Source organism: Electrophorus electricus, chromosome 11 (assembly GCF_041902795.1).
Source record: "Electrophorus electricus isolate QZ-2024a chromosome 11, ASM4190279v1, whole genome shotgun sequence".
NCBI classification, from domain to species: domain Eukaryota; kingdom Metazoa; phylum Chordata; class Actinopteri; order Gymnotiformes; family Gymnotidae; genus Electrophorus; species Electrophorus electricus.
Window position 1 is genome coordinate 3,439,459 of NC_137507.1, and position 144,179 is coordinate 3,583,637.

The 144,179-nt window shown below is 43.4% G+C and overlaps 1 protein-coding gene and 1 long non-coding RNA gene across 5 annotated transcripts; one reads left to right on the forward strand and one right to left on the reverse strand.

The window, feature by feature from the left end:
- Positions 1-45,055: 45,055 nt before the first annotated feature.
- cdh7a (cadherin 7a) lies at positions 45,056-92,515 on the forward strand. 4 transcript variants are annotated; one of them, XR_003410056.3, is made up of 13 exons: positions 45,060-45,560; positions 50,169-50,634; positions 63,043-63,337; positions 66,671-66,790; positions 68,848-69,015; positions 69,541-69,728; positions 70,615-70,868; positions 71,391-71,527; positions 74,930-75,051; positions 80,605-80,722; positions 80,921-81,172; positions 88,439-89,365; positions 89,456-92,515. XR_003410056.3 is itself a non-coding variant. In XM_027001275.3 (12 exons), exons 2-12 carry the CDS (start codon positions 50,404-50,406, stop codon positions 88,945-88,947), a joined length of 2,394 nt encoding a protein of 797 aa, XP_026857076.2. In that variant the 5' UTR covers positions 45,060-45,560; positions 50,169-50,403; the 3' UTR covers positions 88,948-92,514. The 4 variants fall into 4 exon arrangements, 2 of the variants coding, with proteins under 2 accessions (XP_081579506.1, XP_026857076.2); XR_003410057.3 differs by having other exon boundaries at positions 88,439-89,037; positions 89,132-92,515; XM_027001275.3 differs by having other exon boundaries at positions 88,439-92,514.
- Positions 92,516-108,421: 15,906 nt separating this feature from the next.
- On the reverse strand, positions 108,422-122,339 carry LOC145659952 (uncharacterized). Its single transcript, XR_014126143.1, has 3 exons — positions 122,264-122,339; positions 110,453-111,060; positions 108,422-109,963 (listed from the first exon to the last, which is right to left on the reverse strand). It is a non-coding gene; the product is annotated as an uncharacterized LOC145659952 (long non-coding RNA).
- Between the last annotated feature and the right edge of the window lie 21,840 nt (positions 122,340-144,179).

A 144,179-nucleotide genomic window follows, 5' to 3' on the forward strand; every position in this document is an offset into this window, starting at 1 on the left:
AATAAATGTCAACAGCTTGTCAGCTGTTGTTTGCTGTTCCTCCCAAAACGGTACTTCACGTGACATTCCTAATGTATGCCCAATTTTCCCCACAGTAGATGAAATAAAGCTTGCTCGTGCATGTCACTTAACTCCAGAACTTCGACTAACACAACATGAATCGCAATATACAAGATGTGCTGTAACATCTGAGACGGTAGTCACGGCTTTTCGTCTTATATAAAGATATTCCTAAAATAAGGGTGTTGTGAATGATATTTCAAAAGATGTCTACTATGCAAGCTGCTTGAATTATGTTTTCCATTAATTACCATAGCAGGAGCTGGAGATGGGTATTGTTTCATTTGCAGTAACGGCTAGGATCCCACTGAGACTGTATGTTCCCCTAATAAAAAATAAAACACATTATTTTCAGTTCTGTTGTTATTCAGCTCTGGTCTGTGGTAGGTGCATATCTCTTTATTTTTAACTTTTCTATCCCTGGGAGACTGGGCAGCATTAATAACAACCAACACAAATACCCTCATTAATTGACATATATGCTTTAGAAATAAGTGCTGCTACTAATCCAAACCAAATGTTTTGTGTGCTTTAACAGCACACAACATGAAGGTATTTAATACAATTTGCTAAAATGGATTGTAAAATACCACGTGCAATATCCTAAAATGCTACACTATAGCGCATGCAAGTGGATTAATATTATTACTCTTGATTTCTTTACCAATTATGATTTTTGATTCTTTGCACGGAAGACAATCCACGAACCCAGCACTGATTGGCTCTGTTCGAACCTGCTAATTAAACCGTTCCTTGAAGTAAAAGCATGTTTATGCACACAAAGTGAACACTGCCACTGAAATAAGTAGGAAAATGGTAATAAGCATGCTCCTGTGCGCAGCGGCTTGCTATTCTTGCACCAGTGGACCTGGTCCCCATGAGATACGCTACCTGAGTCAAATGCATTATTACTACGGTGCCGCGTGTCCTTTCTCTTGTACTTTGGCTGATCCTTGGCCCGCATTTGCATTGCTAATTTCACTTGTGTCTCTCACCGGGCTCCAGCATGATAAATCAGAGCCCAGCAGATGGTTTTTAATACCACTGTCGAGAACTGGTGCATGTTTTGTGGCTTCTTCTCATCCGGGGCCCTCTTGTTTAACTTCCCCTCCTGAGCATCTCTCAGTTTCTCGGCTCCAACTCTGGGATTTTATTGCTACTCTGATTACAGAGTAAATACCACTGAAGATGCACAGTGTTTCTCCGAAAGTCAAAGTGAGGTAACACATCGGACCATACATTCTGATTGCTTATGTAGGAAGCACAAGGTAAAAAATTGGAAAACCATGTTTCCTTATACTTTTTAATCCCTCCTTGAAAAGTATATAACATTTCCATAAGTGAAGCATCACACATTTCCTGCATTTCAAAGTGTAATACTCAAGCTCAACACATACTTTACATGGATCAAACTGCAATGCAGACGTTGTTTGGCGTAAAAAGAATCCTGCTGGAGTAGCCACAGATTCTTCAAAAAAGGGACGAGAGAGAGAGAGGGAGAGAAAGAGAGAGAAGGAGGGAGAGAGAGAGAGAGAAAGAGCGAGAGAGAGAAGGAGGGAGAGAGAGAGAGAGAAAGAGAGAGAGAGAGAGAAGGAGGGAGAGAAAGAGAGAGAAGGAGGGAGAGAGAGAGAGAGAAGGAGGGAGAGAGAGAGAGAGAGAGAGAGAGAAAGAGCGGGAGAGAGAGAGAAGGAGGGAGAGAGAGGGAGAGAGAGAAGGAGGGAGAGAGAGCATGAGAGAGAGAAAGAGTGAGAGAGAGCGAGAGAGAGAGAGAGAAGGAGGGAGAGAGAGAGAGAGGAGGGAGAGAGAGAGAGAAAGAAGGAGAGAGAGAGAGAGAGAGAGAGAAAGAGGGAGAGAGAGAGAGAGAGAGAGAGAGAGAGAGAGAGAGAGAGAGAGAGAGAGAGAGGGAGAGATGTAAATGGAAGAGAACAAGACAGGCGGAGACAGTGATACAGAGGCGCCGACAAAGTTAGACGCATTAAGCACAACTTAAGCACAAAATTGTAAACTGCGCCATTGAACGGAGCACTGCTTAAATGACACGTAAGAGTGACTCGAGGTCGGCCAGGATTTGGGCTTGGCAAAAAAAAAGACGAGACGGAGTGGTGGGGGGATGGGGGGTGGGGGCTGGATGTGAAACAGTCATTTGAGAAACATTGCGGAAACGGAGAAGATTTATTTTGACGTCGGAAGAGCGATGCGGAAAAGTAGCCACTCGGTGTTTTGACATGCATCAAAAGGCAGCTAGCGCAGTGAGTCTTGGGTGGACTGGATTAGTGGCGACTGCATTGTTGCGGTGTCTTATCATGGTGCCACATTCTCTCAGAGAGCCCACGCTACCAGGCCTCAGTTGCGCACTTGTGGCATGTGGAAACTCTGCTGCACCATTGTCCTCAAGTTCGAGTTCTCGGTCCCGCCGTCTCCGGATGCTCCTTCGCCCCATCTGCGGCTCTCTCCCAGACGCGCTCCACCGCACGACGCCACAACGTGCTCGGCCCCTGCCGGTCCCTGAAGTGGCTCGGGTGTGCAGGTAATGCCCCGTTGAAGTTCACCCCACGTTCCACTACTGCTGCTACCGAACAGAGCTGGAAAGAAATAGAATTTTTCACATGGGGTTTATTCCCTCATGCGGTTCATACATCATTAGCCTGCAGAGCATCTTTCATTGTCGACAGCCCTTAAAGGATGAAGGTGGCGCTTTTCATGACTGAACTGTGACTGGTTGCATGAAAACCGTCGGTGACCGCCCCGTCGATTTACAGCTTGGCGTCCTGAGTTTCGACGGGACGTCGCAGGACTCTGGAGGCCGGGCGGCTGCGTGAGGTAACACATGTCACGGCGTGGGACCCGTTCGTGGGCACGAGCAAGACGAGTGGCAACATGCCTGTGCTTCTGTCACGTCTGCAGACTGACGTGGCCTCCTCCGGGGTTAGAGGATGAGCTGTCATTTCTCCCTAACGTACACATTAAATGTCCTTTATCCTGAGGCTGATGGTTGGCATTTCTTTACGTGGGCCCACAAATTAAGCCGCTTTTTCATGTGCTTGCAGAATGAAGACTAAGTCCCCACAGCCCCCCCAACACCATTCCCAGTTGCTCGCTAACATCATTTCAGAGTAGGCTGGGCTCTGCCAAATGAAAGAAAAAAGGAATATCAATGCTCAGAGGCCTGTGTCCCCCATTCATGTTATTTTTATCATATATTCATGTTATTTTCATTATATATGCCAATCAAGCATTCCGAAAGTGACCTGACTCAACTTCCGAACGTAGGAATTTGGATTAGTAGGACAGCTAAGCAATGGAATGGTAATTATTGACATGTTTTCCCTCTGACATGTAGAGGTATTACAATTCCCATTATTCATATTATTCCACCATTTATGGTGAATATGTATGCCTGACGCCTGAGGGGGAAAATGTACCACAGTTTCTTTGTTCCCCCTCCCCATTTTAATTAACACTGTGGGAGTGAGAAAGTGCTGAATTCTATGTTCTGAACAAAAAATATTTATTCATCTCCGCATTAAACATTAATACGTTTTTAAGGGAGGAAGAGGAGGGGAACAGCTACAAATGTTTGATCGGGCAAGAGGAAAGAAAAAGGATGTATCGTGCGATTCTCTCGAGGGGGAGCTGATCTCAGTAATGGAAGTCAGTTTTTTGAGGCCACCGGTTGTAGTTATGAAATTTTAATCCTTACCTCTAAACTTCTTGTTGGCAGGGGTCAGTCCATTACTCCTGGGTCATGCACGTATACAATGCAGGTCACCCTGGTTTGGATGAAAAACACAGACATTTGCTAAGCTGCTCTTGGCGCACTGTTGTTCCAATGCACAGAGGTTGGTCGTCTAGCTACTGGGATTGTTTCCTTTCGGAGAGACCACTAATATCGCTAGCACTTATGTTATCACTGACAAGATCAGTCTAACTGGATTCGTTCTTTTTTTTGTTGGGGGAGGTGCTCAGGTCTTCCTTCAGGCGCCTCGAGAAATTCCAGGTAGCTGTGCAGAGTCAATCCCCACTTTCAGCGTGCCTCGCAGACGCTTAAGACTCTTGTGGTGGAGAATAAATGCTCTCTTTATCCATGCCTTGGACTGCCTCGGGCTGAAGGGCAGCTCTGGTGTGCCTGTCAATACCGAGTCCATCCCCGGAGAACCAAACAGATTGAGGTCTTATTGGCCGGGCTCAGTCAGGTAATGTCCTCCAGGAGTTATTGCCAACCAGTCCTCTTTTCTTTCAGTTAAAAGACTCTTGGGGAGTAGAACTTGGACATGGCCAGGTGTGTGAATAACCTCAAGAAATCAATGCCAGCCACAAACCTCACAATTGATTGTGTTTATATGTAAACAAATTAGCTAGCTTATTACTTCATGTTATTGGTACAGATATTGACAAAGAGCCTTATTCACAGGCTTTTCATTACTATAAACAAGAGAGATCAAGGTATTTGGGATTATTGATGTTAAAAGAGACGTCTTACATTTAGATGGAACTTCCTTCATTACATCACGGTTGTTTGCTTAGATTGTTGTTTGCAATTAGATCTTTTTGGTAGTGTCCTTCATACCTACCTAAGCAGGTGTCCCTCCCGTTCAGATCAACCCAAGTAAATGAGAAAATTTTGACCCACAGCAATACACAGTAACAAGGTCTGCTGACCACTTTTATTATGTAATAATAATAATAAGTTTTCACATAATGCATTTCATATGCATGTCATATTAAGTGAACATCATAATTGAATGAAACTGCCCAAAGAGAACTAAATAAGATTTGTGCTTCATCTGCTACATAAATACTTTGTTTAGTTCCAAGGTCTAGAATATATATATATAGCCCTGGAGCTCTTCAATACTGACAGAGGTAGCTCTGGGACAACGGCCTCTACTGCAGAGCACCAAGGCAGCCCGTCATGCACACACAGCTCTGGGTTCAGATGACGAGACAAATCTCCCTGCTATCGGCGCCGGCTCTCGACCCCATAACGATAGCGGAGCCGGCACCATGGAAACGGAGCAGCCGCATTTCTGCAGGAGAGGGAGGGGACGGGTGGCATCCGTCACCACCCAGGCTTGCTAATTAGATGCTTCGTAGTTAATTTATGGGTGTTTGTCCAGGCACTGATTCTGCTGCCCACTGCCAGGTTATTGAAGCTGTTGTCAAGGTCACAGTTGTTTGAGGCCAAGACTCTGACCAGTCTGCACAAGGCCAAGACTATGACTCAGACTAAGACTCTGATTCAGGCCAAAACCAGTTAAAGGCCAATTTCATTAGGCATGGCAGAGCAAGGCATGCTTATTTGTAGCCTATAGCAAACAAAGCTATACAAACAAACCTAAGCACTAAGAGTTAGACCTAAGATCAACAAGGTGAAAAGGCATTAGTGGTGATTTTATGGAAAAAGAGGCCTTGTACTTATGTCTTCATCAGAGGCCAAGACTTTGGTCCAGAATAAGCAAACAAGTACTTAGATGAAGAATCAGAACAACAGCTCTGTTCTTCACCACAAATCTATACTGGAGTGTTAATGTTGCTAAGATATATTAAATATTTTTATTTAGTAATTTATTTGTTTACTCACACACATTATTATTATTATTATTATTATTATTATTATTATTATTATTATTATTAGTCATAGTAGTAGTAGTAGTAATAGTTAACTAAGGTTGGCACTTAACAAAGCTGAACAAAGCCTTCCTTTCCATTAAACTGAAACAGATCATTAATCCATCTTCTAGTGGATAAAAAGACCTGTTTCAAAAATCAGATTTTCTTTATATAAACATATAAGAGCACATAAAGAGAGTTTGCTTTTCTTGCTTAATTTTTAAAAAAGGCATTTATCCAAGAGCCTTTTAATATGGTATAATGCCCCACGGTATTCATGTTTATGGACGTGTCCTGCCTGGAGACACTTTGTCCTGTTGGGCAGTCACCTGGGGCTTGTCCCTCTCTGATGCCCGAGGCAACATCCGCCATCCCTCCCCCACCCCACCCTGCCCCTTGATCACATGATCCCCCGTCTCTCCCTGTGATTGACAGAGCCCGTGTTCCCCAAGGAGCATGGGCAGATTAGGCAACTGCAGAAAAGCACGGCGACCACAATAGCTTGTGGATGATTAATTCTCTATCCTGATTAGGATCTCCAGAGGAAGTGCTTAAAATACAGTATTTTGTGACTAGTTTTATCTGACGATACACGCCCACTAAAATCAGACTCCGCAGGTTATTCATGGCAGGCTCTGACACTACATGCATGACTAAACACCATAATTAAGAGCGAATTTTCTTAACCTGACCTTGGTGATATTTAGCTCTGCACTGTTGCCGACATTTAATTTTCCAACATTTTCCTGGCTTGAAAGAAACTCTCAATTACTGAATTATCTACATATTAATAGGCCATTATGTATGCCACTGGAGGTGGGGTATGCTTGTGTTTTGTTTGATAATAGACACAGTACGTTTGAATGACCAGAATCAATGTAAGCGCAAAGTGAAAACACAAAGCTCACTGCTATATAACACCCTAATATTAAATAAAGTTCATCACTGTAGGAATGGCCATTGGTACTTTGTACCGCATCATTAAAATCATTTTGTACTATTTCATTAAAATATACAATTCCATATTTACGTTATCAAAGAAATACAAAATAATGTTAGGTAGCTTGTGGTATTATAGTGCTATATTTTAACAGGGGATATCTGAGCTCAGGGTTTTTAATTTTTTATTTGTGTGTGTGTGTGTGTGTGTGTGTGTTCAGGCTATATGCAGACGGTGGACTCATTGCACTGATGTCCTCCTTTTAAGCATCACCTAAATAGGTAATTGAGGGCTTCTTTGTCTTTGTCCTGCTGACGACTCTACATTTTTAACGAGGCTGCTCCCAGACAAAGTGAGCAGGGTGAACGTTTTTGAGTGACAGCGGAATTGAATACGAACAAAAGAGGCATAATATGGTCAAAACTTTATGATGGCCCAGTTTGACCCATTATAACCATGACATAGGATTTCTCTGTTCTCTGCTCGCTGAGTGGGGAGGTCTTTCACACACACACACACACACACACACACACACACACACACACACACACACACACACACACACACACACACACAAATAGTGTTCTGCACACAATTGCTTTTCTGCCACTTTTCTGCGACTTCAGGACCTGACATTTAATGATCTTTATACAGAGAGATGTCCCATTTATCAGTCTTCATCAGAGCAGACAGATCCCAATCCATGCTCCAAGTGTAAATACTGACTTGCACATCTCTCCAGCAAATACACACACACACATACACACATTCTCTTTCTCAGTCAGTCATCCAGACACTCACTCTTTCACTCATTCACTCATTCACTCACTCACTCACTCACACACACACACACACACACACACACATACACACATAATTGGGGCAATTAACCAGCTTGGACATTTACAGCCCATATGGACTCACAGTAATCCTAATCCTTTACTAAGCCAGTAAAGCCAGTTCAGCCAGTTCAGCTATTTCTTACACAGCGTGGTCTACCCCTGTCAGTTTCATGTCTCATAGCAGCCCACTGTAAGCCCTTCACTGTTATTTCTCTCAAACACGACATGGTACTTTTCATTCCTGTAGTCATTACGATCTCAGAACATTTCTGAACTCATCCCATTGTACATTGAATGTGCATAAATATCTCTATAAACAAGGGCAATGGGTGTGTGTGTGTGTGTGTGTGTGTGTAGTGTAGTGTTTCCATAATGATCATCTCTGTATGTAACATACTGGAGGAAGCAAGAGAGGAGACTCGTTTAATTGCGTTTGAGTACAACGTCGAGTGCTTTCATCTTCCCGAGTAACTCATCTCTGAGAAAATGGTCATAAAGAAAGAGTCTGGCATTAACAGCCTGGCACAGGGCTTGCCATCAGGATGGACTGGACTGATGGGCTAGCATTGGACGAGGCTTATTAGCCAGCCACAGTTCGGAGAGCCGGTGTCAAGGTGGCTTCCTCTGCAGATTTATGGGGAAATGATGCACCTTGGCCCAGCTTCCTCTCGCCCTTAACACCATATCCTATTAACCTTGGTAGTGTTTATCAATTTAAGTATGGCCACTGGTGTAATATTGCTGAAATAACGTTATTGAAGCATTGACCCTGTGGTTGTGACCCAGGGTGGGATGGGATTGCTGGGAAGAAGGTCATGACGAGGGTGAGCGGAGCAGAGGACACCCAAGACATTAACTTCTTCTCCCAACCTCCCCCTTCGGCCACCGCGCGCTGTCATAAGGAATAGATAAGCAGTAGTGGTAGGTAAAGGACATGGCTCTCATGGAAGAGAGATTGCTCCCAACCATGGAGAGAGAAAAAAAAACAGTTGGTTCTGGTCAATTGTATCTCCAGTGTCAATACGTTGTCGGTTCAGGTCCTGTTTAACTCTCCTTGCTGATGAGTGAAAGTGTGAGGTAAACAATGCTCTACAGATCCAAACTCTACAGAGCAGGGTTTAGAATTACAGGACATCCGTTGTAGTGACGTTGATACGTTACTACAGATAATGCCTGTAATGGGAGGTGAATAATGCTTGAATATTTAATTCTGCAAGTTATGCAGACAGACCATGCTGCATGGCTAAATAACTGAAAACAGACCACAGGCTAGATTTTCTTTTCTGATTAGACCTCATGAGTGTTTAATAAAAACAGAGTAGAAACATTAGCGCCTTCGGGGACCGAAATGTCTTACGTAGGGCATGTAAATGAACACATGCACGCACAGGGGTGCCTGTGTGCATGCTGATGAGTCCCCAGCCTCTAATGTACCACGTGCAGCTCTGAAGAATCCAGCCACAAATCATGTTAGCTCCCCTTCCGCTATGGCTCGATGTAAAATACGCAATGTCGCCTCATCACATGGCCAGAGCAGTAAATCGAGCATGATGGGAGACGGGAAGGGTGCAGCGTCTTACTGCCCCTCCGGTCTCCACCCCCCCCCCCCCCCCCCCGACTCTCTCCATGCTGCGGGCCCTTCCGGAGCCTGAGCTGCAGGTTTGCCTCAGCTGTGAGCTGTGCTTAATAACTTGATGAGCTGGAAGATGAGGAAATGGGTCAGACGAGGCAACCTGGCCTTCAGCAGAGGAGCAACTTTTCTTGCCTAAAATGGCTCTGGATGACCGATCTCCATCTGTGGTGCTGGATTCCACCTTATCGATTTGGTTTGACTTTTGAAACACGAGCCAACAAACTTTAATTTATCAGAGTCCTGAATGAATCATTGTGAATGCTGAGTCATTTTAAATGGCAAATGCGTATAAAGGGTATACTGCTTGTAATTTCTCCTACATTTCTCATTACTTTGGCCTAACAGCTCTGTAAAAAGCCCTGACTTGCTACACAGCTGAGCCTTGGTTTTAAACTTAAGCTTTCCTCATCCAAAAACCTTCATCAGGCACTTTTAATGCAGCCCTGGAAATTATTCTAGAATAAATTGGAGATTTCAAAGAGTGGCGTGTCTGAAAGCGGATTCTAGCCCCTCACTTGGCATCATTAGCACAATTAAAGGTGGCAATGTGCCTGTCACTATAAGTACAGCAACATTTTTTGTTTAATCTTACAGTCATATATACACACACAGAAAAACACACACACACACACACACACACACACACACACACACACACACACACACATACACACACACATACACACACCACATTATAGGAGAATAAACCAGAGAGAGAGAGAGAGAGCGCACGTGGGTCTTCTGCTCCCTGCCTACTAGAACCACAGTGTAATGAGGAGGGAGGGAACGTGTTGGATGTGACTTGCATCTCCTCCTTAGTATGAAATGCAGTGACACGCGGCGCAGGGCCAGTTAACTCGCAACAGATGCTGTGTAATGTCAAATCCACTTTTTTCTAATCATTATTCCACAAATGATTTGGCGAGATAATATGTCACTATGCCACAGGTTACACTTGCCAGTTATTATCCTTAATTATTGGTTGCACAATACAGTATTTTGCATCCTTTCATTACTAATTACTACTTCTGCTGAAACACTATTGATGGTCATGAATGAGGAAATTAGTATGAATTTTTTTGTCACAATTTGCATGCCATCATCACATACTGGCTTTCAATGTTGCTGAAAGGTGTTGAATGAAGACGAAACGTACGCATGGTGTTGACAAACTTGACATTCTTTTCCTCTTTTTTTGGGATTACAGCGTACCACATCCTGCTCATTAAGTGTCAGGAAAATCACAGACGCGTAACTAAAATGCAATGTTTCGACTGCTCACATGGTTGAGAGGAGTCCGAGGTGTCAGAGAGACAAACGCAAATGCATATCAGCAGTGAACAAATAAGTTGTCCACGCGAACAAGCCAGAATAGAGCTGTAAATAAGTTACCGCTACTGTAACAGCACAACAACGCTGGACAGGGGCACCCAGGCTGGTCTGCGCTAAGAATAGCCCCATCTCATCATTAGTCTCCAGTCGTTCAACTGAAGTAGGAAACGATTAGGCCTAACATGCAGGGAGGAGCCTGTGATAACAAACGGAGATGTGTTGTTTGTGTTTGTGTGCGTGCGCATGTTTGTGTGTGTTTGCGCATATGTGTATTTGGGTGTGTGTGTGTGTGTGTCGTGTGTGTGTGGAGCCTAGTGTCTGGAGCGGGTTTCCTCCACAGGTTCCTCAGAAGCGTTGCAGCACAAACATCACTTTGCAGTAATTGTACGAGCAAAAATAGCATTGAACACCTACCAGACAATAAATAAGATTTCCTTAGCACTATAGTAATTTCCCTAATTAGCTCTTGATTTTAAAGACGATTAATACGAAACAACAAAATTTCCATTTAATTTATTTTTTACCACCACTAAATTCTGAAATAAGTGTACATGACTCTAAGGACTAAGTCAGAGTGGTAGAACAGACTGATACAGACCTCTGGACCAGTTCCAGTGAAGGAGATTCGCAACTTGCCTAACTGAATCTGGAGTTGTGCTGAAGAGTGGACACGATCACTGGTCAATACAACACCAGAAAAAAAAGGAGACCAGCAGAGTGTTAATAACGCTGTTACTAAGAAGACAACAAACACAGCTGGAGCCTTTTTTTTTGGTTTAGAAAGAATCAAATACTTATCACAAGACTGACTGCCAAAAAAGCCAAGAGGAAAGGTAAAATTTATACAAATGTAAACATGGCAGAATGCAGGGAACTGTTTCATCACATGGTGTGGGGAAGAGACTGATGCAGATGCTGATGGCTTTAAAAGAGAGTAGGTACTGTCTTAGGCGAATGATTTAAAACAACAACCGGCCCATGACCCAATATGGTGCTCCAGTATCACCACCAACATGCATCAGTTACTTGGATAGATTAATGGAGAAGTTAAAGAGAGTGAGTCTGGTTTCACAGTACACGATATTAGCAGTTATATTTGGCTTTCTCAGATGATATTGATCTTATGGCTGAATCAAGTGAAGATCTGCAAGAGAATGTTATTCGACTGAAATGTGCAGGAGAACACGCTGGATGGAAGATAAACTGAGAGATGATAAGGACACTGGTATTTGGCCAACAAGCGTTAAGACAACAACTTGACAACACATGGAGTTTGTGTACCTGCGTAGTCTGTTTGCACTGGTTAACGGCTGCAGGAAAGAAATTAAAGGAAGAACAGAGAACGCACCACGGGCATTTAGAGGGCTCAGCACAGTTTGGAGAAGTAAAGGTGTAGCTTTGTGTGCACACAAAGTTGGTCATACTTTGAACGTGTGTGTTCAGCGTAATTTTGCATGTATGTGAAGCAATGACTCTAAGGGCATCAGACGAGAAATGTCTAACAATTTATGGGATGAAGTGCCACTGAGGGATGTTATAGAAAATTGGAAATGTTGAAGTGGGCAGACAGATGATGTATATCAGGCGGCGACGGAAGTTGAGCTTGTATGGACATATCCACAGAATCGTTGTGACAGAGTGGACAGAAAAGGCTAAACAAACAGAGGATGGTTGGATCACGTGGTGAGGTGCTATGCAGAAGACACCGTGTTGAGGAAGACAGACGAGGCCCTGGACACCAACAGGCGTTGCGCCCATGGAATAGGCGAGAAGAAGAAGAACGGACTGAATCGTAAGGTTCGTGTGCTTCAGTCTGTGGCAGTAAAATTACTGTCATAACATGAGTGTAAAAATAAACGGATCACCCTATCTCTAGAGTTCTCCCGAGTTGAGAGAACTTCCTTCATTAAAGGCATGCGGGTGATGAAGTGGCCGTCACTGATCCGCACGGATGGTGAGGAAGTTTCGCACATGGCAGGGCAGAAATCGTGCTGGGCTCCTCCCTGCAGCCGGAGGGAGATGGCTGAGGTAATGGAGCAGGGCCGTAGGCACGGAGAAGCGTCCCCCTGCCCACAAAAGGAGCCACAGGAGCCCCTGCCAGCCCCGGCGCTCGCCGTCAGCTGGGGGGGGGGACTCTGGGACAGGGGCCGGGGTGCGGCCTCCGCCGTGCGCTGAGACAGGGGGTGGCATGTATCCTCTCCCTGCATGTATCCTCTCCCTGCAGGAGCTCCGAGGACGGAGAGAGAAGAGAGTGCAAGCCGGAACAGCAGCACTCATCCCTCAGGAGTCTCGGAGGAGACTTTCACATTGCAGAGTCCTTAAAGCAAGCACATTCTCTCTTAGTCTAAATCTTTCTGTAAACATGCCAGCAAAATGTGCCCAAACAATGCTGAAATTTATTACTTTTTACTTATTAGTTTTAATAAGTTTGTACATGAATACGTATTGTAGGTAAAAAAAAAAAAAAAAAAAAACATACATCACTGAGCACATGTGAAAGTGTAATTTGGATTAGAATACTCTACATTTTAGAACACTAGGGCAGAACCCTCGCATTTTTGCCAGATTTCAGTTAGGATCAGATTTCGGATTACTACAGTACTGCTTGTTATAGTCTTTGCCAGTGTACAAGGCCTGGACCAAAATTTCAAAGCACCCTTGGATCATCCATCAGCTTATATGCAGTGGCTTAGCTAGCTTACTACATTCAGACACGAGCTGGGCAGCTCCACGGCTGTTGCCCCAGCACCCCTTGGAGAGCGACAGTGGTCTCATCAGGTCAGTCATGCGTGGTGCTGTTTTCCCGTGCAGCTTGGGAGCGCTGCATGAGCGGGAAGCCCCGTGCGCAGCTGCAGGCTGCTATTACCAACGTTCTCCTCCATCCATCACGACGCTGCTGAAAGCATGCCACGTCTCCATGACAAAGACCAGGAGTACTTGTAAAAATAAAGGCGTCATTTATGGCGCTGTGTACGCACCTCGAATGACCCCAGAGGACCTTTAGTGTGCACTTACAGCAGGAAGCAAGCATCTTTTTTTAAGGCTGTTGTCTGAAGATGTAAAGCTTCGTGTTGAGCTGTTTTGCATCTTAGTTGTGCATAGAGTTGCACCTTTTGTTATGGGGAATGACACTGAACATGGCAAAGGGGTGCTTGTACTCCAAGCTTTTCCAGGGGCTGTAGCAAATTGCTGCAGAAACTGAGCTAAAGCAGTGGCCAGCAAACAAGCACACGACCATACACACACACACACACACACACACACACATACAAATACACACACACACGCACACACAGACACACACACACGCACGCACACACAACCACATCGTGCATGCAACATCAAAGTCACGTTCCTTCTATGTATCACAGGATGCCATTTTGCAGTCAAAATAAAGATATTGTATCTAACAGAACTGGATCCAGGGGAGTTATCTTTAGAGCTCATTTTTCTCGTGAACATGGCCCGGTGAGAAATCTGCTGAATGTGTGTAAACTCCATCGTGACAGCCGGGCACACCGGTGCCGTCCGAGGACACGTTCCCGATGACACGCTCCGGCAGTGGGATCAAGGCTCCCTCTTCACGTGCACGCCTTGGAATGCGTCCGGTGCTCTTGAATGCTGCTAAAGTATGACACGAAGGCGCTCCACGACGACGGGGCCGGGTCGCTGGAGATGCCTCCTCTGCCACCTCCCCCAAGAGGCCCGACATGACACTGCTGTAGTCCTCCACCACCTCTCCACCCTCCTCCATCACTCTCAATCCATGCACTGGAGAGGTTTGTTTGCTTACCTATAGCGTGCAATCATAGCAGGCCTACTCTGGTGAATATTACTTATCTCGGTGTTCATTACTCTTCTCCACAGCACACCCCAGGGAGAGCGTTTCCACCGCAAGATGAATACTAATGGTACAAGAGGGTCTTTGCGTTTCTACCAAAGTTTCCATTCTCTTCTCTTCAGGCTTTGAAAAACAGCGCAAGTAAAAACACAACACAAGTTCAATTCAGCAAGTTAACAGCATTTGGTTCAAATAAACAAACGCAGAAAAACCAAGACATAAACACACATATGATGTGCACTTGTTACTTCAGACTGTGATTTTTGTAATTATCTTTTTATATACATTTATTATTTATTTATTGTTGTGTTTATAACTATTTATATTTCTGACCTCTAATTTTTTTTTCCCCCACAGACAATTTTGTTCCTATGCCTCAGAAAAGCTTTCATGATAATGTACAGGTAACCTTCTTACAGCTAATTGCTGCATTTGGGATCCACGTCATATGGTTGTGACTCAGATCACAGCTTAATGTCTTCTTAAGCCATTTTCATTACGGAACTGGCAGCCACCTGCTCTGCGCATCTCTGGTCGTTCAGGGTGAGAGCGATGCAGGCGACCAGAACGAAATGCGCTTTAAGCCCCTGGACCCACCATCGCTGATTTTTATTCTGGCACCCAGTGCCTGAGGTTGTGATTATCCTTATTCAGGCCAAATGTGCCCAATGAAGAATTGTTGATTAGTTCTGATAAACGACACGTAGTGAGAGACTGAAAAAGACAGTAAAACCAAAGTTTCACTGCAAGGTCACCGGTTTCCCGATCTTTATTGTTTCCCGATCTTTATTAAGACGGCCTGATGGATTAACTGAGGAGTCATCACACTGTTTATTCACTGGGACATCTGACTGTGCGTACAACAAACTTTTCATACTTTTCATACATCCTTGCTCGTCCTTATTTCTGTCCGCTGGCTGCATCCTCAAGGCCACAGGAGCGCTCCATACAATAGGCTTGTATTCCTGATCAAAGAACAGGCACACGTGATCTCCCACATGATAATGTCCAAGGACAACAGCTGCACAGAAGAAATTCTCTTCGCGAAGCAAACATTATTTTCCAAGCTCAACAAAGCGATTCAGTGCCGCATAGTCTGAAGAGTTACAACGGAGAGCTGTGATGAGCTGTAATGAGGAGCGACAATTAATCACTTTAGGTGATTTCCTTAATCATTTGCAACGGCACATTTGAATAAACTTCGGCTTGGCGCCTCATCTATCAGGACGCTTCTGATTGCTGTTTTGGACCTCCGAAAACACAAAGACAGGGAGGGTAAAACAAAGCGGGTTCTTTTCTTTTTATGGCAACAAACGGATTCCTTCTGATCCATAATATTCTCACAGTGTAATAAAAATCCACAGCATATAATGTGATACTACTTTCAGAGCATTTCAGCGTTTAATAACTTTTGTTTTTTTAAATTCAGCAGATAAACAAATCATTGTTGTCTCACCGTTGACTGTTATTAAGTGCAAACACAAGTAATTTGTGGCTCGGCAGTGATGGTGGCGTGGCACATGGTTTTGGAGGCAGCGACTGTAATTGTACCTGAGGTTTAAGATTAGTGTACAGGCTATTGATTGGCACACACCTGCACAAACACGTGAGCCAGGCAGGAAAGAAAAGAGCGTGACGAGGAAAAAAAAACGTTTGTGGAAAACAAGATTTAAAGTGTACAGAATCGTGTACTGTGCATGCGCAGTTCAAATCCAACCCAATCTCACAAGCAAATTGTAAGACTTATAACGAGCAAGGGCGATTTGGATGGATTCCACGGGAATGAATCTGTCCCTGGCCTGAACCTTCAACATTCAGTGCTTTTCATACGAACGGCCTGGACAACTTCCCATGACTAGGCAATTGTGAAATTCTTTTGTCCTACCACTACCATGAAAACCAGTATGCAGAAGAGGACGTGGTGTTCAAGGCCGTCTGACAAAATTGACAGAATTATAAAACACATAACCTAATTCTTGGACAATACTCCTCCAGCCTTACATCCCAAAAACATAACATCCTCTTCTTCACAAAATCTGATCCAAAATGCCAGGGTCCTGTTCTACTGTTACAGAATTCTTCATATAGTGTAATCAGCATTTCCCAGTGCTGCTTGGTAAGCCAAGGTTTATATTGAATGCATTCATCTTAGGCACCATCAAATCCTTATGCCCTCTTCGAAGAGATCTGGCTCCACAATTGCTGGTTTGGTAACTGGGACGACTGGTTTTCCACTAAGAAATTCGTGTTGATAAACGTGGCGATGTGCATTTGCTATTTGCGCTGGCAAATCACAAGCTGACGCTTTAATGATGCCCTCATGCACGAATGAAAATGAAGCAGATTCAAACTGGCCCCTGTCTGCTTATATAACAACCAAATCCTGGCTGCAACATTTCACACGAGATCATATAAAAGAACGGCATGACAGACAAAGCACTTTCCTTAGCAGCCTTGCATCAGCCGTTCGTCCTCATTCCAATTTCCGTGGACAAATATGAACAACTAATTTCCCTCATATTCCTTTTCAGTTTCCTTTGTACAAATATCACTGTAAATGAAGGGAACAGATCAATTTAACAGGAAGACTGCAATGATTAGCATATTTTGACAATATAGGTAATAAAAAAAAGCCGGCGCACCTGCTGTGTTAGGGCAGTATGTTTTAAGAATGAGGTCATGGTAAAAACACTGAAACCATTTACTCACGTTAAAGTAGAGGTTCTCCAAGATTCCGCTCCAAACTGACTTAAATATTGAAAATTAAAGCAAACATGTCCAAATCTTAAACTGCAGTACAATTTTCTTTCTTTATTTATTTCTTTATGATTCACAGTTTGCAATACGGCGAGAATGGGTTTCTAGACCACACGAGCTGTTTCATTTAATTTCAGTTAGGCTTACTTATGGCTTCAATAGGCTTTGCTTAGATAATATTGCTGGCTTCTGCTGTCACACTCTAAGCTGCAATGATCCAAGAAGTCTTTTCGCAAACATTGCAATCTGAGCTCACAATATTTGCTAATGCCACTGTTAAGACTAATCCCTGCCATTAGTTGAGTATCGTTTTCTGTCAAACTGCGCTGAAGTTTAAATGTCAATGTGCTTCCCCACCCTAATTGAAAGTTCATATGCCCGTCCATCATAATGGCTTGCTCCAACCTGGCTCTAAACAGAAATAATGTCCTTCCTAGCTAGCCCCACTGAGAGCACTGTCTGTGGGCAAGATAGCATTTTCTTATTAAATATGTTTTGAGGAAGGAGTAGGGCCATGGAATGAGGGCTTTTCTGCTAAATACATTTTAGGAGTGGACTTTCATGTCACTAAGGCAGTACTCAAGAAATGAAGGTAAACTTGGGAAAGGAACATAACACCCAAATAGTTATACTTCACCAACATGATCTCTCAGAGCAATTGTACTATAGTGGGGCAATTTTGTTGTATTATTTACTAATGATGTAAAAGTTGAACTTTCTTCCCACCTAATCTTAAGTGTTCATGTTCAAGGTTAGTAGATGAGTGGATCTGAGTCAACCCGAGGTACACCTGTTTTCTACAGATCTTCAAGAAGCAACATGCAAATCCCACGATTCCAGGACTCACTGTAGGACTCAATACTTCACAGTGCCTAAACAGATTCCAGGTATATGTGTCTCTGAGAACGCCTCTCCTTTGAAGCACAACTGCATCGGACAGAGACCCTGATTTATTCAAAATCAAGTTTCACCAAGTTGCCATCTGCCTCAGCAAAGCACACTCTTGAGCCATCTTTTGCTTTCTTTTTAAAGGGCTAGTGTTGGCAGTAGTGTCAGAGGTGTCTTAAGCTTTGCTAAAAGTGTGAATAAATCAGGTCTAAAAAGAATTCAAAGTTTGACTTTGTATGTGTTGCTCAGAGGTGACAGTCTCAGAATGAGTGCAGAAACGCACGATGTCCCATAATGCAGTATATTTATTCATTAACTAACAGATGGCTGAGTTTTGCAGGCCTGTGAAGCTTGCGCTGATTAGGTTAGGAATCTGATTTGTGGACTAAATAAGAGTAGATGGCGATTTTCCGGGAACCGGCCGAGTACATGACGGGGCCAGAAGAACTGCTGAAGAGAGTTAAGCTGAACAGAGAGAAGAGTATTTCTGAAAGGAAACACCTCTGTTATGAGCCTGGACTCCGCAGAATTGCTTCAGAGCTATGGGTCACAAACTGCCAGGTCTGCTGAAGGCTGAAATGAGCTGTGACTGGGGACGTAGGTGTGGGTCAAGCTAAAAGGTGAGACACAGTTACTGCGAGGTTCTCCTGTGTTGTGCTTAAAAATTGCTGCTAACTTCAAGGTTTCTAAGACTCGAGCTGCTCTAGAAGGTTACTGGCAGTCATGGCAACAATCAAAACTGTTCTTTAGTCGGTTTCAGAAGGTGCAAATTGAATGCTCTTTTGTCATAAAAATGAATTTAATACATTTTTAGAATAAATGTTTTGACCAGCGCGGTTGAAAATTAATAATTTAACCAATACAGAATACACACAATAAATATTCACAAAAAGTTCCCAGTTTTTTGTTCAAAATTATTAGCTTTTGTTAAAATGAATGTATTATTATTTATAGGTGACAGCTTCTATTTGTTTGCTTTGTTGGACTAATTATTTACTTTTGTGTTGGGAGACACTTAAAGTATCAAAAACGTTAATTTTTGTTCATTTCCTCCCGTGCCCTGATTTTTCTTATTTCTCACACATGTGCAAAGTAACCTCCTTGCTATATTACCTCCTTGGTGACAGCCAATTAGTGTCATTATATGACATTTCTCCATGTTCCTAGCACAGCCACATGGCATCTGCAACTCAGGTCATTGGCTCAAATTAACTTCCCAGGACGCGTGTCCTAATGAACTAGAGAGGACAGCATCCAAGACCCCATATATACTGTTCTTTGTGTACATGCACCAATGAGCAAATCTCATTTAAATGAATAGAGCCTAATGCTAATGACTCCTTGAGGTCCTATAATACCGCTGTTGTTGCAGTACACCATGTGTGTATTTCTTCCCATCACGCACACACGCACATGCATGCACATCACATCCCCTCCTGCCCCTTGATCTGAGGGATAAAATGCCCATCATCATCAGGTCAAGTGCAGGCACATCAACCTTTCTGCAAGAGCCTCTTTTACTGCCTGCGCTCACACCGTAAAGCACTTTTTCTTTTTTTAAGTGAAAAAAAAGAATCTCAGACACCAAGTGCTTCATTTATCTAGTTTTACTAGGTCTAAGGGCATCTGGGTATGTACTTCAGGACATGCATGCTCTGCCTCACCTACCCACTCACATGCATTGCTGAGCTTCTGTGTGGCTTTGTCTGCATAATATTGAGAAGGTGTAGCTTTTGAAAAAATCACGGTGGTAATTTTTCAGATCATCTTAGAGTGCATGGGGTTCAAATGTTTTGTTGTTCTTGTTTATTTGTTTGTTTTTGCAAATCCCAGCGAGAATATGAGGTGGCAGGTACTCGGCAGGCGTGATGGTCAATACTGACACGCTTCCTCATTACACCTGTTCTTGGGCACCAACACAATCATACTCTTCCCCATAAATATGACTTGTATTATTTAAGCATTTGAGCCCCACTCACAGCAAATCTACCCGTGTCGGTGGATTCCGGCTGTGTGTGGAGTAGCCAGACATTAAAATGAATGAGGCTTTTGCTATGCAGCATGGCTTGCTGTGGTTAGCCATAGGGGAAAATTACTTTGAGCATCAGACAAAATAAGAAAGAAAAATAAACACTTTGACAATCTGCTGTTGACTTCGGCTCAAACACCTATTATGCATAAACGTCTGCAGAGGCTTCAGTTTATGTCTCATCTCAGGAAAAAAACAAACATGCAAATAGAAAACACTCATTTAAAGATGCATTGGTATTATAATTTCTAGTCTTCCACGAGGATATGCTGTAAAACTTCACTGTGTTCACAGATTTTAAAAAATCAGTTCAGTTTGATAGGCAATTGGTTGGCCACCTACGGCATCATTATGTTACAAGCTGAAAACGCTCTTATCACTCAGAGATGTCACTTCACGTTTATGCTAATTTAGGAGGACTAATTGTTCCGACCCAACACAAGAAAACAACAGTGTCCTCCCAGAAGCCTCTCTGTGATTTACCATTCCCACTGCACTCAGGTAGACCTGGGTTAAGTATGTTCTTGTGTGGGTGTCCTGGAGGACGAGCTCAAAATACTGTAATTGATTCTCCAGTTAGCGCCGACACTTAGAGAGGATCGGGAGTCCTCCGCAGGTGTCCTCGTCAGGGTCCGGCCACAATTCGCAATGTTTGGGCGGCTTCGCTCATCCCACACCCTTGCTGAGAGGAAATCGACCCTGAATCGACGATCTCACCTCCCTCTGCCAGAGGAAACGGGGATGTGGACAAGGAAAAATCAGATGACCTAAGCCTACAAGGAGGGACTCGGTGAGCGTGAGCGATGTGTTGCACGTTCGACACTGCCGTTAATTTATGTCCCATGGCTTCGTAGATCTGTAATTACCTTGTATCGAGTGGCTATGCTGTGCGAGCCCCCTACAGACTTACTACAGAGCACACTGAGATCAGTAAGTGTACTTTCCCCTGTTGAAACACACCCCGTATTCACTTTACTGCAACGTGGCTGTTAATTCTGTGTTAATTCTTTCATTGGAAGTGGAATAAGTAAGTATGGGTAGTGGATTGATAGTGGGTGCTTGGAATCAAATGACCACTTCCTGACAATGTCTGTTACAAAGCATACAGAGTAAACCAATGAAAACTAACTTGACATGACAAAGATACAATGATCAGAATGTAGAACTACTGCTGACCGCAGATATAAACAGTATATATTTGAGATAGCTTGTGTTTGAAAGAGCCTACATGCTACTCCTACATCCTACTCATGTGTAGATTGGACGCCATATAGCCCTCCATATACTGTATGCAGTATGTGAACAAAATCAGTTTTTCAAGTACGCAAAAGCTACCCGGACAAAGTACAACTCCAGTCCAACATTCCAGTGTGCAAAAAGAGGTGTCTTCATAGTGTACCAGATCCTGTAATGCAGCGGTGTCTGTAAATCTTTCACAAGTGAGTGGAACCTTCATATCCGTGACCCCGTAAATTAGTTTGTATTTGTTGCATACTGGATACTATATTTCATACTATGACAGGGACCACTATGCAGTGTAGAGTATATACCAAGTGCAGTATACGGTATATAGTATGTACTAGGCTATTGTGAACATAGCCATAGTTTGAAATTGCAGTGAGAGTTCTTGCATGGGGAAGTGCTTGGCTGTCTAACACTGCGCTTTTCCCGTGCTCTACATCACCCCGTGCGTCCCATGCGGGACAGGTCTTAATTAGATCCCTTCCGGGTAATGGGCTGGAGTGGGGTTTGGTCTGGCATGTTGGGAAGGTGTCAGCTCCAATGTTCTCTCACCATGTGAGATCAGAGTCTCCTCTCCCTCCCCTCTCTTACACTTGCACACGCACCTGCGCGACTACCCTCAACGCTGCAACCTCCACTCATTAAAAGCTAATTAGCCTCATTAGCATTTTAGCCCGTTGTTTTCGTCTTAGCGTCTCTGCAAGTACACGAGGTGCGAATTTATTCAAACTGGGTGCCTTTAATTGGACTCGAGTTAACGAGAGAGCTTTTCCACTTAGTTTTGCAGGTGCCAGTAACATGTATGCTTACACCCTATGTAGTCCTCACAATCATGTTAAAAGACTGTACATGTTAAAAGGCTCTGGCCTACATCTTGTCAGTAGCTGCAGCACATCTACCTGTGAACTTCTCATACCTCAGCAAACTGTTTGAACTGATACTGGAAGGCTAAAATAGTTTTGCGGAAACCTAACGGGGCTTCCAGACCTATCACACTCATCTTGGTGCATCAAGAGGTACTGTGTCCACCACCTCGGTTCATTAAAAATGTCTCCTTATAAAAGCTCAAATGGACTGTGCTGGGCTTGACACACCCATGTGTTGAAACAGTGTCCCTCTGCTGCGTCCCTGTTCCAACACTCCCTGCTCAGCCCGTCGGCTGGTTACCGAACCCTGGGTGAACCGGCTCAGGTGCGGAAACCACAGCTGGAAAACTGCAGAGAGCTGTGGCTCACGGCACCGGCACTCAGCAACAACGGCACTGGAAACCGGCCTCCACTCAGGAGCATAAACTCCCAGCTGCTACCATGCTGCGTACCCTCACAGGTGCCATTAACCAGTAAATCATGTGGATAAAATGACGGCTGAGCGAAGCAGGTGCTTGCAACAATGCACAAACATGGTGTGGATTATATTTAAAAAAGCATTTCAACAAGGTGCTAGATCTGAAGGAATTCTTAAAACGATGCCAATTTTGCCTTGGAGGCAAAACTACCACGACAGCACATCTAAGGTTTGCTAAAATGCAGCATCAGTGTACACTGAGCCTTATGCGTTCTGAAATCACATGGATGAGCTTCAGAAGCCTTTATCCAAATGACATCTCCCTTTGCCCTCCCGCACGTCATTGTGGTGCTGGCCAAATTCACATGGCAAATAAACATTATAAATTGTGCCTTTTTGCATCAGCAGTACATCTTTATAAAGCTGACATATTGATATCTGAACAGTTGACACCCTGTAATCAAAGGTGCAGGTATTCTGTTTTGATTTTCTTATCAGGAGCTGCAGCTTCAGGAGAGATGTACTACACTGAATGGGAACGTGATGTTCTCCCTCCAGGTCAGATTACAGACAAAAGATTTAATGCCTACTTAAGTTTGTCCATTATGGAATTAATTCATTTGCGAAATTCGCATGAAATGCAAGTAAGCACAACCCATGTATATCCCATGAATTAATCATCAGGTAATAAAATAAAAGAACCCAGGGAAATGTACATCAAAATATATAATGATAATGAACCCCAGACATTTTATAAAAGGTGAAAATCCTTGTTATTGTAGGTAAACTCTGCGACAAAAAAAAAATCGAATGAGAGAAGCTGTTTATGCTTCAAAGCCAGTGAAAATCCATTGAATAAAAGTTACTCTGGCCACGGGAGAGCCCCAGCTGTGATGTTGTCCATTGCTTTGTTTATTTACTTCCTTTAATGACGAAACGTTGAGTCCCTTCACAGTCCTGTTGGTGTTGATTATTAACCTATCTGTGAACCATCAATTAATCCACTTAAGGGTGGCGCTCATCTGGAGTGAAGCAATCCAGCACGGAGCTGCCCCGGCTCATTGGTATTCCGCTGGGCAGGGCGTGTGTATGGAGACTTAATTTGTTACATATGTCATGTTCCTCGTGCAATCCTGGTGCACATTATAGCTGGGACCACTTGGATATCCCTGCCCCCAAACCGTGCTCCAGGCCTCTCTCCCATTTCCTAAGAGAGCAGGGCGGAGACGGATGGAATTAAGGAATTAAAATGATTTACTGCTCTGAGGATTAGCTGTCTGGGCTTGGCATCACTGGAGCATGCTGGTGGTTTTGCTCACACAAATCCACTGCTCCACAATATACAATCTTTGATAAAAAGGTAAAAAAAAAAACAAAAAACAAAAAAAACAGGTTTGTCTCTGGGACAATATTAAAATCTTGATGGGAACTTAGAAGAGCCTCTCAGAACAGAAGAATGGAGACAGTGGAAATATAACCAACAGCAGAGGATTTCCTCCGTGGACAGTTTGTGAGAGTGCTGTCTGGGTCAGACGATATATTGTCTCCCTTACAGTGCTATCATATAAAGTAGGAAAGTACGCGAGAGTGGAGTAAAGATGGAACACGATCATATTTATATGTGCCAGATATGGCTTATTTGGAAGGAGTTCAAAAAGAGTAGTATAGAGGGAATTATGAATCTAACTACTTCCAGGATGCAAGACATTAGACCCAAACAGAATTGGCTGTTTGCTTCTTATCCCAGACCTGCAACTCCCCTTCCCCAACATCTATCTATTTTCCTCTCTGGCTCTCTGTTTGTCTCCGTCTTAAGACAGATGAAGGTCCTCACTGGCAGAGGGGCGGACCCTTCCCCCACTGCCCACTTGGCAAGTTGATTGACAGCATTCACTTTCGTCGGATAGATGGTCAGCCCATGAGTGCTCACTCCCGCCTCAGCTGCAACACAATGGTGGAGGGCGTCCCCGATGCCTGTGTCTTGGAGTCTCCTCACCGACGCAACCCCCCCCAGGGACTCTGCCTCAGTGACAACCCCACAATGAGCTGTCTGATGTCCAGTGGCTCTAAAAATGGAGGGACGTGTTCCCATCAGGCTGGCCCCAGGCTCTGCAGGGAATTGGCTTTGGCCCGAACACCTCTCCATTGTCCCCCTTTCCTCCCAGCTGCACATTTAAATCGTTCACGCTACTACCGCCGGGAAGAAATGGAACACACGTTTTCCAGCCATGCTAGGCTACTTTGGAGCATTTCCCCAGTTTAAGATACACAAAGAACTTCACCGTAAAGATTTGCACATTACCTCTAGGGAATTATCTATAGAGAACCATCTAGTCTTTATGACCCAAATGAATCATTTTATAAGCATTAGGACAGCAGAAGTTATCCCAACTTCGAAAAGCGATGGCAAAGTTATGTCAAAATTTCTCCTGACTGCCCATTCTGTTACAGGCTTAAAACGTCCAACCAGCAAAGGTAGCTTTGACAGTCATTCATCTGCTGAATGTATCCTTGATGGAGGAGGCAGGAAGCACAGGAGCTTCAGCACCTGCTTATGCAGCAGGCAGCAGTTACGTGCGGCCCTTATTAAACATGATATTCCTGACCTTTTACACACGCCCAGACATTTCCTAAGGCGATTAGGAGGAAGGGCCACAGCTAAGGGGAAGCATTTGCCCAGCATGCTGACCATGTACCCCACCAGGGCAGTTTCCCGGGGGGGGGGGGGGGGCAGTCTTTAAGCGCTTCCTTAAACTTAAGCGCCACACTGAGGAACCGAAACTCTGTAAACTCAAGCTCAGTCCTCATTTCCTATTGCAGATCCAGCAGTATTCAAAAAGAAGGCACAAAAAGGATTTCTCCTGACAGAGAAGGCGAGCTGAAGCTCAAACAAAATGAAGAAGATTAACTGTGGCTGATGGGCAGTAAAGACTAAATTAGTAGTTGTGTATAAAACTGTAGAGAGACAAAAAGGATAGTCGATGTAGCTATTCAAACCACTGCCTTGTGGGTCTAGTGTCAGCCATTTTTAATGGACCATTCACAAATGTAGCTAAGATGTATTGCATTTCATAATCAACTAAATTAGCTGCCAAGCAATCAAGACAATACTATTTTAAACTGAATTAATAACTGAATTTAGATGTCCAGATCTCACAAAAATTCAGAGAACTAACAAAAAAGGTTATGACCATGTTTTTTATGCATGATCTTGAGTCTTTTGGTATCCTCAGGTGTTTGCTGCTCAACTTTAGTCCCATCTGACTATAGGATCTGGTTCCAGTCAGTGTCTGTGTGATGTTTAGTTAGACAGCAGACGCTTCTGGCATGCCTTTAAAATAGTTTGTTGGTAAGCAGGTGGCATTTAATTGTAGTTTTAGAGACTTGGTGGCCCCAAGGCAGTAAGCACTCCTACAACTGTCCAGCTCTGGTCCTTGGAGAAAGTTTCCCCTCTCGTACCATCCTCCTCACAGTGAGTGGGGACAGAATATACACATGTTCTTTTACAGGCACATTAACTGCACCTGCTGTCTGAAACTTCTTAATTATTAGTGAAGTAATCAAGTATGAAGTTGTTTTATAGTCTTCTATTGCTTAATTTGCACACATTTATTTATTGTAAGCACGCATTTCCTCTCATTTGATTTATGTTACTTGACATTTCACATCTTATTTTGTGACTAAGACCTATTTACATTTGGCATTAACATCCATTCTTCATGGTCCAACCACGGTAATCAGATGATCACCAAATCAACAAACAGCATGCTCACACTTGCCCTGTTCACAGTATCTACTGCATCCAGATACCGATCAGATCTCATTTCCCCGAGCAATATTTACGTGTTTAAATCTGGTTTTCCACAAGCTACGTAGTGTTTAGATTGTCTTGAATGGAGAAAGAGTGTTCAGTGTAATACCTACTCTATCACTTAAAGGTGATCTTTATGTTACAATAAAAAAGTGCAGTAACTGTACAAAATGTTCCAGGTATCTTAAACTTGCAAAGAACAACTGGGATGCATTTCTCAAAAGCTTTGTAACGCTATGAGCTTTGTTAACTTTATCTTAAGAATGTTTGTTAATTAGTGTGTTAACCATAATGCTTCTTGATTTAATTAGGCACAGAAACTATCCTGTTTGCAGATGATGGTGCACTTCGGTTCCTAATTTTACAAGATCTAAGTGCTGCCTTTGACACAGTTACTGTATCCTTCTGTCAAGGGTCTGTGAGCTAGGCATTGATGGTTCAGCCCTCAACTGTATCACCTCATTCCTAACTAATAGAAAGCAGTTATCACTCTCTCTAGACAGATTTCCTCCACCTTTGTTCAATGAAGGGGTTCCACAAGGCTTAGTCCTAGTATCTCTCTTGTTTATTATCTACACACTTTGTTTCAAACTGGATTTTCAATGCTATGTGGATGACACCCAAATCTGTCTCAGGTCATTTAGAAACAAACCTTTTAGAAATTAAATTCTGGATGAAACACAACTTTCTTATGTTAATTAATGCCAAGACCAAGATCAAAATCAACCCTTGCTACCTCTCTCCATTGATGATGGAGCTCTGACTCCTTCCCATCACGTTATCCTTGACGCAATTACTTCATTCAACACTCATGTCTGCTCTTTTGGCAATACTGATGATATTTTCACCTGTGCAGTATCACTAAAATCCAACCATGCCTCTCTCCATCTTCTGTTGAATCTCTCATTCACACTTTCATCTCTAGCCACCTGGACTACTGTATTGTCTCTTTGCTGGCATTAGCTCTTCTCACTTTCCCAAGCTTCAGATGGCCTGGAACTCTGCTACTTGTCTTTTCATTCATAGCCGGTCACATCAGCACATCACACCCGTTCTCCAAAATCCTCACTGGCTTCCTGTAAAGTACCCCATCCATTTCAAAATCCTTCTGTTCACATACAAAGCTCTCAACAACCTTGCATTTTCTTATCTGTCTGCTCGTCTTCTCTACCAACCCCCTCATGTGCTCAGGTCTTCTTCAGCTGTCTGCTTACTGTTCCTATACCAAGCCTTCATAGCTTTAGCGAGCGAGCATTTTCCAGAGTTGCTCCATGCCTCTGGAACTCTCTCCCCTCACATATCTGACAGTCTACTTCACTTTCTCTATGGAAATCCATAGATGTCTTTTGACATAGCCTACAACCTTCCTCAAGCCTAATCTATCTCTGACTTTGTGATATGCGCTTTTCATGTCCTGTTTAATGTTGTATACCCCTGTGTTGTTGTGTTTTCTTGACTGTTTTCTCATGTTCTATGTACCATGTAGCTTCAATTGTAAGCATCTTTGGGTTCTTGAAAAGTGTTTCATTAACCCAATGCATTATTATTGTGATTATTTTTATTACTGTAAAAACTCACTCCTAAAGGACGACTAACAGGACCCAGTCATTATTCACAATGTACTTTTTTTGTGGTTTTTCCTGTAGTTCTGCACTACAAAGTCTGAGGCCACCAAAACGTATAACACTATGCATGACGACTAAAGGATAATAATGATAAATACACTGCAGGCACTTAGGCTATTTACAATGCTGTCTTATTTCTTATTTTCATTGCATTTCTGAATGTGAATGCCAGGGGAAAATGAATGCATCTCTGTCTTCTTTAGGGAAACAGATGCAGGGAGACCCTCCATACAGACTAGTAGAAATAGCTTTAATTAAAGGCTAGCTAGCACTTTCACATTACTGTCTGAACAGCTTAAACAGAATATTAATGTGCACGCTGCAAACCATGTGTGAGAAGCTAGTTGTGCAAGCTACAACTAACAGTATGCTTATGCGCGTGCACGCACTGTGAAGCTTTCAATCCAATGCCACAGTTTTTTAAACTAAACTTTAGAAAAAAGCCCTTCTTTGTGTTTTTTTTTTTCAGCAAGCTTCCACAAACGATTATCTTCTTCTGAAAATGCTGTTTTCTTTTCAGTTTCTTTTGTTTATGTCCCACGTGGGCCTGAGCTTGGGTCCAGGGAAAAATCACAGAGGTTGCACTGGAAATAAATGGGGGTGAACCCATTTGAAAAATATTTGAAAGCACTGATTAACTTCAAGAAAAATGACAGAGAATGCATACACAAATTCTTCTGCACTTGCATGTCTTCACTGTCTGGCTTTTACTTTTTTTATATATCTTCATCCCGACAAGGCGATTTGACTGTTCATTATCATATAAGTGGTGAGAAAATGGGAAACCCAAAATGATTCAATATAGCAGGGTGGCTTAACAGGGGGAGCTGATGCACATGCACACCTCATCCAGTTTTCATGCAACACCTCATTCTGTCTTCAGTTTTCATGTCAGAGACTGCACAAATGTTTGCAGAGATAATATGAATCTTTGAAGCATTTCAGAGTGCATGCGCACTATGTAACTTAATTATAGTCTTATAGCCTGCTTAACTGCATTTTCCCCAAAGCTCCACTGATGGTGCAGAAATTCAAACTGAAGGAGCAGTGCTTTTTCACCCCAGTCAACCCTGGACCTGTGTGGGTTATTCTTCCACATTTTTACGTGTTACTAGTTGATTTATTGACTAAGGGATTTTTTGTGTGCACACGTGTGTAACAAATACTTCGGTTTTCGTCGCTGTTGGTTGGTTTTAATGGTTGTGTAACTTGTGTTATTGCCAAACTCTATTTGATTTGCAATCATGTGTGCATATCAACATGGCTCAGGTAATCAAATTTTTGAATCAGTATAATATTAACAAACAAACTTTTAGAAGGTTTGAACTGTAAAGACAATGTACACTGGACAGCAAAAAATCAAGAGATCAGTTTTTAGGTTTGTTCAACTTAACAGCAGACCAGTTGCTGCCTGGCTCAGTACAGTGCATGCTGGTTAGTTTTATTTATTTTTTATTTTTTGAGGGGGGGGGGGGGGGGGGTTCGACTTGCATCAGCTCCATGAACGTGTCACAATGACATACGGCGTTACAGTATCATGAGAGTGAGGTGGCTACAGGTTTCAGAGCCAGCTGCTCTCCTTGGGCTCGTGAGCCTAGAGATGGCATGATGACTTCAGGGCTTAATCCGCATTGGCTAAAATATGTTTAGATTTAATTTCTTCAAAGAGTTGCCAGCTCATGTGTGGTGTGGCGGGTAAAACCATCCGGCTTGATGGCTCTCTGCTCGGCTCCTCCCCCGACTGCATTCGGATACTCTCGCTGACTGCCAAAGCGAAGTGCAGCTCATCTCAGTCAAGCCTAATCTGTCTGCTTTGTGTTTACATTACAAAAAGATCCAATCACAATGCCAGCCTACTACCGTATGATCAGGTCAACCTAAATCACTAGTAATACTAGTTTTTTAAATGAATACAGTGGATTCAGAAAATATTGAGACCTCTTGTTGCACACTTTACTGTTTTGTGGATTTGATTTTTAATGGATATAACTGCCTTTATTACTGATCAATATACACTTCATCATCCATAATCCATAGTAAATTAATTAAAAATCAAAAACTGAAATCTCTTATTCGCAAAAGTATTTGGACCCTTTATTCAGTACTTTGGAGACGCCCCTTCTACAGCAATTACAGTTGCAGGTAGTCTTGGATACGTGTCTACAAGCTTTACACACCTGGAATTGGGAAATTTTTTCCATTCTTCATGGCAGATCCTCTCAAGCTCTGCCAGATTGGATAGCAGGTGACTGTGACCTGCAATCTTCAGGTCTCTCTAGAGATATTCAATGGGGTTTAAGTCTGGGCTTTGGCTGGGCCACTCAAGGATAGTCAGAGACTTGCCCGGAAGGCACTCCGGTGTTGTTCCGGCTTCAGGTCATTGTTGTGCTGTAATGTGAACTGTTGCGCCAGTCTGAGTTTGCGTGTGGTCTGAAGGAGGTTTTCCACAAAAAAGTTTTAGTATTTGGCTACAGTGATGCTCCAGTATTTACTATTATTTATATATTATTACTATTTATATATTATTCCCCATAAGGATGGTATTAGTGAGGTGATGTTCAGCGCTTCATTTTCACCAGATATGCTTGCAATTTTGCCCAAAGATTTCAATTTTCATCTCATTAGAACATGGCTCAGCTAAATAAATATCTGAATTGGTACAATAACCTTTAGAAGTTCTAAACTTTTAGAAGGTATAAACTGTGAAGACATATTGTATATTGGACAGTGTGAAGTTGATAGTCAGGTTTTCAGTTTTCATCGTGGCTCTTTCTCACCTCGTCGAGTAAACCAAGAAGTACTTTAAACTAATTAATTACATTTTGGATTCTGAAAGCCTTTGGGAAACACTTTCAGAACTCAATCTTTTCTCACATTCTTTAATTTGTTCAATATTCTCCAAGATTGGTCATTTTCCCCCGAAGAGCCTTTATCTGAAGGCACTCCAATGTTATTTTGCCTCCAGGTCATTGCTGTGCTGTAAGGTGAACTTTCTCCCTGCCCCTGCTACTGAGAAACACACCTATGGCATCACGCGACCACCACCGTGAATCACTGTGGATTAGCTAGGTGATGTGCAATGCCTCTTTTTCTCCAGACATGTTTGCTTTTCTGCCCAAATTTTTATCTCATTAAAGCAGAGAATTTTTTTCACGTTTTGCCAGTGTCCTTTGGTTGCTGTTTAGCAAACTCCAAGCAGGTTGTCACATGCTTTTTACTTAACAGTAGTAGCTTTGGTCCTGCCACTCTGCTATAAAGGCCTGATTTATGGAGTGCTGCAAATGGCTATCTGGTCAATAGTTTCTACCATCTCTGCACTGGACTTTTGGAGCTCTTTTCGACTGATCATTGGGCTCTGTCTTACCTCTCTGAGCAAGACCCTTCTTGACCAGACACCTTATTTTGGCCAAGGATGGTTCAAGATTATACCTCTTCTTCCATTTCAAAATGATTGATGCCATTGTGGCACTGTGAACATTCAAAGCTTATTATTTTATTTATTTTCTGCCCATAGCATGGGCATAACTTTGAACAACCAGTTGTCGTTCTCAACTCATGTTTCAAATCTGACCTTGTCTTGCAGATTTCTTCTTTGTAACATAGGATTTGGCCTTTTCTCTCACAGGAAGGTGCCCAGGTACTTGTGCAGTCTCTTGTGATCTCAAAGCTAGACTACTGCAACTCATTACTTGCTGATCTTCCTCTAAGAGCCATCAGACCTCTACAACTTGTCCAGAATGCAGCAGCATGACTGGTCTTCAATCTTCTGAAGTTCACACGTTACTCCACTGCTGCGCTCCCTTTATTAGCTTCCAGTAGCTGCGTGCATCAGATTTGAAACCTTGATACTTGCCTACAACGCCAAAAATGGACGAGCCCTTTCATACATGAGGTCAATGGTCAAAGCCCGATTCATACCTTAAGTACTTTGAACCTCAAGTACGGCTCGGCTTGAAATATCATGCTTCAGTTCTCATGGAAGACAAGCATCGAGACTATATTCTGCCCTGACTCCAAGATGGTGGAATGAACTCCCACTTGCTGTCCGGACAGCAGAGTCCCTTGCAGTCTTTAAACGCAGACTGAAGACCTGTCTATTTGTGGAATATTTAAAGGACAACTGACCCTGCTCCCATATTGACTGACTAAATTAGCACTAATTGTAAGGTAGTGTTTATTACACTGATGTTGTTTAACAAACTATTTTTTATTGCACTTATCATTGTTTAAGATAGACCTTATGTATTTTGTACTTGTAGGTATCAGCATTGATCCCTGTATTTCTACAGTATTCTAGTTCATTGGTATGTTGGACTCTAACCTACTGTACTGTACTAGGATGTATTCTATGAGTAAATGACTTTTGTAAGTCGCTATGGATAAGAGCGTCTGCTAAATGCCGTAAATGTAAAAGTAAATGTAAATGCTACAATGTGATTATGGAGATCCACAGACAATTCCTTGGAATTTCACAATACAGTAAGTGTGCAACTCGTAAAAGGGTCTGAATACCTTCTGAATCCACTCTATTCTGGCAAAATCCAGACACTGGACATGTTTTAATGCCAAGTGGTCAAAAAGACATGGCCCAAAGGAGTTTGGCCTGGGTGTCACCTTATATCTACACTCCAGTGATGCTGGAAGTCAGAGATGACCACTTCTTAAAGAAATATGTATGCATAAAATGTCTGACTGGAAATATACTGTACAACAATGAAGTGTTAATAATTGTTTATAAGAAGTCCTTGGAGTCCCAATAATTGTGACAATTGTTTTTTTAAAGTTTATTTAAACATTTTTTTTCTTGTGTTATCAATGTAATTTAAAATACAATCAAATTGATAATGAACATGATCAGTTTGAATTTTAACGCAAGTGGCTGTCCTTTGTTTTTGAGTCATAAAAAAAACCTACTCAAATAAATAACTAAATTTGAATAATAATTAAAATAATAATGTAAGCTCTCCATCAGTCTTTCTTAGGGGATATGTGTCAGTGACCAACAGTTATGAGCTCTAGTAAATCTATATCTATAGTCCTCTCCAGTGCAATTTGCATTCACAGTGTTCACTAATTTGGTTTTAAAATAGATTGGGGGAATGGAATGGCAAGGCTGTCATTTAAGTACAGAAGCACTGTAACCCGCCTATGTCTATGGGGACCTAATGCGATTTAATAAAGACTTCCACTGAGCCAGGAGTCGTGATATTTCGAGCAGAGCTCTGATGTCAAAAGCAGCGTGACTTTTATGAACTTTTATAACCTTGTGCAAGGAGGACTGGCATCTGGGGTGTTGTTTTATGTGTCCTTGAGCTTTCTAATGTATCTTCAAATCATCTAATCCCACCCATTAAACATTGTTCTCAGCTCACGATGCATCACAAGATCGCATTTCATTATACTTTCTCTCCAAGATTAAACCATTAGTCTTGCAGCAAGAGCGTAATCAAAGCTTTCTCCTAAGTCCTTTGTGGACGGCTCCTTCCTCCGCTTTCAGCAAATACTACAGGGTGCCCGCTTCGTTTTCCATATGTTCTGTTCTGGACAGCGCGTTGTTAACTGCGCGCTGCGGAGTTACATTGCCCTCTGCCACAAAAAGGTCAGAGGGACCTCGTGTGTCTAGCTGTTAAAGGGTGAAGCCAGTGAGTGGGGAGGTGGCCATTCGTGCGTGTCTTGAGGGGGCTATAGATGATAAAGTCTGGGCAGTGTCAGAGGTTCATTGAGTCAGACAGCAAGCTGTAATTCCGCGGCTGCAGGTGAAGGAGCCTGCTCTTGCCCTGAGGCTGATGGCCACCAGCTTTGGGCCCCTTTGATCTGCCTGCTCGCTGTAAAAAGTCCTCATTAAAGTATGTTTTATTTGGCTCCCCTGGCCACCCGCCACCCACCCCATCCACCTCCGCCTCCGAATTCAATTTGCATGATGGTGGTGCGGCGAGATCTCGCTCGTTCTCTCCTCCGTCCCCGGGTATCAATACCAGTCTCTCGCAGAGGGGCTTATTACACGGGCGCACGCAGGCAGGTCCCAAAGACTGATGGGTCGGCGTCAACCCTCTGAACTCTGAATACCATTTAGGGGAGGAAAATAAGTAGCCGCTGCCCTGAGGCATAACGTGTGGATTAAACTTTGTGTGAAATGCAGTGAAGATTGTTTGTAGCTATGCCTCGCATTTTATCTGAAGCCGTAAATGGCAGTAAACTGCACGATGCTGAAAAAAAAAAAGAGATGAGATTGGGCTGGGTCCTGCATTCTTTATTGTGAGACATGAGGCAGTGGGCTGTAGTTTAATAATACTGAACCTTCAGGGACGGTTTCCCAGACACGTCTTACGTCTAGTCTTGAACTAAAGTGCAGCTCCAATGGTAAATCACAATTGGAAATTGTTTAGATTCAGGATTTATCTCAATCTGGGAAGCCGGCCCTTAAGGAATGAGAGCTGCCAGTTTGTGCCATTGTGGCTGTGTCAAGGTGCTCGACGAGGAATCACGACAGAAATGTTGGCAGGAGAAATACAACACCAGGGACTGAAGTACACTTTAAGCAATTATAATAGAGCTATGTCATTCCTTTAAAAACAGACCGTGGCTGTATTTTCATCGTATTAAAACAGGCCAAATTAAATCAACTGGGAAAAAAATCTTTCCTCGGGTTATCACACAAAGCAGCTCAATGAAGGCAATCACTTTATGTATACTTAGAAATTACTTACACAACTCCACTGAGCTAATTGAAAACTTTTATAAGTATTAAACTAATGACACTTTAACTTGTTAAAATCTGTCCCATGATCAGTGATCCATGATTATTGTGTAGTTGTACAGTTGCCTAGTAATGGGTAAAAACAGGCAGTTGTGTCCATTTGCACCATAACGTATTACAGCACTGCCTATGACTCATAGAGCATTTCTCTGATTTATGGTTCCCAAATACGGTTTTCACATGGGACAAAAAGCAAACCTACACACAATCTGAGGCAGATCTTGAGAACACCCCCTTCGACTGTGCGAGGTTTGCGTTCCTGCAACTCAAAAAGGTCTGGTTCATGGTGAGCACACTAGGTCACGCATGACTAGGTCCAGAAGGCACGGACACGTTCCTCTCTCTCTCTGGGCAAGTCAGCAAGTCCAACAGCAGCCCACGTGTGAGTGCCTGGACATTGCCCCCAGGATACAGGAGATGATTGAGTCACCAAATTTCTGTCAACAAATTAAGAGAAATTAAACTTTCATAAAGTATAAATGAAGAAAGAGTATTTTCTGATTTTTCCTGATAGGAAAGAGAAAATATGCTCTGTTAGATAATATTAGTTTAAACAAACTATTTGCATAGGGGCTTACACAATGGATCTTTGCTGGTTATGTGCTCTGCATATGTCGTACCATTTTGCTTTCTGTGGTCACACTCTAAACAAGGTGTTTAGAAGATGCACTGAAAGACATTGCTCTAACCCTGCACCTCAGCACTTGACTTCAGTACTTAGGTTCAATAGAGAATAGGGTTTCTTGTTAGAGAGAAAGGCTGAATTCCTGCATTTGGGACCTGCAGCTGATATGGTCTTCCCAGAAACTCAAAGTCTTTGAGTGGAACGTTAGAGACCTACAGCTTCCTATTACTTGGCTTCTCCGGAACAGAGTCACATGGCTTCGAGCGTAACGCAGCATCGCCGCTGGGTGCGGTTTTTACCGAAGTGATTAGCATCCCTTGCTCGGAATGGCTCTATCAAAGTTGCAGCCTTGCTGGAAGAGGCCCTGGCCTCATTTATATAACCCAGTTCTCTTATTGGTATTTTTACCCATTGCGTGGCATTTTCGTTTTGGCTGATACTCGTCAGACAAATCTGACAGGGCATCCTTAATGCTCTTAATCATGCAGTGCTGAAAAGATGGGGAAACAGCTTCAAACACTCGGGGCTTTGTCTGTGCACTTCAAAGGCCGAGCGTTTGTTGATCCCTCATTTATAAGGCCTTTGTTCAAATGTGGGTTTGTTTTTGGTCACTACTCTGTCAACAGCACCTGTGCGCAACTTTTACGCAGCATGGGCTTGGTCTGCCTTCTTGCACAGTCTCCAATCTAATATTGTCTTTTTAAACATTACATAGGGATCCGTCTGTGTCTCTGAAACCCTAATGAATAGCTGCATATGCTGACAGTAAAAACGCAGCTTGCTTGGTAAAATATCTGCGTAGCTGTTCGTTTTTTGTTTTGCTCTGAAGGCTGACTCTAATTATCTGTTCCTCGATGATAATTGTTATTATGTCTGAAAAAAAAATGGGGAGATTAAACTCAACACGGGGATTATAAAGGACGAGGCAATTATGGCCATTTCATTCAGAACTCAATATCCATCAAAATGAGGTCAGGGACGCAATTACTGTACCTGCGCTAACAGGCATCCCACAAAATGGCAAACACCGGGTAGTCAGAAGCGCGTTCTTTTCGCGTGGCCTTTGGTCATTACAAGGAATCCACACGTGTGAGGTCACAAGCCCTACGCTTTCCTCTAATGACCCAGGCTGTTTTCACCCAGCATCAACACAGAAAACCTGGAAACGTCCAGAATGACTGATCCCTCGAGAATGGGCCAATTCGTATTGTAACGGATGACAGTGTTGGACTACTTGATTAACGTTACATTTAGTTGAGTTTAATAGGGACAGTGGAAGCATGTATGCTTATAACATTTAATGTTTAAGAAACATATATTGTACTAAACAGTTTTCACACAAATACTAAATATTAATTCTGGACTGAAATAGTTGGTGTTAATTTGATACTGGTGCTTTAGCTGGGGACGTATATTCACTCATCCTGCTAAAATCACGGCGTTTCACTATATAATGTGAGTGAAGTAGGTTCTCACATAGCAGTAGACAGGCTGCCATTGACGCCTTCAGTGCTATATGCTGAAAAGGGCCTCTATCAATCAGCGCCGGGTGCACGGCATGATGTGCCGCGCCTCATAATGAAATGTAGCTGAGCGTCGTAGGGCAGCGTTTCCGCAGCAAGTCAACTCGTCACCGCCGAATCCTCCTGCAGCCGTTTCCCGCGGTAACGAGGCGAGCCGGGAGCAATCGTGATCTAATGGGGCGTGATTGAATGAGAAATAATTGAATTATGCGGGGGCAAAATCTTCACAGCAGGAGAGAACGCGAACAGAGGCAACGCGTCTCTGCTGCGGCCGATGAAGGAAACGGTTTGGGCTGTTTTCCAGTGGATCAGCTGGTTCTGACAGATGCACCATGCTTCGGCCTCTTTTTAATTTTCCAAAGGCGGTAGAAGCGAGTGTATATCGCGACGTCCAGTCTAGACGAGAAGGGAAAGAAACATTTCCCCGCTCTCTTGAAATTGTCGCCTGTGCACAGACAGGGTTGCAATAACATGGAGTAAACGTCTTGCGCCCAAGGCACATAGGCAAGTGGCAAAGAAACCGCACAAAAAATAAGTAGAGGCCTGATTTTGCATGGTGACGCAGTTAGGAAGCTCGTGTGCTAAAACAGTAGGAACTGAACATTGGACAGATCGTATCATTGGTACAATTTTGACATGCTATTTATAAATGTACACTTGCCCAGACTATGGGTTATATCAGATGACGTTTCTGTTCGCCCTTTATACGATAGCTCCTGAAATTTCGCTGTCTTTGTTGTTGTTGGAGGAGGGGGTTGTCAAAACGATTTCCCCCAGACTGCCGCTACTCTATTAAATACGGTCGTGAATGCCCGACACCTCGGTAGTAAAAGCTCACTTACGTAGCAGCGCTGCAGTCTACCCCCTAGGCTCCGCTCAATATGACCGCAACATCCACAATCATCCTTCTGTCGCCGCCTGGCGCGCTTCTGTCACATGGCTGGCGGCAGTGGCGAGCGCAATTTCGATCTAATAAACGTCAACATCAATAAAGCCGTCCGCCTAAAAGAAATCGGAAACCTAATCATGAGCTCAAATAAACACTCAGAGCCAAGGCTAGTCCCACGGTACCGCGGTCTCGTCAGAAAGGAAACCACATGAACGAACCCCAGACGTTATTGTGGAAACGGCTATAAGTCGGTCTGTTTTTGCATTTCATGGCCAGGTCTGCACAATGGTTGTCCCTTCGTCTTAATTAATGACCAGTATACAATCTGAACAATTTATGCATTATGGAAAAATAATGATCTCGTATATATAATATAGTCTTTCATAACATGTATGCCTGCGTATTAAATTGATTGCAATTTAATGAATGATATCAAACTGATATCGCTTGTTTTGCAATATGATCTGCAACTACTGCTGTTAGTTTGCTCACAGGGAGACAGCGATATGAAACAAGTACCCGCTAAGTCTGGCCACCTGCAGTTTTCCACACGAGAGTTACCCCCTCTGAATTATGGGCACGAATGAAGAATCCCCTTTTCACTTCGAGGGAACATGCTTGTAGATCTCATGTGAAATCCATTTCCACTGCTTGGAAATGCTCGAAATGTGCCCCGCCCGGGACACGAAATCTTCCGCTCTCTCCCGCGCCCTTCGGCTCACACTCGGCGGCGGTGACATCTGCGGGAGACGTGTGCGCTCTCACTCGCGCTCTGTTGGACCGCAGGCTTTTGTCAGCACGTCAGAGCTGCAAAGTGAAGTGTATGCGTTTACTCTTTTTTCCCTCTCAATGGGGGAAGAGAGAAGCCCTGAAGTAACCTGCAGGCTTTACCGAACCCTCCTCGCAAGCCTTTTTTTGCGGAAGAAAAAAAAACAGCATGTAGGTAATATTAACAACTTTGGAAAAACGGGCATTTCTCTTTACAGTAACTGCTGGGGGAGCTGCACTCGGAGGATGAGAGAGCTCCTTAGTTAAGTAACCCGCAGGCTTTTGGGAAGTCCTGTCAGTGCGCTAGCCATGTTTGTTTGGTACACTAATCCACTCTCGCTCCTTTTCATCCTGGCCATCCGTCCACTCTCTCCTGTTCAAAGGGGATTTCCATGGTCTAATTAGGTGTATCACAGTAATCTCTGTGCCCTCCACCATAGGCTACACCAGTCGCTGAGGGACAGCCACGCCATTGTAGGTCGGCCTTCCGTTCCCCAGGCCCGTGAGCCTGGGTGGGGAGCGTGTCTCCGTATTGGCTGTATCGAATCTAATCCCATGGTGCTTTGTTGTGTTGACCCAAAGTGCATGTTTGCTTTGAAACGAGAGCTAAAAATGTTCTCACCCTCGCTGGTGGCCATGCGGGGCTCTGATTGGCCACAGTGCATCTTTTGAGAGGAAAGAGATTTGTGGGGGTAGTGCAGGCAGCGGTCGAGGAGGAGGAGGATTTGTTCGTGTCTGAGCAAGCATGATGACGGACCCAACTGGGTGAATAAAAGCAAGACAGGGCCTCCCGTCTTTCACTGTGATTGCTGAAGCATGTGCCCACACACATACACATCAGCTCTGCAGGAGACAAAACCACAGACACAAACACACACATACACACACACACACAACAGCACCCATCTGAAAATCCACCCTCTCGGTGTGTGAAACATGATCAATAAAGGAGAGATTGTGTGTGCGTGTGTGTGTGTGTGTGTGTGTGTGTGTGTGTGTGTGTGTAAGGGAGGTCACCATGTGTGACAGACCCAGAGCCCCAGTGTTGTTGACATCTGTTCCCCTTCACTGCAAGCCTGATTGATTGGAGACATAAGTCCATCTTCAGAAAACAGAGAGCCTTTAAAAAAAGGTGGGGGGGGGGGGCACCACCTGAAAGAACCATAGGAGCAGTGGCACTTTTGTTCTGGTGTTCCTGAACCCTGGGAAGGGACTGATGTCATTTCCTGGCCTCAGCAAGTGGGTACTCGCCCCAGGCGCTCTTCCGAAGCTGACAAGAGAAGTGTGAGCCTTCCCTGCCCCTAGCAGCCCTGGGCCAGAGCGAGTGCAGGAGGAAGAAATTGTCATCTAATTACGAAGCCTAATAAACTCGCGCTGAGGGGACTGCATTTCTTCCTGTCCGTTGGATAGATACTCTTTCGGCTTGACAGTCACTGTGACACAAATAAACACATCTTTTAAATATCTTCACACTTATTACTTGGTGTCAACTTAGGGTTTTACTCTAGTGCAAAGTAATAACAGATAAAGCTATTTTAATCATCTGTCTCCTCAATATATTTACATTTGCGACTAGCAAATGTTGGGCTGGCCAAAACGCTGACGTTACTCCACCCACAGTTAAGTTCTCCCGGCTGTTGGTGCTCAGGTGTAGTCAAACAGCATAGGAGTTAAAGACATATTTGAATAAAGCCCCACAATATCTGGATAAGCTGAGCGAGCACATGTGGACTGCTTAACTAGGAAGGATCATTTCCGTCTGTGTGTGCACAGATAGCGTTCTTGGGCTCCTGCTTGGTTACCCAGTCAGTGTGGTACACTGGAAAATGAAAATAAAAGGTGTAATTCACAGCTCTGCATTGAAGGTACACCACATACCAGTTTCACAAAAAAAAAAATAATAATAATAATAGTTGCACATTGCCTTTTCAATTATCTACTGTAAATGGTTTTCCTTTGGTCACAAAGCAAGACATATAGTCCCCAAATGTTGGTTCCTCATGCTCTCTAGTTAAGCTAATGTACCGTATGAAAAGAGAAGACAGCTGAGGAATGTGGATAGAAATAACGTCGTCTCCTGAATCCTTAGTAAAAATGAGCAAAAAACACGATGAAAACATGTCCATGTTGTTTATCTTCTTGACTTTATACTGATAATATGAGAAAAACCCAAATTTCCAGTGAGATAAAAAATATTAAAAGAAAAGTCCTTATTTTCAAATAGAAGAGTCTATTATTGATTGGTACAACTATAATTTTATATATACAAAATCGAGTTGTTCATATTTGACCTTTTTTAGACAACTGGGTTTAAGGTGCTTGGAAGAGGCCGCAGGCATGCCTTGTCACCTTGCACGGTGGGGTGCCAAGTTTTCTCCAAGCAGCACAGCTGGACAGCTACAGGGGCTGGTGGCATCCTGACGTCACTAAGTCTCCATAAGTCCAATTTCACATCACCGTCATGCCATGAAAGGCTTGCCAGAAGAATGTTTCTAATCACAAATAGAAATTCAAATCACAAATGGAAGCATGTGGAACTTTGATGCAAACCTGGCTCTGGTTGGACAGCACAAAACCAGAGACAGAAGTGAGTCTGGTGTAGAAAGAGTCAATGTTAAGGTCATACAGAAAAGAACTTAATCTCTAATGTGCAGTAGATGGTTTAGGGGTTGTTTTTCTTCCAGAGGCCAGGGGAATTTTATTAGGTTACAAGGCATTATGTGCTCAATCAAATAGCAGATTTTAGATCACAGTGTGGCTGTTGTTGTCAGGAGGCTAAGACTGGGTCATGGCAACATCTTCTAGGGGCACATTTTCCCCCCAAGCCATACGAAAATTGTTCACTAACCACAGACCACAGAAGCTTTGGCAATAGTCATCCCTGTGCCCTGACCTCGGTGCCTTTGAAAATCACTGAGATGAGCTGAAGACGAACGCTTACATGAATGTTTACACAAACTCCGAAGGTACTCTGATAGGTCTAGACAGATTATATAAAGGAATGATAAGATACCTGCGTGACCAGATATATGTGTTATTTCTCCTCATTTAGCATTATAGCGCAAGACTCAGAGCTGTTATCTAAGAAGCAGCAGGGTGCCAATAATTGTGACATGTTTTGAATAAAATCTTTTTTTACACAGATTATTTCTTCTGTCATCGGATTTCTTTGTAACAGTTTTAACTCACTGAGAGATCAGATTAATGTCAGATAAAGAGCAAAGACATTTTCCATTACCTCCTTGGTGTCACGATACGGCTCCTCCCCTTCAGAGTCTTCTTGTGTGTGTGTGTGTGTGTGTGTGTGTGTGTGTATGTGTGTGTGTGTGTGTGTGTGTGTGTGTGTTTGCATAGTCACGCCCTCTCATGGTTCTCACCTGATCCTTGTTCTGTGTCATTATCGTGTGCGTATATAAGTCTCTTGTCTAGTCGTGGATGTTGTCGATGTTTAACCCCGATAGCCTGCGAGCTACGTCTTCTTTGTTGTGTGCTAATAAACGTATGTCTCTATTTTCCTCAGCTCATCCCCGCATCCTGCTCGGCCTCCTCAACGTTACACTTGGCTCATTTTTGCCAAGGGTGCTAATAATTCTGTGAGTCACATTAAAGTCCAAGTAAGGAAACACAAACAGCATCATGCTGTCAGACACACGGCAAAACAAATCAAGAGGTGTGCAGTTCATCAGACGAGCTCCCAGGCGAGTGGAAGCCAGACTCGGCAGCACACATTTCTCAGCCATTACCTGCTTTGTGATGCTGGTCTGGTCATCAAGGGAGGCATAAAGTGGCATTGTCCCACTGCCTGCTGCCCTTCAGGACTAATACGCAACTCACATGGGGAAGCGTGGATCACAGCATAGCCACTGTGGAAATTACCTCGGTACAAAAGGAGTGTTATCCTGGCTGTGCTTGCGCTCTCGGGGACATCAGGTTCCATGGCTCTGAGTCGGCAGCAGTAGCAGCCAGGGGCAGACAAATTTCACAGAGAGTGTAGGTGAACTCTGAACTGTAGCTTCTACAGCTTCTACCCTCCTCGCCCAGGTGGGAGTTGAGACACTGTGTGTTTAAAACCACAGAGCATTAAATGCATTGGCAAAATTAACACTTATTAGTAACAGTATGCCTGGTGTGATAAGGCACAAACCTTATGTTCAATCAGTCCTATAGAGAAACAGGACCAAGAAATGATTGCATTAGAGAATATGGATGGCATTTAAATGTCCAGATGGACTTGTTCTCTCTTTCAATTGAAAGGCAAAATCACTGAGGTGACTGTATTGCTGCAAGCCCTCAGCTGAGGTGACATCTATAACAACCTTCACCAGAAAAGTTCTTGATTTGCCATATACTGATAATAAAATACATGGATCACAAGGGAATGTATTTAATTTAATATATTTCATGTATTTCCATCCATCCATCCATCCATCCTTCAATCCATCCATCCATCCATCCATCCAAAAATAAATGCAGTTTTCTGCCTTCTAGCCCTACAGTGGGTCAAGATGCAAAGAGCCAAAGTGTTTATGTTAACTTTTGCCTGTTACCATAACTTCATGCCTCTGGCTGGCTGTCCCAGCTCACAGGTGAAATATCTGTGGGTACTCTTGTCAGGGAGTTCACCTGCTGTGCCCATTTCTCCTAATCAGATTGCTACATGTTGCGTCATCAGCTATTGTCAGGAAACAGGTTTCACACCAGAGATCTTCGGCTCGGCGACGTCACATGTCAACATATGCCTGTCCAGTAATTCTGTCATCAGTCACTCTGAAATAAAAATTCTTTTTTTTGTTATTTCAAGTAAAATATGTGGGATTGCCACACAGGGGAAAAAATAGTTTATTGTATTTTCACATAACATTGCTAACATTTTTGATAATGTTGATGCTAATAATGGATAATACTTAGTGTCTTCATTATTTCCTACTGATATTCCTTCACTTTTAGGCCCAGTAGCAATTCGGGGTGAAACGGTCCTTTAACATGTGCATGCACATATGTTTGGCCTAAGAAATATGGCTCCCCAGTGGCTGCTCTCACCTCAAGGCCATCGTCACATATGGCTAGCCATGTTCCTACCCGACCTAATGTGGATATACCTTTACTGGAGTCAGCATGCAGACACCAGGTGGGTGTACAGGACAACCACTTTTTACTGCACAACAGTGCACTTCACAGTCAGCCTGTATTTTCTTAGCAAAGGCTCCAGCGCAGGGTCCAATGCAGCACAGCCTACTGAGCTCAGTTCTGCAGCTAAAGTGTTCCTGAGAGGACACATGCGGTGAAAACTCTGTTCCCTAAAAATGGCAGCCCACTTCAGTCTGCCATACCTCCCACACTTCTAACGGCACCCGGGTGACACCGGGTTTAGTCTCAGAGGTTGCTGCTTCATAGGATGTTCAAGAAATCAGTAGATCTTTGCTGAGGATCTCAAAACAGAAGTGCAGACCTGAGATAACTTTTCTTGTTCTCATTGTCGTATCAGGAAAAACTGTCCTCCTACACAGCTGTTCTTTTGGTTTATACTGCCCGTCTTTTTTCTCTTAAGTGGGCCTGTTTCAGCTGTTTCCTGTAAGACTAGCATAAAGTGGCACCAGGGCTGTCGAACAAAGCTCTCTCACACTGCTTAATCCACGGTTGCATTAAGACCGAGCTCTGTGATGTTTGGTCGTACACGTACTGCTGTGGCATTCAACTGTGCTTCTACCGTGCTACATGTCCATCTCTGAAACCTAGTGATGCCAGAACCACCTAATTGAGTTTCTCATAAAGTCATTTAGACATCTAGGACTGGATTAGACACAGCATCTCAATAAGAGCCTATTCTTGTATTTGTCTTGAAGTCACAGAGAGATCACGGTTTGCTTTCCCTGAGAGCTTTCTGGAACTGTTTGACTCAGTTCAAATGGGTGACAGACATATGTTATGTGTTATGCTCATTGCGGTGTGTGAATGTGTGTGTGTGGAGGGGGCATGGTGGGGTGTTGGGCACGTCATAATTCCCTACTCCTGACTCATTCTCTCAGAGGCATCAATACCACATAAGATAAGTGACAGAAAAATTAAAAGCACGATCCCTTTTCTGTCACAGTTTTAGCCATAGACACAGACCATTGAACTTGTCAGTGAGCGGAGCATGTCAGTGAAAATGCAATTACTCTACTAACGACCTCCATTTCTCTCTCTCGCTCTCTCTCTCTCTCTCTCTCTCTCTCTCTCTCTGTCTCACTCTCATACATACATACATACATACATACACACACAATTACAACATCCACGTTGAAATTGGAAAAATAACATTGTGCGTCTGTATAGACGAGAAAATAACAGGCCAAAGCAGGAGTTTTATTTTGTTCAGGCTAAGACAAGTCTCAGGGTCACAAAACAACTCAAATTCGTTCGCATTACGATGACTGGGTATTACCTAAATAACTATGTTGCTTAGCCTAATTTGAATTTAGCGGAGAGTGTGAGGCATTTGCGCGCTTGGTCTGTTGAAGCCAATGCTGGATAGGGTGACTGACATCAGCACCACCCCTCGTTGCTACGCTACGTTTCCCCCTATGAACGATGGGGGCATAGCCCACCGATACAACGACTTGTCCAATGTGACAGGGCAGACACCTGTACTGTGGGGTGTTGGGAAGAGGGAAGAGCCAGGCTGGCGCAACACTTTGCTGTCGTTTCCGAAGAGTTTGGGTGATTGTGCCACTCCTGGGCGTGCTGCGCCGATGGCCGGGCGGCGAGCTGTCACTCCTCGTCGCGTGGTGCTCTCTCACTGGCCGGGTTTCGCTGCAGCTGCGACTTCTCAATGGGGTTCATTGTAACGGTTTCACGTTGTAGCGGCGAGGAACCTCGGTGAAGCAGCGCTGCGACTGCGATCGCGGTGAGGGAAGCGGAGCGCGGCGCTCGTCAGTGGCAATCGTCCTGTCGTACAAGCGCCGAAGACCACAGAAGTGCGCAGTGGAGGGAGATGCTGTCACATGCTTGCTAGACTTATTCGGGGACGGACTGACCAATATTTTAACAACGAGCCGGAATCCTTTTTCTTTCTGTTAAGACGGGTTGCTTATTTGAATGCGCAGAAGGATCGGGAAGCCGAAGGTAATTTTTTTTTTTTTTACGTTGCTGGCTGGCTAGACTGCGCATTGTTTAAAAATTGTGCTGTTGTTTTTATTACCTTAAGAGTGACGAGTGTGCGCCATAATGATTTAGAAACATCCATATAGCCTACTGGAAATTGTTAGTTTATTTGTAATATCTGTATATGCTGATTTCTTTTGTTTGTTTACTCCATTAAAAAAAAGATTTATAGTTTTTCTTACACTGAATTCATCCCTTAGCCCACTCCAGCAAAACTATGTTGAAACCTCTTTTTTTTTTTTTTTTTTTAAACACAGGCTACGCTGGTGATTTCTTAATTAGCATCCAATGGATCAAGGGGGCTAATCTCTGCGATATATTTTATACATCGCATGTGTATGAACATTAATTAATGGGCTGTTTTGATTCGTGTATAACTAAGTAATTATAACACAAGCGTTTGCCGGACTCAGTCTTGGCTAACGATCATTACGCTTCAAAAATAATTTGGTTAAAGGAACTCTGATGTGGAGGAACGGAATATCAGAAGGCATCTATCTATTTGAAAAGTTATGACCATATTGTTGTCTCCGGAATGTTATGGAGTCCTTTACGCACGAAGACTTCTGTGTGTAGAGGTCAGTGGAACCTGGGAGCCAGAAGGACACGTTTGTGATTTAAATAACATCCGGCGTGTTTCACCCGTTTAGACATTTTTAGTATCGGCTGTCGTAAACAAAAATGGCTTAAAACAAACACTTTTCGAAGAGAATATATAAAAAGCAAGCGTTGCGAAAACGAATAATAGCTTTCTTAAAAAAGATTTGTATGAAAACATGCGAATAACTTTTGTGCAGGCCTACTGATGCCTTGAAATCTAAATGTATAGAGACTGTCAGGGCGCTTTTGCGATACCACAGACGGTGCGGCTTGTAGTCGAACTTTCTCAGGCTTGCGCCAGTATTAGTCGCTAGGTGGCGCGTTGAATGAACGGTGGAGACAAGTTTAGACTTAATCTACAACAGTGAGTTAATATCGACTCCGCTGATAGTTCGATTGATATTTGTAAATGCGAAAGTGATGCCTGTATACTGAATGTACATTTCCAAGGTTTAATTTTTAGGGAAAAAGTTAAGGGAAACGTTACTTTTACACTGAACTGTGCATTTATAAGTATGCAAGCATTTAGATTGTGCGCGTGACGGGCTGGGATGGCGTTCATGTGAGGGCATCTCTCCAGTGCCCGTGCACAATCTGTGTCAAATTTGTTTCTTGTGAGTTAACTTAAGAGTAAATACATTTTAAAAAGTCAGAAGGGTATTGCTATAGTTGGCCTTCAGGAATGTACACTTTTGTGATGAAGTAGTGTAGTGATGAAGGCTCCCTGTTAGCTCCAGTAGAGTGGTGTATCTCTGAGCAGCCACAAAGTACCATGGTAAGCCTTTTCAGCTCCTTCAGTGTGTGGTGCTGTTCTCCTGTGAGCAAAACTGCGAGGTGGCCATAATAACAAGGCCATATGCCGCCAGTCCTTGCCATGCTGTGTTTGATGTCCAGATGCCAGGAGTTATGTACTGCTGCATGTTTGAGCAAGTGTGTGTGTGTGTGTGTGTGTTTGTGAGGGGTTATGCGAGGCTCACTGAGAGGACAGCTCAGCTGGTGAGTGCTTTGGGCAGGCAGGGGTGGTGTGGGGCAGGGGTGTTTGGAAGAGTCGTGGAAGTTCAGACTGCTCTTGTCAGAAGGCTGGGGAGGCTAATAGAGGAGTCATGGAAGTCCAGACTCCTCTCGTCAGATGTCAGGGGAGGCTGATGAAACTCCATCACCTGGTCCCAGACCATTTGGACTGTCTGCGAGCAACACGGCGGCTGAGCCCAGCAGTGAGACGATCAGGGCCATGCACTCACCAAAATCAGGTGATGACAAAGAGGAGGAGAAGGAAAGAAGAAGGTGGGAGGGTGAGGAGAGATAAATATAGCACAAAAAGACTGCGTGGGATCAGGCGCCACCATTATCACGTTTGGGGCCTCTTTGTGTGTGCATTAGATTCCAGACCTCTAAATGCAGTAAGACCAGACAGCTTAAAAGAGAGCCATTGATGGATCACAATTAACCAATGAGTTCTCCATGCAAGACACACCAATACAAGTTTTGCTCAAGGACTGAATTCTTACTGCCTTGGCTTAAGCTCTCATCATATCTAATGTACTGAGGTGCGTCAATGCACCTAATTAATCCTACACTTCTCATTCTTATTTAAGTGCCCATTACTGTGAAACAGGATTTGTTCAGTTCTAATACATTCTAATGTCACCTGAACTTTTTCTGTCGGCAACCTGCCTAGCCCTTTATTCCTGCCGTGTGATATGCTTCTGCTGTAGGGAAATTGCATCTTTTTTTCTGAACACTCATTCTTTGCATCCCATCTAATTCCACATGCACAGGACCCAGATGTCCCCCACAGTGAAAGTGCTGTAAGATAACTGGAGGTGATAGAGAGGAGAGAGTATTATTTTGGCACAATTGCATCCCCCCCTTGTAAGTGTCTGCTGCTCTTTGGCATTTGTTGAATTTACCTAGTGAAACGTGTAGTGATCTAATCACTAAGCTAAGCACTTGTAATTCCCCAGTAAAGGGAAGCTTATTGTGGAGATTAGAGGGTTTAGATGAGGCATTTTCCCCTCTGAGGCTGGCCTACTCTCCAGGTCGCTGGGATGCAAAGGCTCAAGACTGTCTGTTCCCTTCCAGCAGGGCTTCTATTCACAGTCTGGGAGGGAAGGAGAGAGATAGAGAGAGAGAGATTGGGAGTGGAGAAGTCCCTGAAGGATACTTACTTACTCTGCTACAGTTGCTATACTGTTCACTAGAGAGGGAGAAAGAAAGGGAGTGCGTTAGAGAGAGAGATAGATAGAGAGTGAGGAGTAAAGGGGAAAAGGAGAAAGAAAAAGGAAAAATGTTTGAAGGAAAGAGAGAGAGCATAAGGGGATAGAGATACTGACTTTCTGAAGGATGCTTTTTTTGCTTTGGGAAGGGCGCCTGATGCTCCCCTCCAGAAGACCTTCTTATCTCCACATTCTGCCCACCTTCTGTAACATATCTGAAATCTTCCATCTTACATCACCAGAGAGCACAGGAGCCATGTATTGATGGATGGATTTGTGTACTGATCAGCCCCCCAGAGAACATGCATGGTATAAAAAACCTGCACTCGGTTTAAGTTTAACCTGGCTTGGCGTTCGTGGGGTTTGTGGCATTCATATTGTTCATTGTGTTTATGGGGTTCCAGGGCTTTGTGTGGTTTGTGACATTCATGGTGTTTGTGGGGTGTGTGGGGTTCATTGGGTTCACGAAACCTCCTTGGACTGCACTGATTTTGCGTTCAGGACCTGGCACCTCATTGCCAGGTCAGAAGCTTTGAGGCACTAAGTGTTTCTGTCACTTTATATGAACTGCTGTGAGGAGGATTTCTCTACAGACTGTCTGTGGGTCCTGCCCAAATTCTGTTTAAACAGAATTCTTGTCCTCCCCAAAGAATGTTAGTTCTTGATTTTAAAGGGGCTGTTTGAAACATGTATAAGCCTCACTCACGCGGAGTTTAGAAGGTGGAGCTCTGAGAAATTAAGAGGAGGAGCTCCAAGATATTAGGAGGCGGAGCCACGTGAGTTTAGTCGTTGGATCCTAGAGATTGAGGTTGAGCTTGACTGTCTGGTGCTCTGTCATGTCAGTCTGGGGTTATGCCCTTTTGAACCATGGTTTTTCTGCATTACTGATGGAGCACGCTGGGTTCCCAGCCAACGTGGACTTGCTCTGCCATTTCTCTTCTACACCCATTAGTATGAAAGTGGAGGCAAGCCAGCGTCTGGCAGAGACGTCTGGTTGCTTTTTTCTAGACTGCTCTCTGCTCTTATCAGATGCTGCTGAAACAGACAGCCACAGAAGGCTTCACACAATATCACACAATCTACTATTAGGCATTTTCATTAAGCCTTTATTTTTACAGTGGGGACTTGGAGTGGCAGACATTTCAATGCTCTCAGCAATGATCTCTTTCTTTTTTCTCCACCCCCCCCACTCTCTCTCTAGAGTTTGGTTTCTTTTCCTCTTCCCCCCTCTCATCCATCTCTCTGCTCCCTGCCCTTAAGATGAATGTGTTCCACTTTTCGTGGCTCTGTCATTTGCTGTCTGGAGCAGAGAGCTATGGGTCTGTTTGGTCACCTGTAGGAGACCCACTCACTTCCATTGAAATATCAAAAGATGTCACTTAACCTCAGGGTCAATCGCATAATATTATTAGCATTGCATCTTAGTAAATAGTTGAAAGAATGAGGTGAACGCAAAGTCAGATGTCATTTTTGCCCTTCTCCAAGAGTGCATGTTATTGGATGAAAATTGGGGCTTGCATGTACTGAGTTCCATACAGGCATTCTCAAATCTCTTTGTTCTCTCCCTCTTTCTCTCTTCTCTTCCCTCTCTCTCTTCTGTTCTTTTTCTTTCTCCTTCTTTTTCTCTCCCCTGATTCTTTTGCTTTTTCCCTTTTATCCTTTTTCTGTCTCTCCCTCTCTCTTGATTTCTGTCTCTTTCTGCTTCTTTTTCTCTTTGTTTTGCATTGTCTTTCTCTCTCACTCCCTCTTTCAGGTTTGATGCCCCTGATTTGGCTGCGATCATCATCTGCTCATCTCATGCTCTGGCTCATCAATCACTTTCCCTCCAGCTGTCCTGCTCCGGTCTGTGCTGTTGGAAGCTCTGTCCCCTACCCGCTGCACCGCTCTCACTGAGAACCTCCAGATCCACACTTCTAGATCCTCCTGGTCACCAGAAAGCTCTCCTGCCTTCCCTCCATCCTCTCCTACTTTCTCCTCTGGCCCACAACATGAACGGGAGGCGTGGCCTGTGGACAGCACTTGCCCTCTTCCTGCTGGTCCAATGGGAGGCAGGCTCCTGGGGAATGACCCTCAACTCCATTCCGCTGCATCCAGCATCGCGCCGAGCCCATGGGGCGGACCCAGGAGCACCTCCGCCCAGGCACAAGAGGAACTGGGTGTGGAACCAATTCTTCGTTCTGGAGGAGTACACCGGCGACGACCCACTCTACGTTGGCAAGGTGAGGTGGCCGCATCCAAAAATTCCACAGAAGCTCCATGGTGATTGGAGGATTGTAGTGGGATGGTAGCCATAGGAACTGCACCACTAGAATAGACATTCCCATTCAGTGGGAGTTCTAGCTTGTATGGCACCCTGGGCAAACCCCCCTTTCTGCCATTCTGCACTAATTGTAATTTTTAATAAGATATTTGGAAAGACAGAAATATTTATAAAATTACTCAAATCTATCAAAATATCAAAAAGAAGTAATAAAGACAAAAAGAAACACATTATTGTATATGAATTCAAATAATAAGAGAAACAAATTATTATACTATTACCCTGCTCCTAACAAAAACACACATATAAATCAAAATTATAGTAGGAAGACCTGAGGTCAACCAACCCACGCCCAGTGTTATAAAACCTGAGATAACAGAACACCGATGGGGAGGGGATACAGCAAGTGGGCAAGGAGGGAAAAGGTCCAGGTACATACAGATGTAACAGTGTTCCGAGTTGTCCACCTTCGGAAGTATGAGCGGAAGTATGCTCACTGCAGTACAATGAGGGGTTGCAACCATAAAATCCCAAGGATTTTGTGGGAAGACTGGAAGTGTCAGCAGGAACATTTACAATGTGTTAAGCTATGTGTTCCACCTCATCACCTTTTTTAACACGAATACCTTTTTTCACCACTTCCAAACCTTGCCATTGGCTAGCTCTCCTGCTGTGTGAGCACGCAAAATGTGACCTGACTACGACTGTGGTTACCACAGAAAATTAGGGGTTTTAGTAAAGGATCATACACTCAATTAAGTATTATTTAACAACATTCCGTTCATTAATATCACTTATTTTCTGGATTTAATCAAACAAATAAACAAAAATACCACAGAGGTGCTGGACCTACATAAATAATTTCGGGAATCCAGGCGCTCCAAATTTGAGAGGTACCGTATCTTGTTCTGGCAGGATCCAGCACAAATGAAGCACTTCTCCTGTCCCCTCCTCATATAGTACTTCCCAGTGGGAGACATTCAGGCAGCCTGCCTGTCTCACAAACTAGAGTTGGGGTGTGACGCTGTAAGAGAAGAGGCAGACTGCACATTTCAGTGTTTTAATACAGTTCCAGCAATGAATGCACCATACTCAATGGGATAATCCACAATCAAAGTCAAGGGCAACGGTGAACATAGGTAGGGTTATGATGCAAACAGATGCACATGGAGGCACTGACAGAAAACAAAAAACACGGTGCACCCAGTGACCCACATGGTGACATGATTAATGTCATTGGCATGATTTGCAAATGTCACCGTTCCAATTTGTGTTTGTGTGTGTGTGTGTGTGTGTGTATGGACACCCTGTGGCGACCCCAGTAAGATGCCGCCCTGGCAATAGTCCATGTCGTCCATACCAAAATCCACCACTAGGGTCATCGTTAGGGGTGGCATTGAACATTTTGATGCTGGCGCCGATTAATTTTTGTCCATGTCAGGTTTAATAAAAAGTAACTTGGATAAAAATGGCTTATTATTGTTAGTGAATGTGAACACATGAACCATTATGTAAGCTAAGATGCAGTCTGATTGCAGCCTTAGCTATCAAGCTAAATGTATAATGTTAGTGCTCTTCACTGGGAAGCAAACCTAGTCCTTGATGATCTTACAAAAGTATATGACTCCTTCTCTCTTGGGTAACATTTTTCTTTTTAAGACAGTGTGGCGCTTAATTACTGCAGATAAAATCATAATACTCGACTAACGTTCCGCTCAACTCTGGTCGTTCTAGAGGAAAAACACTTCCTGGCTAGGTTCGAAACCTGAATAAACAAATGCCCTAGCGACACCCTACTGTTCCCATTTATGTCCATAACAGGTGAAATTTACATTTTTTATTCAACACCAGGTCATCGGGTATTGGCTGCAGTAACAGAGGTCCCACTCCTTCTGTTCGAATTCTTCTACATGACAAAAGTGGAAGTTCTGTTATTTTTCATGTCTATCACGTTTTCTCATCCCATCCATCATTGTCTCTCTGAGGATGGCAGCTGTCACATTCCTAATTGTGCAAAAAAAAAAAAAATTCAAAGAACCCAAGTCTAGGTTATCTTTTCTGAGGTCTACATTTGATGTTAAGATCCCTTGCCTTCAACCACCACCCTGGGCCCTCCCCTCATCACAGCCTTGCCAGGAAGCCTCACGTGGGCACATCTGTCGTGCCGGGCACGTGTCCGCAGTTTGCCCATAGGGTTTAGCCAGAGGAGCGTTAGGGCCAGGAGCCTGGGGGCTGCTGGCACCTACCACCCTCACGTGTTTGCTCCTCCAGGGTTTACATCACTTTCCCCAGCCTATCAGCTGTGCCCTGTCAGTTTTACCTCTGAACTCATTACTTTTTAAACTATAGTTGTTGTTTTTTTAATATATGTTTTTATCCCAAATTTTCACCCAACTTTAGTTGTGCCAGTTTACACCCACCAGCTGGCATGCTTCCTTGAAGACACGTGAAGCCAGTCACATCTTATCAAGCTGCGGCCCAGCCTGCAATGTAGGGCAGCTGAACACACCCAAGAGGAAAGTGTTAACTACCCTCATCCACAAGCACAAGCACGTCCACGCCCACTATTGGCTAGTGTTTCTGTGATTGACAGGGGACAGAGCAATGTCATCCCTCCCACCAAATGAGCAGCACAAATTTTGCTCTCTGACTGCTGGCCACGGATGGTTCTGGCATTGTTGGTGCGTGTTGGGGCGTCACTTGTTTAAACGAATTTCTGTTGACATGTCCTAAGCAGGACCTCCAAAACCAGTCCATCGATTGATTAATCAATCGATCGATAGGTAATTATTTTAGAAAGTGAATGTAAAAAGTTGCTGCTCTGAAGTTCAATTTACTTTCCAACTTCATACTGAGATTTATTACTTCTCCTGTTTTGTCTCGAGATTTCATGAGTCTTTGTCATGGCAATCTTTGTGATGCAGGTGTGCATCATGCATTAGGAGACCCACATTCCATCTGCCAGCTGATTTAGTAGTGCCGCACATTACTTGGGCTCCTGCTATTGCTAAGGCTCCTTCTAATATTTGCTCTTTGAGGCTTTCTGTTGGTTAGTGGAGCTTGGCTAAATGTAAGTTGGTGTGCACATTCCCCTCAAAGCCTTGCTTTGGCTTTTAACTGTGTCTCGCTGGCTCTCCACTAATGGCTGGATGTGGGGATGAACATGTCTGTTTAATGAATATCTGATACATTGTGTGATCTGGGCTCTTTGATATCAGGATTTCACAGTCCTGCTCCCAGATTAAAGATGTATGGATTAGTAACATGGGGAGTGCAAGAAGTCCTGCCTGGCAGTGAAATCGAGTTAGATTGTGTTGTGTTTGTATTACATTAGACACAGATTTTGGTGCTTATGTGGTTTTGTGTGTTCTGAGATACAGTGGCGATATTATTGCTGAAGTCAGAGCCTGAATTCACACCTCTAGAGAGGAGCTGAGCCCTCAGGTGGCCACCTGTCATTCACATCCCAACGGCGCCAAGCAAAGCCTCAAACAGCCATGGTGATCTTCATTAGGACCCGGGCCGTCCGCCACTCAGCCTGAATGGGAAGATCCAGGCAAAACAGATGTGACTAAACATGAGTTGAGCCTGGGCTCCGAGTGATAATTCAGCAGTCACATGCACATGCCATACTGTCTTATCCATGCACACATGAAAACACACTGCCTTTTTTCGTTTCCCCCGTCTCAGACACACTCTTGTTGCTGACTTGTTCTCTGTCTCTCTCTTTCTCTCTCCCTTACACAACTGGACACAGTGTCTCCTCCAAATATGATTATATTCTCACTCTCTCTCATACACACACCCAAACACACACTCACACACTCTTTCTCATTCACATGCTCTTGCCCTGTCTGTCTCTCTGGGATCCTGTCTCATGTTTTCTAACATCCATGCCGGTCTTAAGTAGGTGAATTTATTCACAACAGTGGTCATTGGTGTGCTTTAACCTTTCCTGGGGCTTCTTTTCATGTCTTTCATGTATTCCTCCTCCATGCTCTAGACGAACTAAAAAGATAGCTTTGGCCCACTTGGACCAGCTACAAGAAAAGGCGGAGGTTCACTTGCCTGTCTCTGCCCCTGTTTAATTATAGAACAAGGCAGAATGAAATATGGAGAACATTCATATTTCATGGAGATCATTCAGGAAATCTATCTTATATGAGTCCGATACATTACAACCCGACATGACAGGTCCCTTATGGAAAACTTTACTATTGAGGGATTGTACGTACATCCTTTTTGCCATGGGGTCTATTCTGTCCACAAAGAAAAATCAGAGAGGGCCACGTGAGGACCATGTGATGTTTACATTAAGATCATTACTGTAGAAGACTGTGGAGATTGCTAACTGGCTTGAGCATGTCCTGCAGGTGTTGTTGGCCTCGAAGGCAGGAGACGGCAGACATAGCTACAAACGAGTTGACATGCAGAACTCAGATCAGACAGGCTGCTGACTGAACGGAATTTTCAACGCTCCCGGAGGCGAGCACCAAAACCATTAGGAACGTTTTGTCATTGCTCATCTCTTTGGCAGCACATCATACCAGTCAGAGCTGGGAGGGTCTCCTTCGGATCAGTTTTTACTGATCCCAGGAATTTGTCACATTGGGCATGGAATGGGAAAAGACACTTGAACACGCTTTGGGATCAGCCTGTAAAGTTCATCGTATGTAAGACATACATACGGTGTGTCTCATGAGATATTTTTTAACACTCATAGGTGTATGCACAAACACAACCCTCCTCCTGGTTCTTTCCACAGTGCTGTTTTTCTTTCTCGGGAAACAAAACAAGATGAAGTTCCACAATTAATAACCTCAAAAAAAAAACTTTCAAAATGAGTCCAAATACAATGCTTGTGTTGCATTAATGAGTTGTCTAGGACTACAGCAGAAAGCGTTCACTTTCTCAGGTGTCATTTTTAACATGCTGATCACTGACAACAAAGGAATAAATGAGTAACCAGAAAGAAAAAAAGCCCAATTCTGTAAATAAATGACGACAGAGTTAAATCAATGCAATAAATGAGTAAATAGCTTTTGATGGCTGATTTTTGAAGAGCCTCCAGGCAGTGCATATATAACGCACTTAATATGTAATTATACCAGAGAGGTTTTAATGAATATTCTTTTGTCATCTTGATATTGTAAAAGCAGTAACTGAGATTATTGCTCATGACCCCTCCGTGGCCTGATGAATATTGATATGATCGGCCCTGCTTGAATAAAGCAGTCAAATAAAGGGGTATCATGGGGGCACCATGAATAATACATATCTTAGTCTCTATGGTGGATTCAGTAATTCCAATAATTATTAGTGATGACCCCAGTGTCTCTGACTAAAGAACACATTCATTACTGTACTCACAGACTCCAGTGAGTTTGCGAGGAGCTGAGCAGGAGTGTAGTTTTCTAAAAGCTCCATAGCGCTGGGTTTTAATGATTGGCAGTCCCGCTTAAAGGCTGGAAATGCAACTTTTGGCTTTTAGAATAACGGCCGTTAATTTGGCATGGAAGTGCTGCTGTAGTAGCGGCACTTGGCACGTTTTTCCCCTGCTCCATGGCAGCCTGCTCGCATCAGCGAGAGTCAGCCCGTCAGCCAAGGCGGCAGGGTGAGATCAGGGGAGACAGTGTGGCGCAGGGCCTGTCACAGGCAGTCGTGGCACAGGGCCCGCCCAGAACCAATCCCTGAGCCAACCGTCGAGGGGTGGCTCAGCCCCTGGAGAGAGAATGCCTCCGAGGCCTGCTTGCATCACATGGCGGAGTGTGTGCAATAGCTGCCGTCAGTGTTGCTGGTGCAGTCTTTTTGTATTTTTATTTTCTTTCCATTGTCAAATTCAGCTCATGCCACACCTCCCAAACAAAGGCCTAAAATGATGAGTAGGCCAGCAGTGACAGCATTACCTGCTGGCAAGGGTTGCCAGATACCCCCAAAACCCTCCACCCCTTGGCCAGGTTGAGCACATGACACACACTCTCCATTCCTTCCTTCTTCTATCACCTCACTGATCTCCCACCCATCCCCCCAGACAAATTCAACTGAGTGAAATGGAGAAGGAAAAGAGGCTTTATCATGTTGGGATCAGCAAGTGCTCCCTGGACCCTCCTGGGAGTGATTTCTAACATGTGTTTGATAATTAGGTGTGTTGCAGAAGGAGCCTTTTCGTCTGCTTCAGTAGAGGGCTGCTGCAGATGAGAGCCATCAGGTTGGCAATCATGACCCGCAATCTCACGCCAGTGGCACGCACACATGCACATGCACGCATACAAGACGTGTGGACTGTACACCTGCGCTCAAACACATGCAGGCATGATCACGTTGTACAAACACAGGTGGATACTGTACTTGCAAACATTCTGTTTCACACACACACACACACACACACACACAGCTATGAAAGATGAACACAAAGGTCTATTCAGATAATTAAGGCTGGGCATATTGGGTGTAGGTGACACCAGCACTGCTCTTTTGAGAGAACCTGGCAGAGTCTTCCTCTCATGGAGGACAATATGAAATGATGCCTCTGGATTTAATGACGAGGAATAAGCAAAGGATTCCCCTACAATACACAAGGAATAAGACTCTTGAGTCCCATGGCCCAGAGCCGCACCACAATACAATACGATTCCATTTGCATTTATATAGCGCCTTTAAGGTGTTGATTCAGGTGAAATATTGCAATGGGGAACGGATTCATCACCTTGAGACCACATTCGAAAGGCAGAGGCAGTGCAGTGCCACACGTGAAAAGCCATCAGGTACGAATGATTGACTTATCTCCCATAGTCAGGCATTTGCATTGTGGCGTGCCCCATCGGAAGCCGATGCTCGGGATGGCTTTCAAAACAGCCGGAAAACTCCAGTAATAAAGCGGCCAGTGGCTCTGGGAAATGGGTGGTGCTCTGCCCACACCTGTCGCTTGAAGTTAAATGTCACAAACAAAAGAGGGCGACGAATGCCAGCCTTGATTTTTATCACCCCTCTACAGCGCCCAAAGAATACCTTACATGCACCTGCAGGGGCGACGGAAACGTGTGCGAGTCAGGAGAATTGCCACAGTGAATGATAGCTGAACAACTTGTAATATCTTAAGTTATTGCTTCAAAACTTGAGTGTAGTTGGAGTGATTTCAGAATTGCGGGCTGCAGTGGGTCAAGCTTTCTGGGACTTGATTATGTCTCTCACACTAAATGATAGTGGGAATCCTTCAATGTCTGTGGGAATTTTTCATTGACAGTCCTTTTCAATGTTGCTTGGTCTGTGCCTGTAGTTGGCATTTTACCTGGATGGGAGCATGTGTGCTGTGTGCTGCGCTTGTGCAGATGATGAGGTACAATCTTAGCCTGAATTTGTGTGTACAGGCACTTGTTTTTTTGTGTGCACTGTTGCACAAAAGACACTGTGCATTATTGAATGTCGTCTTTAACATGTCCTAAAAGATGGGCCAAGTCATCTGTTACAGGCTAAATGTAATTGGAAAGAGCATTAAAATTACATTTGCAAAAGCTCTGAAATGCAGGCACATTTGGGCACATTCCATAATGCAAAGGGATGCGGTTTGAAGTTTCAATGACCTTAGGTCACCATACTGAACAGAAGGCACAGGCATGTTTTATATAGGATATTTATAGTGTAAATATAAAAAGCTCAATTTTACTATGTACACTTAACGTAGAGAACACTTAGTGCACATAGTAACTGCAGATGCTATTTACACCAAATGTGCATAGTCAAATCACACTATGTGTGCTAAATGTAGGCAGAATGTTACTATGTACATACGGTGTAAATGACAGCTATTTACACTTAAGGTTGCAATGTTCTTGATGATACTATTTGCAGTTCTTATATTAAGTTCATATAGAAACACCATGTATCATGTTTCATTATACTGATTTGGCCATAACCTTTATTCAGCAATAACATTTTGCTATAAGTGCAAACAGTGTCATGGTGCTTACCAGCATTATTCTCTCTAGCATCTGATTACTATTCTTGTCTGATTAGTACTAAATTTTCTCTGCCACATATGCATGTGTCTGATCTGTCTGATGAATAGTAGGGTACATTTCAATTTTGTAATACATTTTAACCACACTAAAGAATAGCTCTTTCTGTTGCAAATAACCAATTGCAATGCATCAATACTTAGGTCTGAAGGTATAATTAAATGTGTTTTATCGAAGAAAGTAAAACTTAGAGGAAAGAACATTATTCAAGTATGTGAATGACAGCTTTGACCACAAAGGAATCAAACTCTTGCTCTAAAATAGGTAGCCAAGTAAGTAAGAAAAGAAAAAAAAAATGAAATAAGGTAAAGTGTAATATAGTAGAAAAAAATAGAAAGGAAAATAAGAAAAAAAGGATGTCAAATAAATTCAACCATCATAAAATATTCCTGTTCTTGCTGCTGAAATGAGATGATGCTTAATGTATTTCGCTCCTCCACATTCTTTTGCTGAACAGTTGGGACAGTGTCCTTCAAGATGGCCTCTACATTCTAAAATATGACTATGAGATGACATGATATTTAACCATAAATTAATGCCCAAGGACAAATTTAATGATATCTAACTAGCTATCCGACTGGCTTAATTGCCCTAGCACATACAACCAATGGGAGTGATGCATTATTGGACTTTAAACCTCAAGTATTTAAGCTAATTTGAGTTTCTCAGTTATTCATTCATGCATTACAACATACAAATTTAGCTAAGCTAGCCAATGTATCCAGACACACTAATTAACTCAACATGGCTCCATACTCAGAAGTCATGTTAATGTTAACACGCAAATTTACCCACTTTCTAAAGTTGATGAGATATAAACAAACAATCTGAAACTTACCTAGCTAGTGTTTACCAGCTTAAATATTGAACATAACTGAAAATACAATCCTCTTGACTCTCTTTGTGTAACTTAACATTAACTGTTTTTATACTCCACCAAGCAATATGAGCTTACTGCTAGCATTATGATGCTATACTGCTAAAATAGCGACCACAAATGCTAATTAAAATTAGATAAAATATATTGCTTAAGTAATAAATACTACTACTACTACTAATAATAATAATAATAATAATTATTATTATTATTATTATTATTATTATTATTATTATTATTATTATAGAAATAAAAGTCAAACTTGATTAACCGAGTCTTCAGTTTCCTCAGTCTGCTGCTGCTGGAGCTGCTGATTCTGGCGCCAAATTTGAGCGATGGCCGTTATTTGCACGTGATTTACTAGGCAGGGTGCAAATAGCCAAGCTGTGTTAATGCTATTTTTCACTTAGTACAAATATTTACTCCCGATATATTTTACACGTGTTTATATTTTATATAATTTATGTATATATTGACATATTCATTCATATGTAACGTAGGGTTAACTCTTTTTTTTGCTATATAATAGGTTGTTATTGGATTAAATTCGTTTAGAAAGGTAAATGAAGGAGTGTGAGAGTGACTATGTGAAGTTTGGGATTTAAGATTGTAGATGGTTCAGTTTTGCAGGTCATACTGTAAAATATAACAGGTTTATTTAGACATGTTATGTGTGAAGTGTGTGTCACCTGTGGCTGAGGAATATGATGAATAGTTCGGATGTTACTATGCCACAGTCGGCATGGACACTCAGGGAAGTTGCTTTATTTTATCATTATTTACTCTTCGTGTGCTCTAGATATGTAATTCATTTCGCAGCACTCGGTTCTTTAACAAGAGCCATGTTCAAAAGCTTGATCGCGCCGATATAGGTAATTAAGAGAGAAGCCTCCATCTGTAATGCGGCCAGACTGCACAAATTCAGTCACACTTTGGGAATCGCAACCAACGAATTACGCCGAATCAAGGGTAACGCTTAGCCAAACACCGCAGCGAGGCAATCACTCAAAGAAACACGGCCCAACGCACGTTTTGCTGCAAAGTTTGTTTTAGCTCGAAATGCGCTCATTAAACGCGACTGCAAGGAAAGTAATTGATATGTGCTGGCAGGCAAGAAAGCACCACGTTTCTAATCAGCCGACAGAGCTGGAGAGAGAAGAGGAGGACGCCGTGTTAAGGACGCTCCTGTACAATCCAGGAAGGATCGAGACAGATGAACGGTAAATTAGCCGTGTGTAAAACACGCGCCGTGTGTAATCTCATCGCATAATTGGCCTTGCCGTTTTTTTTTTGCCTGAGACAGATGACAGGGTTGTAATGACTGTCTTCATTTGTCTTGCTTTATTGCGGCGTAATGCGCCAGCGGCACGGACCTGGCCGCGCTCCTGCCGAGCGAGGGTTTACAGGGCGGAATCAGCAGCCGCCAGCAGATTCCGTCTCTTTCGGCGATCCTTCACCGGAGCACTCTTTGCATCCGACAGTGCGAGGAAAGCGCCGGGGTCAATAACTCCTTTAATGGACCCTCGCCGAACATCAAGCGCTGGGCTGATGGCTTCGTTTACACGTGTGAACGGCAGCACCGTCGCCGCCTAGCCGTGCCTGCAGTCCCTCCGAAGATTGTTTAGAAATCCTTGGCTGCGGTAATGATTACTGACATTCTAACAACCTCAACAAATACTGGCATCCGTCCGGTTTTATTACGAGCGGCAATGAGGATTCATCTCACTGGAGTCTGGGGCCTCACAATGGCTCAATACAGATTAAGAGTGAAGCAGCTAGCCATTCACCCCACACCAAGGCAGAAATAGGAGTGATGGACAGAGCTCACTCATGGCAAAGACCCATAGTAAAAGAGAGAGAATATTTCAGGTGAAAGCCCCTGGTCTACTGGTCACTCTGCTGCCTCGTTCTCTCTCTCTCTCTCTCTCTCTCTCTCTCTCTCTCTCTCTCTCTCTCTCTCTCATCTTTTCTCTTCATGATGACCCCTCATTCTCTTTTCCTCACTCCCCTTTTCATTACTTTATTCTCCTGCCCAGGCTTCCTGCACTCCATTAAGCTGTGCTTGTGTTTGTGTGTGTCTGTGTGTCTGTATGTGTACCCACCCACATGCATATACGAAGGTAATAATTCTGGTTTGTACTGCCTCGGCTGATCTATATGTAAGTGTGGCCTTTGGAGCAGTAAAGCACAATACACAAATTGTAATAAGCCATGGTAGTCATTTTACAAAATTATACCTACAATAAAGATTTTGCATAAAATAACATGTGAAGTAAAGCACTGAGTTCAGCCAAACACCACTTCTTCATACTGACATTGGTCCCTAGAGAATCACTGAAACTCATGGCCAACAAATATTAACGTTTGAATAATTAGGCTTCACTGTCATGAAGAAACTAAATTTTTGTGAACGGTATTTCCTCCCAGATGCTGTAATATTTTGACATATTATTTTTTTGTGTTTTGGGGATAAAGCGCAGTTTCATCATTAAACTGTTGAGATAAATTGCACTAAGAGTTTTTGTGAAACTCAGTGGACATTATAAAACAGAACTGAACCACAGCAGTGGATAGAAACACAGTCACATGTGGGCCCGACTGTACAGCTGATTGGTGGATGTTTACATGAGCAAAGACAGGCATTGGTGCTTTTTTCACCAGGAGCCAGCTTGGAGGCTGGTTTCCTACTGTGCTATGGGACTTACTCATTTGGTTGGTTAAGATGACACATGTAGCATAGTTGGATGCAGATGAACACATCTCTTCAGAAGACCAAAGCGGTTATATGGTTTAAGCAAAAGGACAGAAAATGACAAGCTTAGTATTTGTGGTTTTGTATTCTCCATGAGAGAGCTCATAAATATTTTTTCAGCTCAAATGCAGGAATAAACAAGTGAGAAAAAAAGAGGTTTGGTTTTAACAGAGGCAAAAAAAAGAGTTGCAGAAGAGACTTGTTAGTCAGAGTCTGTGGACTGTGAGTAAAAATGGTCATGATAGATATTTCAGCAAAACTCAAATGGGATTTGCTACTATAGTGATTTTCATTTAAATACAAAGAGGCCCCTGAGACTAAGAAAAGGGTTTTACTTTGTCAAAATGGACTTGCGGTTCTTCACCATGAATCAATGGTGCTGTTAAAACGTGAAATTTAAGTAATATTTACAACAGACCATAGCTTAGAAAGAATGCTTAGTACGGATGCCAGGAGGCGTAGAGGGTTTATTGCATCTTGAAGACTGACAGTAATGAATATGCAACCTTCGATCTAGGAACATTAAGCCTAAAAATGTCATTGTCACTCAAAGGTAATTTTAATTTACTTCACATGTGATTTACAGTATGAAAGATATTATTTGGGACAAGGTTTGTGGTATTCAAAATGAATAAAATCAGTATTAATAAGTGAGATTCTTTCTCAATCTCTTTCACTTAACTCTCTCTCTCTTTCTCTCTCTTTAAATGTCTCTCTGCACAGCTCCACTCGGACGTAGATAAAGGGGAAGGGAGGATTAAGTATGTGCTCTCGGGCGAGGGCGCTACCACCATTTTCACCATCGACGAGAACACGGGCGACATCCACGCCACAAAGAGGCTGGACCGCGAGGAGCAGGCGTACTACACGCTGAGGGCGCAGGCCCGCGACCGGGCCTCCAACCTCCCTGTTGAGCCCGAGTCAGAGTTCGTCATCAAGGTGCAGGACATCAACGACAATGAGCCCAAGTTCCCCGACGGCCCGTACCAGGCCCAAGTGCCTGAAATGTCTCCAGTTGGTGAGTGACCATACTCTTAATGAACCCGGGTGACTGGGGAGACACTGACGTTTTGCTGTGATATTGGGCATCAGTAATTAGCGACTTTAAAGTATTAGTAAAGTGCTGTCATTTTATTAGGTACACCTGCTCCATAGCTGTACAAAACATGCTGCCATATGCTTCACTTTTTTATACAATAAGTTAATCCACCACAACTACAGTATTAATTTATCTATATAATTTATCTAATATTATACACTGCAGTCCTCTTCCCTTTGTGCTGTATTTATATCATTTACATTACCTTTGCAGCATTGGGTAGATGCGCTTATCCAGAAAAAAACTTATATCATAAACTAAAATATATGCATTTATATGTACATACATAAAATATCCAGAGATTACCTGCAGGTTTTAAAAGAGGTCATTAGTTAAAGACGCCAATGGAAACATAGCACCAAAAAAAGGATTGGTAGCATATTAACATACTTCTAGAGTAGGTGTACCTAATGAGATGTGTCCGCATCCAGAGTGACAGATAAATCCTACTCGTTTCATATACTTGAACATCGCAGTTCACTATCACAAAACATTTGTTTTCTAGTCCCATGGTCTGAGAGGTAGTCAGCATTTATCTCATACCAACAGTAGAGTGCTATATATCGCGCCAAGACATGAAAGGAGAGGAATGTTCCTGTCTTTATCGTCTCCTGTCGAACGGGTTTGACTTTTTCTATGACAAAAAATTTGTGTGCTTCAGAACTAAATGCAGATTTGTCACTGAAAGAAGTGTCTTTGCTAACTGGCAGCTTGGTAATGCCGTAAAAATACACAATTAGTTCAAAACGTATACTTTAAGTTACTCATCTGACCGATCATTAGAGCATCGTGATATAAACCCACCTAAATCAGTCACGAGGCAGGTAATATTTACACTCCACACATGCTGCTAAAAGCTTTTGTTTGCCACTGTTTGACCATGCAGAGCACAGAGCTCTTGACAATCAGTGGGAGAGGGCTGACATGCTGTTTTATAATAGCAATTAACATGTGGGCTGCCAGTGTCTGTCCAGACCTAGGAGCAAAACCATTAGCCTCTGCAAACGCAGGCGACCGCGTTCTCAGCGACCGCCTTACAGATCAATTTAAAATCATTAGTGGCTGAGTGCTGATGAATAGACTTGTTTAATGAGAAAATTATTAATTTAATTTAGTAATTAAGAAACAGGAGATTGTTTGCTACTGCAGACCTTTACGGCCCCTTTTACGCATCTCTCTCTCTCTCTCTCTCTCGCTCTCTCTCGCTCTCTCTCTCTCATACTCTCACCTGACACCCAGTGTGGAATTTCATAATGGACACTTATCATAACACCTCCGGCCTGGTCATTTTTCACGCCTTGCGGTTATTATTAACATGTGAGCGCGACCACATTAAAACATCATTGTCGAGTCAGCCTGCCAGACCACGTTAGGAAAAGGTGTATGAGTGCAGTTTCCCCCCTCTTCTCTCCCTAATTGAATTCCATTACTGGCTGAAAGAGGATAAGGCTCAGCTGTGCCCCCGGGAAGCCTTATGGGCACCGTGGCTGGTGCTCACAGCTGGGACACAGGAACTCTTTTCGCAAGTGAAATGTGGCATCGGATTGAAAGACAACATAGGTCTGATTGCGAAAGTCGCCCTCATCAGCACTTGCCTGGAAGAGCCACCTCTGTTCTTAACTTCCAGGTGAGGTTGTCATCTTGATAAGCTGTACCATGCATAACTGGTGTTAGTTCCCCCATTCGTGACTGGCATTCTTAAAGCCCAAACATTCTTTAAATCAAATGACTCACCAGCGTTCATTTTGTCACAGTATAGCCAACTTCTTGATGAGTGGTCTATTTATTTATTTATTTATTGTGCTGATAGCTCAAATAACTGGTTTTAGGGCTTATATTATATACACATATGCAGGGGCGGTTGTGTGAAGCACATTAATCAATATGTCATGTCTTATTACAGCGCTGAGCATTGGCTAATGAGGAAAGACAGTGTAACTGATGGTGGGAAAGATTTAAAGCAAGCTTAAAACAACATATTTCTGACTGAAAGAGCAAACAAGGTACCAATGTGCTTGTGAATGAGAAATCTTAGCTGTAGAGGATGCAGAATAAATTCCCTTATTGTCTGTGCCTGATATTACAGTAAGTGCTCTCTTACGCTATGAGTAAACCAAGGATTTATTCGGGTTCTGTGTGACCATAGCTATTAAAAAAAAAAAAAACTTAATTTTATCTGTTAGTTGCTATCCATTAGTTAATGTCTAAAGCAATTTTCTTTCCGAGCAGCAAGCTAGCTCTGAATGTGTGGTGGGAGAGAAATGAAATCACAACCCATCATCTGATAGCAAGTAAGGCCTTTTCACTGGAGGTCCACGTGCCATGGTATTTCTGCGGTGTCCCGGTTTCGCTCCTGGACTCCCATCGGCGTCCTCCAGATGTTCAGCTTTCAGATAGGACACGAATTGGGCCCAGGCCCAAATGTCTTATTTACTCTTTTCACGAGCAAATGCGTTTAAGGAAAAAAATTCTGTGCTTTTCCGGGGAACACCACAGCCTACACCAGCCCATAAATTGTGCTCGAATGAAGGCCCAGCACTTTCCATTAGCCGTTTTACCGTTTAAATAAAATCTATCTGGTATATATCAGCTACCCAGCCAGGCAATATTAAAGTTCCCCTGTGGTTTCATACCAGGGCAAAGACATCTGTGTTCCTACAGAACTACAGATTGTGCATGTATGTGTGTGTGACAGAGAGGGAGAGGGAGAAAGACAGAGAGAGATTTCTTCTGCAAAGAAAGGACCACAATGCATGGACAGAAAAATGAATTAAAGCACGAAACCTGTCTGGCAAACAAACCTATCTGCGCACTTGTGAGCAGAACTTTGAGTGGAGGCATAACAGTCAGGAAACTTTACAAGCAGAAGATTGAAAATGTGGCCAATCCGGTACGACTCAGAGGAAGACTACAGGCAGGCTTACTGTGATGGCATGTAGCATTGGCTGGGTTTGGATTCATTTGTGGATACAGCACTCAGGAAACGTGGAAACAATCACCATAACGACACAAACCGAAGTCACATGCCATAGAGGGAAGCCGCCCGCAGCCCTCCGACTTTCCATCCACTTTCAGGGAAGAATGGAAATTTAAGTAGCTCATTCCCATTTGATTGAATTGAGGGCTTTGAATTTATTTTGGTTTCAGACAAGTCCCTGCAGTGTTTCAGATTCTTCCAATTCCCAGGACATTTAAAATCGCCCCACCCCGTGCAGTACTTTAAGGAATAAAGATGCTGTTGTTGTTTTTCAGGCACATCCGTGGTCGAGGTGAAGGCAACGGACGCAGATGACCCCACGTACGGCAACAGCGCTAGGGTCGTCTACAGCATTCTCGAGGGGCAGCCATATTTCTCCGTTGAACCCAAAACAGGTACAAATTAAGCAACAAACAAGTTAATGGTAAAGGGCCACGTGCTCGCAGTGACCCGTGTCATCTTCTTGCAAGAGTCTTATGTTTCCTGGTTATCTACAACCAAAGGAGCCCTGTAAAGTTGGGAATAATGCAACAGCTAACCTTTATATTGTCTTTGGAGATCTTGTCACTTATCGGTGCCTAGGTACTTCGGCTGGTGTGTCGGGAAATTGCAGTGGAAATGTGCAACCGTTACACTGTAAGCATGCTGCGGTATCCTTTGCTGTGGGACAGTGCTGCTTTTAGGTCACTTGGTACTGCGTTCGGAATGTGGCGCCAGTTCGGGCCCAACCCGAGGCGAAAGTTTAGCTTCGTGCCACAGCTCAGTGCACAGAGACTCCAGAGAGAAGCGAAGGCATCAGTCTTGCACTCCCAGGCATCTAGACGTGGCTTTCATAGCCCTTGCAGCGCGTACAAGTTAAAAATGCCCCGTGGATGGCTTCTCGAGATGCACTGATTATTCTCTGAAATATTTTTGGAAGATTTATTGTCTGGAATCTTCAAGTGGGAACAGCACTGTGACACGAAATGACGTATCTCACAAGACCATGGTGGAGTCTTGTAATATATCTTGGCCTGTCACATAGGAATAGAATCCTGGAATTAAATAATGCAGTTTAACCAGTCATGACAGCCCAGACACTCTATAGTGAAATCTCCCTACTCCCAGCTTTCAGATGAAGAGAAATTTAGCATTCAGATTTAGAGTTTCTACAGTTTCAAAAACAGTTTTTATATATATATATATATATATATATATATATATATATATATATATATATATATATATATATATATATGTATGTGCTTCCCAAAGTTTCCCAACCTCTTTCAAAATCCCGAGAAGTCCCTATCATATGGCAGCAGCTAATCTGGAGGAGCTGTCCTTATTGCAGCACGTGTCCTCTGAGCCATCTAATCCCAGACTCCCATTCGTCTCCAAACAAGCCGTGCTCTCGCATCATCACGCTACTGCAGATAAATGCGCCTGACTTGCCCCAGGGGCGGTGCGCGTGGGACAGCAGACACCCAACTGAGAGCGACCGAGCCTTCTTCCTCCACTCGCCGCCAGTGGTAGGGTGCAGGCCTCTTTGCTGTGAACAGTTTTATATGCTGGTGAATCAGCCTTTTTACACATTGTGGTCTGTGTGGTCGGCGGTGCGTGCAGGGAGATCATTGCGGGGCCACTGCCTGGACCTGCTCCAGCACAGAACGGGCGGAAGGAGCCAGCACGACCCATACGCCGCACATCACCTGATTACAGGAAAAGATATTATGAATGCAATCAACGTACTAGCAGTAAACTGAGGTCATACCTCCTTCCGCATAGGAGGCCTGCCATCATGGACAAATTACAGGCCCTTGATTAAACTTCTTTTTTAGTGTGTGAACTAATTTTAGAATTTTTCGTTTCTCCCAATGAGCATGTGGAAGTGACGGGTGGCAGGCACAGCAAATAGCAGCTCGTATTGATCAGGGTTTATTCCGAATGTCTGGGGCGCAGGACAGAAAACAAGACGTTTAATCGCACGGGAACGAGTCAACGGATGATAATGCCAAAACTAACAAAGATCCAGGGAGGAAATGAATTCCAAATCCAGCGCAGACGTGGGTAAAGATGGCCTGTTGCCAAGAGGCATTCTCATGATATGCTTTCGCGACGGCCAAAAAGGTCAAGTCTGGGGAAGTTCTATGCTTCGGCATTAAAGACTTTAAAATAAGACAGGCCCTGTTTCAATTAGCATGCAGGTTTGGTCTTGCCAGAGCTGGGCAGACCGTGATCCATTCCAGAATCCTTCAGTGCTAGTTATGTTGTGAGCCTATCTCGGAGGACTGTTCTTTGTAACTATTTAAGTCTAATCCTAAACCAATATCCATTGAAAGTGCACATAGTCCAAGATGATGCCTAATGTTTGCCTGGAAAACCAGCCTCACATGCAATAAAAAGTTGCTTTTTTAGTGTGAAAAGTGCAAAAGAACAGATATAGACTGATAATAGCTGCTGGTTTTTGCAGGTATCGTGAGGACAGCCCTGCCCAACATGGACCGCGAGGCGAGGGACCACTACCTCCTGGTCATCCAGGCCAAGGACATGGGCGGCCAGATGGGAGGCCTATCGGGGACCACATCTGTGACCGTCACCCTGACCGACGTCAACGACAACCCTCCGCGCTTCTTGCGAAGTATGGCTGTCCACCACACGTCCGACCCACTGGGACTGCTGTCCCAAACGCCATACGAGTCAATGTGCTATTAGCCCTAGTGATGAAGCAAGGGCCAGTGTGTCATTACCCGATAGATCGCCTGCTAAATGGAAATCCCCACTATGTTTTTCTTCATCTCATCTAACAAATGAGGAAGCGTGGACCAATGTTAATTCAGGTTATATCTCTTTACCCGTGGTGTCTCAGCAAACAACAAAGGAAACGTGGTTGTGTGTAGAGCAAATGAGAGTGTTTCTAGGCAGTTAGCTTGGTAGAGTGGTTCATGCGTCATGGTGGGGGCAGATCCGTAGCAAGAACTAACCAGGCACAGTGGCCAGGTGATAAGAGAAAAAGAGAAATAACATCAATAATTTCTGTGTGTTTGTGTTCGTGTCTGTGTGTGTGTGTGCACATGCGTGCGTGCGTGCGTGTGTGTGCGTGCGTGCGTGCGTGTGTGTGTGTGTGTGTGTGTATGTACGCGCACGTCTGCTGGGTTCCTTGCAGAATCCTATCAGTTTCCTGTGTCCGAGTCTCTGCCTGTGGCCTCGGTGGTGGCCAAGATAAAGGCCCTGGACTCAGATGTAGGACCCAACGCTGAGATGGAGTATAGAATTATAGAAGGGGACGGCCTTGGGGTGTTCAGGGTGGAGCCAGACAGAGACACCCAAGAAGGGGTGATAATTCTACAGAAGGTAGGTCAAAGTGCTGCCATGTAGGGGATTCCTTCCAGCCCCCCTGGTCAAGGCCAATCATGTAACCACATGGAGAAGTGTTGTGCTAAGACTGTGAATTCATGGCTAACACTTGAGCTGCCACCTCTAAGGGCATCGTTTTTCCACTGTGCATTAAACCCTTTAATGACTTTTATTGGCACCGCTGCGAATGAGCTGGCGTGGTTGTGCATGCGAAGGACATTCGAGCTAATGGCAGAATTAGGGTGGCAAGCGAGATCGCACATGCAGATAATCTACAGGCGGTAATCCGAGGCTACAGATCCAGCTGCTTTTGAAATCTCCAGACCAAGTCCCAGATAAGATACCCGCCGGTGCCTTTGAGCTGTTGTTAAAGTCACTTGCTCCGTGCTCGACTAAAACCGGAGTGGAATATGTACTGCTACCACCGCTGTCTCAACTTGTCTAGCGGGGAATTTTCACATTGAAAGGTGGTGCCAGTGACTCTTTTTCAAAACAGACAGGTGTGATAAACGACTTTTAGAGAAGCTGTTCCGAAAGACATTTTTGGAACAGCATGTCTCTCTCTTACAATTGACAAAGCTTTGGTGCTGTCCTCTCATGATCAGTAGTCTGGTTAAATGTGAGCTGGGGGAGGAGCAGCAGATCATGAGGTCATTACGCTAGTTCTCTTATTGGCCAGTTTTCAAGACAGGATTCTGATGCAGTTTTCAGGATTCTGATGCAGTTTTCAGGCACTTCTCTTTCTGTCAGTTGTGTCGATGTTTTGAATTTCACTTTCTCTCTTTACTTATTGGTTACCCCAAAATGACTCAACTGTACAGTTCACTGACTGGGTGTTCCTCTTTCTCATTCTTCTTTCCCTCCTTCTTTGACCTGACCTCAGAGTCTCGACTTTGAGACCAAGACGAGCTACGCCCTAAAAATCGAGGCGTCCAACAGAAACACTGACCCGCGCTTCCGGGCTCATGGGCCGTTCAGTGACACGGCGATGGTGCGGCTGGCCGTGGACAATGTGGACGAGCCACCCGTGTTCGTGGCGCCGCTCAGCAGGATGGCGGTCTCGGAGGCGGCCAAAGTGGGCACCGTCGTTGGCACAGTATCCGCCCTGGACCCCGACTCCAGCAACAGCCCCATCAGGTAGGCTGGCATGGTGAGACCCACCCATTTGCCACGCATACGCACAGGCGGCATTCACCAGCAAGTGCATTTTTTTCCTTGCATTGCGTTATTGTTAATTACAACATCATTTTTTTCTTATTTCCTCCTTCAGCATTTTTGAATTACATTGATTAGCTTTGATATTGCAGATTGAGAGAGCATAAAGAGAATTGATTGCCACGGTTATTAATCCTGTCATGTGGAGCTAATACAGAAGTGTATCAGAGTGTTAATTATAGAACTCCGTCTGCCTAAATGAGCTCCACGCTTGACGCTTGTACTTCAAGATTAATGTTCCCAGCTAACTGTGTTTGGGTGACATGGGCAAGCACGAAATTATTCTGATTTGTTCTGCAAAATGGGGAAAGTGTTGATGTTGATGCAACACTGCCGTTAAAAATAACAGCTCGGCGCCACATCCGTCACAAGCGATTACGTTCTGCTGAACGGCTCGAGAGGTCGCCTCCTGCTGAGTTTGCTCCTCTGAACGTCCATCCACAGATACTCGATAGACCGCAACACCGACCTGGAGCGCTTCTTCAACATTGAGGCGTCGACTGGGGTCATCAGCACGGCCAAGCCCCTGGATCGAGAGCTCAATGCTGTGCACAACATCACCATCCTCGCTGTGGAAAGCTGTGAGTGAACCTCTCCTGCGTGGGTTTATCTCTGTAGGACCGAAGAGCCTGTTTTGCTTCATACAGAAAGGACACGCCTGTTGCAAATACGTGCTCTTTCCTTCTCCAACAAGGTCTGCGTCTGGAATTACTACACCGTTTTTTTTTCCTTTCTTACATCCTTCATAATTGAGACCTTCGAATAGCAGAGAGGTATTTCATTTTCTGGCAGATGAATAATTTTTCGTGTCCCATCACGACATGGGACTTTCAGCAGCTGGGTTTCACTCGCCACAATCCCAAATTCTATTAGAATGAAATCCCGCATACTGTAATAAGAGATAAGAATTTAAGCCTCCCGAGCAATTTCCCAATGAATATCATTATCATGAGGCTAGCGGGCTTAGACTGGCCCAACAGCTGGCTCAGAGCTGAAGTAATCAATATTTCAGACCGTATGCTGCTGGCGTGTACACCTCACCGCCTCTCTCACCGACCCTCTCCCTGAAAATCTCGAATCTGCATGTGCTAGTGCCGTGTAGCAGGTGTTCTGCAGCAGGGACGTCCGAAGCCGGCCAGCTCCTCCTGAGCCTGTGATGTGGACATGTTTAACCGGAGTGTGCCAGTTCATCATCCATCGATCTTTGTCAGATACATCTAAGCTTTCTCAAATGGACCTTGGCGTGGAAGATTGAAATGTCCGTCCTCTTTTATCTGTTTGAGGGATTGAGAGGGAAAAAGAAAGGGAGGGAAAAAGAGAGGTTGAAAAAAAAAGTTTTGGATCCATTTGTCTTTATTTTGCAGTGGCATGTTAATGACATTAGATAGCACACAGGATTTGTGATATTGGATTCTTACATTCTAAAACATTTTTTAAAATTTCCCAGCTACAGCATATGTTGTCCATTATATCATTTCAGCTTATTGCACTTGTTACAGCTCATCATATTGGTGACTACTGGTAGACTCCTGTATAGCACTGGTCATCTACAATGGCCAGTGTCCATGCCACTGGCACAAAGGGCTCATATAAGAGAACGGCAGTGGTGTAGTCAGGCATCTGTCTCTGGGCAAGTACACAGAGCTCCTGCGGTAACTGCGGGTGAACACCCAGATATCCGGTCCAGTGGCCAGTGTCCAGGCCGGCCGGGACGGAGGTGTGGATCCTTCAGCCTGTGCCATTTTTTTTTGGACTCACGGCTGTAGCCTATAAACCGCCATGGGCGGTGGGGCCCACAGGCTTCAGGCCAGCCCTGCCTCTGCCCAGCTGTGCACACGGAAGTGCAAACCTGCATGCACCACTAGACCCCCAACCAAAAAGGCCTAGCACTTCACCCACAGCACTGCTGGCAGCATGGGTGATATCAGCATGGTCCAGTGCCAGCCATCGGAAGCAGACTGAGGTGTGCAAACTGTGGTGGGAAATGATCCTTCATAGCAGTGTTTCTCAGCCCTGGTCTTGGGCTACATCTGCTCTGCAGAGTTCTCTGGTTCCCCTGACTCCACACACCACATGAGGTTCAACTAATCAGCCAATTAGTAAGCCCTTCCTGAGCTGAACTCTATTAAACACATTGTATGCATATTAGAGCAATGAAAATGTTAAACTGTGCAGGGCAATAGAACTCCAGGACCACGATTTAGAACCACTGGTTTATGAGGTCAAACAAATAGATGAATGAGCTGTAACTGCGGGCTATTTTTTCCTCTCCATCGTCCAGGTGCAGAGGTCTCGGAGGCAGATGTTGCCACTCTATCTCCAACCATGGATGCAGTCCATGCCTATTTTTCTCAAGATCTTCGTGCGGGTAGGGTTAGGGGACGGAGTTCGCAATTGTTTTTATTTCCCCCTTGCCGTCTCGGATTGGCGCCAGCCACGAAACACGCAGCGCACAGTGTCCGGACGTCGGGTCGGCCTGGGTCCTGCTGTGGGTGCGCACCGCTCGAGAGCCAGCCAGGCGTGTGCAATAAATCACATGTTTCAATGAAACTCCAGCAGCAGTGAGTCAGCGCTCACAGAGCCTCACACCTACAGGGCACTTAGAGGCTCACACCTACAGGGCACTTAGTGGCTGACACCTACGAGGCACATTTATTTAGGACAGCCATTGATTCCTTTGGCTTGGGACCATGCTCACCTTCTGTGCGCCATTGTGTGGGTCACAGATAAAGGCCTGCTGATAACTGGAACAAAGGCTCATTTAAAGGAGACATTCTTTTCGTGTGGCTAACAGTGAGTGAAAACTAACAGATAGTGTTTACTTCTCATGATGTCACTTGCTAGCTGTCACTTGCAAGCTTTATCCTTTTAAGATGAACTTGTGTTTTTTCGCTGAAGTATTCCAGTAGTCCATGGTGGATTAATTTATATATAACATTTTCAGGGATATATCGTCGAGCTAATAAATATCTGTGTAGTTTGAGGAGCAAACACACAGCCACATATTCACACAGAAAATCATGCACACACACACACACAGACTCATTCTTATTAATCAGTGTTGTCGCTTGTGCTTGAAGTTGCCGAGGATTGGCACAGTGCATTCTGCAATTTCTACCAGCTGCGTCTCTTCTGGTTGACTAAGCGCTGTTTGCCCTCCACAGGTGTTCGGGTTTGGCTTGTGTTGTGAGGAGCACCACACTCATAGCTGCGTTATACGCTTACAAAAAAAAAAGGATAGGTGGCAAACCCCCATGCGGCTTATTAATTTGCTGTTTGCCAACTGTTGCATAAATAATCGTGTCCAACAATTTCCTCATATACGTTGCCAATGTAGCAAAGGCGACCTTGATATGCAGCGCGAATTAGCCCTGTGGGCCCAGCAAACAGGCGAGAATCGAAGCACCTTCTTTCATTTTCCTTAATCTTCATTCAGTCTTTTTTTCCTTCTCGATAATGTCCGAGTCACATGAGAGTCTAGTGCTGTTGGTTTGCAGCGGTGCGGTGTGGTCCAGCCTCATATCTGTTGCTGCTGCCTTAAAGTCACTGAGCCTGGAAAAAAAGGAACATGCCTGACTCTAAACCCATAAATAATGCAGTATCCCCTCAGTCACATCGACACCCACACCTGATATTTACATCTTTCCAAGCACCTCATCCAAAAAGATGGGCTTCTAGAACATGTCTAAAACAGATTGTGTGGACTTTTTGTTAAATCCCTTCAGATATGTAATTGTAAACCTTGGGACTTCTATATTTGTTTTGTCTTTGAGCAACAGTAAGTCGTATTGAACCAGAGGTTCTTACACCAGAAGATCCAAAGATGCGTTAGATCCAGGATCACAGCGAGACATGTTGTGCTAAGCTTACTGGGAGGTCTGGGAAGGCTAACTGGGAGGTCTTGGAGGTATAATTGGGAGATCTGGGAGGCCTGACTGGGACTTTCCTCGGGTGCATGCTAACTCACTCCGTCTCTCTTCCAGTGGATCCGACGCAGGTGGGAAAAGGGGTGACTCTCATCACGGTGATGGATGTGAACGACAACGCACCAGTCTTCGCTATAGAATACGAGACGTTCCTGTGTGAGAGTGTCGGCCCAGGCCAGGTACTCCACCGCCTCTCCACCACGCTGCTTGGCGAGCAAAACTCGGAGCGAAACTCGACCTTGCCAGAGCAAAACAACTGCTCGCATCATTAGCGAGTGCCTCCGGGCCACAACACTCTCTCTCGTATCAGTGACATTTTCAGATGCAGACAGTCCACTGCTTTGCGTCTTCCCACATGCATGTTCACTGATGTAAAGAAAGCAAAAGTGGCACTGTCCTTTCCAAAGTGCAACAGTTCATGAAGAGTTCATGCTTGATGAATAAAACAAATTGGTAAGGGGGATAAACGAATGCAAAGAGAATAAACCTCATACTCCAAACGTACATAATTAGCCCTTAAGTCTTGTTTGATTGGCAGTTTGGGACCTTGGGAGGTTGTGTAAGCATAAAAAACAACAAAGAACCTGACTGGATCTTTTTCTTTTGGCAGACACGCTGGTCAGACAAGCCAAAACGTTCTCCTGAACTACATGCTTTAAAGCTGCACTATGTAAAATCTGTTTATTAATATTGAAAGACGTCACATTACTGACTCGAGAAGAAAATATCTTCTAAAAACCTGAAGCTGCGAGTCACCCTGTGAAGCATGAAATATTCATTTGAAAAGCAGAGATGTCGGGAGTTGTTCAGGCCACGCCAGACATTTTAATGTCACATGCACGGGCTGAAAAAGGTCTGGCTCACTGGCTAGGCTGATTGGCTGAGTAAAGTTAGTGGGGGCGTGGCTGATCTGTACAACACTGAAAGTCAAGGACTGGAAGGAGATATCGCCAATGGTGGGCACGTCAGAGCAACGAACCCGGTCATCCTCTGTGGCTTCAACCGTGGTCAAAGCAAAGAAATGTAGAAATTATGAGAGCCAGCAAGCGAAATGGAAGAGCATCAAAGCTCAAGCTTTGACCAGAATAAACACTGGCTTGGCTGTTCAGAGGACACAACAGCTCCATGAGCTGAAGGGGTCACAGAGGGATGCTTAGTCAGCTTTTGTTTGTGGCTGAACAGGTAAATTATATTGGTGGTTTGCTAGCTAGCTGTCACTACTAAATTATTGTATTTTTTCCTTTAGAGTCCGTCCTTTGTTTTTTGACACCAGGGTAGCCATTATTCTCAGATTATTTCCAGTTTTACTGTCTATCTGTCATTGTGTCAGCAATGCTATTTTCATGTCATTGTGTTTTTCTCATAGTATTTTTCTCATTGTCTCAGGCTTGAACCTGAATTAAAATATCTGGAGAATGTGTGGTTAATGATGGCTAACTTGCTAAATTAACCTCACTGATGTTTCTTGGTGTTGCACTGGACCACTGGCTCCTGTAAGAAAGTATGTTACCTAACTTTTGACAGAAGTGCGTCCAAAAGCAGACAATTTCAAAGCAATGGATATTGAGCCAAAAAGTCTAGTTTCAAAGCACAACAAATACATATTGTTTTTCCTTAGGTTTCTAAAGAACAGTACCTTCTCCCAGCTAAACTGCTCAGGATACTGATGATAGCAACCTAGCTAGATAAAGCAACACAGTCAGATTAATCAGCCACTTTTACAGCTAAAGTTTAACCTAGTACTCAGTGAATATGAATGAGTATTATCATATATATGTACAAAAGGTCTTAAATGCAAATCCAACAATTCCTTGCCATGTGTGACAGGTGTAAACGTGTTGGGTGAAATTGTGCTCCCTTTACTGAGTGGAAATACGTCTGTTACAGCGTTCACTGATGCAGAGTGGCATCCAAGAGGGGGTCTTGACCCCCAGCCAGCTGAGAAAGCAGAGGACCCAGCTGGGCTGAAGTGTCAGGAAAACAAGAGGCTTCAGTGCAGATTTTCATGGCAGGTCTCTCTAATCGGGGGATCAAAGCACTGCGTACTGGCATGGAAACAGCTTTATGGCCATGCAAATGCAGTTGGGTGGCATGAAATTGGTTTGTTGAGGGAGTGTGGCACAGAGTAACCAGAGATAGACCTCGCTATGGTGGCCAAGGCAAAGGGCAGCATGCTACTTTTTCTCTTCTCCTTCATACTGACCATTCAGTGGAAGCAGGAGGCTTCGATACAGACACATTCAATGCCGTAATCTTATTAGGGCATTTGCCTGCTTGAGAGTCATTAATGACCGCGTTACTGGATATTTCTGTAGTAGGCTGTATAAGTCGACAGAATGGCTCAGTCCAACTGAGAGTGATACAAACCTCTGCTGGAGGCTCCGCGAGCGCAGCCGGCCTCTGATAGGGTAAGACTTTTGCTCATGCAAATGCCGGAGGCGCCGGACGTCTGTGGCGTGGCATCTGAAGTGGCCTCCAACCCTGCAGAAGAGCCCACACGGCACGAGCTCTTATGAGAATGCACAATAAAGGCTGGATGTGGGCAAGCTCTGGCAGCAGGTCCCGCGCCGTTGCCCGGGAGAGATCTGGGATCGAACAGCGGCATCTGTCAGAAAACAGCCTGATTGAGTCTGAGTGATTTGGAGACCAGTGGAATGGCTGTATAGACAGTATAAAAAACACTCATCTCTCCCGTCGGAGCTTTTAAGCAGGAGAAGAGGAGCCCTGCAGGGGTGCAGGAGATGGAGCTCGGCAGCTCCCCATGGGAAGATCATTGTTTGTGGCCCCCAGCAATTAGGCCCCGTGTGCCTGCCTGTCGCCAGAACTAGTGCGCCATCTTCGCCGGAGAGAAGCATTAGCAAAAAGCTCTTCCTGTGCCTCTCTGGCCCACCCAGACCCACCCAGACCCACCCAACCCTTTCCACTTTCCCATATTGCTGTCATATTAAGAGGCAATTGACTTTGCCCGGTGTCTGGGGCCCTGGCAGAGTGCCTGGACACTCCCCTCTCTGCTGAGCCAAGAGCCGCAGTCATACGCGACCCGGTCACCCCCAGCCCACAGCCCCACCGCAGGCTCTTTGACCACGCTACCATCGCTCGGCGAGAGTCAAAGACACTTTTGATAAGTCATGTTTCCTGTTAGAGATTAGACCCTTATTACAGTTTCCATTTTCACTGCTCACAGCAGTGGAAACCCTTCTCTGAATTTGGAAGACTGATATTAAAGGCTCCAGGCTTCTATATAACCATGAGACTGATAACCACATCTTCCTTTCTGCACAGTTACTCATATGACCTTTTTACTTGTTGCCCCAATAGCAGGACTTTTTAATATTTTCATGTAAAGCATTGCAGCAACTACGCAGAGAGGAAATACGATATACAAATCCTGACAATCACGCTCACTTGTATTATCATATCACGCACTCAGAATGCGGACGGCATGGATGCCATCCCAGGCAGCCTCTGGGCGCAATTTCTTCATCGCTCCTGTGATACACGTCAGCCACGCATTTCTGCACCAGACGCGATAGGCCTGCCCCATCTAGGGCCCCGCCACTCGGAAACAGCTTACGCGCGAAGCCCTTGAATTCCAATGAGCTCCGCCGAGCTGCGGAGGAGGTGTTGCGTACTGCTGCCAGCGCTACCTGCTTCCCTCTTATCAAACCCGACAGATTTATTTTTCCCCATCGCCCCTCGCGGAGCGTCTGTGACACAGAGAAGGCGGCGCTCGCTGCGGACTAAAACAGATGGCTGGTTGTAAAGAAAAACTCCCCAGGCCCCCAGCGCCACGGGCGCCTCTAATGGGGTCGCGCCAGGCGCTCGTCTTCTCCCTCCGTTTCTGGCTGGCGCCGCTTAGCCCCGTCTCCTCGGACCGCACTTAAGAGTGGCCCGTGTCAATTCTCTCATTTAACGGGGCTCGTATGAATGGCCTCGTGTGAGTCAAGGCGACAATCGGCCGCTGATTCGGCATGGATTAATCCACCCGCGTGCGATTTAGCCGGACTGACTGAACGCCGAGCGCCTTAGCGGTTTCTCTTCGGAACGGATCCCCGGGTCCCCTAGCGGCCTGCCAGGCGTGTGTTCCAGACGGGCTGTGACCTCCACCGCTGCCTGATTGGCACGGCATGGACTAAAATATTTCCCCTCCTCGTTCACGGTGGGGCTTAGCTGGCACTGCAGACAGCCCCTACCCCCTCCAGCAACTGCTCCATGCTGAGTTGAGAAGACTAGGTCACCTATATTTCCTCTTGTGCATGTAGTGCTCCAAGCAAGATGCCATAATAGATTTATGATCGTTGCTGCTGTGAGTGTATGCTTGCTGCTAACTTTATTAGGAACATTTATTTCGTAGAAATGCATTGTACAGTAGGTAGACGCTATTGGCCATCTATTGTCACAAAATGTATTAGCCAGTCTCAAGTTTTTGACTGCAAGATTGGTGTTGGCTGCAAGATTGCTGTTGGCTGTGTGTGTGTGTGTGTGTGTGTGTGTGTGTGTGTGTGTGTGTGTGTGTGTGTGTGTGTGTGTGTGTGTGTGTGTGTGTGTGTGAGTGCACATTTAATATTGCATTCACCACCAGACTGACAGTGGCGCATAAAAATACAGCAACACTACCTCTACAATGCCATTGCCATGGTGACACTGGTCAAATATCTACAGTGGCCTGAAATTGACCAATCATGAACAGATGGCTATCAAATTGTGCATGGCAACAAACAGGTTCCTAAGTGTAATTGTAAAATTTTTCAAGGCACCAATAAGAGAGGTGTCCCTAATAGAACAGCCTTTGGGGCCAGGTCTGTATTTCCTGTAACCTCAGTAAGTGACTTCAGAACAGATCATTGTAGACTTATCAAGAAGGAGCTTCCTTGGCAAGGGAAGACCGGATCGTCCGATAGAGATTTCTGGCAGTATTCCTCCAAAAGGGGGAGGGTCTGTGTTGCAAATCCTTTCATGAGCAGTCAACTTCACTGCGTTACCCAGAAGAATATTTGTACTCCATCCGCTAAATTGTTGGTATGATCTGGAGCTTAGTATTAGAACATCCTGAACAGCATGAAGTACTTAGTGGGGAAAGTAATGGTTTTAATGGTTTTATGGTTCAAAAGTATTTACAGATTAAGAGATAAACCTGTCATTGGTTCCCCTGCCAAATAATCAGTTAATGCAGGGGATAGGGGATGAAAGGATGCCCCTAAGTGGATGAAAGCTTCGGACACTTTCTTCCTGATCGTGACTCCGTACGGTGAGTAACAGCGGATGAGTCTGCTTGCAGCCGCTGACTGCGGCCTGACCCATGGAGAGAGCTGGGTACTCAGTGTTTAACCCAGGCCAAACCTGCGGATGAGGCCACGGCGGTTTGTCCGCGGCGAGGGAGAGTTCTTATCTCACTGCCTGATCATTGTCAAAACGCAACATGTCTTCTTTGCCCAGGATGGATCCTCTGCTTGGCTAAATCCCGGGGTGCTGTGTAAGAGTATTGACTTGCTTGACCATTGTTTGGATTTGGTTTAGGACTCTATTTCATATTTGGCCCTGTTGCCCAGGCGTCACCATCAAACTGAAGGCCTAAAATTGAATTTCTCACTCAGTTACGAGGTGCACACTCTAAATAGTGAACCCTTGACACCAGATCAAAATAAAACCACTTAACTATTGGAAGCTGAATTTTACTTTTGCCATTTGCTCTGTTGGTGTGTAGCGGCAGTTAACGGGTGTGGATTTCTCAGGTGATCGAGACCATAAGTGCAGTGGACAAAGATGCGCCCCCAAGTGGCCATCGCTTCTTCTTCTCTTTGAGCACGGAAGCTGCGGGAAACCATAATTTCACCCTCCGCGACAACAAAGGTAGCAACACTTCACAATTTGGGGTCTTGTCTTCCTGAACACATTTAAACATGCATGCGAAATCTCTCTGGATATCCCCATGTAGGCTATAGCTGACCATTCCTGACCTACTTTAGTAGTTATATTTAACTGTAATATCTCCTCCCTTCTTCTCTTCTATTCTCTTCTCTTCTCCCACTCTTCATCTTTCCTCTCCAGACAACACGGCGTCTGTCCTGACCAAGCGGGGAGGTTTTCAGAGGCGAGAGCAGGCCACATACCGCCTGCCTGTGCTCATAGTGGACAGCGGGAGCCCGGCTCTCAGCAGCACAAACACCCTGTCCATACGCGTGTGCGACTGTGACCAGGACGGCACCCCGCAGGCCTGTGGGACTGAGGCCTTCCTGCTGTCGGCTGGACTCAGCACCGGAGCCCTAATGGCCATTCTTGCCTGCATCCTCACCCTTCTCGGTAAGAGCTTGTCATTGTCCTTATCCCTGTCATTATCACCACCAGCATCAATTATTGTCACCGTCATCATCATCATCATCATCTCCATCGTCATCATCGTCACCAATTGTGTTCTTTCTTCAGAGTGCATTAGAAGCTTGGGTGGGATAGTGGGGGCTGTTGCTAGTCACTTATGTAACATGTTTTGTACACCTTTCAGTTTCAGCTCCATGTCAGCTTATCGATGCAAAACAAATGGAACATCAATAAGACCATGAGGATGTTATCATGCTGTTTGGCTTGCATGTTTGTGCCTCCCTTAATCATTTCCTTGATTAACAGCAAATCAAATTAAAAAAAAAAAAAAAAATGCTGTTAATTGGCTTTTGGATAAAATGCAATTTTACAAACAAATAACATTTGTCAGTTACAAAACTATGTTAGATCCATTAGTTCTGACTGATTGCTACTATGGTGACACTCTTGTCACATGACTGGACTGAGATAGCTCAGTTAGATAGTGTGGAAGCTGTTTGCTGGGAAGGACAGGGCCTGTCTCAGGGTCTTCTCCACCAGATTGGCTTGTTTTCCATCTCCTGAGTTCATACTGACGTGCCTGATTAGTGTATTTGTGCCTTCATTGGCTGATTGTTCGACGAGTGTCTCTCCTTCCAATACGCTCTATTCAGAGGCTCTGATTGGTTGACTTTGCGTTGATTTGTTGACCTGAGAACTCCGGAGAGAGAAAGTGAATATGGCGCTGATGGTAGGATTGATTTCCTGATTATGGCATTGATGGCCTGCATCGGAGTCCGGGCTAGCTGTGGGTGGGCTCTCTCGACAGGAGAGCGGTGGTGGAAGCCTCGCCTTCCTATTCCTTTGTGTCTGATCAAGGCTCTTTAATAACTAGGACACGCACTATGCATCCTGTTCATGAGGAGACAGTAGAGATGGCACTCTGATTTGACCCGTGCCCCGTTTCCTGGTCTCCCATTGAACACTTGATATTGAGGTGCAGCAGGAAGAAGAAACATGAAGAGCACCTTTCAAGGCAGATTAAAAAAAAATAAGCCCAAGTTTTATAGTAAATTATTATTCAGCAGCATCATTGTTTCAAGTTTGTTCTTGCCCATTACAGTCTCCCACCGCCTTCCCTCCCCGGGTCCTACCCTCCATGGATCTCTCTTATCATTTGAAACGCCGAAGCTTAAATAGTCTCTCAGAAGGGTGCAATCAGTCAACAGATTGCAGTGTGATTGCATTTATTTTTTTATTTATTTTTCCTTTCCTCATGGCGGGACAGAAAGGCAGAGACAGGAGGAGCTCTTTCGCCCCTGCACACAACGCGGCTCCTCCTGTAGAGCGAGTGCTCCCTAATTAAGAATGACAGAAGCTGACAAGAGCTGCCGTCCCTTCCCGAACCCCTCGCTCCGGCAGTCTCCCGCTTCCTGTGTCTCTTTTGACTGCTGCATTCATTTGCAGCCCTTTCCTCGTTATATCCGGAGCATTAAATTCCGTGACCTAGTCCCTGCGCCTGTTTTTGCTGCAGCAGCTAGTGGCTCATGGGGCAATAGGGCTGTTTTGGCACTTTGTTGTCCTGCTCGGTGTTAAAGTCTACGGGAGAGCCAAACTCCTGGAAAAGTCTCTCCCTCTCGAAACAGCAGGATTAGACCACTGCTTTGCTATGGCTGAGCTGTGCGGTTATTTTAGGCTAAGAAAACCCAGCCCGGGGCAACTCATTCATGGTTAAAGAGGAGGAGGGAGGATGGTGTGTGTGTGTGTGTGTGTGTGTGTGTGTGTGTGTGTGTGTGTGTGTGTGTGTGTGTGTGTGTGTGTGTGTGTGTGTGTGTGTGTGTGTGTGTGTGTATGTGTGTGCGAGTGAGTGGGTTTGTGTGTTCGGGAGCTTAGATGAGGCACGGGGAAGAATAGCCCTTTTGTCCTGCCTTTTGTTTGTGAATAATGAATCAACAAGTCCTATGCCCACCGTCAGTTTTGTTAGTCATCTGCACAACATCCATTTGGTGCAAACCCATCCTATAATTTAGCAACTCCCAAGGACACAGGGGAGAGGGGAATTAAAACACATTTTCATTAATATGGCACATCCAAATCCGATAACATACTTTTCCATACCAGGATTTACATAATGTGTTATGAAATTAAATACACAATTAATTACATAAGCTGTGGCATTTGAGTCAGGTCAAGTGCTGTATTTTTGATTCAAAAAAATTCAAAAAGGAAAAAGACCTTTTAATTTCAAATGAAAAACTGGATTGCAGTTAAAAACAACAAGTGTGTGCTGGCAGACGGAGCCGGCCCCCCTTCTGCCTTGTTACCCTACAGCCTGGTGTAGAGGAGCAGAGAAGTTACCCCCTAGGTGCTCTGGGCCACTCCCAGCCACAGGGCCTCCGGGCATGAATGATCTCACCCTTTCTCTTCAGCCTGACCACGCCCACTCTGGGGTGTTCCATATTCCTCTAGCTCTGCCTCTTATCAGCTCCCCACCGATGCCACCAACAGCCTCCCTGCCAACGCCTGCTCTGCTGATCATATAGTGCTCACTTGCATACCTACTGAAGCTGTGGGAACTGCAGGAACTACCGTTTCCGTGGCTACCAGCAGCTTGGCCATGTAAATGTGCCGAGGGAGACCGGGCCCTACTGGGCCCTGATCTTCCCACTCATCTCCACTAGCGGGCGCTGCCCGACGGGCAACAGCAGCCACGATCTGGCTGTCACGCGCACAGAAGAAGAATAACAGCACATAATCTCCCCATGAAGCCTAATTCTGAAGAGGTCGATGAGAAGGGGGCTCCCTGCAAAAATATATATATATATATATTTCCCACTTGTTGTTTAATTGATTCGCCATGATGGATTGTTTTCTCGATCCAATTACCCTAAATTGGGGATAATGTTAAATTGATCCGTTGCTCTCCCCCGAAACATCCATCTTGTGTCAAAACTGCAGCAGTGCTGCCTGGGTGAATGGGGGCTTTAAGTGGGGGGTGGTCAGCGGCTGGACAGCCTCTGCATAACGTCTATATAACATGCACATATTCGCATGACAGCAGCGTCAAACACGTGTCCGGAAGACTGGTTTGTGGTGGAAGCATTTTTTCCCTCCCTCCTCTATCTTTCTTTTTTTTCTTAATTTCCCGGTCCTTTAAGTGAAGTAATGCACATTGATGGGGTGCGGGTTTTCATTTTATTTAAACGGGTTTACGGAAAGGGGAGGGTCCAGCTTCTCTTTTACTGTAAGAGACTTGATACTTTGAGGAACTCCCAGGTTATTGACTGTTTGAATGCAAAAGTTGGGAGTAATAAGAAATTGTATGGTGTCCTCATCTAATACCTTTTTTTTGCTTTGATTCGTTGTTCCGTCTGAGGCTTTGATTGGTTGAACACTTCGTGGAGGTTCTTCACAGGAACCTTACAAACTTCTGCCCATCATATCTACAGCTGCAGAAGCTATGGACATTCTTATTTTACATTTACATTTGGCAGATGCTCTTAGCCAGAACCATTTACATATTTATAAGCAGGGTTGGCATGGTTATGTTAAAAATGGATTCTAGTACAGATTACAGATTACCTATTTCAAAATATAGTAATCCTATACCAAAGGGTAATTATTGTATATTAAATTAAAGTAATCGGTAATTTCTCTTACTTTTGGATTATGGCACGAGTTAAACTGATAACAATTGCAGGACATAAGAAAAAATTTACATCGGTTACTAGCTGTTTAAATTTCAGTAATCTGTGTCTAAACACAAAAGAAAATGAATAAAAATATCTTATTTAAGGTGTATAAAGTCATGTTAAACAAATCACATACGATCAAACTCTTGTGTTAACCTTAAAAAGCCACGTGTTCATGCTAAACAAATCTTGCATTCACATGAAACAAGTCTCATAATCACAAACAAAATAGCAATTACCTCTAAGAGTGCAGCACGTGTTAATGAAAACAAAAAAATGCATGAATAGCACCGGAAAGATCTCCAAAACACATGTCTGTTTCCAGTCACGAAGGAAATAAAAGCCCCAAAATACACGCAGGGTAGGAACGCGGCGCATGGCACATATTTTAAAGCTTTAAGTAAAAGCAGGCTACATTCGACATTGATGCTGATGTCGCGTGACAAGAGTCTTGGGAACCCTTTAAAAAAGGGAAGAAAGAAAAGAAAGGAGAATGTGATGTTTAAGATGTGATATTACCCCGTTTTTAAAATGTACCGCTAATCTAATTACTGCCTTTCTTCTGTACCTGAAATGGGGAACAGTTGCTTTTTTTTTGCTCCTGATCACGTAACGCTGTTACGTGTATTTTGTTACGACCCAACCCTGTTCATCAGTGTGACAGTATGTACGCTCCCTGGGAATTGCACCCATTATTTCTGCCAGGTGAACCACAGAAACACAATGAACCTCTTGGTATTCACAAAGCATCTGAGTGCAAGAGTGATAAACTGACATCAGATTCTGACTGTTAGTCCCTGTGAGCAAAAAAAAAAAACCCCAAAAAACCAGCAGACATCTTTGTAAAGCAGCATGCTTTGTAAATACACTGAGGTTTATCATAATCCAATGCATTTAACGGAGCAATTCCTCACATACCCAAGAAACAGAGTTGCTCTTTTTGCATAGAGCCAGACGTTTTGATCTTCAACCAACTAGCCCCTCCACCCCGCACCGCTGCAACCCCCACCCCCCACCCGCCCAGTGAGCGTTGGTGCAGTGCAGGTTCCCGTGCCTGTGTGACCGCTTCCCAAAGCCAGTCTCCCCCTCAATCAGCCTGTCTGGCCCTTGGAATCCGTACCATGCCCACAGGTGAAGTATAAGGCTGTGGTGCCAGATTTCACGCTCTCCACGGCACACCAGTGCATGGAGCAGTGGATGTTTACTCCTTTCTCCACCCACACATACAAACTGTTCCTCTCTTTCTCCTTAGCCTTCCCCTTTCACATCTCTTTCTCCCTCTCTGTCTGTCTTTGTTTCTCTCTCTCTCTCTCTCTCTCTCTCTCTCTCTCTCTCTCTCTCTCTCTCATTCACACTCATTCAATTTCTGTTCAGTTCAACATAAATGTATTGCCATAACTGTAGCTAGTACAGTATATTCTGTATACTGTATAGATGAAGCAATAAAACAATATTAGTGGTAGAATTAACAACAGCCATATGGCATTGTGCAATAAGGTATTTCATATATTAGATCTGACTGATGGAGTAGAAGTGAATATGTTGTCATCCACTGTCTCTCAGGGGGTGTAATGTTGTGACAACGTAATCATTTTTTAGCAATGATTGCTAGTGCTCTCTCTCTCCCTCCCTCCCTCTCTTTCTCTTTCTCTCTCTCTCTCTCTCTCTCTCTCTCTCTCTATCTCCATCTCTGTTCCTCTCATCTCTGCTGTGCTCAGATGTCAGGCAGCCAGGCAGCCAAATTTATTGTGTCCCTGTGCTATCTGTGGGCCTTGGACAGAAAGCCCCATAGAGAGGATACTCGCTGGCCCTGCAGGAAGGCACGCCTTTGCATCTGCGCTGTGATTTCTCACATTCCCTAGTGTGCAGGGTGAACCATCCACAGCCATTATGTTGAGAGAATCCCATCATAGCCATGCTTGTAATTTACCATACCTGTTTTTTACATGCTTTATGTCTACTGCATGTGTATGGACAACCTTTAAAAGGAATCGCGAACATATGTTTTCGTCTTCCCCCGTAACATAACATAGTCTTTCATCGTAATCACACAGATACAGTATGGTTCGTTTTTATAGCGTGGCGATATTATCAATGATCATTGTTTAGCATGGAGGATGGCGGGTGTGACCCTTGCTTTCGGGGCCAGGGTGATGGTTTGCAATTGATGTATAATCCGGCCTCCTATTGAGGATACAGTAGGCATCTGATGGGTATATAAAGCAGGACTTAGTGCTAAGCCGTTAGTGGGGGAGCAGCGGAGTGCGGGGTTAACCCGTCCGGGTCGCGCATTCCCAGCACATTTCCGGCTTTAAATCTCTGTGCTCATGCGCCTGTGCGTTTATGGCCACTGGTTTAACTACACACAAACATGACAGCTCCTGAAACTGAGGACACACAAGGGCCAGCATGGGCTTAAATGTCTAACATTGAGCAGGAGAAGTGTGTGTGTGTGTGTGTGTGTGTGTGTGTGTGTGTGTGTGTGTGTGTGTGTGTGTGTGTGTGTGTGTGTGTGTGTGTGTGTGTGTGTGTGTGTGTGTGTGTGTGTGTGTGAGCTTGCAATGGCCAAATGTTCGCACAAGCAATTTTCCAGGAAAACTGGCCTAGTGTCAATGGGAGGGTGGGTTGTCTATTTGTCTATTATTTGTGTTTGTGCATGCATGTGTGCATGTCAGTGGATGTGTGTGTGTGTGGATGTGTGTGTGTGTGTATTCACTTGTCAGTTGTCTTCGGTGTTCAGTTTTCTCTTGTCATCTAAAGCATACAGGATAGTAATTAAATGTAAAGACTTGAAGTCCTTAACAGTCTTTCCTGCACCATCCGTGATAAACCACCCCTCCCTGCAGATCTGTCGGCTGAGCTCTTAAAGGCACTCTCTCCTGACCAAACTCTGATGGATATACTGATAAGACAAATGTACCTGCGTGGACAATACAAGTCAACTTATGTAGGGAACATGAAATTCTAAAGCTTGGGGGATAAAGCATTGCTTTTAAGGTGCCTAGAAGAATAGCGAAGTGTTTTGGTGCAGTGTCATAAATAGAGCAGAGATGGTATCTCCCCTGAGCTTTGGGGTATTCTGGACTTACAGACTCTTGCTATATCTCAAGTAAATATGCCGCCATCGCTGAGGTGACATTTGTTTTTAAAAGGTCCAGTAGTTGAAAGGTTGCTATTCTGTCTTCTAACATTGGCAAGATGGAGAATGTTATACTGAACATAACAGTATTTTTAAAAATTGGTACCTTTTTTTATAGGTTGTGTATTTCTGGAAAGAATGATTAGAGATGAATAAAAATTAACAAATTTGCATGTTTGTTATTATTTTGTTAATTTTCTTAATGTTGCGTTTTTCAATTATGACTATGACTAATTTAACTTGACATTTTTAATAACATTCATTAAATTCTGTGGGAATTGTGTCTGTTCTTTTGAATCGCTTTGGCTGACTTGCGTTTACCGACAGTTTAGCCAGGCACATGTGATAAACGTGGAGTGGCTCTGTGTAGTAGCTGTTCTCTCTGGGCTGTTCTGCATCATAGCTCTTCTCGAATGGCTCTTCTCTTTTGCTTGTGCGCAGTGCTGGTGCTGTTGATCGTGACCGTACGGCGGAGGAAGAAGGAGCCCCTGATCCTGGACGAGGACCGCGATGTGCGCGAGAACATCGTGCGCTATGACGACGAGGGTGGTGGCGAGGAGGACACCGAGGCTTTCGACATGGTCGCCCTGCGCAACCTCAACGTGGCCCGCGACGGCAAGGCCCGGCGGGACGTCACGCCCGAGGTGCCCACCCTCTATCTGTCGCGCCCCCCAGCGTACAGGATCGCCCCGGACAGTGGTGTCTTCCGCGAGTTTATATGGGAGCGGCTGAAGGAGGCGGATGTGGACGCGTCCGCACCACCCTACGACTCACTGCAGACATACGCATTTGAGGGCAGCGGCTCGGTAGCCGAGTCACTCAGCTCGCTCGAGTCTCTCAGCTCAGACTCGGAGCAGAACTATGATTACCTGAGCGACTGGGGGCCCCGCTTCAAGAGGCTCGCTGACCTCTACGGCCGCGCCGACAGCGGCACCGTGTTCTCCTCCTAGCCGGGGGACCAAGACACACTCAAACAAGGACATAATGGAAATGAACAATCATCGAGACAGTGCCAATGACTCACCAATACTTGAAAGGAGGTGGGGGGGAATAAAACAGACAAAACATTCTGTGTGTGGGAGAAGATATACTGGCATTGATTACCAAACGAAAATGACACTTTTTTTGTAACAGGTGTTTCATGACTTCATGTGATAAGATTCTCTGGGGACTGCGGATTTATATTCTGGCACTTTGGAAGAAAACCACAATAAACCACCAAGCCTTGACTTGGGATTTTGCTAAGAGGGCGAAGGGAAGAATCTCTTGCACACGTAAGAAGAATGGGCAGAGGGGCTGAGACCACGTGAGACCGACCTGGAATAAACTCTGTTCTGCAGAGACAATTGGAGGTGTTCGATCTCCAAGGTGATAAATCAGAACAGTGCCACACATCTTCTCCCTGTAACACTGTAACACTGTTCTCTGATCACTATCTCTATGTTTTTGTTCTCTCAGATGTTTCTATCTACCATGGGTTCCTCAGTAAAAAAACAACTATGAAGAGCAGCTGAGAACACTGAAATACTTTCCAAATGTTTGCCAGACATGTTGCCTTGTGAGGTACCACAACTGGTCCTGTGTAAAATATCTTTTCTGCATATCCTCTCGCCTGACATTAAGCTTTATGTTCATATAAAATGAAGTGTCACGATCGCTTAACTTCTGCTGAGGCACAAGAAAGCTGTGAATGCTCCAGTCTTTCAGAGAATGAGTAAATATGAACAGTACCTCTGGGAAAGAGGGTGGGAGTCCTTGCAGATGTTTTCATTTTTTTTCCCTGTAGGGGTAGGGGGCATCGGGGCTGGCCTCTCGGAGGGGTAAGTGTTGGTCATCCCGTTTCTTCTCCGCAGGAAGAATGTGGAGCCAGCAAGAAACCGAAGTTCAGGCCATGGAATTAAATCCATTCATCTCTCTCACTTTTCAACTCCAAAATAAATTGTTTATAGTGTCAGGCTCTGCCTTGTGTACCGTGTCCTGGAAATACACACTGGACAACCGTTGTTTGAGCCAGCTTTTACCGAAGAACAGCCAGGCTGCTGTTGACACGAGGGCTTTCGGTGGAAAAAGCCTAATGCGTTACATTCTTCAGTAGTTTTCTTTGAGAAAATGGAGATAATTCCAGACACCTAGCTGATTCTTGATGGCTATTATTATTGTTTGAGTAAACATGTTATCTCACAGCATATGTCACTTCTTGCCTAAGTGTAGATAATCAAGTTAAATTAAGAATTTGAAACCATGCTTTGAAATCTTCTTCATATGTGCCATAGTTGACTTATGGACACTGTTTTGTACAGACACCATCATAAGGTAAAGAAACATGGCCAGCTTCATGTTTGTTTCTGTCCAGGTGACTGTGGGCTTTTTTGTTTTTTTTTCTGGTAGTTCTGTGACTCTGGACTGTGACTATTGCACTGATCTCATAAATAGGTCGCCTGCATCTCTTGTATGCGGTGTGGGCCCGTGTAGTTGGACGGATGATTGGTAATCAGCGTTGGCGTGGGGCATGAATGGCGCCCCTGCTTTGATGAATGGTGGCAAGCCAGGGTGGAACATTTAAAAGGTCTCCTCTAAATTAGCCTCAGACAGAGGTGACTGATGACTCCGTTGTCTCGAAGAGGATAAACACGCATCCAGATATACGATCGCATGTCCGCGTGCAGCCGGACAAAATAGGCGATGCCCCAGCCCAGAGGAAAGCCCCGGTCCATAAATCGTCGGGCCGGCTCGGGAATGGAAGGAGGCTTGCTGCGCCCCTCCGTAGTGGATATGCTCATGTTGGAAGGCCGGGCGCCCGTTTAGCTAGGTTGGTCTAGCATAATCCAGCTGTCACAGTGTCTAACAGAGCTGTATACATGAATCATTTCGAAGTTGCAGCGTTGGGTTGGGTTTCGGCTGTGTTTCTGGTGATGTACTTGCAAATCCTGATCTCAGATCAGGACCTCTGCTCTGAGATGAAGAGCTCAGTGTGGGCTTTATGTCCTGAAAGCTTTGCAGAGTAACGTGTATTGTAAGGTGGTAGGGAGTGTTCGTTTTGTTGTTGTTTTACCCTATTCAAGATTTAAACACATAATGTTATCTACTGTTTAATTGTTTCAAGTCAAACTTGGGCACTTTGATAATCTGTATAAATTCATGGCAGCTGAGAAAACTGATCTGTTCTGGTTTTTGTCCATATAACGCAGTAACATATCTTGCACGTTACAAAAATGTGTTAAAGTGTTCAGAATTATCAATGTTCACACTGCAGCACTAAAATAATTCACATTATTTTTCATACGCACTCCATCCTAGAGGTTGGATTGTCTAAAAACCCAAAAATGAACGCTGAATTATTTATGAAGTCAATGGCACCTTGTTATGACGTTTGCTTATGTTCTCAAGCAAAGAATTAGAGCCTTGTGCTAATGGATTTTCTGTATGACCTCAATGGTAATTCAGTCATTTGGTCTCTGAAGCAAAGGTAATGAAGATTGAGAACACTGATCATTGGAGAGAGGCTGTTATCTTGAAAGCAAATGTAATTATTTGTTAACTGGCTCACTAAATGAAAACTAAAAGGGCAATCGAAATCTCGTTTGACTTAGCACTAAGTAATATTAAATAGCATTTTAATTAGCTGAATAACCAAGGAGCTGGAGTTAAGAGATAACACAGAGAGAGGGGCCAAGTCACCCTATCAGTACTACAGACATAAATCACAATGATTGAAAATCAATAAAAGTTTTGCATTTGAGCATAATCATAATTTTTGTTTACTGCACTGCCTATTACATTTGTTAAATGGGTTACATACCTTGTAAATGCGCTCAGTAATGACGGAGGACACGGCATGGGGTGAACTCTGCAATTTTAATTGTTGTCACTTAAGAATAGAAAAATCTAAAAAGCATAATTGCAGAAGGCTGTTCAATTTTAGCTGAAGTTCATTTTATATGCCATGAATGAAACAGGAATTGGAAAGACTTTTATATATTGGTGCTGTTGTGCCCTGATAAAAAGCTTTCTTTTGCACTGTGTACTGAAAATGTCCCATATGTTTCAAAGCAAAAACACAAAACAACTTTTGCCACAATAGCAAAGTAGAGTTACAAAACTGATCACTAATGGTCCATCTTTTTACTCCAGAAATTACATTCCAATTCGTTCGGCAGCATTGTGCGTTTTACATATGCCTCTTTTTTCCTTTCCACAAACTATGAGCGGTCTGCAGTACAAGCAGGGGAGGAAAGGATGGGTGTCTTAAGTGGCCTTCTGTCCAAAAATAGGCAAAGCAAGATCTTTAGTGCATTAGAACATGCAGAAGCCACCTCCGTCTGGCAGACAATCAGTGTCCCCAAAGTTACTTGCTTCATCTCACCAAGTTTGTACAGAAATGTTCGTACACGGAACCCGCTCAGTTTTTGTAACCGGATTTTCCAAAAACGCTCTCGGCTTAAAGGTCTCATGTATAATTTTCAATAAAGTAACATATTGTTTCAGTGTGAGTCCAAATTTGGGCGCTTTTCATTCGACAGTCGTCGTGTGTATTTATCTGTGCCCTGTGCATATTTGTTTGTCTACTGAATGGGCAGGTGTTATTTATAGCTTGCTTTACACAGTCAGACGTGTGAAATGGCAGGCCAAGATGATCCCTTCAGTTTCCTAATTGATTAGGGTAGTTTCACAAGCCTTAGTGCGGTGACCCCAAAGAGATACATGCTCAACTGGAGACGGGCCAAGACAGACATCATCGCCACACCTCTTCCCCCGCACATAGCCGAGCTTGTGTGCTCTGGTGGGGGTCTTTGCCATTTTCATTAATTAAAAGCCTTACATGTCTTACATATCTAGTTTTATTCTTCCAACACGCACCTCACAAAGAGACATGGAGAAAAGTGAGCAGGGCATCTAATTGTCTGTATTTTGCTGACAAAAAGATCACTAAGCATCATGAAAAATACTAGTCCATTTAGAAAATTAGCAGCATTGATAAAGTCACCCGGGGGATGATAATAAGGGCCTGTCTTTCTTATATACTTCCTATGAAATACTTACAAAGCCTGTGGATTGGATTTACTGGTTTCATTAAGCTAACGAGATATCGGTATGGGTGTGAATATACAGCCTTAACCCTGCTTGCTGTGTCTATACACAAAAGCCTCAGCTACATGCACACAGCCATCGATTTCCTCTCGAAATTAAATATACGATTTCACACATTTAACAAGATTGCTTCAAGAAAAATCCAATTACTGCTTCAAGAAGAAGTGGAAAACTCATTAAAACAGGCTGGGATAATTACACAAGCGATGCCTATTTGAGGCAAATGAGAGAGAGGTGAATGTGCCTGACCTGACACGCACACACACACACAAACACTCATGCACTTTAAATGGTGATGAGGACGTAAAGGTTACTGTGAGAATATTTTCAAGTCAAAATACAAATCATAAAAAGCAACAGGTGAGTTGCCAAGAAGTGATAATAACACACACACGCACACACACACACACTTTGATGTACACTGACTGAACTCGACCCGGAACTGAAGCAGCAGGGTGGTGATCAGTACCCTCTGCACGCCCAATAATGTAAATATTTGGTGTCAGCTCCAGGTCTTTAAGATGCCAAGTCTGTTTCTTATTGCCTTTGTACTGACCTTAAACAAATACAGCATCCTCTTTAAAATGAAGGCTCCTATCAGCATGTGCACATACACACATACACAAACTAGATGCTATCTGCCCTGTGGGTACCTTACGCACTGAAACAGTAAAAGGGTGTCATCTCACACAAAGAAAAAAGATGCAAAGGACAGAAATCTACCAGCTTTCCAAATTCTGTGTCTTAGGACATGACCGTTATGATTAAATTAAGCTGTTGCACAGGAGGAGAAAAATACTGGGACTCACAACAATCAAGCAGGGAAGCAGGCGAAAGCATGAGGGCGGGGGTGGGGGGGTTGATGGCATGGGGGTGGAGGTGAGAGGAGGGTGACCCTGTCAGTACAATCACACAAACATACAGTTATCAGTGGCTCAGTCTTCCGATTAGCACCCACGGGCTGCAGGCTCTTCTGCGGGAGGATGAGAAGGACTCTCCATGGCGTGTACCCGCTGCACTCACAAATCAACTGCCAAATGCCACCGGGAGAATGCCTTCTTTGAGAGTGGACTGAGCAAAAGCAGGCCTGTGGAACCTGGTAATCTCCTTCAATTACCCTAAATTCGGGAGCGCAGCTCCAGGCATTGCTGCAACATGGGGAGGGAATTTTTTTTCGGAGGAAAAAAAAACCAAACAATCTTAGCAACCAGAAAACTCACAAAGAGTGAAATAGATAAAAGAAAGCATCTTCCAAATGAAAGCAGCATGTGTCAAGAATGCACGTATTTACAGCTTCATCTCATTGTGACCGTTATATCTCACATTGTATAGGCATAGCAATGTGCCAGACTTGGGGGACACATTTTTCTCCAGCAGACAGCAGGACAGCTGAGCTGGACTATGAAGTGGGATGGGAGAAGTTGCGGGGAGAAAACGGGCCACAGAGGCAGGAGAATCTCAACCCTGATTCTCGAGGCTGCTGATCTTTGGAATTATTTTTAATGATTTGAAATTATCTTTGGAATTATTTTAATTATTCGGAATTATCTTTGGAATTATTTTAACTCCTGCTCCCAGCCGTGCCTTGCCTGCATGCCTGGTATTCACCCATCCCCCGCACCCTCCGTCTCAGGATGGAGCTCAAGAAGAAGAATGAGCCAAGCGTTCCTGGAAGCGTTCCTGGGTGTGATCCAGGGGGGGACATTCAGAGTGCCCTTAGTCATTGCGCTGTCCTAAGTGCTCTATCCACTGTGGTGTGCAATGCCATCCTTCACCCGGTCCACACGGCTCCCTTCTCTGCCAAACACTGTCTCCTCGCATCAAAACGACATCATTAGGCAGAACATCTCCATAAGTTTTCAGAGTGGGCCTTTAAAAATGCGTCAGGCCATATCAGCAAGCTGAAACATTTGCTTTTTTTGTGGGGGGATGTACTATGACAACACTTCCAGGCAAATATATTTTAAAAAATGAAGCTTGGAATTGTTTAAGTCTAAATTGCTTCCAGAAAAGTGGGGCCCAATTTGGCTTTGAGACCCACAATCAGGCAGTGATATTTCAGCTATCTTGTCAATGGACTTGCTGGCTTTTGCGACTTTGTCCAGGGGCGTGCTGTCTCAAGGGCATAAGGCACTTGGTAAACTGTGGTGGTAGGCAGAGGCGTTTGTGGCTGGTTGTGGGGCCGCACCGCTTCATGCAAATGAAGTCTGGAAAGAAATTGACCTGCATCCTTGATCGCTGCACCATCATTCATTCTGATTAGGGCACAGATCTACTGGACTCATCCAGGCTGCTGTGATGGATTAGTCAGCCTGGCAAAGACCTCCTGCAGGAATTCACAGATCCATGCCGTTCAATCTCCTTACCAGCTCCAACATGACAATATTTGCGAGAAGGCGAAAAAGATCAGAGGAAGGATCTTCCGACAGAATTGGCGATTTCCCGGATTTCTTAATGCTGGATTTCCGAGATCTAGGATCTGGGCGAGACTAAGTTGGCACGTGCTTCGTGTCTGAATCTCTCTTTGTGCCTGTCATCCTCGGGTGGCCCTATAAGAGACAGAGTTTTACACAAAGTCACTTTGTCCCTGTATCGATGGTCTTTTATTATACCTCAGCCACAGCAAGTATTGACTTTAAAATATGTCGCCAGGACTTCTTTGCCCTTCTCCTTGTCTGCCGTGGTGGTGATACTTTTACATTTTTATTCATATATTATTTTACTTCTATATTACACATTATTAGTGCTCGTAATTCATCTCTGTTAAGCATTATGCAAGGTTCATGGTCTGGCCAGATGTTAGGAGTACACCCAACATCTGTCTGACCTTCACCGTACTGGAACAGAGATAACGCAAGGATTGATAGCCCCTGAAGGAAGCAACAACCACCTGTTTGTAACTGGGCAGAGTGTCGTATGTCTTCTTTGTCTCCAGTGACTAATGTAGGATGACAACATGCATCTTAAGTTTATAGGTGAAGCGCCTTCTATGGAGATGGTTTGTGCTGCACGAATAAATGCATGCTGAATTTTCACCAAGGAACGAATTGTTTCTTGATCACTGGTAAAAGTACCGCACTGCCCCCACTGTGTTATAGCTGAGAGAGAGCAGACCCACTTGAATACCTGTTGCTTCTTTGCTGTCTCTGCGTTCGCCTGCACCATGTACGAATCTCCTCACAACCCCGCCATGCTGTATCCGTCACCAATAAGGGCCAGCCGTAACCATAAATCCGCTTCTTCTGGGTGTGGACGGCCCAGCGGCGTTGGAGGTGTGGTCCTCTTTTCTCTCGCCTCGCTGCCTCTTTGTGCACTGCGTCCAGGAACCAGTTCACAGTGAAGCATGGCCATGCTAACACACTCTGACATGGACCACAGAGGTTCTGCAACATTAGCTTTGCACCATATGGCGCATTAAGTCATGCCGGCGTGTTTGATGAGCCAGTCGTCCCTGCAGATAACACTGATATTGGACACCGCCGACGTCAACAGCAAGAAAAACAGTTCTGACTCACTGTGCATGATTCGTGCTTTCCTATAGGTGCCTAGAGCGTTCTTTCTGAGTCTGCACGAAGGGGTGTGTGTGTGGGTGTGTGAGCGTGGGTGTGTGTGTGTGTGTGTGTGTGTGTGTGTGTGTGTGTGTGTGTGTGTGTGTGTGTGTGTGTGTTTGTGGCTGTCTGTGAGCTGACTCATATGATGAGAAACAAATCAATATATACCATTGCTCCCATGGATTCAGGGGTTTGGCTGGGTCAGTTCCAAGCTCCTGGTAAAAACTCTCACCAGGGCTGAACTTGTTTTGTAAGAAACTGCATCATGTCCCTTGCTGTGGTTTAAGTGTTCATAAAATCTGAAGAGTAGCTAAAAAGCCTGAAATTAAAAAACAGCAGAGATTGGAGACTGTAATGAACAAACCTGTGATTACTGTGAATGCAGTCTTGGGAAGGTTCCAGAATGACAGACACAGAACAAACTTCACCTCCTTTCAAACCAATCTAAAGCAAGTAGACAGGATGTCTTTTCTTTCCTATTGCACCAAAGATTCAACAGAGTTCTGCTTCTCATGTCTGGGCATTGTACGAACTATGGGATACCTCAGAGTGGTGGTAGTACTGACACAAGCCCCAACCCACTTCACCTCCATTGCTGAAAAAGTGTGCGTAGACCTACAACTGAGCCACACCGGATAACCTCGAAAGAGCTGGATGCAGGAGTTCAAAGAAACTCATATAAAATGGAAATAAACATGCAAAGAAAATTTTTAAGGTCATTGTTATGAAAGTATAGGAGAAATTACAGAGGATCTGAAATTCTTGAAATCCTAACTTTTGTTCAAATTGACCAGCATCCTTGACTGGCAAGGTGCGTGTTATCATCAGTTATATGTTACCCTGTCACATCACACTTTGTGGCATGACATCACATGACATAGCTGTTATGTCAACTTGATGTCAAAGTTGACAAGAGGAGCTTGTATGATAGCTGACACATAGAAATAAGCATGCATACATTTTTATGTCTGTTTAAGTCAGTCATCATGAAGGGCTTATGTACACATTGCCAAAAAATGACAAATTTGAATATTAAAAATGTTAATGTGCGTGCAATAGATTTCAAAAATATATATCAATGCATATTCATGCAAACATATTTCAACAAGCGTCCTTGCTATATGAGAGCTTGTGCAAGGTGGTGATCTCCAGGCACAGAGCCCAGTGCCCCCAGACATCCACTCTGCTCGGCCAAAGTTAACGCCTTCATGGGAATGTAATTTTCACCATGGAAGGCCCATCATTTCTTCCTCACAAACGACAAGTGCACAAGTGCCCACGGCACCCCAACGTTCCGGCGGAATGTCCGAGCCGCTCCCTCGCTTCGCGCCAGCCTTCTGAGCTTTTGCTCTGCCCTGCATTGCCTGCCAGCCATACAGAGAGTTTGCAGGTGCTGGGACGTTAGCGGACACATCTGCCTCGGTAGTCGGTGGAGCTGTTGAGAGTGGAGTTAGCAGTAAAGCTGCATCATAAACACGGCAATGAATCAGAGCGGGCGTTTCGGAAATCAGATTCCCGGCGCAAAGAGAGGGAAGCACAATAGGCAGGATGAATATTAATGAGATCATTGGCAGTGTGCCACATCACTGAAGGTATTGCATTGAGGGATGTTTCGATGTGTACAAATATGTTTTATTTCTCATTATTGAGGAAGGGTTTTTTTCCCTTCAAAATTGCTAGGATCTTCAAAAATAAACATACAGTGTGTTTACTACAAATAAAACGACTTTGACATGATATAATGTTCAATATGCAGTATGTAACTGTAATTTGTAGATTGGATTCCTTGGTTGTACACTGGTTGTATTGCACATTTTCATATTTTTTTGCTGATCTACAACATTCTGTTTAAACTCATTAGTTAGCTTGAGTCAGGTGTGATGGGAGCAGGGAGAACATCAAAATGAATAAACCCCATTAAGATTCAGAAATAAACCCCATTAATGTACATGGAAACGTCCCCTGAAATGACAGCTATTCGCGCAGAAATTGTGCAGCTTTGCCACTTGCCACATTCCCCACTCCCCTGTGGCTGTTGGCCTCCCTCCTAGCAGCTAAGCTACACCATGCAATGCCGCAGGAGGGCTTATGTGGCAGTGAAGTAGGCGAAGCTAAATTGTTGCTTCCTAGATCCAGCCCTCATCACGAGTGAAGTGCCTGGTGCAGAGGGGTCCGGTAGACGGTCACGTGGCTTGGGCGGGAAAGCCCTAACGCGAGGTCACAGAGGGGTCAGTCAAGCCACTGCCAGTAAGAGGCTGAGACGCTCCTCCATTATGTAATTAATAGCCAAACGTCCTCCCGGAGCAACAGTGAACTGCGAAATACGAGCGTGAAGACGAGGGTGATGTGGGGGCGAGAGATGTTAACTTTTACAGTGAGTGCATTGCAGATGGAGGATGAGGTACAAAGGCCCAAAATGAATGTAACGCTAAAGTGCTTTGTCATCACTGAGGGACAGTGTGTGTGTACAGTGTATGCAGTTGCATATGGCTAGACCAAAGCAGAATCAAAGGGAGATGTCAACAGCCAGCCGCCAAAACAATAACAAAGCTGAAGAAATATGTGTGGCTTGGGGTGCACGTGTGTATGTGTGTTTGTTTGTGTACGTTTGGTCAGTGTACTTGCGTTTGTGTGTGCATATGTGTTTGTGTGTCCTTGTGTGTTTGTGTGGGTGCCTGCATTTGTGAGTGTATGTGTGTTTGTGTGTGTCCATGTGTTTGTCTGTATCTGTGTGTTTGTGTGTGTGCATGTGTTTGTCTGTATCTGTGTGTTTTTGTGTGTCCATGTGTTTGTTTGTATATGTGTATTTGTGTGGGCGCATGTGTTTGCGAGTGTGTATTTCTGTGTGTCCACGCATTTATGTGTGTATGTGTGTTTGTGTGTCTGTGTGGGTGCATGAGTGTCTGTGTGTTTATGTGGGTGCATGTGTTGCTTATGCATGTGTAAGAACTGTGCTTGTTTAGTCTATCCGTAAGGTGTCATCAGCATCAAAGTCCAAAGTGTTTACATAAAGTCATGCATCTGTTTACATGCATGCATACACTCAGATGCTAACACACACACACACACACACTCACGCGCCATGAAAAAAAGATAAGATGCTGTTGGTGTTTCTCTTGAAAAAGCACTTTTGTGGATAGGGAGTAGAGAACTTCTTTGACCCAGCCCAAGCACTGAGGATCCTGTTTGTACTGGACCTAAATTATACATGTTGCATTTGCATGATTTTGCTCTAAAACCCGAGAGCGCGGCATCTTGAAGCCGTGTGCGCCCGTGGATGAGGCCATGACAGCGTCACTTGTCTCTCAACCCACTCTAAATCATGCGAGAACAGTTGCCTGGGGTATCGTTATGGATCACAGTGTATACACAGAGTAAACCCCAGGTTCCTTCCTAATCATCTTGGAGTGTGCAACAGGAAGCTACTGCATGGCGAGTCTAAAAATGTGGCCTCTGTAGCCAGGTACAGTTTCATCTGCTGAGATTCTGCAGAAGATTCTGAATGAGAAACAAATAGATGCAATGTTTGGTGTTTCAGGATTTTTTGCACCTGTCACCTTTCTAGATCTTCCCATACACATATGAAACTGCTGTGTATTTTAGGAGGTGAAAGCTAAGTTACATGAATGAAAAAGGTCTGTCACAACTTGAGAATTATGCATTGCGAATGTGATCACAACCCCTCATATTAAATGTGTCAAAAGCTTCACTTAGTTCTTTCAGGTCTCCTTCTGAACTGCATGGGAGCATATGGGAAAATGGAAGTAACTCACAAGTTGAGTGTCAAAGCATCAAGGAGAGGGAAGAAAATAGAATGAGACATGCTGTGTGACACAGCCATAATTAATCGTGGGCCCAAAGGTGCCTTGATATTTATTCAGGTATGCAGCTGTGGAAATAAATCTGTATAATAATATTTCAGATTCCATTTTAGTGAAAAGCACTTGGAAACTCTTTTAGCCATCAGATTTTGATTAAACATTGGCTCTTGGTGAGAAAAACCGATTGGCAGAATGACTTTTTTATACATTTCTAGATAGTTTTGTAAGGGAACAGGAATTGTTTGGATAATTGTTCTACAGGGGATTCATGTAATTATTTTTGTATTATTTATTTGTTTGTTAATTGGTTGGGGGAGGATTCCACCCTCATTTGATGACAGCATGTCAAGGTTTCACACGAGAACAAGCCCATCTATCGTATTCTGCATATTGGCCATATCAATGATTTTTCTGTCAGGGAATTCTAATAATTTCTTGTGAAGCCTGCCTGCCGTTATAATGACTCTGCAGTGGTCAATCCAGGTCAGGTATAGCTTATGTTTTTCAATGCCTCAGCGTGGTTAACGGGCAGGTATAAAAGGAAACACCGTGATGAAAAAGCTTGAAAACGCAAATACAGCGGTGGTATAATCGAATCTGTGAAATTGCGGGAACGCATTTAGTGAAGTGGAACATTTGAAGGGGATGTGCGTGGTCCATGTGAATTTTGAAGAGAGGCTGGAAGAGAAATGCAGCAGGAGGCATGGTCGCAGCAGCAGACCGGTGATGTGGGAAGGGATTAGGCTTTGGACATCCCAGAGGCCCTTTCATACCGGAAGTATGAGTTCAAGAGCAGAGCACAAATAGTGGCATATTGGCTGGGGTTTAAGAGTTCAGGTCAAATTGACCAATCAAAAAACAAAGCTACAGTAATGTCATAAGGCCCACCTTATAAACTGACACTGAACTTCTTGAGCAGGAATGCTATTTATTTACCACAGGGAGTCATGAGTTGCCAGACTGGCATCGTAACACTGCCTCTGAAGTTCAGGTCTCAGTCAACAGTAGCTGAGAGTCCTTGTGGGCGCCATTGGCAACATTCTCTTTGGCTTGGTTCTTCTCAGATTCGATCAGATCTCCATCTCCAAAGTGTTCATGTTGGCAGCAGATTGATAAGATCTGCTGATGATGTAAGAACCATGTGTTATCCCTCACCCTCTTAATACTTGTACCTTAAAAAATTGGCCTGATCAACTGTGTTAAATGGCGCATGAAGATGAAAATATTTGCCCCTTTGAAAGTAGCTTCTGTGTCCTGAAGAATTATGAGTCAGTGGATAGGGAAAAAACTCACATCATGTGTAAATTAGGTCCTACATCTGCTCGTAGATTTAGTAACAATTAGTTTCATAATTAGGATCACTGCCATGTAGAGTAAAATTTGGAATATTTCACAAAATATTCCCAACTTATTAAGACTTATGATTGCAGCATTTACAAGCATATGGTGACACATTCATTGCTGAAAGTGATGCTTAATGAATTTACATCAGAATTCATCAGAACAACAGAAGTATAAAGTCGTCAAATTATTTCACAGTCCTTCGACAGCAGTTTGACTGTCGCCATGTGTACTGGTCATACAGTTTGCACTGCATGCTTGACTGGATGAAGTTCAGGGCACTTAACAGCACCTCAATCAGATTAAGGGGAAGAAGAAGTTGTTAGCATGACATGGTTCTGAACCCCGTTTTTTTGTGGTTAATTTTGAGGATGACAACTCCTGGGCAGTGCTGAGGTAATTAAGCATGTCTACAGACAATACCCTATATAAACTGGATGGAATTATCTTCCAATCTACGGGTAATTTAACAGCATGGTGTGATTGATCCTTTATTGTACAGAAATCCGTTTTCTTCTCCATTGCAATGTGTAACCTTAGTATCACAGAAAACAGCTTTGTGAAGTGTTTCCCAATGTCACTGTGGGCACCTGGCCATTATATCTTAACCAACAGCAGTTTCTCAGGTGTTCATTAGCATAATATTAGGCTGCTTACTGATTGAGAAGGGGCAATGTAAGAGATGGAACATCTGTCTTATATTGGAATAAAGACAAAAATTAACCGTAGCCAAGGTTAGTCGTAACATAACAAAATTACTGAGGACTCCCATATGGCCCTTTTGACAATAACGCTTCCCACATTTCTCTCTTTTTGTCCTTTTCTACTCAGCTGCAGTAATTATTCCGCAGCTTGTTTAAGGACAGGAACCAGTCCTGTCAGTGCCATAGTGTGTGGCGAATACTCCATTGTTACGTGGAGCCAGTCTTAAGCGGATGGTCTTCTGGTCCCTTCTATATAGCATGGAATTTTCCCTCAGTAATGTTACTCATTATGTTGCCGTTCTGACGAGTCGGTTCACTGGATAAAAAGGAGAAGTGCGTGATCTTTTTCTTTCCTTTTTTATCATTTCTTATCCATTTGCACAAAACGTGTAATCTGACCGCCCTTTATGTGTTGCCAGGTGCTTTCAGAGCTCAAGTTTTACCCCATTATCACGAATAAATGAATGTTTTGATATGTAAATGATTTAATTAATTATGCGTAGTGCTCGATTCCTCCTCAGAAGGGGGCTTGAGTGGCTGAATAGACTCTGTTGCACACTTCTTCTGCTTCTTTCATTAAAAAAAACTCACGTGCAGCAGACATTAAATAACTGCCTCAATCTAGGCAATTTAAACAAGTGGAGAGAGGCTGCATTGGTGATATTTTTAATTTCATATTATGAGCAGATGAGCTTACAATAATAACGTTAGTTGTGTGGTCTGATTCTGACGCCTGGTATGTAGAAATATACTAAAAACACTTAATCACTGCTCTAGCAACTCGAATTCTGAGACCATTCAGCTTTGGTGCTGTGAATTAAGAGTTCCATTGTAAGTTCTAATGTCATACATAGTAATGAATGCTATACAACACATCTGTTGCCAGTTTGATGATGCAATTATGTAGCAGTGCAGATGCTGAAAAGAAATACCCCTGAGACATCTTGACAAAGGAAAGCATAGGGAGGGGGTATCATGTGACATCAGAAATCATCTTTATTTAAATATTTATGTATTTATACGTGTGTGTTCGTTTGCGTTTCTGGAAGAGTAGGTCCACCCTATAGCCCCCCACCCCCGCACACCTCCACCCCAACACACCTGGCTCGACTCATCAGATAATTCTTAGGCATCTCATGCATCAAGCCCTTTGAGTGTGTTAAGAGAGGGAGAGCACTAGTCCATTTTTCAATCTCCACGCTTGCGTGCTCTGAGAAAGTGCACTCAATCAACTGTCAGTCAACAGGCGCCCTGTGTCGCTCTAGCAGGGAGAAATGTACAGTGCTGCATATAGTCCCTGCAGCGAAGGAGATGACAAATGCTCCCAAAGCTCTTAGCTTTAAGAGTCAAAATATTACTGGAATAATCAAACATGTATTAAATATACATCTATATATTATAATCCCACAATGGGTCTCTTCTTCATGGGTTTATCACTCACTGATGTGTACAATTTTTAAAAATAAGAACCGAGCTATTAAGGCGGGGTTGCTGAATCAGAGCACAAGTTAGCGGCTTTTTCTCCCAAAGTGCAAAACCCATCAGTCGGATGCAAAGCAACAGGCTGACCAGAGTGAGACAATGCCCCACTCCCTCTCTCTGCTCGTTTCTCAAGTGCTGTGTGTTTCGCAAGGGTGGTGTTCACTCCGTGGCATTTTGCGGGAGTGTGATGGAGGCAAAGCAATTCCAAATCCCCTCTCAGTCAACCACTCGCCTCCCCTCCCAAACGAACACAACCTCCCCTCCCAGACAAGCGCTGCCTCCCCATCTAAGCAAACCCTCATCTCACCTCCCAGACACTAATGCAAATACCCTCCCAGCCAACTCTCCACCCCTTCCATGAGCAGGCGTCCTTTTCAATCTCATAGCCCAACTTCTCAGCTGTATCCAGTGGAAGCTGCCTGTTCTTGTTGGCCTGAGTGGTTAATATTTTAAAAATATTTTACCCAAAAAATGGAACTGTAGAATGAAATTTTGTTTGGTCAGTATAGAAATAAAATCATGTTGGCTGTGCTAATCCCAGCTAGCTTTCCTAAATGATTGGCTACATTAGCAATTTTGGTGAACTGTTCCTTTAAATCAGAAAGTACTGTTTATTGAACTATGAACTCTTGAAATTTCAGAAAATGACAAATCTGCTATAGATTGCATAAACATTTTAATACAGTTTTAATATATTCCATTTAAATACATGTGGTTGTACGATGACTTAAGTTTCATTTGGCAGGAGATCCCACTTAAGAAAAAAAATGTTTATACATAACTTTAATTACTAGATGTAAAGGCAAGAATAATTTTGTCATTCTTATAATTTTCTGAGACTTAAGAGTATTTTGTCACTTCAGATGTTTCAAGCATACTTGCCCGTGTCGATTTACCGGTCTGCATGTGTTTGGGAACAAAACTTAAAAAGAAATCCCCCAAAAAGTTTCAAGATGACTCAGTAGCAGCTTAACATTCCTGTATAGACTCTAGATTACTTAGCCTTTGATGGACTTAGAATTCAAAACCAATTTACTTTTCATAATGAGAATCTCCATTAAAGGCTGCAGACTAACTGAGAGAAAGTGGGTAAGGAATGAAGGGGTTAGAGTAGTCACAGGATGGCGGGGTGTATAGGGCAGGGAGCCGGCAGTGTAGGGCGGTGGTGGTGGTGGTGGTGGAAGTGGAGGTTGAGGTAAGGGGGGGGTGGTTACAGCCACATTTGCACATTAATTACCAGGCAGGTGTTGGCGGGCCATTTTAATGGGCTGAGGGAAAGGTCAAGAGGGTTTAGCTGTCACTTTTTTTTCTCTCATCAGAGCTTTTTTGGTATTTCACAGTTTCACGTTCCCATTTAAATACATCAGCATCTTATTAAGAGGTTAATGAACCTATTGCATAGAGAAGTTTGCAATCACGGTTATATTTTCAGAAGGCAAAGTTGGGCAATTACACCAATTAACTAAACTCTATACATACTCTACAGTACAGAAGTTCAGTGTTAATCTCACCCTCCTTTCATTCACCTCTAGGGGAACACCTCTGTGAGTAGATCACAAAGAATATTGTACTTTTTTTTCCCCTTTTCTTTGTTTGGGTATAGCTAATGCCCTGTGCATAATAAGGCCCATTCCAACCTCACAACAGTGATCTAATGAGAGTTATAAGACAGTGAACCAGTTCTGCAGATGTGATTTGCTGAACTTGTCTCTTAACGTGGTGAGCCTGACTATAGATTCTACAGAAGCAAAGAGAAAGAGCACATCATTGACTTAGCAAATTCTCTTGAGATATCACTGTGCACTTCCATAGAATGTTATTTGCTTTGAAATAAATAATGCCAGTAGGGTTTTGATGTGTTTTCTGTCTGAGATCATTCTTTATTATTAAATAAAAAATGTCTGAGTTTATTTTAAATTATATTTGGCACATAGATAACTGTGTGAAACCTTTCAATCTATGAGCTTAAAAAGAGTAAAACAGTTATCTTATATTAGTTTTCTTTGCATACAGGTTTGCCTGGGAAATTACCACTACCAGTGTATCAAATAGATGCTTATTAAGGTTATGATGGCAGCATGCACATATTGAAAAGGCGTAACTCTTACAAAGTTAAACATTAATCTCTTGAAGTAGTTGGTGGGTTGTAGCATTTCTGTTTATACAGACTTACTGTAAACACAAAAAGGCAAAAGCAGTGTTTAGGAGCGCACTGCACTTAATATGACATATTACAGCAATTATTTGCCGCATTTTCCGCCATTAATAATGCAAGCGCCGTCGCGCAGCGCGGCGACACCGATCCATCAGGAACAAAAGCAAACTCGCCACACCGGCAGGGGCTACCACAAGGCTTGCGCCGGCGTCCGACGATTTTTCTAAAGCGAGATGCGTCTCTCCATTCTCCCTCCGGCGCCTCACCTCAGCGCACGGTCCTTTTCACAGCATCAGCGATTCCCTGTGCCTTTCATTTTAGCGGCCTGCTATTTAGTAAGCAAGTCGCGTTTTCGGGAGATTGCGGGGGGACGGGAGTGTGGGATAACAATGACGAGCGAAATAGCCGTGTGGCGTGTGGCGGGTTGAGAAGCCTTTTGAAAGGCAGATGAGGGCTCTCTCAGAGGCGCCGAGTGACTGACTCAGTCTGTTTGACTGCTCCACTCGCTCCTTATTTCCATACACCGTGAAAGCGCACCGGTGAGACACCTGTAATTAGAAGCAAGTGTGGACTGACACTTTCAGATCAACATCAAAGATGCATACTTCTGACCAGAGGACTACGGGAAGGAGGAAATGAGAACTCTGGTCTCAGTGCTTCAAAGCTTCGGTGTTCATTGCCTATACATAAACCTTTGGAGAGCAGGTACCACAGGAATCTTCTTACAGCTAGCAGTCAGCCCAGTCAATGCGGGCAGTAATACACGGCGTACAATAACTGTGTCATTTTTGCTGCTACGACACCACCTCAGTAATTCTTCAACTTCACCTTCATATACAGATTTGTCCTTTAAAAGTCTGGTTACAGTGGTATTGTCAGTGAGTTATTTTTGGTATATGGTCATGTGTAAAAGAAAATGCTGTCACGGGCACCGAAGATGGTCTTGTGGGATAGCAGGGTTCAAAGCAAGTGGATCTGACGTTCCGTTGCAGGTCCGCAATACCTACGGTCTGTCTGCCATAAAGTGCAAAAGACATGTGCAGACAGCGAGATAACCATCCATAACACAAGCTCCATAAACTTGGCATGGAACATAATCCGCATTCACAAATGTCGAGCTGTAATCAAACAACATTCTGACAATAAATGTTTTTTAGTGCCATGTTGTAAGACTGTGTAATTCAATGCCGTTATTCCCTTTGTTTTTGGATTGGGGAATTTGTCTTTAAAACAGACAAGCCTGAAATCATGACCGTAAACCTGTGGGTGTGATGAGAACACATCAAACTCCTCTCTGAGATGGAGGCTCCCTGGAGAAACTGCTCTACAAGCCATGAGAAGGTGCCGTTTCTTTTTTTAATCTGCTTATTCAATGTCGTCGACACTAATGCAGATGAAAGACCTAAATACCGAGTCTTGAGTTTTGGATTTAAAAAAAAAAAAAAAAACCTCCATATTTACACCAGTCACTAAGTACGGAACGTGTGTAGTGTTTAGCGACTGTCTTTTCGTTGCCCTTCCTCCAAACCTGATGTCCGACATGGATATCTTGGTATGACACCTCCCCAAGTGCATAAACCTAAACCTGGGCAGAACGGGGAGATTTACTGGGGATGTTAGCCTGGAAGGCAGGAAAGACCCCTATCAGCTTCACTAAGCAGAATAAGAGCTTTATCTCAGCCACTGAAACTACACCATCCACAGAACACCCCCACCCACTCGCACCACCTCCACCCCCACTTCCATCCCCCCTGCTTCAGATTTTGACATTTCCAGGCCTCGCGGATCCGGCTGGGACGCGAAGAGGAGAGCAAAAACGGAAGGAGCAGTGTATTAAACCGTTATCTGCCTACCACATTTGTCTGGGGCCACCCCAATCCCCCCCGAGTGCTAAAGTGAGCCCGCATTGTAACGGAACTCCAAGAAGGACATAATCGGCCGCGCGGCTCTGTGTTTGCGCCCGCTAAGTCGTGCTAAAAAGCCGAGCGGAGCCCAGGGGAGAGGGAATAGAACGGAGGCTTCTGCCGGCTTTTGCGCTCCCCTCTGTGGCTCTGCTGTACTCTGATGCATAATTGTGATGCATTGGAATAAGGGAAGATTCTTTTATTCCAGGGAATAACAGGGTTGTTTCTCACAGCTGAAACAACACTGATGAAAATGCTAACAAACAACACACACACACACACACACACATTATATATATATATATAAACTTTTATTAATTTTTTCTTTCTTCCAGTACAATATTATGTAGACAATTTTACATATGTCAGTTAGGAAGTGAACAGTTCGACAATGTAACATTGTTTTTTGTTGTGAGCTTGCAGAGTAAGGCATTGTAAAGTGCAACGAGGCAGGTCCTAATTCTGTGTTAAATTGGTCTGCAACGGGGCTATGACTCCATATTAGCATGCCTGGCAGCTTTTATTGGGCGCCATTTGGTATCGTAAGTCCAGACCATGTAATGTCACCAAATTTACTCATCAATGAAGCAAGTGTATGCTGTAATGCCGTTTAGAATTGGCTTATTACACATGGCTTTTGAAAAGGTTACCACAGGTAATGGCCTGTTTCTTCAAGGCCTGTGTCGATCTGCCGTATTGTTTACTGCTGGGTAGAACCTTTGCGCATCGCGTCTTACTGAGCTAAATTCAACATCAAGCACAGCATTTGTAAGAGTGAACACATTTTCACGTTAACATACATTTGTGTAGGTTTGTGACCAGTTTTAATGCAAATCCATAGTGAGACTGTCAGCAGAATGTTCACACACACACACACACACACACACACACACACACACACACACACACACACACACACACAAAGCCACTTTCATTGTATTTTATCCATAAAAAAAGTTATATTGTCAAGTTTGGGGAATTTGGTGTTCTGACAGCTGAAACAACACTGACAAAAATGATTTAAAAAAATCAACAAGAATCAACTTTAAACATCACTCAAACAAAAGGTGTTCCTTTGTTTTTACGAACTATTCTCTCCTCATCGGTTCAATGAGCAGCCACCATTGTGTTCGTGTTCTTATTCCCGCCGTGAAAGATTTCACATTACGACCACGGGCAGGAAAGAAATAGCAGGCACTTGGTGAGCCCTACCCTCACCGCTCTTGAACCAGTTGACCCGTAGTAAGGTACTAAATCACCATTATTGAGTCAGTAGGGATGGAGCACTGCAGGGCAGGCATGGGCTGAGACTCTACCGCGGGCTCCTGGGCCGCCTCACGCAGTCTACCCCTTCTTCTCGAGCTGATGGCATGGGTTTACAGTTCTTCGCGCTGCTGTTCCTGCCGCCTTCACAGTGCTGTTGATTAGCAGCCTTGTCAGCCTTTAGGGCGCGTGCTGTGAGCTAAACCATCCCCTTAGGGCATTTCCTGCAGAACCTCTATATATTAATATATAAAACTGCAAGTGTTGTATTACAGACCGGAGGTAGCAGCATGAATTTATTCCTGTAATTACTGCATAGTGAATTAACAAGCTTTCTCAGTTTTCGCAAGCCAAATGTTACATTTCACCCACGATGACCTTTGTTAAGTATTTTAAACCGATAATTCACCTTTCAAAAAAAGACCAAAAAAAGTCTGATCTCATTTTCATAATGCAGACTGGATTTGATTCATTGTTAACCACGTTAGCATTTGTGGGTGAGGTTTTCCTTTAAGTGATGGAGTGAGAGGGGTTGGGGGTGAGTGGGGCCATAGTGCTGATCAGATTCCTGATATGATATATGATGGAGATCGAGCTGAGGTGATGGAGGGGAGAACATTGCTCCGTTTTGGCCAGACTGCTCCTCTTAATCATTCCCTGCAGATCAGATAATGACATGCATTATTTAACATTAGAGTCCCGTTATGTCCCGTAATGTCCCGTAAGGTCTCTTTCCTCACTCTTGTGTTTCCTATGTGGCGAGAAGTCTGCGAGGTGAGTGCTATGGCCAGTCTGGGTCCAAATGACTGATTTGGGCCTGTTTTTAGCATAATTTGGGGTAAATAGGGCCTGATTTTGGCTTGATTAGGGGTAATTAGGGCCTGATTTGGGCCTGATCTGAGCTTGATTTAGGCTTATGGCTCAATAATAAGTGTTGAATTTCAGAGTTCAAAATGGAAATGCTATTCCTAGAATTTTGCAAAGACATTTCAGTGGTATTTAGCATTCAGTTTAGAATGCAGTGAAATGAGACAAAAACATGAAAGCACTGGATATGTTTTTTGGATATTGTATTCAAATCACCTAACGTGCAACATCTGCGGATAGACACATACCACAGAGACACATATGCACACAAACTCTTACCTCCCATGAGCTAATCACAACATCCTTCGAGAATGTACATCACTTTGCGTGATTGCAGCTGCTACAGTAGATGGATGCTCCTCTCACATACTGACACCTAAAAAATCTTTGTAGTCAGGAAAGGGGAGACAGAGACAGAGAGGATCCTCTGGGATTAATTTCAGTGTGTTCCAACACAGGGAGCTTTGATCCAGAGGTCAAGTAACAAAGCACTCAGTGCAGCTTAAAGAACAGCTGTCAGGAGCACTGCAGACACTGAGAAGTTTCTATCACACAGACAGCTAGCTGAGAGACAACAAACAGGAAGATCAAGTTCACATTAAGAGGCACATGTAACAGTTGGAACAGCAATGTTATCATTAGGGAAAGGATATATACACTCACTGGCAAGCAAAAGCCAGGTTTCCCAGATATTACTAATGTATGTATAAGTGCATGTGTTGGTCTAATTAATTTCGTCTGTTGGCACCCCACCTACCCTCCAATAGTGCCTAGCCTTGCCTTTCCATGCTGTGTGTTTCACTTAATAACCTTTCCCCACTTCTGTGTAGTAGGGAGTTCTGCTTGTTTGCTTGCATGTTCAAGTCTGCGCTGTTGCAAATAAAGAGCTGTTGTTGGAGCAGAAAATGTCTCACACACACACACACACACACACACACACACACACACACACACACACACACGAGGATAACCTCTTTGAATGTTTTGGTGAAGTTTGTAAATTCTTCACCGAATACCACCATCAATTAGAAACTTATACAGACTCATTCCTGTTTGCAATACAACTTCATATACCAAAGTCTGCAAAAAAACCATCCCTTACCCACAGCTACTTGGACTTAAGTGTATTTGCAGTGAGTATGAAGACTTCCTCCAGAAAAATGTGGAAATGCGTGAATATTTTTTTTACAAATTTTAAATGTGGGTTTCCTAAGGAAGTTAGAAGATGCATGTGTTCGTGTTTTACCTACACTTACCTTGAAATCATGAAGAGGCCACAAGGAAAGCAGCTGCAGCCAAAATACCTACAAAGAGTGAGGCAAGTCCTGAGAAGTCAGCTGAATGGGAAAAACAAGATCCAGACTATCAAACCTATGCTCTACCAGTTAACAGATACTCCGCTGGCATAATCAGCTGGCCAAAAGAGGAGATAGAAGACACTGACAACAAGACAAAGAAACTTCTCACAATGCACTGAGGATTTCATCACAAATCCGGCATTCTGAGGCTGTACACTAAGTGGAAGGTGGGGGCAGGGGACTCAAAGCCACTATCCAGGATGAAACAGCTAAGATGCAGGAGTACACCAGGATGTTGGCCTCAAGTGATGAAGTACTTAGTCAGTACCTCAGACAGCAGAAACCTGAGAAGGATGGATATGAGGAGGAGCAGGAACCATCATGCAAGGATAAACCACTATACGGTATGTAGCAGACAATAGAAGAGGCTGACATGGAGAAATTGTACCAGTGGCTAGAAAAGGCTGGACTGAAATACAGAACAAAGACATGCAGGCAGAACGTTCATGGAGCTCCATAACCAAGTGGCTGGCATAGTATACAGAAACATATGTGCTGAGTACAAGTTGGAAGTTCCAAGGTCTAAGTGGGATATTTCCCCAAAAGTGGTAGAAAATAACTGTGCTAAGATCTTGTGGGACTTCCAAATACAGACTGACAAGATGGTAATGGCTAACGAACTGGACATAGTAGTGCTGGACAAACAGCCATAGAAGAAGGCCATGGTGATAGATGTAGCAATCATGAGTGACTGTAACATCAGGAGCAAAGAACATGAAAAGAAACATCAAGGGCTGAGAGAAGAGCTGTAAAAGATGTGAAAGGTGAAGGCAGCAGTTTTTCCAGTGGTAATCAAAGCACTAGGAGCTGTGACCCCCAAACTGGGAGAATGGTTCCAGCAGATCCCAGGAACAACATCTGAGATCTCTATCCAGAAGAATGCAGTCTTGAGAACAGCCAAGATACTGCGCAGGGCCCTCAAGCACTGGAGAGGCAACAGCAATACAACCCCCAGAAAGGGAACAGTTTTGCAGGTGATGGCCAGACAATTACTCTCTCCTTATCCTTCCTGACTAATTCTTCTCTACAGTACTCTAGTTTTGCATTTTGATAGTATCCTTGTCACTACTGGTAACATGAGGTGACCTGTGCTAGTGGGACATGTGCTCACAGCCTAGCACCGTGCAACTCGATTGACATTTGCCAGATAACACCAGAATTGGCAGATCTGCTATTGGCACCCTGTTCTCTTCACAGATGAGAGGAGGTTCACACTGAGCACACGTGACAGCTGTGAATGTGTCATGTTTAGCCCCTTTAGCATTATTGTCATAGTTACCCTGTCCCGTGTATTTGTTTTGCTTCCATGTTTCGTTTTCTCTGCCCTTCATTTGTAGCACCTGTGTCTTGTTAAATTCTTATTAGTACATGTATTTAAATGCTGCCTTGTTCCTGCTTTATTGGTCATTGTGTTGTGCCCTAGCTGCTGTTTGTGTGATTCGTAGCCTGTGTGTTAATCCTAGCCTTTGTTCGTTTCCAAGCCTCATGTTTTCTCTCCCTGTTTTGTATTCGCTAGTGTTTGGTGTTAGTTCTTTTCATTACTTGTATCACTGTTACAGCCTGCTCCCGTTTAGTCATCGTGTGCTTTTGATTGTTTCTTAGGATGTATTCCCAGACCCCACGTATTGGCTCTAGGACCCTGGACTGTTCAAACGATTATGACTCTGGAATTGCCCATAATAAAATTTGCTCTTTGCTCTGCCTCCTAACTGCTCACTGTTACAGAAAGAGTCTGGAGATGCCATGATGAACATAATGCTGTCTGAAACATCATCTAGCATGACCGATTTGCTGGTGGGTGGTGATGGTCTGGGAAGGCATATCCATGGAGGGTTGCAAAACTTCCATGTGATAGCCAAGGGTATACTGTCCACTGTTAAGCACTGTAGTCCTCAGAGCCATTGTCAGACCTTATGCTGGTGCAGTGGGCCCTGTGTTCCCGTTGGTGCAGAACAATGCCCAGCCTCATGTGTCCAGAGTGTGTAGGCAGCTCCTGGATGAAGAAGGCATTGATGCCATTGACTGGCTGTCACATTCCCCAGATCTGAATTCAACTGAGAACCTCTGGGACCTCATGTATCAGTGCATCGGAATATGTCCAGCCACAGACTGTCCAGGAGTTCACTGATGCCCTGCTCTAGGTCTGGGAGGAGTTTCCCAGGATTCCCCTATGATCAGGGGCATGCCTGAATGTTGTTGGGAGTACATACATGCATGTGGGAGCCATGCACACTACTGAGTCACCTTATGAGATGCCGTGATGAAATTCAAGAAGGTAGGACCAGCCTGTGTGAGAGTGGGTTGTGTATATTTACAACAGTGCATGGTATAGAGTTGCCTCAAATGACAACGCAAGTGGACCAACAGGTTCTTTCAAAGGCCTTTCTTTTTCTTAACAAACTGATGCAGTCAATAAAGACGTTAAATAATCCCTTAACGTTCAGAGTTTCTTTCTCTAGCAGGTCCTCCCTCTCTCTCTCTCTCTCTCTCTCTCTCTCTCTCTCTCTCTCTCTCTCTCGTAAAGCTGTTTTGTGACAACATATGTTGTAAAAAGTGCTATATAAATAAATTTCATTTTAGATAGATAGATAGATAGATAGATAGATAGATAGATAGATAGATAGATAGATAGATAGATAGATAGATAGATATTCAAAAATGTAATAAAGTACACAGAGCTTCCAGAGAAACAGAATGTTTCAGACAGATGTCCTTCATCAGCTGTGCAAGCAAAGTGCTTATATATATATATATATATATATATATATATAGAGAGAGAGAGAGAGAGAGAGAGAGAGAGAGAGACAGAGAGAGAGAGAGAGAGAGAGAGAGAGAGAGTGTGTGTGTGTTTTGGGAGAGTTTATTTAGTTGTACTTTTCTTTGCCAAAAGTACAAAGACAAGAAAGTTTAAGAAAGGACAGTTTTCGCTGAGCAACTTAACTGTATTTTGTAAATATAAACAAATTTGATGCCTGCAATATACTCAAACAGGGTTTAAACAGAGGCACGATTACCTCTGGGTTACATCACCTTTCCTTTTTCATTATGTGATTTAATCGTTTGGGGACTGAGGATACTAATTGTTGTAATTTTTGCCAGTGAAATTTCTGCTTGATACAAGACTTCAGCTGCTCGCCAGTCTGTGGTCACCCTTGTCTCTCTCCTCTGCGTGATACATTTTCAACAGGAAACGAATCTGGACTGCAGATATGCAAGTCAAGCGTGCGTGTTCTGTTGTAGCATGTGCATATAAGTCACCCATATCATGGGCCCTGGTACACCTCCACAACATGACAGATGTTGGCTTTTGCACCTTTTGCTGATAACAGTCTGTATGGTCCTTTTCATCTTTGGAACAGAGAAGTAAACGTCCATTAACTGTGGACTCGTCTGACCACAGCACCTGTCTCGACTGTCATTCGGACCACCTGAGATGAGCTTAGGCCCAGAGAAAGCAGCGTTTCTACATAGAATTGATGTATTGCTTTCTCCTTGCATAATAAAGTTTCAGGTTGCATTTCTTGATGCAGCGGTGGACTGTGTTAAGTGACATCTTTTTTCCAAGGTACTCCTGAGCCTGTGTGGCTATATTTATCACAGTAGCATGACGGTTTCTCGAGCAATGCCATCTGAGAGCTCGAAGGTCAAACACGTTTAATAGTGACTTCCAGTCTTGCCCTACATGGACTGAGATTTCTCCGGATTCCCTCAATCTTTTCACAATATTATGTATGGTTGATGGTGAAAGACCTAAATTCTTTGGAGTCCTGTGTCGAGAAATGTTCCTTTTTGACTGTTTGACAATTCTCTCACGAAGTTTGGCAGAAACTGAGGAACATGACCCATCTTTGCTTGCGAAGACTCAACCATCAGTGGAAACTCCTGTTACCAGTTCACCTGTTTATTGTTGAATGTTTAAAAACAGTGCAAATTGACTGCTCTATGAACTTTTCACTTATATTGCTCCTGTCCCAGTTTCATTTCTGCAGGCATCAAATTCAAATGTTTATATTTATAAAATACAATTAAGATATTAAGATGGTCATTGAAAACAATACATATACTTTTGTCAGTATATATATATATATATATATATATATATATATATATATATATATATATATAAACCCTCTCATATATATGGAGAGAGAGAGAGAGAGAGAGAGAGAATAAAACAGGACGTTTCAGACAGAGGTCCTTCAGCTGTGCAAGCTATATATATATATAAATGCAGCTTTCTGATACCAGGAAGACAGAACAGTTCTGACATCACTCCACAGTTATGGTCATTCATTCAGTCCACTATTAATCATGCCATTTCAGCAGGACGCCTGCCTGATTCCACACGAAATCTTATTGTAGATAATTCTCGCAGCAGCCATTTCTGTCTTCTCTCTAAAATTTCTAAGGAAAACAATCCTGGACATACTATTGTAGCTACACTTCTGGACATATTATTGTACTATTTTTCTATATCCCAGTTTATGGACACTTTTCAACCAAATGTTCGATCCTTACTTAAGTATTTAAAAGACTTCACATTTTCTTCTAATCTTTGAACACCTAAAAGAGAAAAATGCTCCCCGTCAGCTCCTTACTTTTTTCAGCGGTCTTTAAAAGTTTATACATGGTTATCCCTAATGAAGATGAATTGAGAGATTTAAAGCATTTTCTTGATGAAAGATCTGAGGAGAACCTTCCCACAGATATTCTTAACGCTGTCGGAATTCACATTTGCACTAAACTGCTTCACCTTTGACTCCAAGCACGACTCACAAATAGGAGTTAGTATGGCTACTGTTTGTGAGATACATTGATGACATTTTTTGCTACGTGCACAAGAACCTTTTATTTCTTCCCAATGATGCCTTTGCTTGCATTTTACCTGTTCAGAGAGTAAATGCACTGACCTATAAACAATCTGCTGTTAAGACAAGAATCCCTTTGGTGCTCATGTATCATCCTGCATAGATGCAAAGACCATATCCCTTTTTAAGGATCCTCCACTATATATATATATATATATATCCTCCACTATATATATATATATATATATATTCACCCCTTTTGTTTCTTCGTAAGCTCTGCTGCATTCTGCAAGCGCAGTGCAAGTGCTTTGTCACAGCAGTTGGGGGTGTGAGGGACAGAGAGGGTGGGTTATAATTAACAAGAATGGAAGTGTCAATCAAACACAGGGGGACGAGATGCAGTCAGCTACAGCTGTCAGGCATCAGGAACCACCGGAGCCTCTACCCTTGGCGTGCACCAGCCCACCGATCGCACGTTACTACTGAAATCGACGTGCTGTCAGAGTGATCAGGCTGGACAATGTAAGGCCACGTACAAGTGCACTTTTTCATCCTTATGTTTGATAATGGTGAATGAAGCACTTACTGGGCTGATCATGATCCAGTTTTATTCCGTCATGAATTCAGAGGGCAGCAACATGGCCTTAAACTCCAGGTGTGGAAGGGACACTTCCAGCTGTGCTCTGACCATCAGACCAAAAAGGCAAATTTGGTAAGTTGTCCAGACCACACATTCACCCTCCCGACAGACTCATTCACAATTCCCTCTCCTTCATGGGGCGATGGTCCTGTCACACTGCCCTCCTTCGAGGAGAACACCCATGTACATCACACATTCCTTGTGTCCCAAATGCATGTGTGCAGCCCTTATTTATGATCATGCCCATGCTCCTCACCTGGGGGTTCACACTGGGCTTCACTTAATCTCTTCACGGCAGGGAAAGTTCCTCCGACCACAGGCACGTTCACGACAGCCTCCCATTTCCGTCTGTGCCGTCCCACTTCTGACCCCATTTTTGAGGGATGTTAGAGAATGCTCAGAGAAAGATGTTTGTTACGTTTGAGAGTGTTCACGTAAGTTCCAGAGCTCTTTAACTGAGCCTCTGAGTGACTCCATTAGGCTAGGGTCTGGGATATATCAACTCAGCATTTGTACGAGTAAATATTTTTAACCTTTTTGTAAATGATCTCAACAGATAAACTTTTATTATTTTAAGAACATTTTATTATTATTTGTAATACATGTAATTTAATATTAATACTTTTCTTAGAGTATTATTTTCATCCTCACATAATTAACAATATCTTCATTAACATCTCTCTTTAATCATATGCAACAACTTTCCAGGTTAGCATAGAGTCTTCCAGTGCCATCAATGATGATGCATACATCAATGCCATAAGTACTTAGATAAGTGTACACATCATTCCACATTAAGCATTTTATAGCATTGTTTTAATGTCTAGATAGAAGTTTTAATGACCAAATAAACTTCTTGGACTTTGCATTCGGTAGTCCTGGTGATGTCTACTGTCTTCATCACATATTTCCAAAATATATTCTGCACTTCTTATAAGTTAGTAGATAAACTGCTAGACCCACGGTTCATATTTATTGAGATTCATAGAGAGAACCAGTATCACATCAGATTCGCTGCTCGACAAAATTATATTCTTTCCTCTGGGAAGCTTCATGGAAATGGGCTCCCACATCCTTCAACAGGCAGCATCCTTAGAATAAAGGTCCACTATGGTCTAGGTTCATGCTTCTATAGCCTAACCTGGGGCAGTCAATTGCAAAATCCAATTATACATAATAAACGATTACATGCTTCACACGCGTCCTGCTAATGAAGGTCTTGGTCAAGTAATTGATCTAATCATGAATGCCTAATTAGTTTCTCGTTATGGAACCAGAAGAGTAATGTATGTTTTTGATTTAGTGCATAGTATATGAAGAACAGACTCAAGCTGTATTGCAGGCCTTCTTGGAAATGCTGCTTTGTGTGTATGTGTTAAGTTTGGTTCAGTCAAGTCATGTCATTTTAGTTTAATTAGTTAATTACTTAATTTCCTGCAGGGGAACAATAAAGGCTTATCTTAATTAGAATACTACAGGTTTGTCTATCTTTTTTGTGATGTGTTATGCAGTTATCCTCCCCCAAATTGTGTTTGTGCTTCGAATAAACAAATAAATTTTGAGTGAAGATGGCATTCACTGTCCATATAGATGTATAGAGAATATATGTGGAGTCTTCTTTCTATCTAACTATCTGTCTATCTAATATATATGTATAGATATATCAGGTCTTTTTTTTTTCTTTGTCATATTCCTCAATCCAATTTTGCAGTGTGGCAGAGTGTATTATCCTTCTGAAAGAGGCCACTGCTATTAGGGAACACTGTTGCCATCATTTTTAACAGTGTCTTTAAAATATGCCCTTTATGTGTTCCTGGGCTTATCCCTGATGAGAATCCCGAATCAGCCAGTAATCTTTAGCTTTCCTTACCAATAAGCTATTTTCTTAAGCCTAATGTTTTATGTTATTTCTTTGATAATGATCATAATAAGGCTATTATACCATAAAGGGTACATTACCACTGAGCTACTGCAATGTCCTACAGACAGGACACTATGATCTCAAAGAATGACTCTCAATTTTTTTTCATCCGACGGAGAATATTGCTTTGGAGTACCTTGAGCTTTTCAGAATTCCCTAAAAATATCTGCGCTACACGGGCAAAGGTCCTCCTGATTCCAAATAACTCTATGGAATGTTTTGGGACTTTCTAAGGTAAATGTTCAGGGAAAAATCTAAAGTGCACATTTTTTTTCTCTGCTCAAATTTTGTTGATCATGTTGTGACATGATGTTAGTCATAAACATCAGTTACTTCTTAACTGAGTTACGCTGAATACAACTCACACATTGGCTGGTCAACAACTTTTGAGGTAAGTGGAAAATTTTTCCACAAGCCAAACCACGTTTAAACTCTTGTATCTCAAACCCATTGAAAGCCTCTTGGGATCCTGCTTTTATAAATCTGCACAGATTAACAGCAAGATAATGTCTCTTATATAAGAGTTTCTATAAAATTATATATGTCACTTCTCAAAAGTCTTTTTTTTTTCCATCTGATGTTGGATCTTTAAAAAAATGTTTAAAAAAAACAGGAAAAATCTGTGAAAAGGCAGTCTGGGAGAGGAAATGACACGCTCAAGAGAGTGTGTGATTAAACGTGCTGCCTATTCAGCAGCCAACATGACATGACTCCCTGCTCATTGATTACATCGCAAGTGAGCGTGCCCGCCACTACCACCGACCCCCAATACCCCCCACACACACTGCCTAATCCCAACGGTGACCGCAGACCTCTACCGTGACCTCAGCCGGAAGAGAAAGGACAGAGGAAAGGAGAAGGGTATCCATCCTCAGGGCCTGCATCCTCTTCCAGACTTAAGCTGAGTTTCATGGAAATCATCACATCTGGTTTGCAGCATCCAAGCAAATTTCAGCATGGGGAGCATTGCCACCTAGGACCCACCATCAAACTACTAATTTAAGAAGAAAGTTCATTCTCATAGCAATTCAAAGTTACACTAAGAGGAGGGTAAAATCATCTAGTCATTAGCTACAGCCATCATGTTGGGCACATTATTTCCCCACTCTCTCCCAGTCCAAAGATGTCATGAAGCTCAAAATAGGAATGCACAGCAATGCTTTTATTAAAGGTTATCTCCTCACTCAGCAGGTGTGCTCAGTAAAGGTAACAGGAGACAGTGAACTTGCACAAGAACATTACTTTCTTAAATGGAACACTAAGCATTCCATTTGCGACCTCGCTCATGTAAACAACTTCCTCTGAAAACGACAGAGACTGCAAGTCATTATGCATCCTGTCATATTTCTGTCTCATCTTTGCGTTTAGCACAGGTTGAGGTTACAGGGCATGCAGTGTGTGTTGCAGTGACTCAAGCCTAAAAAGGGTAGATCTCAATCTAAGCATGTAAACGGACAGAACAGAACATACAAGAAGAACAGTACATACACACAGCTTCGGCGGGAAATTACCATAACCAGAACAAGACGAACCCTTCAGGAAAGGGCAGGAGGTTAAAACTTCTCCCTGATTTTCAATAGTGTGTCGATTCTGAAACGGAGCAAGCCAGTGGGGATTTTTCCTTTGGCTATGTGAGCTAAAAGATTACGCTGTCAGCAGACCTGTGATGTCACTGCCACTTGGCCTTGCATGCGGTAACCAATGCTCCAGAGTGCAAAGCTGCTGATATTATAGGCAAAAAGTCACTGTGGCATCAGGAGCAGGAATCCTCCTGGTCTCTGTGACCCCTATGTGTTGACCCCACAGACTAAGCTGTCGCACAGTGACTCTGACGTCTTTGTGGCCTCTGAACACCGAAGACGAAACTTGCTTTCCTGACAGCATAACAGTTTCTCTGCGAGCTGTTTACAAAATCACTCCACGGTAGTGACTATGGGTTTCACGAGCCCACATAATAGCAGTCCAAGGTGATTTCAGGAGAGAGATTTATTCGCCTTTCGCCTCCTCCTCCTCCCACAACAAGGCTGTGCCAGATGAATCCGTCAGTGGAACAAAGCTTTGCTTTGAGACAGAGAGATGAGTTTAGCACAGAGGGTTTAAGAGGTGATAGGAGGTGGAGAAGCTCTGCATACTGACCTGTGGTACACTCAACAGTGCAGAACACTGTAGCAGACTATTCAGGAATGTATGTGTTCGTGGCAAAAAAGACTGCCCAGAGGAGGGCGAGATATATATTTGAAGAACATTCCAGGTGAGTAACTGCAGTGTACTGTAGTAAAAGATCTAGAGATGTTTCAGAAAGAGCTCTTTCATCTGTTGTGCAAGCAAACTGGTCTGCTTACAAGCTACAAAGTCCTGAGTACTTTAGTGTGGTCTATACAGTATCTTCTCTGGATACCTTTACCTTACACTGACCTTTAGAAAAAAGGAAACAACAAAAATTACTACAGTACTACATTTTACAATGAGTGTCCAATTCGTGTCGGAGTACTCTCTCCTTTTCCCTCGCTTTTCTTTATTAGGAAAAGAGCGCAGGCTAACAGAGGACAAGAGTTTAGACATGATGGCGTTCTTTATTACCACAGCATTAAAACTCAGTCCCTGGCTTGTCTCCACCAGACGTGTTATTTCTCCTCGGGATCGCTTTTGGGGATTTATAGGATCAGTGACACAGAAAATGTGCACCGTTAAGTTTTTCCCATGCCGCAATTCAATCACGTCCTGAAATCCCTGCTTACCCCAATGCCCCCAACCCCCACCGTGCCGTTCTCCACGTGCTGTCGTGGGGCAGGTAGTCGGACTCTCTACCGCACCACCTCTAGGATTTAATTCCTCCGCGGACGACAGGGCTAGGGCCCTGCAAAAATCATTACTCTCCATAATCCCTGCCTCCCGTCCACTGCCACACTAATGTGCATATGACAAAAGCAGAGAGTGAGTGCAATAGGCATGCCAGCCTGGAATTAAAGAAATTGGATTAGAATAAGTAAAGACGGAGAGAGAGCTGTCCCCTCCAAAAATTGAATTCCAGGTTTAAGTGCCCTTGCTTGCCAAGGTCTTTTCTCTTCTCCAATTTTAACTTTGTTCACAAAAGCCACCTGGACTTTTGTTCTACCTTGTGATGAAGTGAGGAGCAAATCCCACCTATTCTAGGCACTGTCTTGCTCTTCTGACAAGGCATCGCTCACACATTTAGTTCCTGGCATCAGAAAGATTTATGACACTGCCGACATCATGCCCGACATTAAAACGGTTGTGCTCACTCTTAATTATCATGTTCTTCCCCAGAGCTGGATCACCGAGTATCCGTACCATCTGTTATAAGATGAACATCACTTATAATCAGAGAGCGGCGACACTTACCGCAATGTCTGATGGATTTGAATGGTACAGTTGTCAGCCACTAGCTGGTTCAGACTAAAGAAAATGTGCATCGTTTTGTCAGCGTCGAGAGGTACGCGAGCTGTCTCGGCACATACAAAGATATGGTAGCCTCGGATGTTTACGGAGAGAAATTGGAGCCTAAACCATATAATGGAGTCTGACAAGTCCAGGCAGGTCGTCGTGCTGCTTTCCTGCCAGGCTAGGGAGAGACGTGCTGACAACCTAACAGAGCCAAAAAGCGAAACAAGCGAATTCATAAACCCACAGCCCACACAGCAGGACTCAAAGCACTACCAAACACTTGTGAAACACTCTGATTATACCACTGGGTGGACGCTGGGCTCAGCGAAAGAGCATACACAAAGTCAGCTGGGAAAAAGAACTGAAGTAGTAACAGTATACAACTGCATTATGTTTATAAGGCACAGTGTACCTGACGCGACTTTGTTCTTAATTAAGATGGCACAATGAAAGTAGAGGAAATTATGGCCTAAAAGGTTATGAATAATTCATACATAGCTATCATGTATAAATGGGTTGGCATATCTTGTCGTGGCTATCTTCAAATTGTAAAAAGACAGTAGGAAGAATTATTGCCACGCTAGCAGGCTTGTGAACTTATAGCAGTTGGGGGGGGGGGGGGGGTGCACAGCTTTTGGGTTATCTTTGGGTTAGTAAAGTTGATTGTCCTAATGAATGAGTGCCTCAGGGCTGAAGGATATTGAGCAGGGTTGAAGGTGTGTGGACAGTTTCCTCACCCTCTTGCAGTTTACATCAGACCATGCCACCCCCTGCCATGTCGAACATGATCATTACCCGACAACCTGCTGTGATTTCTCCCCATACCTCAGAATCTTAACAACATCTCTTGTCATACAGAGAAGATAGACAGAGAGAGGTAAAGGAGAAGGGCAAGCGGGAGAGAGGGAGCGAGAGAGAAGGAGAGGGCATGGTTGATGAAAAATCAAGTGATGGATATACTTCTAAAGTACTTCCTGAAACCAATGCATAATACAGAACAGATTTCAGATATCACAACAGGTTCTTACAGCTATGACAGAAAGGCCTCAGTGGTAATGCATTATTTTTCTGCAATTTTATGTGTATTCTTGCATGCTGGCCAGTCTCAGACTGACAAATAAGGACCAATGACATCAAGGACATTTCCTTTACTTTAAATGAGCAGTCGATTCTATCTTTACATTATTTTGTGTATCGCTTTAAATGACTAAGTTTAAAACTTCAGGTTACTGAATCATAATGCAGTTATTTATCATTAATCTAACATACTCTGCACGTACCCTGTTTACATGTTTACATGGTGCCAAACTGGTGCTCTGTGTCTGGCACACATACAGCAAATTACACTTTCAGTTGTCCGGTTGTGTTCAGTCTAGTCCCACTAGAACCAAAATGCTTCTCAATCTCCTTACCGTTTCATTGCACAGTGACATTCTGAAGTATGAAAGTCTCGCTCAGCTTGTATGCGATGGGACTTCGGTGGAGGAACTGTTAATTCCTGTCATTCAAAAAAAGAGTAATTGTGGGCTCCTTTCCTCATGAGGGGGAGTCCCGTCTAAATCAGTGTCTCCCAGTTAAAGCTGAAATAACACTTCTGTCGCCTTTGTGCTTGGGCGGCCATGTTTGTTCAATGGATTGAATTGGTGGCTCATTAAAAGATATGGCCTGCACAGACAGAGGGAAAGCCAATTTACAAGTGATTATTTTGTTTGTGCCAGGTGCTGAGCCAAATCGGTTTCTTCCGGTTTGTGAGTAGCACCTCGTCTCTCCGCACATTAAGATCTGCACGTTTGCTTTCAGAGTGAGGAGCTCCCGGAGATCTTCCTGAATAATTCTAGTGCTTTCCCTCGGAGATGCTGAACATTTCGTGCCAGCGCTGTTACATTTTTAATTAATGCCTTGATCCAAGCTTCTGTGTAAGTTATCGGAGATCCTTTGCCATTTTTAAAATTGAACATATTCCTCATTAAATGTGGTTTCATGCCAAATGAAGGTGTGGCTCAGTCCTCTGTGAGGTAGGCGCGCACAGGATCAGCTTCTGGAGAGCTCTTGCACTTTTAATCGCCTGTTAAGTTAAATAGCAGTGTAAGGGCTTTAGAAACACTGTGACTGTCAAGTGCAGGCCTTTTAACTGAACAGGCATGATGTGTTTTAGCCTAGCTTCTATTAAAAAGCAATATTAGGTATAATAATCTACAGTTCATTTATTCTACTGCATGCATGAGTCACCCCTAATTGTTTGGACTAAACACATTATCCGATATGAATCTCAATCCAGTGTGATATGCCAACAACTACTGCACAATAATCATTATGTTGATCAATACATGGTTATAACATGCTTGCTCTGCGACTTCGTTGTTATGAGAATGCTATTCCCCCAAGAGCGTGAATGAAAGATATATTGACCCATTTCCTCGCACCTTATGGGCTAGTTAAGGATTACAGCAGGGCGGAAGGGAGTCATGACAGTCGTTGCCTGAGTTAATGTAATTACACACCTGCCACATGCAACAAAGCGATTTTCTGTTTGAAATCACCCGAAGGAATGCAATGATCGAATGATGCATTTGCCAAACGCGTTTGACTTGACGACCAAAGTCATTCAAAGACCAGGCGGCCTGTTCAAAGACTGCTTTCTCCAGTTCAGACCATAGGGAAAAAGGAAAATTAAAGTGACTAAATGCATGATGAGGGATTGATACTGTCGCTTAGAACTCAGTCCTGTCTCTGTGCACTATGGACATATTGTAAGATTTATAAAAGCAGTACAATCTTGGTACTATCGCTAAGGACTCAGTCCTGTCTCAATATATATCTTAGATATATTATCCCATGAAATATATTATCCTATATATGATATACTCTATATGATTTATATTAATATTCTACTGGCACACTTGTATAACCACCTTGCACTCCTGATTCATCTATTGCGTGTGAATGAATGGATGTGAGTTTTGTACTCCTAGCCTTTGTGTTACTCATAGCCTGCATGTTTGTTAGTCTCAGAGTTCTTCTTCGTATCTGTTATAGCCTGTTTTCCCTGTTTGCGTTCGTGTGTTTTTGTTGATCATGTATCCGCGTAATCTCCGTATTGGCTCTATGACCCTGGACTGCTACAACGACTCTGATTTTCGATTTGCCCATAATAAATCTCGTTCTTCTCTGCACAAGCGTCTGCCTCCTTAACGCTAAACGTTATACCATGTCTGCTGTCCCAAAACACTACGCACAGTGAATGTTTATACAGTTTATCTATATTATTTTTTGTTGGATTTTTAGATATTTGTCTTTTCTTTTCTTTTATTACCCTTGATACATACTTATTGCACAGACTGCAATGTCCAAGTTAGTATCTATCTATCTATCTATCTATCTATCTATCTATCTATCTATCTATATATATATATATATATATTTTTTTTTTTTTTTTTTTTTTTTTTTTTTAATTGCAATTTGCACAGTTGTAGAGCACCTGAGCCTCTCTAAACTTGAAATTTGTAACCTGAAACTTGACTCTTTTGTAGACAGAGGTTTAACTGTTTTTGCAGTCTGGCAGACGGAGATGACCAGTTCTTCTTTTGCAGTGATGAGTGAACGGTTTATGATCGAAAACGATCTTAGCCCTCCATGTCTGAGAGCTGGATAGGGGATAGTGACCTGCAGTGTCACACGTCTGCTCATTACGCTTTGGTGAGTTATAGGAGCTTGGAAAACACTATATTATGCAGAGCTGCATCGCTCCATGACTGGAAAGAAGTTTCGCTGATGCAGCAGTATTCATATCAATAATACCTCTAAATCTTGGGAAAGGAGAAACTTAATAGGAACAAGTTATATATGCATGCGTGTGTGTTATATACATTGTGTGTGTGTGTGTGTGTGTGTGTGTGTGTGTGTGTATAATAGAAAATATCTAGAAATTAATAGGTTCCCCAGTTTGGCGTTTAATCAATATGGCTTTAATCAATCAAATCACGATTCTACTTTATAGTAGAAAGTTAGATTTTACCGAAATCATTTATTGCTTGGATCACAAAAAGGCAGAGACTTGGATTTAGAAATAAAATAGCCACTCCTTGGTTATTCTGGAAGAGTTTTAATGATTACAGATTATACTGGGCAGCATGAATGGCAGCCTGAACTTTCTGAATAGCACAATCAAGGGGATTCACTCGTCTGTCATGAGTTTGCAGGTGTAGATTTGCATTAACAACAGCAGAGTCCAGTTCATTTGTGTGAATAGGGAAAAGAATATAGTCCAAAATGGGCCTCTGTGGAACACTAAATATAAAATTCATCTATTCAGAGCTAGTCAGCAACCTGAGGCAACAGGGGTGGTATTCTGCAACTATTTCAAGTTGAATAAAATTATTTAAAGTAATCTAACCTGAAAATTGACATGTTAAACCTCACCAGGATAACCAATTTGGAGGAAAAAAAACAACTGGTAACTGTATAATAAAGGATTACAATATGGAAAGACATTTTGTGAGTGAAATGTTAAATAAAACCCCAAATCAAAAAATAAGAATAAACTGGCCTTTACTGTGGTCCAGCTTTGACTCTAGCTGTTCTCTCTCTGCATGTTTCCAGCGACCTGAGCCTCCGTGTACACCGCAGGAGTGTCATGGTGTACATGGGCATGCTCATTAATTCACACTGAACCTAATCCCACTAATCATCCGGTCTCAGACACTCGGGTGTCTGCAAGCGTACCTGTTCCTAGGATCTGTTGGAGCCGTTTTCCCAGTTTGGGCGTTACAGCCTCTAGTGCTCCAATTACTACGGGAACCACGGTTGCCTTCACCCCCACACATCTTTTCTCTCTCTTCCTCCAGCCCTTGAGATTTTTGTGTTCCTTTTTTCCTGATGTTGATATCACTCGGGAATGCCACATCTATCACGATGGCCTTCTTCGGCTGTTTGTCCCCTACTACTATATCCGGATGGTTAGCCATTGCCATCTTGTCTGTCTGTATCTGGAAGTCCCACAGGATCTTTTGAGGGTACATCCCACCTAGACCTTGGAACTTCCAGCCCATTCTCAACACAGTCGTTCCAGCCCATTCTCAACACAGTCGTTTCTGTATACTGTGTATATGTTTCATGTATATCCTATGCTAGCATCTTGAACTCCACTGTTTTGTGCTAGATTGTCTCAGGGGCATTTTTGGACAGCCTGCATCAGGGGTCCTGCCTGGTGTGGTAGATCCCAGCCTCTTGTGTTTACTGATCTTGTGTTTAGTGCTTGTTCCTGTGCTGCCATGATTAGTCCCTCCATGCTGTCTTTCAATCTGGTCTTTTCCAGCCATTGATAGGATTTCTCCATATCAGCTATATATATATATATATATTCGTGTTTGTATGTGTGTGTGTGTGTGTTCGTGTGTGTGTGTGTGTGTGTGTGTGTGTGTGTGTGTGTGTGTGTCTGAAGAAAATTCCAGTGTCCACTTGTAGTGTACTGTAGCAAAAGATTATTGTAGTCAAAAGTCCAATGAAGTACACAAGGTTTCCAGTGAAACAGGATGGTCCTTCAGATATCAATCATGAGCTTGTGTAAGCAAACTATACATACATACATTTATATATATATATATATATATATATATATATATATATATATATATATAGTTGCAATAGTTGGTCAAGGTGTTTCCTATAGCATTACACCTGTAGGACAGACACACCCTTTTACTTGCACTGAGATCCCCTCGCCTGGACATGCTCACCGCACTGTAAATGGTAGATGTACAGCAACACTCAGAGGGCCAGCAGCTTTTCGCGAACTTAAAAGTGCTGAAACAGTTCTGGACACTGTGAAGATGGATGTGTTTAATGTACCTGTGCCGTTAATAGACGAAGGAAAGTCAAGTCTGCTTGGAGAGGAGCAGCAAGCAATTATTTCCCCACTATGAACCAAGGTACATCACACATGGTGTTTGGTATGAAAAGAAGTCACTACCATAAGACAATCAAAGGTCTGGCAGTGGAACTTTATTGCTGTGTATGTCATGGTTTATCACTTGCAGTGAGAATGCAACAGTTGACAATATTATCAACAAAGGTAATTGCTATATTACAAAGAGAAACTGCCGAGTGAATATTGCAGAGTCTTTAATGCTTTCCCTCATGTTCTGATAGAATATATTCATTATTTGTGTCATCATATGTTCACATGACTATTTCCATGAACGATGAATTGTATGTGACCAACAATGAATAAGTGTATGTATGTATGAATGAATGAATGAATGAATGAATGAATGAATGAATGATCCAGAGGCAAACTGGGTAGCTTCTTTAAGCAAATGGTGAGCTATTGTGTGTCTACCTCTCTTTGGACAGTTTGATAATTGCAGTGGGAGGATGGATGATGAAACCACACTAAGGTTATGCAGTTCCCCTGGGCTTTGGGTAATTTGTGGCATTAATTAATGTTTTCTAACGTTAATGTTAACTGTCAGAAAATTAATGGGAGACAGCTCTCTCCGTAATGAAGGTCTGGAAGAATGATGTTACCGCTGGAAATACCTGTGAGTTGCTTTCTGGTTTATTATTGAAGGCCTTGAGGAGGAAAATTGTGCACAAATTGTGAATACCCTTTAAGGAAGCCTTGTTACCTCGCAAATCTATACAATATCTCTGAAATATGACTTTAATTAGCTTTTGTTTTTTGGGAATACATTTTCCAAAATCTACTTCATTACTTTTATAACAGGTTCATTAGATTAATAGCATCTTTAAGCCATAAACTAAATGTGTGTCAGTTGAACTCCATTTGCCTGGTTGTGAGAATATTTTAAGAGATCTAAATCATATCTGGATAAACATTATTGAGACAACTTTAACATGGCTGCATCAGTCCAATCTTCTAAATATCATCTGTGACTTCAGTCCCCTGGATAATTGCTTTTCCACATTAAGGTGGGGGTAGAGCGAGCCCTGCGTTCTAAGTAGGTCATTGTGTGGGTTTTTTTTTTTTTTGGAAGAGAGCAGTAAATCACTCGATGGGCTGTGATATCCATAGGGTCCGAGGCAGATGATTTATTTGGATAATACCAATTCAAGTAATAATAATAATAATAATAATAATAACAATGTATTTTTGGTGGAAGAGCTGAAAATGGGTCAGGTCTAGGACTGATTTAGTGTTGAACCCAAGGTTGTCTTGAGAGGGCCAGACAGACGGAGACTCATCCATCAAAAACATCCACCCAAGTATAGCTAGCCAGTGAAATATAAAGGCTCCTTCTTCCTCCTCCTTTTATAAATTATGGAGAATCCTACCCTTCTTGCCACCTGGGAGAGAATATGCACAAAAGCTGTTTTTATTATGTAGCTTGTTTTTTAGTTTGTTTTAAGATGCAAAGCACCTCACAGACCTGCATTGTAACTCACTTGCTCACTCACTCACGTTTAGCATAATTAGCCATAAGAGGGCGCAGCTAGCACATCAATGACACTGTGTGTCCTTGTTATACACAACAATACATAATAATTAACCGATGATGTGAGGGGAAAAGTTGCTTACTCAAAGAATGGGACCATATAGAGAGTCAGCAGGATCCTCACACTCTCCACTGAATTTTAATTTGCTGCTCAATATATTCAGATATTTTGGATGTAGGCTGGGAAGTTTAGTCTTTCCCACTGCCATACAGGGCACAGCATACATTTATATGCACAAGAGATCTGCCTGTATCATCAATAATAGACAGACTGTATTAGATTAGATTTACATCCCCTAGATATGTGGTTCCAGCCTGTAGCCCCCTTGTGAAGGTCAAAGTAGAGATGATGCTCCATTTGACAACTAGTGCAAGACATCCTTCTGTCTCTCTATGTGTGGTATGGTGGGTGTGTGTGTGTGTGTGTGTGTGTGTGTGTGTGTGTGTGTGTGTGTGTGTGTGTGTGTGTGTGTGTGTGTGTGTGTGTGTGTGTGTGCTCCATGCAGCAGTGGAAGAAGTAGGATAGCTCACAGGAGAACAGTGTGGAAGAGACAGGGGTAAGAGGTGATGACAAGCCCACGAGGATTAAAGGGTCTGCCTCTGTAGCAAATAGCTGACCTCAGGTCTCTAAATAAGGAGGGGTAGAAATAAATTCTGGCTTCTCAAAGGTCTCCAGCAAAATACTGCAAACAGGTGGCTCGTTGAATCAGTTCACTGCATACCTTACTGCTTTAAGGCCTTTTTTTCACACTTTGCATCCAATTGAATAAGGTCACCGGTGTTCCTTCTTAGCATATATTATTTCCTTGCATATTCCTTGTCCTGACTTTATAATAAAATGTCCACAGCAACAGCACGGTCAGTGGAGGAGAGCGGCGTAGCTGTATCCAATAGATCTCATGGATACAGGTGAATAAAGTAAATGCATTGCTTGGAAGTTCTGTCACAGAGCTTTTGTTCATAACGGAATGATCAACACAGCCCCAGTCAGAGTAAAATCAGAGAAAATGTAATTTTATACAGTGGTGATAAGGCGCCCAAAAATAATAAGGCACGTATGTCATTTTTTTTAAAATCTACTTCTTACTCGGCAAGGCAGTAAGAGGCTGACCCATAACACTATGATGATTAGGATACAAGCGAAGAAACCGAGATCTCTGCAGCTTGACCTGTAATGTCAGGTGACAGGTGAAAAATCCATGGAGAAAGGGCCAACACGCTTATAGCACTGGTGTGTCACTTGCTTTCATTCTGATGCGTTGTGCTGTTCACTAGTAAACACATGCACTTAACCTCTCTTAGCCCGGGCTTTGAAGTATGAACATTCGTTCTACTTATGAAGTATGTGAGATACTATACAAGCTCGAGCAATCCAGACTTTTTTAATTGTTTTTTTGGGTTTTTTTTTGTCGCTCTGAACAGAACGTTTATATTTACATTTGCATCATTTGACAGTCTTATCCAAAGATACTTATAAAAGCACTTTGCTGTCTCATTTACATTTACATTTTCGGCATTTAGCAGACGCTCTTATCCAGAGCGACTTACAAAAGTGCTTTGACATCTACTCATAGAACGTACCCTAGCCAATACACTAGGTTAGAGTTCGAGACCGTTGAACTAGAATACTGGAGTCAGTGCTGATACCTAGAAGAAGTGCAAAATAAATATAAGATACAAAAACTACATTCTATAGTAAAAATAGAAGGGATACCAACAAGCAAAGCTTGCTTCACAACAGCTCGTATACTTAAGGTAATCCGCAAAAAAAAAATTCCTTTAATTTTATTTTGTCAGTTATCACAACTTTAGTAAACAAAGCTGGGCTGGAGGGTTGCATGATTCGGAGCTGGCTTGATTTCACATAAAAATATTCATACCATGTGTGTCCTGTTTTATCAAGAAAGTGTACATGACTAAACCATATTTATACAGAGCAAAAAAACATTGTCGCACTCCACTTACGTTTCGATTCCTATATTTCACAACGGCTTGAACAGGCGTTCCTAAAAATCGAGTTTAATTCACTAGCGACGAAATCCTGCGCTGGGCGGAACCCGCGCTGTTGGTCAGGTGTAGGTGTGGACCGCTTCAAATTGGAGCTCTCGCTCCGTTCAGTGTTCGTGCCTCGAGTCTACAGCCCATCGATTTAGTTTTGTGGCCTCGGCCCACACGGCTGTCACGCGAAATATAATTAACACGGTCTTGCTGCCGCTGTCTGCAGCCCATCCTTCTCGCGGTGCAATGAGCGTCCTCCTACATGACAGCTTGCGGTTGGGAGTTAGGACCACGAGCTGCATCCTTGTGGTTAAACTTTCGTAGCGATGTAATGACCACACTCGCCAAAAAATTTAACTAAACAAAACGTGTCGGCCCTTAGTTTCGAATGAAAGTGTTGCTACTGGACGCCCGGTGGACTGGCCATATCCCACTGGTAATCAGTGGGATATGGCATGTAACGTTACAGATAATTCCTCTATATGGACAGTCATTAGACTTTTACTTTATGTATGGAAGCTTCATCTGTCATAAAATGGGCATTTGAATGTAATTCACCCTCAAAAGACACAACTGTAATATAATCCTGGAGTTACACACACATGCCATGAACTTGCAGGTATTGTTCTCTGCTCAAATCCAGCACAAGCCAGTTTCTCTTGTGCAGAATTGTGAGCATTTGCCCATTTCTTTCCGGAGAAGCCACTCACTTGCCTGTCCAGTCACTTATCATCTCAAATCGGAACTACTGCAGCTAAGTCCTGCCAGTTCTCCTTGTATATATCACTCTTGCAGCTACACAACTTGCATTCAATCTTTCCAAATTCACTCCACTGCTGTGTTTACTCCACTTGCTTCCTGTAGTTGCTCACATTGGATTTAAGGCCCAAGTGCTTGCAGTACAAACACAAAAAAGCATAAGCCTCAACCAACCTGCGAGCTCTGTTCAAACACTGCACTCTTCATGCCTCAAGTTTGGCTCATCCTGAACCACTGCCCTTCAAAAAAACAAAGGCAGCAAGCCTCAAGACTCTTCTCTGTGCTGATGCCCAGAAATCCAAAAGAAGCTCCACTCCCTCTGTACATCTCTGGGTCCCTTGCTGTCTTCAGACTTCACAGACTAAAGATCAACCCCTTCAATAGGCACCCGAACCATCTCTAATCACATACTTGCATTTTAATCTTGTAATTTTACTAATAAAATATTGCCCTTACTCTTGCACTCAATGAATAAAAGAGCGAGTGCTAGATCTTAGCATACATAGTTATGCTAGCATAGAATAGGTTCCGTGGAGACAACAAAGTACTTCTCTAAGTCACTCTGGCCAAGGGAATTTTCTAAAATTCCATAAATGGAAAGCGTCAAACAGTGCATGCCACAGATCCTTTGATACCGGCAGAATTCCGAGTGGCGTCTCTTGAGAGAAAACAGCTTTCAAAACATCTTTTTCTCAGTACAGCCTCACAGAACCATTCCAAAACCACATCAAATGTGAGCCCAATGGCTTTCCATTCTCTGCCACCTCTTATGGGAGACTCATTTATTTAATAAGCATCAAGAAGACACTGGCACTGTTGAATATGACTACATTACCAACTAGACAGTGTAGCCTACTGTTCAGTTTCTGTGTAGAGCTTTAAAAAAAAAACTTTAATTGCCACCATGTGTATGACGTAAAAAGAGGCTGAAGAGATTTTGCCACAAAAGTTGGGCTCAGACTTCTATCTTATAAACCACACATGGCAGACATGATTTCACTTGAAGTTTTAGGGCTTTAAGATCTTTAAAGTGAACTATCTCATCAGCCCTTTTCTTCCCTCCTCAGGAGGGGGAAAACGCACCTCATGGGGCATTAGCTTTTTTTTCCTTTAACATAGCAAAAGCATCATCAGCATCTGTCTCCAATACTGGCGGGAAAGTAACCATTCGCGTGCAGTCCAGGCATAGTAAATGGGTTGGACGTGCATCTTAAGTACCCCGAAGAAAAAGGAAACCTGATAACACTGTAAACAAACCTTGTACGTTTCATTGAAGTTGGCAGAGGAGTTCGTCACTTCACCAGGCAGCATGCTTCCCCTCCAGTTTCAGCTTCTCTTTGTACCTTGGAAATCAAATCCAAATTTTGGGAGACGGCCATCATGTTGGTAATTATGCTGAAGCCTGGTCGTAATGAATTTTATTAAACCGGTTAATCGATTCCTGATGAAAAGGGAGATTAAACAGCTAGCCCCCATCCGGCCTCCGTTCGGGAGGGTTCCACCTACTTCCCTCAGTCCAGCCTGCAGGATGCCTTTGACTGAGCCATTATGTCTAAATGAATCTGTAGCATGCTGATGGCTGAGAGCCAAAAAGCAACGTCTATTGCCGCTCTGCTGTGGCGTATGGGCTTGAGAATAGAACGCTGCCTTGAAGTGATGAAGAAACTGTTCCATTAATTCCCAATACGGCAAGCAGAGCAGAGGCCTCTTTGTGATATAATGCCTCTGTCATCTCTACATGTTACTCTCCCTGATACCAGATTTAATGAAGCTGGTGATTACTGTAAAATTGGCGTCATGTTTTTTTTTAATATAAAGTGAACTGAAACGTGAATAGAGTGCAGTTTGTTTTCATATGCAGTTTTCTTTGGCTGCCTGCACAGTGTCTGTAAAACTGTTAACTAACTGTCATAAGACTCTAGTAATTAGACTCTAATATGATAATACAGCTTTGAAACTTATCTCTTTCAGTGTCAAAGCACACAGAGTACTGAATGAGATAGCAAAATGGATCTATCAGCAGGGTTTTCATTAGACAAGAAAAGGACAAGAAGAATTAGGATGGTTGCTTTCAGGAACATGTGGGGTATGTGTGTGTGTGAGAGAGAGAGAGAGAGAGAGAGAGAGAGAGAGAGAGAGAGAGAGAGAGAGAGAGAGAGAGAGAGAGAGAGAGAATAAATCCACCTTGCTTTTAAAAATAAGAGACAGCTTTCTGAGTGCCTCCTGACACGTTTGTATTACCTGCTAAAATGAGCTGACATTTGCATTTGAAAATCTTCACTTCTGAAAAGGAGCAATTAATTCCTGACACCTAATGCTATTTGCTTGGCAAATCTGTACTATGTCAAGCTCAGATTCCAGCCACTCCGTTGAAGGTCCTGGCATGGAATTTGGGGCGAAATATGTCAAGCTTCCGATCAGGTCCGTTTAGGCAGGAGATGAAATTCCCTAGTCTGTGTTTTTAATGCTCATAGGATGTCTCAGTGTCGATGTTCCAGTAACTGGATTTGGCCTCGGGTAGAGGCGCTGATACTGGGCTTGATTTAGCTCCAACAAAATGTGATGAAATAGGAGTGACATGTCAGAACGCCTCACTGTTGTCATAAACATCTGCTGCTGTACGATACTGTGTCTGGCATTCAAACTTGTTCTCGGGAGCACGGAAATGTGGTTGACATTTCAAGTTACGCACAATGCGAAATTGCCATTAAAACAGGAATGGGATATTGCACTAAGACTCCATAGCATTGGCGCAATCCTGAATTTTATTGTAATGAATGCATGGGCAGGCTTTCCCACCCACTGACTGTTGCTGTTAAGTCATATTGCTGGGTTGCAAATGACAAAAGCCTTAGTGTAATGGTAGAAATAAATAAAATTGCCTAACGGTGCATGTAGAATGGTGATGAGAGGTATAAACTCTGCTCTGCTGTCCTTGAACAAAGAAACTAGCTCAGGCCACAGCAGCTGTTGCGTACTAAAGCTACCAGCCATTTTCTCCATCAGAATGGTGCTCCGGAATGCATTGGGAATAAAACCAATCATATAACGTACCGCCCTTCTATTGTATATGAATTAATTCCCTTTAATGCGATCTTTAATATCTTGAGCTCTTTAGTAAAATGGCGTGTGATGTCTCGTTGATTTTACAGTATGATGGCATACACTCACAACAGCTATAATGCAATGCACTGTGGCAAGCTTGCTAAATTCTAAACCAGTAATATACAAACAACTGCTGAGCTTGTTTAAATAAAATGTAAAATATTACTTAGTATTTTAAAGTGGCGGTCAGCAATACAGTGAGTGTTTTTGCCCAGCTGAGTGCTTGAAGCATGCACTCAAACATGCATTACTCCAATCATGGTTTGCTGAATTAAATCAATATTTAATATTATGAGATGTTATTCAGTTTTTAACAAATACAAACATTTACACCCATTAAAAAATACACTGCCTACCGTTTTATTTTCCCTCATGCATTTCTGTGTAAATACACATAGAAATACTGCTGATACCTCTTGTCCACATGGCAGCATTATGAGAAATACGACTCATGACACAGTGCTAAATAAAGCCGCAGAGAAGGAAGTGGGATGGAATACTGTGCCATTTCTGATTTTGCAGTTGTTGCCATGCCAAAAAGGTGTCAAGCTGATATTGATGGCAAAGGTGCCCACAATGAACCAGGAATAGCATACAGTTTCGGTGTCTACTCTTAGAATCCGAATTACCCTCGTGCCGGAAGAGGCCGCGGGAATGGGATCGGCGTCTATGTGCGTCGCGGGTTGTGGACAGTAGTCACTAATCCTGTCTGCGTGCATCAGTGCGTCGTGCTGTCTGGCTCCATTAGGCAGAATTCCATTACTGCAACTTCAGGAGCTGTGCATCAATAAAACCGAACATCCTTATAATGACATAATTTCAACAGAGGTTTATTCTGTTCGTTTCTGGTTTCAATGCCGCGTCTTAGTAAAGCATATTTTGGTCCTTATGCTTTGTGCTTTTAGGCTGGCTTTGGGGAGACACACATGAACCGGGATGACTGCAAGCTAAAAAGCTAGCAGACCCTGTAAACGACACAGTCATGCTTAAGTAATTAGGGTAATCCATTAAAATATGCAAATGACTTTAAGTAGTTTCACAAGGCCATTTCAGATAAACAGCGCGTGTCCCCTACATGTTCTGCTGATGTCTGAGAGGTGCTCTGTTCTACAGTCTCACAATTCATCTCCCAGCTCAGCCAAAAACACAACAGAACAACCTAGCGGGAAAATATGGGAAAACACCCGAATATTACTTTCAGGAGGAGTGTCACTGACGGCAGAAGCGTTGCACCAGAGATAAAGCTCTTGTGCTGAAACATAGCGACAGCAGCTTCATTAGTTTCACTGTTATAATCTCGCCCATGTGTCTTGAGGAAGGCCGGGGCAGAGGGCTGACTCTGAGCTACAGCTGCAGTCGTCTCCCTTTTGTTCTGACTCTCTGTGAGCCTCCTGTAGCCCTCCCCATCACGCCCACCGTCGCCTGTCTCCGCCCATGTGAGGACAGAAGCTGCCACTGCCGGTGACACAAGCCCTGCCATCTCGGTCGGAAGCTGCGGGAGAAGGAAGAGACGGCTCGGCGGCCTCGCACACGGCAGGGAACCCCCATCCGTGCCTGTCGCGGAGGTCCCGGCTGGCGCTCATCCGTCTGTGCTTCCAGCTCTTTTCATGTAGTCGAAGCCTGGGTGTGTGTTAAGTGTGCTTGATCCAGGCCTTATTTCTCCAGAATACAGGCATGGAAAATTCGAACCCGAACTGCAATTCCAAGTCTCATATCTGTTTTACTAAGCTTGGCATTTACAGGGTGTCCAAACAAGCGCCTCCAGAGTATCTTCCTCAAGTGGATATACAGTTAATTTATGTCATTTCAGCAAGTCTAGATCATAAAAATGAGACATTAATCTTCCATCCCAATAGGAATACATTGCTGCACTCATCAGATGTGGGCAGTGATGCAGTGAAGCAGCTTTATAAATATAGGTCTATACACATAGTGCTTTTGTAAGCTAGCTGACAAAAATGTACAAGTGACTGTCATTAAGTGTAGGTTCACTTTTCATTAGAACTACCCACCCCATGTGTTTTATACTCTGAGGTTTTTGTTGTTGTTATTGTTGTTGTTGTTGTTGGTGATAACATTTCAGATAACATGGCTGATTTCACACAATTTTAGAAATTGTTTATATATGAATGTGGCTGTTTGTTCTTTATGCATTTATACAAATTTGATCAAAGTCAGGAAAATTGGGTCCACTACCCTGGTTTAATTATCGCAACCGATACATCATGAGATCCAAATGCTATTTGTAAGCCAACAAAAAAGCGACTTTCCACTTATCATTTAGACATGCACACACATTTCTAGAAAACGAAAGATCATACTTAATTAGATATAGACTAAAAATGGTTAACAAAAACATGAAGGGGTCCATTTTACTTAATGAACTTCTAGTATAGGCTATCATATGAATAATGTATGAAGACACTTTGGTTTCTTTTTCTCTCTGAGGAGGGACCCATAGATAATTTAATTACTTTTTGAAGAGACCAAACCCAAATAATGCAATTAGATTTCATAAGGCACTTGGAATGCTAAAACTGTCATGGAATCTTAATTCAGCGTGATGCCCGTGATCTAATACTGTTCTGTCTGCCATCCAGTAAGGGGAAAATCCAAATCATTATGTAATTAATCAGCCCGAGAAGTCCCGATATGCAGTGCACATGGACATCTGAATCTAAGGACTACCGCAGTGTGAAACCAAGCTGACAAGACGCTTCAGGTTCGCTTTGCGTCACGGTACGCCCCCCCCCCCCAAATGTCTTCTCGTCAATGTGGCCACGCAGTCCTGCTCCTTATTGCGTCGTTTACGCGTTTGGGTCGTCGGTTTTTGACTCTGTTAGCGTGCATGTCTGAGTGTTCAGTAAAAGTAAGTTGGTGTTTCACGCTACTCTCTCCCCATCCTGCCTAAAGCCTCCAGTGTTACAGAAAAGCCGACCGATGAAGGATGCCTCGGAAGGGGAGCAAGAAAGGGAAGGGGAAGAAAGGAAGTAAACGCCCTCCCACAACCCGCGCAGCGAGATCCTCCGTCATCCTGGCCTCACTCCACACTCCCACCATGGGGGAGGAGGCCGCTGGACGATTTTGGGGGGGCCCCCCCAAGTATGGTCCAGGGTCGGACTCTGCAGAGTCCTACAGACCCCAGCCGTACTCTGAGGATCGGCACGCGGAGGTGGACTCTGCTGGGTCCTACGACCCCTACATGGACTTCCATGAGGGCTACGCGGATTACGGAGAATACGGGGAGTGCAGAGACATTAGTCTGCGGTCGGACTTGGGGTTCGATTATGGGGAGGACTCGTCTATGGAGGTGGAGGAGGTCCTCTATGGGGATCCCCCCAACGGCAGTGACGTAGAATCTGCAGACTCCGAGAGCGATGAGGCCCCGGCACTTCAGATACCGCCCAAGGCAAATCATCCCAAGCCGCACAAAGAGGGGCGACGATGCTCGAGGACACTTTTCCCACTAGGGTGTACAGCCCCAGAACTCGTGCACCGGTACCTAAGCCTCGTAGAGGCAAAGGGGAGGCGTCACCAGTGCTCACCCCAGAGACAGGCAAAACAACTGGTGCGCCTCCTGTAACGGTGCGCGGAAGTCACCTCTTCACTAGTCCTTCATGTAGTTTTGTACCCATCCCTGTCGCTGTGTCTGTCCCCATTATGTTGTCTCTGTCACAGTACAGCCCCTCCCCCCAAACGTTTTCTCGTGTGTGTTCATCAGTGTGGCCACGCCCTCCTTGTGTGTCACACCTGCTCCTTATTATGTCGTTATCATATGTATACAGGTCTGTCGTTTATGCGTTTGTGTTGTCGGTTTTTGACTCTGTTAGTGTATGTGTCTGAGTGTTGGTGTTTCACGCTACTCTCTCCGCATCCTGCCTAAAGCCTCCAGTGTTACACTTTGTCCTATTGTGTGACTGAAATGTCTGAAATGCACTGGCCAACTGAATATCAGAGTGCACGCAAACCCATCCCCCAAATAGGCCACAGGTTATTATTCAAATTTTTTTACATTAAAATAGAATAACTATGAGACCTTTGACCAAAAGAGGTGCTAGAATGGGTGGGAATTGAACTTTGTGACACTAAGCTAATAGATTCTGAGCCACACAGGCAGGAGTAAAATGTGCTATGAATTTGGTACATATTTCCTAACTATGGCCTGTTGTCTGTCAGGATAAAATTGCAGTGTCCGTCCAGTGAAATGCAACAGTTCTTCTCACAGATTCATCAGACTGTAGTGTGTCAGAGTAGGCTTTTCAATGCAAGTGGTGACAGGCTTTCAACACAAGGTGTGTCTTTCATTTTTGATGTGAAATAAATGTATTACCAGCTGTTGCTAAAATGAAAGCAGGCAATTAAGCGGGGAAGGGGTTTATCCATTAAAGAGCAATGGAGCACTCTATATGCACTCTGTAGCTGGACTCTAAACCAGAATCCCGGTTGCGCCAGGTGCGGCCGAGGACTTGGGAACACTGGTTGGATCCCTCTGTGAATGATATGGACGATGCCATTCTGGTGGTTACAACGCAGGGGTTGCGCCCTCTTTCCTGAGCCTATGCAGGTGAAGGTCTGCTGAAAATCAGCAACCTGTGGTCATTCTTTTCTAAAAGTACTGGAAGAGAGGCTTCACACATGCCAAAAGGTCTTTTGAAGACAATATATGTCGTATACAAGTAGCACATTTCATACTAAAATTATAATAGTTCATTGGTCCTTCATATTTACATAGTAGGCCATAAGATATGTGTCAAACACAAGTTATGTCAAGTTGTTTGTAAAAATGTATTATTGTTTATGAAAGGGGTTGTAATCATGCAGAAAATCTGTTTTTCTTAAGCAAGCATTTTAAGTCATAATTATGTTGGTAATGATTATATATGTCCTTTATCCTTCTGGTTCTCCATCAACACCCTGTTATATGATAAATAAAAGACCTATATTGAATGCTTATCACAATTATGCTGGGTCATTTTATAACGCATTTTTACCTATACCTAGGGCAGTACATGAAAATAAGTGTGGCATTGGTATTATGGCTAGCTTACTGGGTAAATGGTGGAGTTTGAGCAGCTTGTCATGTTTACCTGAAAACTGCTCTGTAGTCAACACAGAAAGCAGTTGGACTGAAGAGCACGAAGGTGAAGGAGAGGAGGTGAGCTACCGAGGAGTGTGGAGTGGTTGAACAAGGAGAAAAAAAAGGATAAACTAGTGAGAGAGTGATTACAAAAAGAGAAAGAGGTTAGTTTGAGTAATTTTAAATGTGTGTGTGTGTGTGTGTTTAAGGATTTGAAAGAAAGGGAGAGAGAGATAGAAAGATGAGAGAGAAGTCAGAGAGCTACCCTCTGGTCATAGCCATTGCCACCATTTCCTGCTTCATTAGTTTTCAACAATATTTGTCATCCTTTTTGGACCCCAGAGCTGTTAGTTTACAAGCCACCTGATAGAAATAAGTACAAGTCTTCACATGAAATTACAAATGCCTCTCTTTCATCCTGTTTTTCCAAAAGCTATTTCTCCATTTCCCCTTTTCTTTGTCATTTGTGTGAAGGGTTTGTTGATTTTAGTGTATTTATCGATTTCCCCAATGGTTATATAGCCCCTTTCAGGGCACTACGACATGCAGTATGGAGTTGAGGTAGGCCTACTGCAGCTACCAGGCTAATCTCTCAAATTAAAGGTGCAACCAGCAGGATAATTATCTGACCTACACAGGCACAAAGTCACTTGGTCTGTCCTGTTCATTTGAGTTACAACTGCAGAAAATGACTTTGCTTGGAGGCAGCCTGCATCACTGGCATGTCCAGACCAATTTCAGTGCGGGGCCTAAGAGTGTAAGCATGGAAAAGAATTTTGTTAAGGGGGGGAGGTGTTATGGGGAATTAATGACTAATACAATTTGTCTTTCGTGTGAGTAATTTCAGTGGGACACTTGTAGCTACTAATGGCAGGATCTCCAGCTGCTTGGTGATGTGTTGTTAGCCTAGCTAGCTAACTAGGAGCTAGCCAACAGAGTGTGTATTATGCTGAGTTCACACTACACGATTTTAGCCCCGATTTTCCACTTGCCAATGGGACTTGGAGGTCATTGAGTAAAACCCCAAGTTATAGCTAAATCATTGTTTGCTCGGGGTTTGGAATTCGGCTGTCGATCGTTACATGGGAATTGTTTCAAGAAACGATCCAAGAGGCTGGCTGATCACTCGAAGTCCTGAAAAAATATCTAGCATGGTAAATATCTGGGACTAATGCTAAATATCTGGGCTAAATATCTGTAGTGTGAAAAGCGTGGTGACCAGGTTATGACATGCAGTGAATGCAGTGTTGAGCTACAACCAATGAGAATGCAAGAAACAGAGTGAGGGTAAACCTGGAGGAGGAGTTGTACAATATCAACATGCATGGCTACAAGTGCACAGGTGGGAATGGCAAAGTCCAAAACTGAGTGTTCCTCTAACCATAATTTGGCATCTCTAGACATCTGTGGTGGTGCATTGTCCTGTTTGAAGAGGCTAAACCCAACCCATCCCAGCAGGACATAAACGGGTATAACTAGTCAGAAAGGACTCACACATAGCAATCACCTGTCAGGGATGTTTGTAGATGTACTGGGGTACCATGGAATGCCAGCTGAACAAAACCCAAACCATTATGTTACCATCACCTGCCTCTACAATCCCCTATTGACATGGATTCATGGAGGTTTCTCCACACATGGATCCTTCCATCTGCCCGAAACAGTTGGAGATGCAAGTCGGTCTTGCAAAGAACAGAACTACAAGATTTGGAGGTAGCTTTGTACTTGACAAACATTATGTTTAGTAACTGGTTTTGTCCATTTTTTTTAGCTTGGTACAGTATCACAACTATCATTAGGGTGGATGAATATATCTATAAAAACAGCTAGATGCTTTAGCCTCCTCTAAAGCCTTTTCATGAACAAGAATGTTGACAAAGACATTATGAAGAACATTTGCATCTATCAGCTGAGGTGTTTGTACAATGTAACTGATGTTATGGATGTTGCAGATGTTACAATTGGAAGGAGTCCAATGGGGCGGTGGGGGGGGGGGATATTTTCATTTGTTTTAACACATTTTTAGAGCAACTGATATAAGAACTATTTGAGGTTCCGAGACATTACCCTACACATGCTTAGAAAAGCTTTGTTCGAAATAGCCTACTACATACTGAATGCTGCATACTACATGCATACTGTATATAGTGTATACTGGATACTGGTCCCCATAGTAGTATGCAATATAGTATCCAGTATGCGACAAATGCAAACCATACTACAAGGTCATGTGAATGTATGAAGGTTCCAGGTACTTAGGAAAGATTTTCCACCTCTGTTGCATGACAGGACGCAGTACATCACGAAGATAGCTCTGGTTGCATATTGGAATATATAGAATGTCATCTCGGTATCGTTTGCATTCTGGAAAAATGTATTTAGGTAATTTTTGGTCTGTGCATACAACGTACAGAGTTGGGGACCACTTAGTACTTGAGTAGGATGTAGTAGGTTATTTTGAACACAGCCATAGGCTCAAATGAGGAAAAAAATGATATAAAAATAATATTATACTCAGCTGAGAGATTGATATGCTAATAGCCTATCAATTGCCAGTTTCACTTGTAGAGGGCACCAGATTTCTTTATGTTTAACTACTCAGTATCATACTAATAAACAAAAAAGGCTAGTTTTATCAGACATAAAATGAAACCTACCCTGTATTAGTTAGCTAGATAAATTGCTACCTACACCATGTTCTTGTTCAGACGATGTTAGCCAACATATATTGAGGACATGAAGCATTCAGATATTTTATTTTAGCTGGAAGAGGAAACATCAGTCTGCGAAAGACATGCATATTAAAGATTCTTCTAAATATTTTGTCAATATATTTTCCATATAATAATGTATATATAAATCTAGTAATGTGGCACATTCCTGTATCATTGCAGTGAACTTGTGATCAGTTTTGTGTATAAGAGAATGATACATAATGTTCCTGATTAGCCAATTAGGATTAAATATCACTGACACTAATGACAGATCCCGACTGGCTCTGACTAGCCAATCCGATTTAAAAGTGGCTTCACTGACAGCCCATGGAGCGACAGTCATATAGATCCGCGTGCATGCTGGCCGATCGTTTTCCGTCCACAATTTCACAATCCCATCTCCAACTATTATCACAAAATTGGTATTGAAAGTCCAAGCCCCATGTGGCAGGAAATGGTGGCGTCATAAATCAGCACTTTTCAAAGATCTCAGTGGGGTTTGGCTTGTTTCTTCAGTGTCCATACTGTATCGTACATTATGCCTAACGCACTCTGCATGACATGTCTGCTGTAAACCATTCTCAAGATGTAAACTCTCCAAGCCTAAACGCATTTTTAAAGTTTTTATTATTCCATCCTCCCCTTTTAGCTTCATTATTGTTATTCATTATTATTATGCTATTGTTTGATTGCATTTGTATATTCAGATTTCAAATTAGGTAGGTTTTAATCATGTTTTTGCAAACCATTTCTTTCTACTACTGAAC

Excerpts from the sequence above, each read along its gene's own strand:
- cdh7a (XM_027001275.3), top strand. The coding sequence starts at position 50,404 with ATGAACGGGAGGCGTGGCCTGTGGACAGCACTTGCCCTCTTCCTGCTG. Across the intron at positions 71,528-74,929 it reads CATCCTCGCTGTGGAAAGCT|TGGATCCGACGCAGGTGGGA; the intron begins GTGAGTGAACCT and ends TCTCTCTTCCAG. Across the intron at positions 81,173-88,438 it reads CTGCATCCTCACCCTTCTCG|TGCTGGTGCTGTTGATCGTG; the intron begins GTAAGAGCTTGT and ends GCTTGTGCGCAG.